The following is a 144,179-nucleotide window of genomic DNA, read 5'->3' as shown; positions in this document are numbered from 1 at the left end:
GTGGACTACCCCTAACATTTAGGGGGATGAAAAATAGATGTTGGCCGATTCTCAGAGCTACTCAATACGCTCACAAAATTTCATGAGAATCGGTCAAGCCGTTTCGGAGAAGTATGGGAACGAAAACTGTGACACGAGAATTTTATATATAAGATAATACTGAATATACCTGCAATGTAATGTAAATTGGACTCCATTTTCTGCAATGAACCTCTCATCTGGGCCGTTGAACTTGTAGGGCCAAAACTACTAAAGTACCAAGCAAAGCTCCTCCCGAAAACGCAGAAGTCTCCTGGTGTCTTCACAAGCTTCACGAATCGACCTCACCGTTCCGAGGATTTGTTTTTGTTGTATGGCCACTGCTACGCACTCCAGGATTACGTGAACAGCTGTTTCTTCGGCTTCAAAGGGGCCCAACAAAAGGGACTGTCAGTAGCACCTATTGTGTTCAGGTGTTTGTTTAAGGGACAGTCCGAATATAGTTAAAGAACGTGCAATATAAAAAACAAATAAATATTGCGAATTAACGAATAAAGGCTATGTGTTTATATGCAGTCGAAGTGGGAGCGAGAGGTATCTATCAGAATATCTCTGCAATCTTCTAATAGATCGTCTCCTGTCTGGAACTGCAGTAAGTTTGATACTACTAAGCATATCTAGAGCAGCACTAGCAGGCTCCTACCTATAGATTCAGCTGGGCAGATAGAGAAACACGAGCAGTGAAAGTAAGTGTTGACATATGTCGGCAAAGAGGTCCCTTAAATCTACACCTGGGTTGTCCCGGGACTCACAAGTCCCGGGAACTATTCGGAGATTCCCTCTCTGCCACACTATGGAAATATATAAGAAGATATGAAGGGTGCCCTTACCGTGAATCCATGGAATGCTAGAAAGTTTGTCTCACTCTAATAAATAAAAAAAACGTACCTTTGTATTTATATTGGTTGTCTAGTACCCATAGCTTGAAACTAGATGGCGCTGTGTGAATTATTCTGGATAATATAAAATATTATTACAGTTGAGATATTTAGTCGAAAGTTAAGCTCCTCCGGACTATTGTGATGACTGTTAACATCACAGAGAGAATAATATTTGTATCACAATAATTTTGATGAATTTTCTACGAAAGTTATTATTTTCTAGAGTTCTGAAGTAATACTCAAAATGCAACCGATTTAAGATCGTCCTACCTTTTTATAGTACAGTTTAAGAAACACTTATCTTACCAATATCGATTAAACGGTTCTAATCTTGAAGATTTGCTATCCAAAAGTTACAAAGTATCCGTTCATTGGACACAGAACCTTACCGTCAAAGCAACAGAATTGAAACTTGCTTAAAGTCTCGTGACCCCAAAGGTTGTTTATGTAGCTAGGAACTTAATAGCGGATTGGCTAAGTGTTTATGTGACAACGTAAGTGTGGTCGAACACTGTCAATGTTGACGGGAACAATTTAACTTGCCAAGGTAATGTAAATAGGCTTAACTTGTTTGTTATTGACTGGCGCCTTCAAATTTACTTCCGCAGACTATATACTCTATATTCCTCGCATTATATAACACAATACGAAAGAAAATTGTAGCACATGGGACAAACAACCTTGCTGATCGTAAGTGATTACTACCGCTCATGAGCACCCGCAACACCAGGAGAATTACAAGTGTGTTGCCTACGCATTGAGACGGAATAAGCACTTTTCTTTAAGGTTTCAATATCGTATCGGTATGGAAATACCATTGCTGGAAGGTGATTCCACAATATGGTTGTATGTGCCAAAAAGTTCTGGAGAAACGCAGGTTGGAGGACCTCCTCATCCAGTTGATCAGGATGGTATTTTAGTTTCTGACGGGTAGTGCGTAGATGAATTTTAACAGTTGGTATTATTCCGAACTTCAGAATCCCTAATATATTTGGTAGAAAATGTATTGTTTAGCGATAAAACTACATGTGGTTTAGTACCATACCATACTATACCATACGTGGTACAGAGGCACAAGTCTATACTTCTTAAACGTGGGAACGCACTTGTAATTCCATGGTAACCCCATGGCTATACTTGCAAATGAAGTATCGAGTGTTTTGTGCAGTCATGCTCACTAAAATGTCCAGACATGTTGCGGTATGGTGGGCCGGGTCATTGAGGTCCCTTAAATATGATCAAGCGCTGTGATGACTAGCTCATACGTCGTCATATTCGTTAACGAGTGCTGAATGTGGAAACTGGTATGCTCTAATCATTACGACTGATTTATACTTATATAGTTACTAAACTTGAATTATATATGTTAGACCTACAATGAGAGTCACTGGCAGTTTTTATATTATTTTTATCCATATTCAAAATATGATGTTCTTTATATAATTTTTATTTTATACTACTTCTGTCACTGCGCTCTGCAATAAAAGACGTCTGTTCAAACATCTACCTATTTTCATTAATTTTTACTACATATTATATAAAAATATATGTTGTTTTTTAATTCCTATATGCTCTCAACTGTCTACAAATATACTTAAATAGTATGTTGTAGGGAACTGACTTTCGTGGCACAGGTTTACATATTTCGAAAGCGAGGGCTAAAATTAAGAAATTGTACTGTATTGTTTATTTATGAATAAAAGATTATTATTATTATTTTTTATAATATTATTTTTATATGACATAAGTCATTAGTTTAAATCGATAATGAATTTTTATTTACAGTATCTTCAAAACTTTGCCTAAAGGGACCTCTTTTAATAATATATTTTAGTTATTATATTATATTTTTTAAGCTTCTTAATTTTAGGTTCTTAGTTGTACAATTAAGTTATTATTATTATATATTTGTGTAGTTAATGTTTTGACTCTAATGAATTAGTGCTCTTCCATAGTTTATAGTCATACATCAACATGTAGCAACTATCAACTTTGCTCATTCTTCTCGTGCTGAAAAAACTTTCCGAATTAGCGGTAGATGAAAAAAATATGACTAGTGCTTAATTTTTTATTATATTTATTTTAATAAATAATATTTTCTATTATAATGAACTATGTATCAATATGTAGACGAGCCAAGAGGGACGAACTTCTTAGCAGGGATGTTATTGATATGAAATTTCGGATACGGATAGGTTTCGGATATAAAAATAATTATTGTACCGGATAGGGATACGGATGCGGATATGAAATTATTTCGGATTATCCGTCAGTTTCGGATAATTTCGGTTATGGATATTAATTTTTTTAAGGACTTTCAAAAGTAAAATACAAATAGCTAAGGGTTACATAGTGTGTCTCTATTAGGCTCCGCCCCTATCCGATATTATCCGAATCTTTTATATCGGATATCCGATAGTTACGGTTATGGACCTCCCTGCTTCTTAGCATTCCATGGATTCACCGTGCGGGTGCCGGGTCCATCGTGTGGCAGAGAGGAAAACTCCGAGCAGTCCCCGAGACCCGATTATTTCAATATTATTGTCGCCTGAAATAAATGATTACCATTGTAATAGCTACAGGGTGTTACATGTGTAAACAAAATGAATCTCTGTAATAAGAAACGTTATATTACAGCCATAATTCACGTCTTAATATTAGTAGACTTTATTAATGTCACGCTTGAGTTACTGTAATATATAATGAAAGTAATAATAATATATTAGGACTATTCACACAGCGCCATCTAGATCCAAGTTAAGCTAGCTAAAGCTTGTGTTATAGGTACTAGATAAGTGATATTATACAAATACTTACATTTATCCTCAGGAGAACACCCATTTAAAACAAATGAAATATAATAATAATAATCTCAGGACTATTCACACAGCGCCATCTAGACCCAAGTTAAGCTAGCTAAAGCCTGTGTTATGGGTATTAGACAACTGATACAAATACATAGATATTTTTATTTCGTTTTTTTTTTCGTTTTTTTTCGTTTTCTATGTAAAATATGTATATATTATACATATTTTACATAGAAAACCACCAGACTGATACAAGCAATCATACTGGTGAATACAAATATTCACATTAGAAAGTAACCTATATCCTTTCTCAGAGTTTACACTTTCTGTATACCAGATTTTATTTAAATCGGGATAGTAGTTTTGGCGTGAAAGCGAGACAGACAGAGTTACTATATATATATTTATATTACTAGCTTTCCCCCGTGGCTTCACCCGCGTGGACTATAGGTTATCGCGCGATTAAATATCAGTGCTCAGTAGTGGGACGTTATATAGTCTCAACCTTCCTCTTGAATCACTTTATATATATTTATATTGCATTATATTATCATTACATAGTATAAAATAAAGTCGCTGTCGTTGTCTGTCTGTCCCTATGTATGTTTAAATCTTTAAAACTACGCAACGGATTTTGATGCGGTTTTCTTTAATACATAGAGTGATTCTTAAGGAAGGTTTATATATATAATACGTGTACACCCATGCGAAGCCAGGGGGAGTAGCTAATACTTTGTAAGATAAGATTTAAATAATGCACATATCGATATGAAACTAACAATTGGATATAAAACCGTTACGTATTCAGCAGAGCCCGTCTGTTAGGTCCTTCAAGAAAAAATTAAAATCATACTACCTATCTGCCATTGAATGATTACTTTTATCATTATTTATTTGTTTATTATGATGAATATATTTATGTATTATATGATATGTATGTTTATTCCTATATTTTTGTATTACTATTTATATTTATGTATATTCGTATTTATGTATTTTACTTTTGTTTTAGATTACAATTTGTTATTTGAATTTTATTTAGTAACTATCCTTTGACATTTTTTTTTTGTTTGCACCATTTATTACCCACTCAGTACCACATATCCCACTGTTTTAGGTTGACTGGAAGAGATCTCTTCTAGGGATAAGTCCACCTTTGCTCACATTGTCTCTAAATTATAATACTTTTTATTATCTGTGCAATAAAGAATATATAAAACTAAACAAACTGGAACAATTCTATCGGACGAGGCAATAAAATTTCAGGTTACGCCGTCCATCTCTGCACACTGAACTGTAGGTTCTGCCAATGTTCGTAAATCGACAACAATAGCGCCAAACAAAGCTCAGTGAACATAACGTTCAAGAGTAGTACAACTACATTTTTTTATGTGACAAACAAACTAACAACCCAATTGTAAATGATCATCACGTTATCATGTGACGCCCGTTGTATTGAGCATCTGTTGCCATTTTAAAGTGCTAAAATGTGACGGCTAAAATCAATCAAAATATAATTACCAAAATTAAAATGCGAAAGTAACTCTGTTTGTCTGTCTGTCTATCTTGCTTTCACGCCAAAACTACTGAACCGAATTAAAAGAAATTTGGTACACAGATTGTCTAGACCCTGAGAAAGGGAAGGTACTTTTTAATGCGAAAAAAGGATTGTAAGGGGTTGAAAGGAAGGATGAAAGTTTGTATGGAAATTCGTTATTTTTTGAAGCTAGAACGTCGGAAAATTTCTCTTTGGTTTTTTTGGTCAAGGATTATTCCACGCGAATGAAGTTGCTGGCACAGATAGTAGATTATAAAGCAAGATGATTGTCGGATGAATAGAATAGAAAATCATTTATTCAAATAAACTTACATTGAAGCACTTTTGAATAGTCATTACATTTTTTTAATCTACCGCTCATTCGGAAAGCTGTCTCATCACAAGAAGAACGAGCAAGAAACTTGCGTGTTGCTCTTTTAAATAATTTTATTATTACTTTACATTTTTAAGTTGAAGTGTGTGAATGCAAAATATAAATAGGTTAAATCAGCATTTCAGTTACTTTATAGTTAACTGCGGGGCATTCAACCTTGGTGGTCTGGCGGTTCAGTACACTGCTTTACTTCCGATGATCGCGGGTTCGATTCACGGTGCAAACATTTGTATTCATAGATATGTTTGTATTGATTTGAGTCTTTTTATGTATTTATGTATTTGTATTAGTTGTCTAGTACCCATAACACAAGCTCTGCTATGCATGACTGGCTGGAGCTGTGTGATTTCTCTTAAGTTGTTACTATAGTTACTAAATGACGCGGCAAAAGGTGTTTTTTTATGCCTGCGCTAACGGTTTACGCTGGCGGTGCACCAGTGGAGGATGATAATATGAGCATGAGGTCAGGTCAGTTAGTCCATTGTGACAAATTCACCAGTAATATACCACGATGGTTTCCAGGGGAACCGCGAGAAGATCAACCTGATATGGTACATGGTATGGTGCTAGTAATGGGGTCATGAGTCCACATTACTAACAATCCCTTTCTATAATAATTTAAGTATTAATCTAAAAATAAATTAGTATTGTTACAAAGAAATAAACCCTATTTCTTTGTAACAATACTAATTTATTTTTAGCTAGATGTGCTAGAAGGGTGAAATTTTAGGAGTGTGTATATTTTTAATGCCACTTCATAAAACATTAAGCAACTAAATTTATTTATTCACTTAGTGTTATAATGAATACATAACAACCTATTCTCAGAACTACCGAATACATACAATAATTTTCATCAAAATAAGTTATTCAGTTTCGTAGAAGTATCTCAACTAACAGTGTGACAGAAGAATTTTATATATTAAAAGAAGATATTCCCCATTTAGATATTATAAATAATCTCAGTACTTATTCAAATAATCTCTGTACAAGCACTTTTGAATAGTCATATTTTTTATTACGCCACTCATTCGGAACGTCTCATCACAGGAATAATGAGCAAGAAGTCTTGTGTATTGCTCTTTCGGATATATGTTATTATTTTAATAAATAAATAAATACTCTTACTTGATAAGTAACAAGTATTAGGCATGCGGTAATCAACATAGAAACCGCTACGCACACATTCTTTGTGCAGTCAGATAATATTGTCAGCGCTATGAATGTTAAAGTTTATGTACAAAAACATTATTATCATTTATAAACTCACTCATTACTATAGATAATTAGATAGATAAAATCTTTATTCGTATCCAGATACCACGAGTAACAACAAAATTCAATAAACAAGTGTAGGAAAATAACACATAAGAATAATAATAATAAAAACACATAACACTTTACCTTACATATAAAATAAGAACAAAAATAAACATGAAAATACATAATTAAGTGCCACAGGGGTACGAAAGGGTGGAGCTACTCAGTGAACAATTTGCTCAACGAGCAAAACACTGATTTTCAGTAGCAGCCCAGTGGTGGTGCGATCGCGTGCAGCGATACATTCAATTAACAATCTTAGTGTTATCAAAAATTAATTGAAATCATCGATAATAATAAACCAGATTGTTCCGGTTCTGTTTGGACTTGCGCTACTGTTACTGAATATTACTTAGATATCGTAATTCATTAAAAACATTTAATTAACAATGTTAATGTTACCAAAAAATAATTGAAATCAACGATAATAATAAACCAGATTGTTCCTGTTCTGTTTGGACTTGCACTACTGTTACTGAATATTACTTAGATATCGTAATTCGTTAAAAACATTTAATTAACAATGTTAATGTTATCAAAAATTAATTGAAATCAACGATAATAATAAACCAGATTGTTCCTGTTCTGTTTGGACTTGCGCTACTGTTACTGAATATTACTTAGATATCGTAATTCGTTAAAAACATTTAATTAACAATCTTAGTGTTATCAAAAATTAATTGGAATCAACGATAATAATAAACCAGATTGTTCCTGTTCTGTTTGGACTTGCACTACTGTTACTGAATATTACTTGGATATCGGAATTCCCGGGGGAGCATTGGAAACAGAGGGTCGAGCCAACTAATAAGTGAGCGGGAATAATGTATGGCGACACGGTCCGAACACCTTACTACCTATTGTCAGGGTATAATAAATATAGTATTATTTTTTGACAGCCTCGGTAGTCTAGCGGTTTAGCACATCTTACTTCCGACGGTCGCGGGTTCGATTCCTCGCACGGTACAAACGTTTATATTCATGATAATAATAATAATATCTCAAGACAATTCACACAGCGCCATCTAGACCCAAGTTAAGCTAGCTAAAGCTTGTGTTATGGTTACTAGACAACTTATACAAATACATATATTTGTACCAGTTGTGAAACACCACGGTGTGTCATGACGACGTATATCCGTTCTTTATGTATGTAGGCTTATTTGTTATTCCAAATACACACGAAAATCTTATTAATCTTATAAATGGTTTTTTTTCGGACTCTTCTAATGCTGTTGACCGTAGCTGGCCTTTACAGCTTCACCGGACGATAGGAGGCAAGTGCAGATGGCATTCCAATCCCGCGGAAGGACTTATGGAGCGGCTGAAGGCCAACTCCCGTCTGACGGATACGACTTTAGTCTGAGGGCACTGCTAGGGGTTCGAACCTCGGCTCAGGCCATCGTAATTTCGATCCCCGTTTGAATTGGACGGGCGATCAATTATAGAGGTATTATAAATATGAAAGTTTGTAAGTATGGATGTTTGTTACTCTTTATTGCAAAAACTACTGAACGGATTTCGATGAATCTTTACAGTAATATAGCTTATGCATTAGAATAATATATAGGCTATGTTAAAACAGTAGTAGCAAATCTGCTGTGAGCAGTATAATGCTCAAAGTCACAGGCGCCATCCTCAACCACCACTGGTCGACGTCAAACCTAGCGTCGATGACGGCATCAGTCAATCGACCAGTGAGAAGCACCGCTCATCACGCGACACATATGAGCACCAATAAAAAGGGTGGATACTCCACCTCTATGTAATTTAAAAAACGTTAAGTTGTTGCAATAAACGCTTCATTAGAAGAGGTCACAGTTTCATTTAAAAACACTCTTCCTTACCAAAAAACAAATTAACAGGTTATATATTATATTGAAATATATTGAAACATAACGCGGGTGAAAGCACAGGCGCAGCTAGTCATCTATAAGAAAATACCCGCCTTTTCGTCTTGGGCTCGTGATCCCATGAAATCTTATTTCAAATAGAATTACAACAAGATCGTAAAAAGAAAGTATTACGTTTATACAAAATAAAAAATGTTATTTTCCACATTGGAAAAGTCGAACAACCGTTTAGCAGAATTAATACAATAACGAAAGAAATTATTACCAAAAAAATTGTTATGCCAAATTGCGGGCCATAAAATCGTAATTTAGAAATGATTGCGTAGAAAGATTCAATTGTAGGCGTTCGTATATATTTTTTACTACTACGCTGCTTATTACCTGACGGTGTCAAATATTTTCTTTTAACTATACTAGCTGACCCGCGCAACTTTGTCTGAATCACACTTACATGACATTAATTTTCGCCCAATTCAAATTCAAATTCAAAAGATGTCAAATCTACAGTCAGTTCGGAATGATTTCGAGACGAGAAGAACTGACAAGAAACTCAGCTCTTATTCTTTTCAACTAAATGTTGTACATGATTACAATAATATAGGTTCAATTTTAAATTCAATTTTGGGAGAATAGAGTGACCACCAGCATATGCTATTGAAAAAGCAAATAGTCTAATCAGTATTCGTAACCCGATCAGACGAAGACATTCATGAATACAAATGTTTATACCGTTCGAGGAATCGAACCCCCGACCATCGGAAGCAAAGCGGTGTACTACACCGCTAGACCACGAAGCATTGAAACGTCAATTATGCCGTTCACAAAAGAATATATTTTATTTATTTCCGAAAAGGTATACAGCACCTAATTATATCAATTTCCGAATCATTAGTACAAAATAACTTGAAAGCTGCCAAACCTACTTTCAATCGTTAGCGATCCCTAACACAGCAATTATAATTCAGTCGATTGAACGAAAAATGGTAGATTTTGATGAGCAACGCAAAAAAAGGCCGGAATATTCCGTAAAAGGTCTTCCATCCATCCAGAGGGGCGGAAGGGAGGTAGACAGTTCCCACAGAGAATTTCCAGAGCAATCTTTAAAAGAAACGTGAAATATTGAAATGTTTTTCCAAGCGCTAAACTTACAAATGACCATTTAACGAGCACTTTAAACACCCACTAAGATCTATAAATATGAACGCTGACTTCGTTTATCGTTTAAGTAGATTATTTTCATCTTCATGGAATCTCTCTTTTTAATTTCCATATTAACTATGTTTCACAAACATTTGACGTAAAATGGGGTGAGTGTGTAATTTAAAAATTCTTCCGTATTAACTTAGTTATGAGAAAACGTACGGAATATGTACCTGCTTTAAAAAAGGTCGAGTTTTCTGTACAACTCGGTCTTTGGGTACGTTGAGTATTTTTCTTTTTTTTCTACTACATTTTTCTTATTTGTGATTATTACATCCCACTTTATGGTCATTTAATTATGCCCTCCTTCAAAGATAATGATTACATATTAGAGAATAGAGTGTTTCTACTGAAAAGTAATAATAATAACCACGAACAAGTGAATTATCTTTACCATTGTTTAATATCACTTAAGGCAATATCTAACACTGGTACGAAAATTGATTTTAAACCATAAGGACGCCAATCAAGCATACGACCTGACTGATGGTGCTATTTTGAACTAAACGTGTCTTTGGAAATTAAAATCTGTGGAGATAATACCCCTGGACAATTCATAAACCGCCATCTAGTCCCAAGCTAAGCAGAACTTATGTTATGGGCACAAACCACTGATAAAATACATATATACATTTATTTTTTGTAAATACATACATAAGATATTATTGAGAATAGGCGGGGAAAAATGTTGGGGCACTTGATACGACACGACGAACTAATTAACAACATTATTGAAGGAAAAATAGATGGAAAGAGAGGAAGGGGAAGACCAAGACACAGCTATATCAAGCAAGTTAAAGAAAAAGTTGGAGTCGTGTCGTATCAACAGCTAAAGGGACTGATAGAAGATCGCGGAAGGTGGCGGGAGCTCCACCGACAAGAGCACAGCTCTTAAATTATGAAAGAACATACATAGTATACATAGGAAACACCCAGACCAATAAACAATCATAATCATGAATACAAATGTTTGCACCGTGCGAAATTGAACCCGCGGAATAGGAAGTAAGGCGGTGTATAAACAGCTAGATCACAGAAGTACTATGAATTGTTTTATTACTATCCACTAAAATATTATAATAACTGTCCATAACAATGAACAAACAAAAATCGAACTAAAAAATATAGTAATTTATAATCTAGTTATACACATTAAATCCTAGAGATGGTAAGAGAAAGAGAGGAAGGCAGATAATGAAATGTAAAAACGAGTTAATGTTAACTGACAAAATGGAGAAGATTTTAAATGATAAGAACCAATGGAAGTCGCTGGAAGAAGCAGGGAAGCCTATACAAAGGGCATACTGATATCGAAATTATATTATATTTAAAAAATATATATTTTAATGAAAATTTCCACAAATAAGTGTAATTTCAGAATAAAACACATTATTATTACTTTGTATATATACCTCTTTTTACGGAGGCAAAACTTTTAAATACGCGGATCTTAGCCAAGCATGAATTAGTAAAGAAAATGCATATGGACTATGAATGTGAAGACGAAATTTTTCTTACAAGACGACATGTTATAAGAATGATAAATTACAACAGTTCTATTGTTATTATTATTATTTCTCTTCTCTTATTTGATCTGACGACCTCGGTGGTCTAGCGGTCTAGCACACCGCTTTACGTCCGATGGTCGCGGGTTCGATTCCTCGCACGGCACAAACATTTGTATTCATGAGTATGATTGTTTGTATCGGTCTGGGTATTTTCTATGTATGATATGTATGTATTTACGAAAAAAAAATATCTATGTACTTGTATCAGTTATCTAGTACCCATAACACAAGCTTTAGATAGCATAACTTGGGACTAGATGGCGCTGTGTGAATTGTCCTGAGATTATTATTATCTATAAGAAGATAATATTCATCCATATTGGCCTTAGCTAAGTGTTGTAGAGGTTATAATTAATATTGTACAGAAATTAAAAACCTGTAACGAAGTGTTAATAATTTATGTTATCTCCAACAAAACCCTTTTAGCACAACCGATCTCTTATACCGCGTCCTTTTTCGTTCCTATTTCGCGTATACAAAGTAAGTAATTTTCCACCAACGAGCCATATTCTGTTATATCCCCAATTTTCTTACCTCCGCATTAATAAGCTCCCAAGGACCAAGTCCTCAATGGCTTTTTATCTTGTCGCCGTGCTCCGCGCGGAGCAACTAATTTGGAATGAAATCTTCGCCTAATACAGCTGCAAGCTTATTCCAGGAAGTCCCTTGGGCTTATTACAGGAAATAATGGATTTTTCCACGTTGCGTCGGATACGTTTTCTTAAGGAACTTCTGACGTCTTCACTCCTCGCAATGTACTCTTTGCCGATGAAAGTAGGGTAATTTGAAAACGTTCATTACTGTAAACAAGGAAGATCTGTTTAATATAGCAATGTTGAAACACTGGTGAGGTCCTGTGATTTTTACACGTTTAGTAAAAATCACGGGATCTTACCACGTTTTATTTTTATTGAGTTCCCGATATTTCGGCAGTGTTTCAACCAAGTGTTTGTATTAAATAGGTATATAGGTATTATTTCGACGGTCTCGGTGGTCTCGTGGTATAGCCTTACTTCCAATGGTCGCGGGTTCGATTCCTCTCACGGCGAAAACATTTGTATTCATGAGTATGATTGTTTGTATCGGTCTGAGTGTTTTCTATGTATATTATGTATGTATTTACGAAAAATAAATGTATGGTACAAATACATACATTTGTACCAGTCGTGAAACACCACAGTGTGTCATGACGACATATATCCCTCATTTAATATAAACGCAATAAAAATAAGTTAATTTTACCTAAATGCCGTCTACACAAAGTTAGTGATTCATTTTATGGTAATTGCGTAAGATTCTATAATAAACTGCCAGAATCTACGCTAAATCTGACAGAGAGGCAATTCAAACTTTATATTAAACAAATGTTATGTAAAAAAGCCTATTATAGGATAGATGAATTTATAGATATAGCAATATATAGCAAGTATAAGTTTATTTGCGAACAACGTTATAATTTATTTTTCATACTGCTTTCTTGATATATGATAGCGTAGCGGCTTTTGTATTGAATGCCGCATGCATCCTCATGTAAAGTGCGAATACTGTAACTACCATATAGTAATTTTTGTAGCTGTGACGTGGTCGAGTGGAATGAGTAGTCATGCTCAGTAAAATGACATGTGGCGGCGTGATGGGCCGGGTCATTGGGCTCCCTAAAATATGGTCGATCGCAGTGATGGCTGGCTCATCCGTCATACTCGTGAACGAGTGCTGCTTGTAGGGACTGGTCTGCTCTTATCACTACGACTGATTTAATCTTATTGTGTTTTTATATTTGAGCCTAAATAAATTAGTGCTAGTTGGTAGTTTGTATTCACACGTTTCGACTTGTAAAATGTGAACTTACAACTTTGTTATTCCAAATGCATACAAAAGTAATTAGAATTAAATAAATAAGTTAGTTAAAAGTTCTTTGTCTTTAAAAAAAACTAAAATATTTGTATTTACGGTAACAGAATCCACAACCTTCAGTTACTACCTACCTAGTTTATAGTAGTTTTTATACCACTAAAGCACTGAGGTCGTCAAACATTATGTTATTATTTCCAGTTGCTTTCGTTTACATACATTTTCAGTTACAGTACATTTGCTAATTAAAAAGTAAACCAATCAAAAAAGTTATATTGTTTCCAAACAATAAATATCCTATTATGACTCCACAGAGTTGATGGAATATGTTGGACCACTCATCAAAACATTGCGAACATCTCAATTGCAAACAAATAACTTTCTTTCAACTCCAGGGATATCATTATTAAACTTTATGTACACTATAATGTTATAAATAAAAGTATAATGTTAGATGTTATTACGTTTGTATTTAATAATGTATTTACTGCAATATTCCGATCGATCCCCCAACCAATTCAAACGAGGATCTAAATTACGTCAGCCTGGGCCGAGGTTCGAATCTCTAGCGGTGCTCTCAGACTAAAGTCGTCTTCGGCAAGAGCCTTCAACCGCTCCTTATGTCTCCTTCCGCGGGTTTTGTAGTGCCATCTGCACTCGCCCCCTATCGTCCGGTGAAGCTATAAAGGCCAGCTGTATCCAACAGCATTAGAGTAGTCCGAAAAAAATCGTTTACACTTATATTATGTTTATTTAAGAAAAAATTACATAAAGAACCTAAAACAGTAATAGGAAATAATTCTAGCCGTGTACAGTAGTCATTATATGCCTCGAGATGATTTTACCATAGAGAATGAAGACTTAATTTAAAAAATAATCTAAGATCTGAAAGTAATCTACAAGTTGAAATAGATGACACGAAGTTACACACGCAGATTATTTTGTACATAGTCCGGCTATCTCCGTCATATATTTGTACCACAAATAACCTACAATTAAACTATATGCTCCCCAGGGATCTTGACATTGCTAATAGCCTATTAAACCTTGTAAATTATGTTTCATAACATAGATATATAAAATAATAATAAATAAATAACCCTGGACAATGAATACAGCGCCATCTAGTCCCACGGTAAGCACAACTTGTGTTATGGGGACTTTTATGTGCACTTAATTTATTACAATAAGCAAAGGTTTATTGAGAAAAATATGTAGCGTCGCTGTATGTAAGTTTACTGCGACTTTATTTGCTTTTTTGGACAAAAAATATTTGTGTTATCATGTACTAGCTAGTGGCATATGTAGTATGTATAAGATCGTTAAGAAATCAGTTTTACATGTGCAAACTTAAGTTAGGTTTATTCTGTTTAAACTAGGCGTATCTACCTTGTTATAAGTAGGTACGTTTGTACAATAAAATTAGCTAGTACTAGAAACAATGGAAGATGTGTCTGACACTAGTACTTCCACTTTCATATACACTTAGGTTGCAAGAACATTCAGCATACATGGTATTACTATATTATTATTACTTATTTGATTATTATAATATTTTTGGGGAAGATTGCTTACGCACTCCCGTATTCTGACAAAAGGTAAGGAGAAGGAACACCTTGGGGTTTTCAGCCGGTAAGACCGGGGCAGAGAGAATGATGTATGAGAATTTTCCCCAAGTTAAAAAAAAGGGTGTTACCCTATTAATTTGAATAACAAATCAAATTTCGAGGTTTCTAGTTTTTTGTTTGCTTTATTTTTGAAACTAATCTAACAAGTATAACCTACTGGTATGAAATCGGTATTGAACGAGCAAAGTTTTGAAACTATTTGCCAAGAAAAGTTAATACACTTTTTCAGTGCGGTAGGTTATAGTTGGCCAAAATATTTTCTTTAAATTTTTCGTTGGGAGAAAGGAGCAATATTCTGCTAAACTTAGATAGACTTTATTAATTTAACAATTGATATAAGAATTACTCAGCTATATTCCAGAAAAAAAATACACAAATGTTACAATTTTGTTTTTTAAACGATGATAATGGAATGGTGCACTCACCAGCGCTAATGGTGGAGTATAATAAGATAAGTATGAGGTCAGGTTAGTTAGCAGATCGTGGCAAATTTTCCAGGAATTTATCATGATGGTATCCAGGGGAAACCGTGTGTTGTTCAATCTTACATAGTACATTGTCAGAAATCATTAGTCTAGAGGTCATCAGTCCACATTAATAACACCCTTTTCCCTTCTATTATTATCAATGCAGTTTTTTTTATTGAAACTTTTGGACTATTTTCAAGTACTGTAGCACTGCGACCTGCATAGATCTATTGTGCTCGCCCAGTTGTGTAGTTGTTATCATGATGGTAGATTGATAATAATAACATAATGGGGTTAACAATCTACATTTACTAGCAATCTCTTTCCACCCTAAATTACAATGTGCAGTAACAAGGTTGACATGATCAGTACCTATAGTTTCATAACCACAAAATCAAAATTACTTATATTATTATTATAAAGCTACCAAGCTTTGACGACTTATTTTATCTTCTGCTTCGGACTTATACGTCAACTTTTGTTTACTATACAGTAAAAAAAAATTACAATACAAAATAATATTTCTAAATTTTAAATTTTATTGTTGCAGGTGACAGTAGCTTTTTAAGTCCACTTCTCATGACTATAAATCCGAACTGCACAGTAGAAAAAAGAATAATACAAAAACTTGGCTGGCATAAATGACTTAATAAATTATTTTTTTATTTTAAATCTTCTTTGTAACAAATATGTTAAAGTTTATATTTCTGCTAGTTGCAGTTGCCAGTGCCAGCTTCGCGTTCAACAAATTCCAGCAAAGTTAAACCTAACGTCCTTTAGTTAATTGCCTATTACTTAAGTTAATTGAGTTGTCATTGCTTTCAAGTTGTGTGCTTCCAGTGTACCTCGAGGAAGAAGTCCAATCACGTACTAGAACGAGGAATCAAATTATTTACGAGGCGAGGACGTTACAATAGCAATAATTTGAGATTTTCCTCTGGGAGTTAACTTTCGTTGTGCATATAATAATAACCCAGGACAATTCACACAGCGTCATCTAGTCCCAAGCTTCGCAGAGCTTGTTATGGGTACTGAACAACTGATAGAATTACTTAAATAATAGATAATGTAATAAACACTAAATCAACTTATTGTAAATTTAGTAATGATATATTGTAATTTAAATAATGTAAATTAATTATTGTAATGGATGAAAACTGTGATTGGGTACAGTTTATGCTGTAAATAATATATGGTAAATGACGTAGTGGACTAACTTGAAACAGTCATGCCCGCTATAAAGTTCAAACATGTGGCGGCGTGGTGGGCCGGGTAGATGTGCTCCCTCTAATGTGGTTGAGTGCAATGATGGCTGGCTCATCCGTCATACTCGTGAACGGGTGCTGCTTGCGAACACTGATTAGATTTTTTGTTTTCTCCCAAGTTTTAATTTAAATAAATCTGTATTATTGTAAACATGTACAACATATATTTAAAAAAAAAATACGAGCTGAGTTTCTTGTCAGTTCTTCTCATCTCAAAATCATTCCGAACTGACGGAATCTAGGTTTATCATAAGAGTCTATAATAGACCTACATGAATAAAGATATTTTGATTTTTTTTTTTATATACTCGTCTTATATAATATAAATCAAGAATACAGATTTTTGGATGATGCTTGGAATCGAACGAAATTGAAGGGAAATTTAAGATACATGTAAAAAATACACTTTGCGTTAAGGCTGTAATAGACCTACATGAACAAAGATATTTTGAATTTTGAACACGCGACCATCGGAAGTATGTTAGTATGCTAAACCGGTAAACCATATGCTTCTTTGTCATTCGTCTATTACCCGCTTTACGTCCCTACTTAGAAAAACGCGAGTTTAGTAGTAGTTAGAGTAATTTGGTTTGTTATCAGTATTTCCATCACCGGAATGTCAATCGGATACACACAACTTAGAAAAACGCGAGTTTAGTAGTAGTTAGAGTAATTTGGTTTGTTATCAGTATTTCCATCACCGGAATGTCAATCGGATACACACAACTTAGAAAAACGCGAGTTTGGTAGTGTTAGAGTAATTTGATTTGTTATCAGTATTTCCATCACCGGCATGTCAATCGGATACACACAGTCAGTCAATACTGGTGTCGGCCAGATTTAAACTTAAGACTTCCAAAATTAAAGATGTAACTTGCGTGTTGCTCTTTTTGATTAATGTTATTCAAACATTAATCAAAAAGAGCAACACGCAAGTTTATTGTTCATTTTTCTTGTGATAAATTTGCATTCCGAATGAGTGGTAGAGTAAAAAAAGTCAAAAGTGCTTATATTAAATTTCTTTGGATTATTACTGGCTAAAAAATCTATTGTAAATTCTTGTAAAACCCGTTATTTAGAGAGTATACTACATATATATATACATACAGAGGACTGAAAATGTACCCAAGCGTACTGAAATTTCCAGTAAACAGTGATTACTGCGCCGACTGCTTTGTTTACGGGGGCGATTTAATTTAAAGGCCCGTTTTGTTGGTATCCGAAATTATCGCGATATAAAGGGAAACCGAGCACTGGAATCTTGTATTGCTATATGTATTACATACTAAAAATAGAACAGAAATAACCAAATAGACTTAATTTGAACACTTTGTATATATCAAATTTTTTTGCCCACATGTAATCTTTTTCGTTAGTTCGTATTCATATGTATCATAGTATTAACTATGGGCCTCATGAACAAGCTCAGAGTTACTCAGAGGGCAATGGAGAGGGCTATGCTCGGAGTTTCTCTGCATGATCGAATCAGAAATGATATCTGCAGAAGAACCAGAGTCACCGACATAGCCCGAAAAATTACGATACTGAAGTGGCAATGCGCAGGGCACATAGCTCGTAGGACAGATGGCCGTTGGGGCAATAATGTCGTCGAGTGGCTATCACGAACTGGAAGACGCAGCGTGGGAAGTCCTCCAGCAAGGTGGACCGACGATCTGATCATGATCGCTGGAAGGCATTGGATGGGAGCAGCGCAGGACCGATCGTCGTGGAGATCTTTAGGGAAGGCCTACATCCAGCAGTGGACATCTTCCGGGCTGCGATGATGTGTTAATGGAAAATTTATATAAGGTCGAAGTGAAAGGCCTCTCGTATACTAGTGAAATCACTCTACCTAGTAACCTAAAAGATCTTGGCCTGTCTAGAAATGCGCGTGTCAATACAGGAACATGTATCTAAAGATGCATCAGCTGGCACCAGATTTGGCTGGGCAGGAAAAGAACACGAGACCTTCACCCAGGTCACATTTCCCGGGAACTGCTCACTCCGAGCAGTTCACGCACGGTTCAGCACGGTGAATCCATGGAATGCTAAGAAGTTCGTCTCTCACTAGATAAGCAAACTCACCATAAGGAGAGCGAGCAAGACTCTTGCGTGTAGATCTTATTAAATACGTCTTTAAAAAAAGCGACTTTAAGATTTACGTTATTGAATTTGATTTACTTTACTTTAGCTGGTACCCGTAACTTCATGTCCATTTTTGAAATAAAAACAGAATGTCATTCCTAGCGATACAATCCATTTTCATCTCAAATTACATTATGATTTGTTCAGACGTTGAATCATGCAAAGGTATCAAACTTTCGCAATTATAAATCTGTAGTCGGTGGTATGGATAATGCTAAAGAATTTGTATGTTTGCACACGCTAATCTAACTAATAACTACAACTAAGATGGATTTTGGGAAAACTTTACTGCAATCGATATCTGTATTCTTGGACAAGATATTAATTAAACAATACACTACGTTACTTAGGAGTCTATCAAAATTTAAAAAAAAAGTCAATCTTTATAACTACAACCACAGTCAAATTTAGAAAAACTTTACTGCAATCGATAGCTCAATTCTTGAGGAAAATTAAAGGCTATTAATCGTCACGCTACGTTATTTAGGAGTCGAGCTAAATTAAAAACAAAAACACTGAGTGAAAAGTAATACCTTGATCAGGTGCACGAACTATTGCGGTGAGTCGGCTTACGAGAGCGCCCCTTAATTAAATGAAAATACGGGTAAAACCACAGGGCGCAACTAATAACTATTCTCTCATCAATTCCAATTACATTGTTGAAATGCACAAACTTAGACTAACGTTCATTACCAATAATTAACAAATTAATTGGTATAACAGATGAGCCCCCCACTTTTGTGTTCAAACATATTTTAGTACGGCCGCCGGTCCACCTCGCCGGCTCCTGATTTAATTTACAATTGTACATATTCAGTGCTAAAATCTATATTTTCAACATTATACCGAGTCCTGGTTCTTATTGACTCTTGTATATATTTTTTAATTAGTTATTTCGAACTATTCTAATCAAATCAAAATATCTTTCTTCAATGCCTGATGATGCTTCGTTCAGAGATGACACGTGTCGCAATATGGGTGTAAATTCAATAACGGTCGGAATTTGATCACCATTGGGGAAGATCATAACGCTTCCAGAAACGGCGGTCAGGTTTTCGCACTGAATATTTGTAGACATGTCAATACCGGTGCCCCCGGTCGCTCTTCCGATCGATACTCCGACCAATGGAAACGGGGATCGAAATTACGAAGCCCTATCCCTCAGACAAAAGTCGTATTCGTCAAGCGGGAGTTTGCCATCAGCCGCTCCATAAGTCATTCCACGGTTTGGGGTGCCCAAGGTGATCTGCACTCGCCCCCTATCGTTCGGTGAAGCTGTAAAGGTCAGCTGCGGCCAACAGCATTAGACTAGTCTGAAAAACAAAACATGCTAATAGTAGAGGAATTAAACAAAATAAAATCCATTAAGTAATGAAATGAACTTCCGTCCAATATTACCTAATTCGATAAAATATAATATGATGTTATTTAAACTTGAAATACATTCGTCCGTCAGTCCGTTGGGATATATTGGAAAGAATATCAATGAATATTGGAACGAAGTCCCAACCTTTGAGTTTCGAGTTCATTGCGTTTCTCATTTATGTAGTTGACAGAACTCACATAAGATGAACTTGGGTATAGCTATAACTAGAATGTGTATAATATAATTAGGTATATGAAAACGTTATGAAATATCTGATATTTTTCTAAATTAACCCACTTCTTAGATTCTGAGACATGAGTGAGATGAACTTCTTGGCATTCCATCAATTCACCGCCAGATCCATTGTTTTTTTTCTGACTACTCTAATGATGGTGGCATAACAGCTTCACTGGACGATGAAGGCGAGTGAGTTTAATGGCACCTCCCGCCTAACGGACGATTATGACTTTAGTCTGAGGGCACCGCGGGGGTTCGAACCTCGGCTCAGGCCGTCTTAACTTGGATTCCTGTCTGACTTGGACGGGCGATTGATCGGAAGGGTGAAGAGGAAAACTCCAAGCAGTCCCCAGGACTTGTGACCCGGGTATAGGTTTAAGGTTTTAATGGAGGATCCATTAAAACTATAACCACTGTTGTGTTGTGTGTATGCGAAATTAGTTATATCGCGCGGCAACACCGTTGCCATGTAATTACAATGCTAAGAAAAATAACAGCCGACAGATTCGGGACCGAATCTGCTTATATTAATAAGTAATCGTCTGGCCAGATTTAAGAAAGCTGAAATGAACAACACCGGCACTAGTCTACTAAAGTCTATTAAATTAATAAATTGGAATTCCTAACCAAAGAGAGGATATTTGAGATCAAAGTGGCCAGTACGACAAAACGCTAATTTCATATGTTAGGACCTAATATTACGTCACTTGTAAATAATAATATATTCTATGTACATAAGTCCTCTCTTCTAGGTTGTCAGTAAGAGATTGCATATAGCGATAAGACCGCCTTTTGTTATTATTTTACTATTTACTGTATTTTCTCATTATTTTATGTGTACACAATAAAGAGTTTTATTATTATTATTATTATACTTGGACATTATTATTCATATATATATATATTTATATATATGAATGTCCAAGTATATTATTTACAAGTATATATATAAATAATAATAATACGCCTGGACATTTCACACAATGACATCTGGTCTCAAGCTAAACAGAGAATTTATGGGAATACTAATAATGGGATGGAAGTCAACCTGTCATAATACATTGTTAGCACTGTGGTTATTCCACATTCCTCAATCCACTTCGCCCCGAAGTGACCAGTCACATCGTAATAGTGAATCCAGGAATGAATTTCCCTGTAGAAATTCCATCCATTTGTCACTAGTGAAAATAATGCAAGCCGTTTGCAAGTCTCAATAAGAATTCACTCTCATGGATTGCTCTTGATTCAATTGTACTGTATTTCTGTTTTATTGCTAGAACGGCCATGCGAGAAAATAGGGTTTTAAATCTTAAATAGGTCAAGACTACATGTTTTATATATCACTTTGTGGAGTTAGGAACTTATCTGACGGAATTTTCTTTTGAACTTTTTTATAATGACATCTCTGGACGATTCACACAGCGCCATCTAGTCCCAAGTTAAGCAGAGCTTGTGTTATGAGTACTAGATACATAGATATTTTTTTTGTAAATACATACATAATATACACAGAAAACACCCAAATCTATACAAACAATCATACTCGTGAATAGAAATCTTTGCACCGTGCGAGGATATACTGTGATATGTCTGACGACCTCGGTGGTCTGGCGGTCTAGCACACCGCTTTACGTCGGATGATCGCGGGTTCGATTCCTCACACGGTACAAACATTTGTATTCATGAGTATGATTGTTTGTATCGGTCTGGGTGTTTTCTATTTACGAAAAAATATATATCTATGTATTTGTATCAGTTATCTAGTACCCGTAACACAAGCTTTAGATAGCTTAACTTGGGACTAGATGGCGCTGTGTGAATTGTCCTGAGATTATTATTATTATTATTACTGTGCGAATAATCAAACCCGCGACTATCGGAAATAAACCGGTGCGTTAAACCACTAGACCACCGAGGCCGTCTAGCAGTAACAAGATTCAAATCAGTGTTGTAAATAAACCAAGAGTGCGTTACTACAAATATCAATATTTTTTTATATGGATAATTCAAATTATCCACGACAATGTACGTCGCTATACGCATACAGATGGCCAAACCCTTTTAAAGAAAAGGTAGGAAATATATTTTGCGGACAATAGAGTAGGTACTTGGACGTATTACAGTGATTCAGCATGTGAAAGCAATATCTTTGCTATTCGATCAATACTATCTTACATTTGTATTTCATTAGCAAAATCAATAAAAATCTATTATTCATGTAGGACATTTTAGTCGCTTTAAAATGTCAATCTTTTTGTACATATATATATATATATATAAAGTTCAGTATATAAATTCGATTAAGAAGAACTGGCAAGAAACTGAACAACTTAATTTCTTTTTTTCTAAAAGGCAGTTTATTTACAATATTTACTTATATATGTGACTATATCTATGATTATATGAAAATCCAGTGTATGAACAACTATTGCCATTATTATTATTATTTATTAAAACTCCACAAATACACAAATAAAGACGCATATTGCATTTTCTCTCAATCAGTCATAGAACAAAAAAGATTTTTATAGACGGTGAATTATCAAAATCAAATAAGTAATAATAAATGAAAATAAGAGAGGTGCTTATATTATAACAGAGCGCAGAGACAAAAGTGTATAGAAAATGTATATAAAGAACATCATATATTAAATATGGATAAAAGTATATATAAAAATTGCCTGTGATTCTCATTGTAGGTTTAACAAAATATGTTAAAGAAAAATTACTTCAGATCTAAGTACTGTGTAATATGATTACATGTTACGCTTTGTTTATATGTAATATGATTAGGTGACCTCGGTAGTATAGCAGTGTAGCACACCGCTTTACTTCCGATGGTCGCGGGTTCGATTCTAGCACGGTACAAATATTTGTATTCATGAGTATAGTTGCTTGTATCGGTCTGGATGTTTTATATATATTTGCAACAAAAAATGTCTAAGTATTTATATTAGTTGTTTAGTAGAGGTTGTAGTAAAATGTAAGGATTTTATTCTAAGTAATTCCAAGACTGAAAATTAAGAGAAAATTAAATATGAATAGGTAATTATATAACGTAATTGAACTCCATTATAATTCACAGCACCCGCGGCAGTTGACAGCATCCAGCTACATTATCTAGGATTACATAATATCTCTTGTTTACGAATTACATAGTATAAAACAAAGTCACGGTCGCTGTCTGTCCCTATGTATAGCTTAAATCTTTAAAACTACGCAACAGATTTTGAAGCAGTTTTTTTAATAGAAAGAGTGATTCAGGAGGAAGGTTTATATGTATAATACATGTACACCCAGGCAAAGCGGGGCGTGTAGCTAGTACATTATAATTAAGTTATTACGAATATAACAAAAATAGCAAAAAGTGAAAGCAAGAGGTATACCAGCGAAATATGAGCCGAAGTGAGCCGCAAGCTCGTTTGTCCCCTGTGTTATAAAAAAAATCTACAATCTTCTGAAATACTTATCTAGAAATACAGTAAATTCTATACTAGAATGTGTATAGAAAGCTGCACTAGCAGACTCCTGCCAGATGTGGCTAGACAGGGAGAGAAACACGAGCGGTGGAGATGAGAGTTGACGGTTCATAAGTGTTTAATCCTACACCAGTATCATAAGTGCTGGGAACAAGTCGGAATTTCCCTCTTGGCCATCCATGGATGGAATGCTAAGATGTTCCGCTAAGATAAGAAGTTCGCCTCTTTAATCCTTTAAAATATTCACATGTTTCTTGTTTTAAAGTCTCAAGAAAATGATTTCATGTGTCATAATTTAAAAAAAGCTTAATTACACGGAAAATTAAGAAAATATCGCGATATTAACAGCTTTTATTTGTTACTATTGAATTCCCAATATTTTAGCAGTGTTATGACCGCCATGATCCGGGGCAAATATTGTCGAAATATCGATACAACTCAGTATAACTACAATAGCATAAGGGACAAAGGAGCTTGCGGCACACCTGATGGAAGTGATTACCGCCGCCCATGAGCACCCGTAATGCCCAATTTACACTCAGCCCGAGTGGGCAGGGAAGCGAGCACGGAAGACAAACTTGCTGTCCCCAAGTATCGTTTAGAAAAAGTTAATAGGTCTTTTATGGGAATAGGTATAAAAATTTACAATAAGATACCAAAGGATATGTTGGAATTACCCTTAAATAAATTCAAAACATCTGTTAAATCATATTTACTGAGCAAAGCCTATTACTCACTAAACGATTACTTGAATGACCTGGTGGAGGCTGAAAAACCGTTGAAAGAAAGAAAGAAAGAAAGACCATTGCTGGAAGGTGATTCCACAATGTGGTTCTGCGTGGTAGAAGTTTCTGGAAAAACGCACGGTGGAGGTTATTGATCCAGGTGATCAGGACGGTACTGAAAACTTGCGAACACTTAAGTTTTTGGATACATTTTTTGTAAAAACATTTACAAAAATTGTTCTTTTATGTAATTTGATTGACAGCAATAAATTCTTATTCTTTTAAATTAATATTAATCAAGTACTTTGATATGAAAGAATCATTGAAAGAAACAAAGAAAGAAAGATATATTTATTTGGCACATACAAAACATTCATACAACATATTACAAAAATTATACTTAATTATTTTAAAGAATACATCTGCGACCAAATTGGATTCCACTCAGCTTTGTGTCTGGGCTGTAATGCCCAAACGCTGATTTTCAGGAAACAAATCCTGCATTCCAGAGTGAAAATAAACATGGAACCTTGTAGAAAATAATTTAAAATATAAAAATTGTATACTGCTGCCTGCGTGAACGTGAGCTGTTGGTGTTTCTGATAAGGTATAAGTCTATGCTATGATAATGTAAGGAAATGAAATGGAAATTAAAATACATATATAAAACAATACAGTACGGACAGTAATACAGTGGAAATTTGATTTTCTAATAGAAATTTCTTGAGTTTTTGTTTAAATGTAAATAAAGATTTACATTGGATAATTTTCTTTCATATATGGAAAGGCTTTGACCGAAACAATAGGGTACTGACTCCAAATCGCATTATTAAATTCATTCTCCCTTAAAATACACAGAGAGATACCGAGCGTCAGTAACAATGGTCGAATAAATTTACTTCAATTATTGTAATTTCCAACTTGAACGAGATGTCAACTGAAGTTTCAATCTCATAGAAAGTTGCGAATTTCAAATTACTGACGTCCTTCGACTAATTACAACTGGTTAAACCGTGTAACCAATTATCATATTTTAATAATAATATAACTCTATATTGCGCACTGAAAAATACGTATAAAAGCACAGCATATATTTTATACACTCTTTACAAAAGACGGTTAAATAACTAATAGCAACATTCCATTATGGATGGCGCTCTAGTGGTAGAATCTGAGAGACACATTTACTTTTTTTCGGACTACTCTAATACTGTTGGCCGCAGCTGGCCTTTACAGCTTCACTGGACGATATGTGGCGAGTGCAGATGGCACTCCAAACCCGCGGAAGGACTTATAGAGCCGCTGAAAGCCAACTCCCGCCTGATGGATGCGATATTAGTCAGAGCACCGCTAGGGATTCGAACCTACGGCGAAATTACGGCAGCCTGAGCTGAGGTTCGGACCCTTTATTTAGCGTAAAATTATTCGTGTTAAGACCCGGTTAATAATATAAATAATGTATATTAAAGACGAAAGTTAAAAAAATTATCTATCTGTTCAGCTCCATATATTAAAACTTGAAATAAGTTCATTTAATATTAACTTAGATGAAAATTATAACAGATCCATTAACAACTGTTAGTCTGCGTTTATGTATAGAGGTCGTTATACTATTCGCATTTAATATTGGCTTATTACATATTGTAATGTTGAAATGCTTGATGCCTAGATAGAGAACAAAGAAACTAATAACACCCTCAAACGTACATTTACCTGTGTTATATTTGGACAGGTGTAATTCATAACATCACTTTGAAGATGTTGTACACACTCAAGTAGAGTATATACTTGTATTATTATAGACTATTTCTAAAATAAAAGTAGCTAAAGTTACTTCTTATTATATCAGTTACTTGTAAAATCGGTTGCAGTCATTTCAGAGATTAGCCGGAACAAACAGATAGACAAAAATTGTAAAAAATGATATTTTGGTTAATGTACCGTATTTATATTCATATACATGTAGCAAAAAAAACTGTTATTTCAATATTACAAACTGACACTCCAATTTTATTTATATGTATAAATGAAGCTATATTTGTAAGTGACATTATAAATAAGACTAGCTTTTGCCCGCGGCATCGCTCGCGTTAATTTATCCCCTTAGGGATGGAATTTATCAAAATCCTTTCTTAGCGGATGCCTACGTCATAACATCTACCTGCATGCCAAATTTCAGCCCAATCCGTCCAGTGGTTTGGGCTGTGCGTTGATAGATCACTATGTCAGTCACTTTTGAGTTATATATATTTAGATTCTGGGGAACTTAACTTATAATATTTCTGTATTTCACAGAAAAGTAAAACACTAATATCTTACGACAATTCACATAGCGCCATCTAGTCCCACGTTAAGCAGAGCTCGTGTTATGGGTACTAGACAATTGATACAAATACATAGATATTGTGTAAATCTATGCATAATATATATTGAAAACACCCTGACAGCTACAAATAATCATAAAATCGAACCCACTAACATCGAGATATAAACCATCGAAGCCGTCAAATGATAAAAAAGTTAACGACGAACCTGCTAGAAAGTGGTAGAATATCGCTGACAGCCGTGAGTGGAATCGAACCCGCTAACATCGGATGTATGTAAACTGCTATACCACTGAGGCCGTCAAATGACAAAAAAATAACCGTGAACCTGATTGAAAATGGTAGACAACTATTGACACTACAGACATCATAAAATACTTGTATAATACCATTTCTAATCCCTATACATTACATACCTTAGAACAGAGCTATGAATTACGATATAAATCATTCTGTACCCTGTAATTTCACTGCAATAACTCACCTTTCAACCACAGCTTCCAAATTACACTATAAGGCCGAATAAGTGAGTTTTTTCTACATAGAAAGGTAAATAAACTCCGAAAGCAGTCGTGCATGTAACTTAAAAAATATTTCGGCGAAAAATTTTGTTTATTCTAACAAAAATTTACATATTTATCATTTAATTAAAAAGGACACGAGTGTACAAAGGTGTCATAAGCCGACAGGAGCCCTTGTGGTATCCTTAGCTATGTACTATATGTATTATACAATCTAAATGAATGTAAATTAATGTTTGTATGTTTGTTCTATACGCATTCCCAGTATGCGTTATGAGCACCAGATCTTTGCTTCTATTTAACTCAAACACCAGAAATACAATAGAAATAAACTTTATACGAACTAATATAAGCACTTTTGAATTATATATTTTTTTTTATTCTTCCACTCATTCGAAACGTAGTCTTATCACAAGACGAATGAACCAGAAACTTGAGTATTGCTCTTTAATACAATCACAATTTTGTCAAAAATAAAAAAAAAATACTTTGGCAAAATTGCAATAGCGTATGCTGGTGGTCATTGAATCTAACAATGAATCTGTATTGTTGTAAACATGTACAAACTCATTTAAAAAGAAGAAGAGCTAAGTTTCTTGTCAGTTCTTCTTAGATCAAATTCATTCCAAATTGATGGTAGAATTTGACATATACATATCTAAGAGTTTGTAATAGTAGGTCTATTGATGATTAGTCTATTTATTTAATGAATAAAGATATTTTGATTTAAATTGATTTCAATTTAATTAATTGAAATGTTAATTTAGAAAAAAAAACGATAATTCATCTATTTTCTAAAAATAAAGAGCCTACAGGTAAATTTTGTATGGCGTGACGATTCAGTAATTAGAGATGTCTACAGTTGGTGAAAGTGAACTTGAGAAACACGACAAAAGTGGATAATTAACTAGCAACACTTCCGAAGGTCAATATAATGTTGGATATAGGTCGTCGTTGCTCCTACAGGTTTTGTTCGCTTGCCCTCAATAATGAAGTAATACGAAACTTACTAATGTAAAGACTTTAATAAAAGAGAATTTAATAAATTGCAATTTTTCTAAACAAATGAATGGAGAGCATACCTCCATTCATATCTTTGTTTACCACCATTTCAAAATATGAAACACTACTGAAGACATTGGCTGTATAAGCTAAGTCCTTTTGCCTTTCCCTGAAAAGGAAAAACCGAACGAAAAATAATCGCAATATTTTTTATTTAATTGGTAGATAAAAACGATATCGAGCCAAGCTAAGAGCAATAATAACCGGTATTTTGTTCTAATTATTTTCAATATTCTTTATTGCACAGATAATATAAAGATATTATAATTTAGAGACAATGTGCGCAAAGGTGGACTTATCCCTAGAAGAGATCTCTTCCAGTCAATTTCTTCTAGTTATTTTACTACAGTGGCAATTTTAATTCTCCTTTATTTTTTTAATCCACGTTGTTGAAGTATAGCAGTAAAAATCATGACAATAGGTAATATCATCATCATCATCATCATATCAAATTTAACACGAAAGAAACCGCGGGCACAGCTAGCAGTGTTATAAACGCGAATGTTTATGAGTATGGATGTTTGTTACTCTTTCACGCAAATACTACTGAACGGATTGTGATGAACCTTTACTGTAATATTACTTATGCATCAGAATAACACATAGGCTATATTTTTTATTGAAATTTATCGCGGACAAAACCGCGGTCATAGCTAGTAGGCAATAAAGAAATTGACCGTAAATTAATTAGGAAAGTTTTACTCAATTACATAACTAACACTTGTAAGTGTAATACCGGGTATATATGTACGAAACTAGTAACTTGTTAATAAGTTATCAACGGTGATACAACTTTAATTTCTCTACCCATCTCACTAAACCCGCAGACAAGCTGACGTCTCACCTCGAAATGTGGTTTCTCATAATATCACTGTCAAAATTTTGTAGACCAGACAATTTATGCGATTGTTATTATTTATTTATTTATTTATTTGCTTAAAACATAGTTTGTTAAACACGCCTGTTGTATGTATGTATTTTATAGTTATATCTGTATTCAGTACAGATTATTGTGTGTGTTTTTTTACATCGGTGACGTTTTGTCTATCACCAAAATTTTTATTATTTTATACCTCCTCCGTACAATACGTCCTTTTTCCCCTAACAACTGCGTGGGTAACCCCGTAATGTCCATTCACAAAGTTGCGTGACATCTGTAGGTATATGTAAAAGATATATATAAAATTGGCTTAATACTTCCTTCGTGTCAAGTTGAGACAGACGGAGGTAATTAGTTAATTACCTCGACCTTTATTAGACAATAGTTATTTGTAAAGAAAAGGTCTCGAAACCGCCCACATAGAGACAAGAAATGTTTGTTGAGAAAGAAAGTAACGAAATTTACTGGACATATTTAAACACAAAACTTTTGCGTTTATAATATTAATAACATCTTATTAATATTATAAACGCAAAAGTTTGTGTAGTATAGAATAGAATAGAAAATCATTTATTCAAATAAACTTACATTGAAGCACTTTTGAATAGTCATTACATTTTTTTAATCTACCGCTCATTCAGAAAGCTGTCTCATCAGTGCCTGTGCTGTGACACGAGAATTTTATATATAAGATAAGATTATAATAATATACGTTTTTAATTCCACACTCAGCATATGCTGTGTATTGGGAAGTTTCAGAAATGATAAGTCGATGCAGCAGTACTTTTATTTTATTCCTTTTTCAAATTACACTCCACATAAATTGCGTCGCCGTACATTCATGTCTGGTCGTCTCGGTCGCCTCGAACAGAGAGAGAGCAGCCCGCTCACTCCTTGTTCCCGGGATTCTCTATATCTACTACTATTGGTGGCATCATAATCGTGACGACACCAACATCACGTGACTCACTATGGTTCCAAATTTGAAATGTTGATGATTACATTTCAAATTTGGAACCATAGTGAGTCACGTCATGTCACGAGTCACATTAGTCAATTGAGTATTCTTTATGTATTGAAGCTCACATGTGACAGCGCAGTACTGTTGTTCTGTATAAGCCATAAGTGACCACCAAGCTACCAAAGGCCACAAGCTTAAAGGAAATTATAAAATAGCAATAATAGTTAAACGCCCTTAAGGTTGGAAACTCGGCACTATATATAACGTTTCTATATATGTAGTTTATGGTCTCTATAAACTATCTCTACATAATATCTCTACACTATACTCTACAAATAATTTAATTTAAAAAATTGCCTTAAGCAGATGTAACAAAATGTGCTCATGAAAGACGAAGAGGGATCAAACCTACATATGATCATTTTTTAAATTACTACTCGAATTTGATGCTCCAAATCAAATCAAAAAATATTTACTCATGTAGGACATTTTAACCGCTTAACAACGTCTTTTGTATTATTTTTACCCCCTACCAACCAGATCAGTATAGATTCAATTAAGAAGACCTGTCAAGAAACTCAACTGATTTTTTTAAAGTTAATATCTTCAAGCTGTCATAGCGAATATTACATCTGCAACATTATATTATTTGGTTTACGTAAGTAACGGTGCGATTTATTAAGAAACTTTATTTTTGGAATGTGATTTCCCCTTTGACCCACAATGTGGAATCAACAGCAATGGCATTTCCGAACCGATACAATATTGAAACCTTCAAGAAGAGAACTTATCCCTTCATAAAAGGCCGGCAACCTGTAATTCCTCTGTTGTTGCTAGTGCTCATGGGCGGCGGTAATCACCTACCATCAGGTGATCCGCAATCTCGTTTGTTCCCTACGCCATAAACACAATTAGACTACTGTATGTACAAATATGTACATACATAATATGTTATACATTACTACGTCTTCCACAAAGGCTGCACAGAACCGTTCCTTTTGCATATGTAAATTAACCCAATTCCGCTACCAACTTGCATGGACCATCCTCTCAAATAAGTTCCCTTTAAAATTCGAACGTGATTTAGACATTGTTGGAACGCTGTTCATATTATCTAGATATTGGATCGAACTAATTGGATTTGCAAATTAAAACACAGCTTCTGCTACGCTGTTATTAAAAATCTGATTAATTCTGCACTATTATTGCCAATCATGAAAGCCTCTTGATGTATTTTTTAGCCACACTGCAGTGATCGTAGGAAAAGGGAAATGAGGAACTCACCTAAATTGCACAAAATTACAGTATATAGATGATCTGCGTCGGCGACTTGAAGCACTTGAGGTTTTCAATAACAATACACCACACTTGCGACACAAATACAGTTTGTTATAATATTTAAGGAGCTCCTTGTTTAAAATTGATGCATGCGTTGGTTGTTTCACTTGTTAGATGGCGGCGAATAATGATTGTCCATATTATGCAGAGGAAGGAAGCGGGAAGAAGCAGTGTGGAGGCTCTCAAACTTTTTTTTTGTTTTTTTTTTTTATGGAAGACGCAAAAACACCTCTTAAGGAATATTTGCTTATCTAATAGCGATCTATGTATTCTTTTTATTAAAATTTATTCCAACTTAAAAATATACCTACAAAATACAGAATATATGGAGTACTAGCAGTTCCCGCGGTTTCATCCGCATTAAATTTCAATGTACCACATAAATTTAAATGTAAAATATAGCCTATGTTATTTTGATGCATAAGCTACATTACTGTAAAGTTTCATCGAAATCCGTTCAATAGTTTTTGCGTGAAAGAGTAACAAACATTCCTACTTTTTTAGCCGGGTTGAGTAGCTAGTAATATTATAAATACGATAATATTACTAGCTACTCGCCCCGGCTTCACACGTATTATATGTATATATACACCTTCCTCTAGAATCACTCTATCTATTAAAAAAAACCGCTTCAAAATCCGTTGCGTAGTTTTAAAGATTTAAGCATGACAGACGACCACAGCGACTTTGTTTTATACTATGTAATAATAATGAATAGGATTAGGATAATATACCTACATATTTCCAAAAGGCGATCTTATCGTTTAAGCGATCTCTTCTAAATAAACTTTGGGTAGAGGAGAAAAGACAGAAGTGGTGGATGGTATATGAATGCAATTAAAAAAACTATTGAAAATAGTAATATCTTACTACTATTATAAATGCAAAAGTTTTAAGTATGGAAGTTTGTTACTCTTTCACCCAAAAAGTAATGAATGGATTTCGATGAAACTTTACAGTAATATAACTATTAGCTATTTATTTAATGCAAAACTGGCATAAAAGGACATACAAACTAATTTTGTGTTAATAGATTAGACAATATAGGGTTGACATCAAATCTATTGATAATAAATCCACAATTTTTTTATTATACAATTGTAATCCAAATAAAAATTATGTAATAAAAAATCATTCAAGAAGAGAAAGGAAAGTATATAATTAATTGTAGTGTGCGGAAATCGATCTTGTGATAACGGGTTAGCCAGAAGCAGCGCCATAAATCATTACGCTAGAGTCATCAATAATGAGAATCTGAACATTTCTGATTAAACAACAATACTTAAAACAATATTGTAAGCAAAAAATCCCTTATCATTTTTAATATTTTTTTAATTATATCCCTATATCAGAAGCATATGATATACGATGTTTTATTTTGCGTCATAAATCGTTTGTTCATGCGAGAAATTAATACGCAGGACAGTACGGTTGCGACGTAACGGAAGCGCAAACGGACCGCCCTAACAGGCAATAAATAACAGCTTCAACATGTCCTGCGTCGCCAAAATGGCGGACGTGCAAACAAAATGGCGGTTTCAATAGTAAATATTAACATTCTCTGAAACCTTTCACGACTGCCGGACAAATTTGTAAATTGTAAACTAATAAAACTGTGCATAAAGGTTTTTAGACATTGAATATTTACTAGCATAAACTGCGCGTCACTTAAAACAATTTTTGCAGATCCATTTTTAACCAGTATCAATTTGCAATTAGACTTAATTTTGTAGAAAGAGTTAATTTTGACTCTTTTATCTAGTTTTGTTTGCAATTTTTATTATTTTTTACCAAACCTTTTATAACTATACCACCACTATTTTTTCGAATAATGTGTTATATCTACAGGTTTTTGGAGAGATCTGTGAAGATATCAAAAGGCTTCTGAGCTTCTCAAGGGAGCTTAGTTGATTGATTTAGTAGTCTTGATTCTACATGCACAATAGCCCAAGTTCGAGGCTAAATACAGTAAAAGTATTCACTATACAACCACATGTGCTTAGATTAAAGTTAGATTTCTTTCTCATTAGTTTAACTCTTAAAAAGTAGTCTTTCTCAGTCTTTAATCCATTTTGTATCAGAGTTCATATAGTTTAATTGTAGATCTAATGTAAAATATATGCTGGTAACCAACCAACCAACAGAAATGTTCGACATGATGCCTTTGAATTCATCCCTACACGTTGGTCTAACCTAAGTGGTCTCTGACAGTGCGGTCTTAGAGGAGCTTCCTCCCGAGTGCACTCATTTTGGTATGAACTACTTCCCGAGGTTTTCTGGCGAGACTACAGCATAGGGTTTTTCAAGTAGGGTTATATTAAGATTTCTTAAGGTTTGGCGACCGTAGTGTTTCAAGTGTCTATAGGCTACGGTTTCCGTTTACCTTCGCATGGTCCGTATGCTGGTTTGCCACCGTAGTATAAAAAAACTCCCATAAAATTAAGAAAAACCATTTATATTTTTTATTTATTTGTGTGTTTACTAGAAAATAATATCATACAAAATAGTAATGTATCAACCATATTTCGCGACAGTCTTTATACGTATACATATTAGGCATTTATTATATATATTATCTCATTAGGACGTGCTTCCCTTGGCCGATTCTTTGAGCCTCGTGTTCTCTGCCACTAATGCTTGGACCCTTAGCTCGTATTTTTCCCTCAGCTCCTGTAAATTCACGTACGTAACATTATTTTTTCGTATAACTGGAATAATAAAGATTCTGACTTTTATAAGTGGCTCTCGTTCTATCAGATGCATCTCAGACAATAGTTGGTCTTATGCCGCTCCACAAGTCTTTCTCGGATTTGGAGCTTCCTCTATACTTGCCTTTACTTTCATAAATGGTAAATATATAAAGCCAGTGATAGCCTACATAATAACAATAATATCTCAGAACAATTTACACAGCGCCATTTAGTCCCAAGGTAAGCAGAGCTTAGTGGGTCCTAGACAACTAGGATAATTTTGTTTTGTAAATATATCTTAAATAATAATTTGTATTTCTCGGTGAGCCCCAAAATCATGGCTTATGCAGTGCAACAAACCTATGCTTTAAAACTCCTTCCCATACTTCCTCCTTGTATCTTTATTTCTCTCTTACCTTGAATATAACAAGCTGGGTCTCGTATTCCTTGCGGAGGTCATCATTAATATTGCTGCTAGTCTGAGCCCGCTGCAGCACCAGTCCGTACCTGTCCTTCTCGGCTTTGAAACGTGCCTCCATCGCTTGGAGACGATCCTAAATTATCAAATGATAATTAAATATTAATATAGCTCTGCTATACTGTTTAAAATATTTTTAAGGTCTTCATTTGTATTAGGATTTTTCGGTCACGAAAAAGCGTTACCATTGGTTTGAGAGGGTAGACGATAAATCGTGTTGAAAGAGTATTGTCAGATCTTTAAGTTAGATTTTCTCTATAAAAACATTGTCATTTAAAAACTCTTCAATTTTATAATAACAAAGAAAATGTTTTATAAGGCATTTGAATCTTTTTTCTGGTAGATCTACGATACGATTACACTCTGGCAGTACAACAATACATACATAAATTATGGCTTCTCTATAAGGTCTTATTAGTAGGTTACTCACAAATATTAATTTAAAACAACAATAATGTTTGAGAAAAGCTAAATCTTATATTGTTTATACAGATTTTTTTTATGTTTGCATAAAGAGTTTTATCTTATTACACTTGATAGAAGAAAAGAAGCAAACAAATGTGCATACCTCCATAGCTTTAATTTCAGAGTTCCTGATCTCGAGCAAGTCCTTGGTGATGAGATTGATATCCTTCAGCGACTGTACCTGCGTGGTCAGAGCTTCGATTTGCAACTCTTGATTCTTCACCATCTTTGTCTTGTCAAATATCATGCCACGTGCTTTGCTTAAAAGCTGGAAAATTATTTTTTCAATATTTATAAAATGGAATGCTAAACATACACTGTTATTATTATCTCTTATCTCTTTGACAGTTTCTTTTTTCTAGACCACTTCCTAGATAGCCTCCTGTGTAGGCTAGTAGAAAGTAGGTGCACAGGAAGTACTACACTCTACGTACCCCTGCTTCGATATAGCCAACGTTTTTATAGCCTTAACCTTTTAGATGCTTTGAGGGACGTATATTATTAGATGTTAGCTCCCATCGATAATAACAGAGGACTATTTTATTCAAATAAGGCAAAACTACGGGGTGTCAAAGACCGTGAATCCCAGAGCGCGATATAAAAAGAAAACTTTTCAATCAAATTTCTAAATAGTTTCCGAGAAAACTTGGGGGCGTCACGGCAATCTTGAGCCAATCTTGAGCGTTGATCATAAAAACCTGACACGATCCTCCGAGGCCTTTCCAACTTTTCAGGACACTAATTTATCTATTTCGTTAGCTTTTATTATCTTACTTGTGAACTTCTTAGAAGAGCTATCAATATTCCGAGTGAGGGACCTCATTGTGAAAACTTCATTTTATTGCTTTTGAAATTTTCTGATTGCTGTATAACTTAGGATATTTAGAAAATCAGGGATCTTTTAATGAAGTTCAATCTGTAACGTAGTAACTATCTATATGTTTAAAAATTAATTGCTGTTCGTTTGTCTCGCTAAAGCACGAGAACGGCTGAACCGATTTGGCTAATTTTAGTCTTGAAATATTCGTGGAAGTCCAGAGAAGGTTTACACGGTGATAAAATATAAAGAAATTGCATATAAATTAGTAAAAATAACAATTATATTTGCCCATACAAACGACTGATACCTGTCAAAAAGGGTGCATTCAGAAATTTATTGCGTAACTTAAAAAAATCTTTGACATATTTAATTTTGAGGAGGTAAGAGTTCGCGGGAGACAGCTTGTTTGAAATAATAATTATAAACTCTTGAATTTACCTATCTATGTTGTTAATATTTCAGCAGAAGAGTGACGTCTACGGGTATTTTAAAATTAAGCTTTTGTTTGATGATGCACCTAATTACATGCCGTCAATATACATATAATAATAATATCTATAACATTTTTCAGATAAATCTGGTTATAATGAGTTTACCCCAAAATTCAGTTTTGTTATTTACCATTTAGGTAAATAACGAAATTGATTTGCAGATAAAATATGGACTAGATATTAAATACACATTTATACATTTATAAATCATTATAATAATAATATGATATTTCATCAATCATTTATAATTGCGAGTCCCTGTGAACCTTTAAAACTTTGCAATGATTTATAAATGTATATAGTTTTTAAAAGCATTACCTCTTCGTGTTGTTGCTTGATTTTCTCGATCATCTCGTGGTTCTTTCCACTGGGCTTTGAAAGTGCTGCTTGCAGTTCAGTCTCCAAATTCCTAACCCTTGCCTTGAGAAGATCGATCTCTTCTTCACGGACCTGGTATACCGTTGATTTTAATTATAGATTAATAACAAGTATGTCAGTCATTTATTTGTATTACAGACTGATATATAAACAAGTAGCTGTGTCCGAGTTTTTAACCGCGTAAAATTTATGTCCTATATGTTATTCTGCTGTATCAGATATATGATTGTAAAGTTTCATTAAAATCCATTAATTAGTTTTTGAGTGAAAGATTAACATACATCTAAATATAGTCACAATCCGCGTTTATAATATTAATAAGATTTATGCCAAAATAGCATCAGCAAATTCAAATTCAAAAACCATTTATTCATGTAGGACATTTTAGCCGCTTATGAACGTCAAGTTTTTACATTAGAATTTTTTTTCCCTACCGTCCAAACAAGCAAACAGCTAATATAAATGTTGTAGTAATAAGAAAAAAAGACTAGGTAAAAACAGAGAAAATATATTAATAATAGAGAACTGACAATTAGGAACAGAAAGAATGAATTGAATTATCAAAAAACAAGAATGTAATATAAAAGAACTATAAATTCAAATACAAATTTAGAATATAAAATACATATCTGATTAGCCAGTTACAACAATAAATAATCATGGCTTTAAGGCAGATGAATCTAAAATACAATCACGACTATAATCAAATACGGGGTAGTTAGAGATATTGCCATCGTTGTAAAAACAACATATAACAACAATGTCAGTAACACGTCCGTTCATCAACAAATATGTATTACTAGCTATGCCCCGGCTCCACTCGCGTGAATTTTATAGGGTGTGTTATTCTAATGTATATTATTGGAAAATTTTGTTAAAATCCATTCAGTAATTTTTATGTGAAAGAGTAACAAATATCCTACCATCCATACGTCCTCACAAACTTTCGCGTTTATAATGTTAGTATGTAATATTATGTTATCTGTGATATTAGTATGTAATATTATCTGTGATTTTAGTAGAGTTTATTTCCGTGGAGAATCGAGCAAGAATTCGAGAAGAATTGGAGTCATGTAGATATCGACTAAAATAATAAATAACTCGCTACTTTAACACATACCTTCAGTTCAAGCTTCAGACCATCTTCGCTCCGTTGGTTCTTCACTTTCTCCAGTTCTTCAATCTTTTTCAAAAGTTCAATCTCTCTCTTTTGCCAATCCTAAAGGAAAACGTGAGGTAACGTTGTATTATGATTTTACTTGTACAATGTTATTTTTTAAATAGATCGTATTTTTATAGAATTTATTGCTTCGACGAATTATATTTATGTATGCTGATTCATTCAATTTATGTTGAACATTGTTTATTTCAGTCACATAAAAACATATCTTATCTGTGGTAAAAGTAAACATATAACCATAGATATATAAAAACAAAACGCTGATTTTAAGAAAGATCTTAGATTTTGTTTTTATTATTTGCTTACAATGTTATTTTATTCTAAGAACAATTTTATGTTATCCACTAAGTGGGTAGTGCTTGTAATCGTTTGTTTTACAAGTTTTAACATAAACACAAAGTCAAATTATGAAAATGTACTTATAAATAAAATTAATTCTGACGGCAAACTTTATGAAGAAAATGAAAATCTATAAACAGTAGAATAAATACAAATATATAATAATACTGAGCTTAATTAAAAGGTTTGTATGATTATTAAAAGTGGACTCTATACCTACCAAATAATAATCATTGATACAGATTCATGTAGTCCCAAGCTAAGTAAGCAAAACTTGTGTTATGGGTATTAGACAACTGATAGACTTATATACGATTATACTAAACTATACTTAAATAATTCTTTCTAACTTCATCTTACTATCTTACTCTTAATCATTACATAGTATAAAAAGTCGCTCTCGCTGTCTGTCCGTCCCTATGTGTGCTTAAATCTTTAAAACTACGCAACGGATTTTGAAGAGCTTATTTTTAATAGATAGTGATTTTTTTTTTCGGACTACTCTAATGCTGTTGGCTGCAGCTGGCCTTTACAGCTTCACCGGACGATTTGATAGAGTGATTCAAGAGGGAGGTTTATATATATAATACATGTACACCCGTGCGAAGCCGGGGCGAGTAGCTAGTAATATTATAAACGTCAAAGTTTGTGAATATGCATGGATGGATATGTTATGTTATTCTTTCTATATGTTACTCTTTCGCGCAAAAACTACGGAGCGGATTTTAATGAAGATTTACAGTAATATAGCTTATGCACCAGAATAACACAGGCACAATTTAAAAAAAGATGTAAATTGGCTCAAATATGACAATAAATATCAAGTAAATGTGATGCAGAAAAAGTTTCGGGGGTTAGCTAGTACATATTATACATAGAAAACACCTATAATACATAAGGATATAAATAATTATACTCATGAATACAAATGGTTGTACCGTGCAAGAAATTGTACCCGCGACCATCGGATATAAAGCGGTGTGCTAAACCACTAGACCACCGAGGCTGTCATATTATGTGTATCACCCAATAACAATTTTGTTATTGTCATGTATATATATAGTCCCACCACTCCACAATTCCTTTCAGTCATTCAAAGGTTGACTGGAAGAAATCCCTCATTTGGGATAAGTCAGCCATTGTACATCTTATATATATATTTTTAAGATCGTTGTATCTTTAGTTAATTTAAATGTATTTATTGTGCAATAAAGTGTTACAAACAAACAAAAAATTTTATCATTCATTGTAATTTTACAATTTTGACATCATTGTAATTACCGTGTACTATAACCTGAATGGATAATTGAAAACGTCAGTCCGATTACAAAGGTTTCTTTTTCTTTTGAAATACGTAATCGTATTTCAAAGCGGCGACGAATATTTTTTTATTTTAAAAAACATCAAACACAATCCCAGTGGAACACGAAAATTTCGCAGATCATTAACTGGGATGATGTCGGGAATGACTGCTAAAGACATCGTTATTATGCTCGGGTGGGCCCGTTACGTTCTCCCTCCGGGCTCGTAATAACGCACCACAAAGAGTGAACGTTCCGATTGCTTCAAGATTTATATTGCAAGCCCTACTAGCCTCTCGTGGCCAATAAACACTAGGTGTAGTGCACCTTTGCCCAAAACTTGGAATATTTATAGTACTAGCTGGTACCGCGGTTTCATCCGCATGAAATTGATAGTCTATATGTTATTCTGATGTATGCTATTTATACGTATAATTAGTAACAATCACGGGATCTTACCACGTTTTATATTTTGTTCAAAATCTACCCTGTACCATCGTAAGCACAGATTATTATATTAGAGTCCGTTAGTTTGTGTTCCTGCGGCCTTTGGTTCCCCTCCCTTACCTAGTACTAAACTGACCGTACAGCGGCCTTGACGCGCGCGCGCATTTGTTGTGAATTGAAATAAATTAGAACTGTGTGAAATCTACTGTGAAACTGGAAAGCTAGCGAAGATATCTTCAAGACCCTGAAGCCCAAGAAATCCGCAGAACCATACAGGTACGTGACAGACGTTTCCACACATATTTTTCCCTATATATACACATAAAGTAAATTCCCTAACATTTTGGTAGTAGAGAGTATATTCCCTAACATATTTATTTGCTGAGTTCCCGATATTTCGGCAGTGTTTCAACCACCATGATCACGGGTAAACTGAAGAGCAGTGGGTAGATGGAAAATGAAATCTTTTTATGGGCAGACATATGCGTCTACCTTCACACGATCCCGTGATTTTTACTAATTATACGTATAAATATTGACCGCGTCAAGTTTAAAACAGTGTATGCTATTTATTAATTTTTTAGCAAATGCCTCACCAGCTTCATTAACCATTGCATCTTTTGAACAAATTTTTGGGTAAGGTCCAAAATACTGACGAGAATCCTTGCCTTCTCGATTTATTTATTTTGAATTATTTTTTTTATTTATTTTGTAAGTTTCATTGACATCCATTGAGGAGTTTTGGCTTGAAAGAGTAACAAACATCCATCCATCCACACTGAAAAACTTCCGCGTTTATAACGTTAGTAAGATCTCTTCTTCGTGCAATTTTGGAGAAATTAGCACTTTTTTTTAATGTATTCAACAAACAGTTTTATTTTCATATGACTTAAGGGTGTTTTTTTATTTTTTTAGCGAATGTGTGTGGATGACACATTCTTCGTTAACCATTGCATCTTTTGAACTCATTTTTGGGTAAGGTCCAAAATACTGACGAGAATCCTCACCGTCTCGAATAAATGAAATAAGAATGTATCTCTCTTTATATAATTAAGTAAATAGTTAAGGAACTCATTATTCGCGATAATTAAACACTACATTTATAATGAAATTAAAAATTTTGAAATAATAAAAGTGATTGTATATACAATGTATAGATATATCGTACTCACATTATCTGCAGGAGGCAGCTTCTGTTCTGCTTTTGCCTCTTCGACAGGTTCTTGGGCTGGTACGGTTTCTTCTTTTTTTGGTTCTTCAACTGGTAACACGGGAGCAACCACCTCTTTCGTTATCTGTTCCGACACTACGGCCTCAGGTTTCGCAGGCTCTGATGAGGGCACTCCTTCTGGCTTTGGTGCTTCTGCCACTTGTTCTTCTTTCTTCACTTCACCCTGCTGTTCTAGGACTGGCTGCTCAGGCTGTAAAAATATCTATGTTTGGTTATGGAGTAATAGCGAATTTGCCTTTGTAAGTGCTGCGCCCCCGCGAAGACGACTTACATGTCAAAAACAATTTAGCTTCTGGGCTCCTTAGGTCCAATGGCTAAAACCAATACGGACCCTCCAGATTCGAATCTATATTAGGTAGAGTATATTGACAACACATTAATGTTATTAATTAACTTCTAACTTCGACACAAAAATGTCATTAGTAGACTATGTCATGATCAAATTTTATACGTTAAAGATAATCAACTAGTAAAATTTCATATGCACCTGTTTAGCCTCATCAGTAACAACTGGCGCGCCTTCTCCACCACCTGTGACCTGGGATTGAGCTGCATCTGCCTGAAAAATAATAATATTCTTTCTAAATTTACTTTTAAACTTTAATCGTTATTCAATGATAAGCTGACAGGATTGTTTAAGATAATATTTTAAGGAAGGCGTTGCATATGAATGTGGATAGTTACATATAAGGGCAGACGAAGACCGAAAAAGATGGGGGACTGTGTGAAGATGATATGGTGAGAAAGGGAGTAAATAATGAGATGACTGCGAACACAGATGAATGGAAAGAAAAACATATTGCGCCAACCCTAAATAAATGGGATAAGGTAGAAGCAGATGATGATGTATGACAAGTTGACGTTGTATTGTAGCTGACCAGAAAACGTTGTTTTGCCTTTAAATTAAAATCGGTATTAAATATAGGTTGGTGATGGAAGAGTGACAATTTATGGTTATATGTATTTTTCAATGCTAAAATGATTATTTTAGCATTTAATTATGATTAATAAAATAAAAAAAAATCGAAAAAAATGAAAAAAACTTTTTGGTGTGATCGACCCTTAACACTGACCTGACCTTTAACAGTTAGGGGTATACAAATTAGTTACAAATCTATTCTCGGACCTACTAAATTTCATCAAAATTGGTCAAGCCGTTTTGGAGGAGTATAAACACGAAACCTGTGACATGGGAATTTTATATATTAGATATATTATTACTCCTTCTTAAAGTTATCACACAGAAATTAAACTTCCAGTGAAAGTTACATCACTAAACAAACACGTCCGTTCATAAACAAAACGTTAACATTTTTCTTGTCAGATATTCTTATGAATCGGCATTAGATGAAATTTGTTCTGTTCGTGATACAAATACACAATTATTCCGTCCGCGTCCCGAATTACTCTCGTGTAGGGCTGCCGCCTGTCCGTGTTGTCCAGACCTGTCCAAGTTCGGACATGTCCGGCTCCGGAAGGGGATTTGTAAAGTGTCCGTACGACAAAACCTGTATAATTTTTGTATCTGGGGAAAAACATAAATAACGTGTTGTATGTAATTACATATTAAGTCGCGACAATTTTTTAAGGAATGCCGTTAAAAAAAACAATTGAGTTTCTGGCCAGGTCTTCTCAATTGCATTTATAAGTATACTGGACGGTAGTTATAATATAAAAAAACTACGTTCATAAGCGACTAAAATTTTGAACTTGAATGGAATGGTGCACCCACCTGCGCTAATGGTTTATGCTGGCGGGGCACTAGTGGATGATAATAAGATGAGCATATAGTCAGGTCAATATAAGCCCATCCTGGTAAATTCACCACAAATAAAACAGTTCTCCGAGATTACCGAATAGAGGGTCAACCTACACCACCAGTGGAGGATGATAATATAACCATGAGGTCAGGTCAGTAACCCATCATGACATAACACCAGGAATTTATAATTAACGTTTTGAGAGGGAATCCCGCATAGGGGTAATACTTGACATACTTAATTATATCGCAGAGTATATATATTTATTTTATTTAAATAACATAACATGATAACAAGTAAAAAGTATTATATATATAGAAAAGTTGCGAGGTAACAGATTGAGCTGGTATGGGCATGTTATGCGGAGCGTAATTTATTTTATGCGGGTATATATTTGAATCATTGAACCATTATGATTTTAATAAATAAGGTGGGATATGCAAGGTAGGGTTGCAATATGCACCATTTGAAAGTGAAATGGGATGAGTATTCTCAGCACCAAAACAAGATTAATTTATATTATTAATTCAACATTACAAGTGGTTTCACCAAGCTTGCGATGCTTAAAGCAGGTAGATAAAATATAGTTGCCATAGGCAGATCGAAACTGAATTCAGGATCACTCACGACACAGAAGCTTACTTATGGATATTGACTCCTTCGGTTCTGCCCGATCTCGAAACTAAATCCCAGCATCACTCGGTCACGTAGCTTACTTAATGGGGAATACCCTTCGGCTATATATAAAGTGACATTGGAGAACCAGAATTGCAGTACGATAAATAATAATAATATAGTAGTGTGATAGTGCCGTCAACACCACAATATTGGTCAATCCAATATATAATGTTGATAATTGCTATATTACAAACATAGCATGTAAAGTTTATAAATTTTCTTAATACCAAGAATACTCAAGGGATTAAGAATTAGATATTTGTGAATAAGAGCTGGGCTCTAATATGATTGATTATATGTAAATTAGAATTACTTGCATGGCGAAGTAATCTTTATATTGATGAGATATTATAAGCGAGAACTATAAGTCCCATATCTCAAAATAGATGTCTGGAGAGAATCAACCAGAAGGTAATGTTTAGTTTGTAGAAGGACTGCATGTCCTGATATAGTAATCAGTAGAATTTGATTAATCACATAGTGAAATAATCATAATAATATAAATAATAGTGACAGAGGTCTGTAACCTGGATGATTGTTATATATAGGTGGATAGTTGATATGATAGAGGACCCATATAAAAGCCAAGGCTTGGTAAATAAAATGTTTAGCCAAAAATGGATAGTCATAAAATATATTTTCATTGAGGACAGCCCATAGATGTGATTATGTGTATGTTATGCGGAGCGCGTGGGGTTGTCTTACCTGGCAAAAGCCCAAAGCCCTATGTAGCACATAGTTGCAAGGAGTATACCCTGGTACCAAGGTACCTATGACCGTCTCGTTTATTACCGATGTTCCCAAATGTAAATAGACGCATAGAAATGACGTATGAGCAGATTTTATCTTTGGTGCTTCTTAAGTCGTCTTTATAGGTGACGTCTAGTTAACCAGAAAGATATGTTTGTCATATTAATATGATGAAAAAAAATAGGAGTAATATACTTATTTTATAGAAAAAACTGTAGGTACATACACCTATATTTCTTTTTAATCCTTTCATGATGGCAGCCCTATTCTCGCCAACCTATCGCTTACACAAAAGAGACATTTTATTATTCTATTCAAATACCACAGACAAGTTTCCCAATACAAAAAGTAAACAGCGACAAAAAAATTGTCATCAATTGTTACTTATGTTTAAAATTGCCAATCTATAGTTTTTAGAAAAGATCCAAAGGTATATAGGAATTTTAATCGAATAAAAAATGCACGTACTCTCTGGAGGATAAAGAGCCAATTCTTATATCTTATCTGAGGATATTAGTCTTCTCTGAGGGATTCAGAACCAATTGCAGTCATATTGTCAATTTATGAAATATAAACCCTGTCCATTGCAAAAATAGTCATCATAATGTGTTCAGATGGCCAAGAGAAGTAACCAATGAATCAATAGAGATGGAATTGATCACTACAGAAAGCATGAGAAAAACCAAGACGGCAGATACTGCTGTCTCATTCTATCCCATGTCTGCGGAAAAGAGGTATTTGTTTACCAAACTTAGCTTTCAATTACGGCGTGTATATTGCGTAGATACAAAAAAATCCAATTGAGAACCTCTTTTTGGTAGTGTGTTGAAAATTGCATAGAAAGATGCACGTACTCTCTGGAGGATAAAGAGCCAATTCTTATTGTCGATTTATAAAGTGTTATGAACCATGTTCATTACAAAAATAATCATCAAAATATGTATGTTCAAATAATAATAATACGACCTCGGTGGTCTAGCGGTCTGACACACCGCTTTACGTCCGATGGTCGCGGGTTCGATTCCTCTCACGGCAACAAACATTTGTATTCATGAGAATGATTGTTAGTATCTGGGTGTTTTCTATGTATATATGCATGTATTTACGAAAAAAAATTATCTATGTACTTGTATCAGTTATCTAATACCCATAACACCAGCTCTAGCTAGCTTAACTTGGGTCTAGATGGCGCTGTGTGAATTGTCCTGAGATTATTATTATACTTTTTTGGCAGTGTATTGAAAATTGCAAATCATGTAGGTAAACACGACGCAGAATACTTATTGACGCCTAAAAATATTTATAATTTCTATTTTTGGTATGTGCGCGTGAGGAATTGTTTGAGAACATTCGTTGCGTATTATTTTTGTGATTAGTAGTTTTAGTTGCTTGATACTGGTAACACTCAATAGTCCGCACTTCACGGTAGGGAAAAAATATGATAATGTAAAAACTTGACGTTCATAAGCGGCTAAAATGTCCTACATGAATAAATGATTTTTGAATTTGAATTTGAATTCACTATGCAATTACTTTAATATTTCTTTTATCTTTCTTGTTTATTTTATTACTAGCTACCCATCCCACGTCATCTTCTCACGGGTGTACATGTATTATATATATAAACCATCCTCTTGAATCACTCTATCTGTTAAAAAAACCGCTTCAAAATCCGTTGCGTAGTTTTAAAGATTTAAGCATACATAGGGACGGATAGACAGCGACAACGACTTTGTTTTATACTATGTAATGACTAGTTGACCGGCGCAACGTCATCTCCATCACACTTACTTGACATTATATTTCGACCAAATCACATAATATCTTTTTACATTATAGCCGGTATGTTATTTTGATGTATAAGCTACATTACTGTAAAGTCTCATCAAAATCTGTTCATCAGTAGTTTTTGCGTGAAAATGTAACAAACATCTATATGATGTTATGATGATATGGATTTTCATTATTATGGTGAAAGGGAGCCTTTCACCAAGATTGACAAGATGTTGCAAAACAATACTTGCGGACTAAGTTGGGTAAGCAGCTGATAATAAAGCTCCGCAGATAAGGGACCTCATAAGGAACGGATTTTGATAAAACTTTACAGTAATATAGCTTATACTTCAGAATAACACATAAAAAAATACTATTTACGTAAGTTGTCGTAATAGTAGTATTACGGTCGTATGTATGTGTGATAATATATATATTTATGTATATGTAAGTTTATTATATTATTTTGTATTGTATTATGTTATACGACGACCTCGGTGGTCTAGCGGTCTAGCACACCGCTTTGCGATCGATGGTCGCGGGTTCGATTCCTCGCACGGTACAAACATTTGTATTCATGTGTATGATTGTTTGTATCGGTCTGGATGTTTTCTAAGTATAATATGTATTTATTTACAAAAAAATGTATCCATGTATTTATATCAGTTGTCTAGTACTCATAACACAAGCTCTGCTTAGCTTGGGACTAGATGGCGCTGTGTGAATTGTCCTGAGATTATTATTATTATTATATGTATATTTATAACTTTTCTTCCAATATTGTTACCGTCATTACACCTCTACCAGACGCAAATCTAATCACTTCTCTCCATTTTAAGGTTGCCTAGAAGAGATCGCTTATTAGCGATAAGGCCGCCCATTGTTACCTCTTTGTCTTGTTTATTGTATTATATATTTTTTTTATCATTTTATACATAATTGTGTATGTAATTGTATTTTCTGTGAGAGGAACAATAAAGAGTTTCATTCATTCATTCATTCATTAAAAGATATTATGTAAATTGGGCGAAATATAATGATAAATGTCAAATATGATGCAGAGGAAGTTGCGCGAGTCAACTAGTCTGATATATCAAATTCAAATGTCACAGGTTTCGTGTTTATATTCCTCCGAAACGGCTTGACCGATTTTGATGAAATTTTAATGTATATTCAATAGTCTGAGAATAGCTTTACAACTAACTTTTATTTAACCGCTAAGTATTAAGGGTGGCACATCTCAAAAAATTATTTCCTTTTTTTTCGACAAATTTTATATATATTTTTTAATAGATACAAACATAAAATTTTCACCCCTCTATCATCAACCCCTATTTTTTATTAGCGATTTTAATTTATATCCCAAAACAACGTTTGCTAGGACAGCCCGTATTATATAAAATGAACACAAATCAAAGTTTCCTACATAACACTGAACGTGGAAAGTAAACAGTTGAAATCTAACAATTTAACAAAGTTTCGTATTTACAAATACGAGCACATAACACTGAAATTACGCACACACGAAATTTGAATACGGCGTGCCGTTGCATAAATTTTATTTGGTCAAATGAATTAGATCCACTGGCATTTGCGTAATTTAAATGCACAGTGTTGCTGTAATTAGAGACGAGTCGATATTATTACAAATATTCACTTTTACTATGTAATATTATGTTATCTGTGCTTCTACTATGTTATCTGTGCGTCCTACAACAGATAACATAACCCTTACTGATATTATAAATACGAAAGTAACTCTGTGTGTCTGTCTCGCTTTCACGCTAAAACTACTAAACCGATATAAATGAAATTTGATACACGCATAGTCTAGATCTTAAGAAAGGACATAGGCTACTTCTTGAAGTGAAAAAAGGGTTGTAAGGGGTTGAAAGAGAGATGAAAGATTGTATGTAGGTATTGGTACAACTCGGAATATACCTAATCAAGTCGCTAAACTAGTTGATACATCTCACACAATACTAAACAGTATTAACTCAGAAATAACAAATGATTGAAAATCGTCTTTAAATTTATATTCATTAAAGTTGATTTTCGACCATTTACAGTACATGAGTTATTGCAGTTTAGCATTCTGTGCGATATATATAGTATATAGTACCTATGTTATAGCGATAGTATGTACATATATAAAAAGTATAGTTGGTGTTGCCGATACTATACTTTTTTTTCCTTCTTTCGGCTCTACTAGACTTTTTATATACATTTATTACTTGACATATTCCAAAATAATAATGCTACGTTAACATTCAGCCGCTTCCACTGCCACTCGCGCTGCGTGAAATATTACCGGACGACAACTAAGCGAGAGGGCTGAATATAAAAACACGAGGGAGCGCCGGGCAGCGCGAGTGGCAGCGACAATGGCATGGGAAGTGTTCCCACTCGTGTTTACACTCTCGCGCTGCTCACTTCCGTGCTGGTGAGCACGGAACTGAGCGAGCAGAGAAGTGTCCCTGCCCACTCGGGCTGAGTGTAAATTGGGCATAAAATATATATTTGTAATTACAAATATTCACTTTTACTATGTAATATATGTTATCTGTGCTTCTACTATGTTATCTGTGCGTCCTACAACAGATAACATAATCCTTACTGATATTATAAATACGAAAGTAACTCTGTCTGTCTGTCTCGTTATCACGCTAAAACTACTAAACCGATATAAATGAAATTTGATATACGCATAGTCTAGATCTTGAGAAAGGACATAGGCTACTTCTTGACGTGAAAAAAGGGTTGTAAGGGGTTGAAAGAGAGATGAAAGATTGTATGTAGGTATTGTCATTTTTAGAAACTAGAAAATTATTTATTGAGCTGTTGATTAAATATAAGTAGTATTTATACCCTTAAATAAAATAGGGGATGAAAATTTTTATGAAAATTCGTCATTTTTTTAGTTAGAACGATGAAACTTTTATGTTTAGTTTTTTTGGGTTAGATTATGAAATATTTTTTGGCCAAGGTCACTATTACAGCTAGTGTTACATATTCCTACTAACCGAATTGTTGTGTTCAGTCAGTACACAGTTCAGTCTTTCATGCATTTATTTTATGCCCAATTTACACTCAGCCCGAGTGGGCAGGGAAATGAGCACGGAAGTGAACAGCGCAAGAGTGTAAACACGAATGGAAACACTTCCCATGCCATAGGCGCTGCCACTCGCGCTACCCGGCGCTCCCTCGTGTTTTTATATTCAGCCCTCTCGCTTAGTTGTCGCCCGGTAATATTTCCCGCAGCGCGAGTGGCAGTGGAAGCGGCTGAATGTTAACGTAGCATTATTATTTTGGAATATGTCAAGTAATAAATGTATATAAAAAGTCTAGTAGAGCCTATCGCTATAACATAGGTACTATATACTATATATATCGCACAGAATGCTAAACTGCAATAACTCATGTACTGTAAATGGTCGAAAATCAACTTTAATGAATATAAATTTAAAGACGATTTTCAATCATTTGTTATTTCTGAGTTAATACTGTTTAGTATTGTGTGAGATGTATCAACTAGTTTAGCGACTTGATTAGGTATATTCCGAGTTGTACCATGGTACACTTTGAAAGAAAGAAAATTGTTTATTTGGTACACTGAAAATAATTTTTAAATTTAAATTTACATTTTTATATTAAACTTTTATATTAGAATATCTATAACTTTTATAATTTTTATATTAGACTTTGTACAAAGTTGTCATTCAAAAGTAGCACATATTCAAAATAAAAATCAACTTTAATTATTGTCAATTTAAAGACGATTTTGCATAATTTGTAATTTTTGACTTAACGCCGTTTAGTATTGTACGAGATATATCAACCAGTATAACGTCTTGATTAGGTATACTCCGAGTAGACTAAAAAGTCGTCAATCAAAAATGAAAAATATTCAAAAATCAACTTTAATTTATATAAATTTAAAGTCTACTTTGCATAATTTGCAATTTTTAAGTTAATCGAGTGTGAGGTAATCATGCTCGAGTTGTATCAACCAGTGAAGCGACTTGATTAGGTATATTCCGAGATAAAGTTTGTATAAAATTGTCTGGGTCCTTAATCACATCGTTACTAATATTATAAATGTGAAAGTAGAGATATTTGTTACGCTTTAACGAAAAAACTACTGAACCGATCATTATGAAATTTTGTACACATGTTCTTGGAGGTATTAGCAGCCAGTAATGAAGTTATAAATCAATTCAATGCGAATTATCAAATTACAAGTATCGAAAAACGTAATATTTCAATATAATTCCAATTAAATTAACTCCCAAATTGTAAACAGAAGTCAAGGATTAATTAATTTTTAATTTGCAAATCCATTCTATTTAGTGACTTTTAATATTCCTTAAAATTTTTTCGATACCAACATCCAAGTGTTTATTCAGTCACAAATAGTCAACAATCATTGTATAAAAAGTAGTACATAATAAAATAATTACATATTTATTACGATAATAAGACATAGACTATAAATTAGGTCTATGGCCCCATATTTTTGTCTAAAACAACTTTAAATACCTACTATATGTGTATATTCTTTTTACCCAAATGTCTTCATCGAAACCACTCATTCTCGTCCAAATAGATCTCATATTGAGACTTTCAAAGCTGTCCATATTTGAAAATCTGTGACCACTTTCATTATTTCCATGTTTCTACATTTCTACATACACGTGCAATATAATCAACAGTGACACGTCATTTTAAATACCGAACAATATTTTTAAATTTAGAACGTCAATAAGAAAAAAGTAAATACTCACCATAGCTAACTGCTCAAACAAAAAATTTATTAATTACACAGTAAATGATAAATGCGAAGTGTAGATACAATTAATATTCGAGAAGCAGGCAGGACACTACTGAAACGTTGTTTGAAAGTTGAAGATCTATTTCTGTGGTGCACGCGCGTGTAAAAATAGATTTAGGAGAGCATAAAGCTGACTAACTTTCCCGCCTGATTTTTCAATCTCACTAAGTGATTATTACACCTACTTCCAAAAGTGAAAGTTTATAAGAAAATATTTAGGTCTATTATGCGTAAAGCGGTTTAAATTAATGTTGTACACAGATGTGCCTTTATTTCATAAATTGAGATTATTATCCCAATTGATGCGGAAAAACCCGCCAAATAACGCCGCTAGTTTATAGCATGTTGTATACAGCTATACATGTAAAAGCCTGAAAAATGGTGAAACTTTCTTATTAGATACAGATACATAAATATAATTTGGATTGCTTCTATGATTGATACTCAACATATTAATCATAAGGTGAATTGCAGCTAAATTGAAACAGGTATTTTGAAACTTCCTTCTAAATGGTAAACATATTTTAGGGTGATCAACATAACAATTATTTAGATGACTTCTGGTGTAATAATGGTATAACACGGTGCTTCAGATGGTACCAGATTCGATCCCCACACAATACGAAATTACAAACATTCCAATTGATGAATATGGCTGCATGAATTTTTAATGAATTATAAATGGATTTAGTCTATGTAAGTAACATTTTCCTCTGGGTTTCCTGCCTGGGAATTTATGGGATTGATTCGTGATATGAATCTAAAAGCCGGGAAAGAGCTACTGTTTTAATTTGGCCAACGAGAGTCGGACGTGGTAACAGCCAATAAAAAAACTAAACCCCATAATTCAAGATTCGGTAATTAGATGCCATTTTTTATATCCGATTATATTTTGTCAAATTTGTTGTTGTTTATTAAGTGTTGTAAAGTACGGTAAAGGTATTGGACACATCAACTATAAAATATGTAATTTTTTGTTAGATACTTAATCTTAGTAAATGCGGCTATCTGAGAACAATAGCTATCATTACAATTAATAAAGAGAATAGATCAAACAATCTGTAGCAAACCCGTCAGATTTGTAATATCAATTACAGCTGTATCAGCACAGTCCCTTTGCCGTTCCTAACGGATACACAGACTCAAAACAAAAGTAATGTTAATATCACACTGTGAAGTGTCATTGTCAAAGTCAAGATTATAAAAATAATCTTGACTTTGACAATTCACAGTTACAGCACAACTGATTGTTGTTTGCTTAAAATTATTCACTGTTTATAAAATATCATTGACTACTTCAAAAAAAGTGTATTTCAAATAAAATTCTTAAGTATTTTTTAATAGTCATACAAAATATCAAAGGTGGAATACTTATTATATCAGTAGCGTTATTTTTTGATGTAATTAACCAGATATATCGCCACACAACTGATGCCGGACAACATATCTTAATTACAGAATTTAATATGACATCAGAGAAGAATGCTCAGGTGGGACAAGCTCGAGAAGCTTTCCAGATGGTAAACCAAATATCGCAGCTTCTTTCTACTGGGTTAGACGCAGAAACACTGCCGATATGCATTCGACTATGTGAACTTGGAATAGATCCCGAAGTATTAGCACATGTTATAAAGGAAATTAGGAAGATGGGAGAAAATGCTGTACAAAATAAATCAACTATTTTACCACAATGAAGATTTACAGATATTTCTAAATTTAAACATTGCTGTTAAGTAAGTTTGTTCAGTTGTAGGTGGGCCACTAGGCCTGTCTAGGTTTCACCTGCGCTTTGAAAACTTTGTTAGTTTATTATTTACATTTATTTTATTATTATATTACATTACTGTAAAATAATGTTTCTAACAATAAAAGTATTTCTCAAATTGTTGTAGGTTTACTTAACAAAATTTAATTTTGCTTAATAATAATTATAGATTAGGTTACTTTCTAATGCATACTACTCTGTATTTCAATATACAGCCATAATAGTGCATACAGCCATAAATACATGAATATTAGAATTTCAATTCAATTTCAATATAAATTATTTCATCAGTAATATCATGTAACTATAATTATTATACCATGTTGCCTGTGCTGGGCTTGAATCTCATATCTCATATGATCTCAGTGACTCCACATTAGCCAGGGAGCAGTTATAGAGATTGTATTCCAACAATGTATATCAATTTTTTTTTCTGTGTCATCTTGCAATCTGTCAGATTATGAACCAATGTAGAATGTGATTCCGAGTAGAATCATCTGTCATCTTCTGATCCTTAGTAACCTACACCTTTTAAGGTGACTTATGTTGGGGGATGTAAAGATATATACCATAATCTTGTTTGCCATTGCATAGATAACATTTATAGCTCATCATAATTCATACTTTCATAGTCCACAGCTGGACAAAGGTTTCTCCTACATCCTGCCATAACTTGTTTCTGTTTATATTAAAATCTTAACATTTTATATAAAAGTGATACCTAAGATGTTAAAGTTAATATTATTACTAAGTACTGGTATTGTTACTACTGTTTGGTTGTAATTATAGACTTATAATTATAAAAATTTACTGACAAATTTGCTTTTTAGTTGTAATTTGGTAACTCTAAAAAAGATATTATTATTAGAAATTGAAGATCTTGATAACATTGTCTTCAATATTATCTAAATAATATGCTACTGTATAAGATTTGTATATTATAAGGACTAACATTAGCGTTGTAATGATCACATAGCTGTTTAGCATGGTATAAACAGAGTTTGATACTGTGTTGTCTATAAATATTGTAAAGTACAATAATGAGACCCAATCGTCACAGTCATAGAATACTGACGGATCTGACACATAAATATTTGTCAGATCCGTCAGTATTCTACTATTATGATGCAATGTACTAAAATAGTTGCAACATTCTGAGAAGTACATTTAGTCATTATTGAATCCAAAGACAAGTACAGTTTCTTTAAAAATCTTTATTTCTATTTATGTTCTATATTTAGAACAAGAATATTGTTCACAAACTATTACCTGCAAAATAATCAGACTAATAGTGCAACTCTAGCGAGGCAAGAACAATCTGAAGACGGGTAAAGCAATTCTCCATTGATTGACCAATTAATTAGAGTCACACTCAGTCACTAACAACTATATGGCAACAAATAAATAAGTCGAAAGTGACGATTGCAGACAATAGTCTGTCCAATATAAACATTTTAAATTAATTTTTATATAATAATCATCCTGTATCATTTGCTACATCGAAAACATAAATAAATAACAAAACTGTGTTATTTAATAAAAGAATTATGTTGCAAAGTGAAACATAAGCAATCAGAGTGTCACTGAAAATATCACAGGTGCAAATAACTCACTTAAAACATCTTCAAGGAATTCTAAAATTTGTTTGAGAAATTATATTCCTTTGTAGGTGTATTGTACAGTTTTAAACATCAAATTTATAGTTAAATCTATTACCAGACTAATTAACATGCTAACAATAAGTAATGTTTAATTAGATAATGATTAATTAAATAATCATTAACTACACAAAGGACATTTATCTAATTTCTGTTACATTAAGTTTAATAATTTATGTAAATATAGCTTAGCAAAGCATATTAATGTTAAATTATAGGACATAAAGCCTAATGTATTATTTACACAATATATATTTATTCTCTTATTAATATTATAAATCCGAAAGTTTGTAAGTATGGATGATTGTTATGACTCTTCCACACAAAAACTATGCAACGGATTTTGATGAAACTTTACAGTATTATAGCTTATGCATCAGAATAACACATAGGCTACATTTTATATTGATATTTAATGCGGCTGAAACAGCAGGCACAGCTAGTGTATTATAAATTTAGTACCTTCTCAAATAGTTACAAGTTAATTTAAAACTGTACAATACAACATTACTGCCTCACTTATACTATTGGAAAGTTGGGTTTTGGCCTTGATTCTGCCCTAACACTGAAGGGTCTTCGAATATTGGTTGCTGTGGGTGGAATTGCTCAGCTGTGAGCCTTGTGAACATGATGCCGATCCCTTCAATGAGAGCCAGGAGTATACCACCTACGAGTGCACTCCCAGCCATTGCTGGCACACCTGGAAATTTAATTATTATTATTATAAGGGGTCCCTGGCATGACCACAAATAAGAGAGGTGGTTTAAAACATACATGGGTATACTAATTTTGTCAGCAAAGGAGAACTTTTCTCTAAAAAGACATCTCTTCCAGTCAACCTGACACTGTGTGACACAGGAAGTGGTACACAATTATAAGTGTACAGTAAATATTATCATATATTATTAAATATAGTTATTGACAAATGTTCATGGAATTATTTGCATGCAAGAGGGCTTACCATTTCGGGCAGCCAAGATGCCCCCAGTGAGTGCGCCACTCATTATTGAGTTCCATGGATCCTCTTTTTGTCTCAGGTACACTAGTGAACAGTCAATGGTGGAAAACATGCCACCCCAGACAGCAAAATTTCCCGCCACAACTGGTGATCGTTCTTTTATAGCTGCTAAACTCCCAAGCTGGAAATGACAGATTTCATCAGATCAGACAGATCACATATTTTTGTTAACATTTGCCATGTGTAAACTTGTTATATAGGGGGGAAGGGGATTGTTAGTAATGGGAACTAGTAATCCCCATTGTTAGCAATGTACCACGTTAGGACTCCCTCCACGCAGTTCCTTCTGGAGTCCATCGTGATAGATTCCTTGAGAATTTGCTACTGATGGGCTAACTGACCTGACCTCATGCTCATCTTATCATCCTCCACTAGTGCCCCGCCAGCGTAAAGCGTTAGCACAGTGGGGTGCACCATTTCATTATCAACTACACAAATATCTAGTTAAACAGAGTGACAACCCCGAATCTGCATAGAGTGGCATCCCTGTCATGTTGCCTCATCAGTATGGCACAGTCAACATTCTATACTCGGTCCGCTTCTAAGAAAGTTACTGAATCAAAGGCATCAATGTGAACACCTTACCTCCCTCGCCCAAGTGGGCACCTCTCCAAAGGATTTTAGACTTGATTCATCCATTGTGGAAGTATCACATAGTTCTAATTAGTTATAATAATATTTAATGCAATAATTTTATATTATAATTAAATATATAGTTATAAATTGCATTTATTTTGTAACCTCTGGCTGTTAACTAATAAATAAAGTAAACCATAATAAAAACATACCATTTTCCTATTGAATCCAACTGGTGCATTTCTGAAACCTTTTATCGAGTGAAATATTCCACCGCCGATGGCTCCCATGATGAAAGCACCACCTGAATCGTCGAGAATACGCCATGGGCACGGTTCTCTTGTGTATTCATCCATATTTTATTGATTTTACTAATCTGGAAATTGAGTATTAGGGCTATTAGGTAAGAATATAACCTTAAAAACTACAATCACATAATCCATTAAGTAGATACGTACGTACTTGTTACGGAATATTACTAATTTAATATATCACTAGTTTAGTCCTGTTTTCTATTTATGTTAGCTAAACAATTTATTTTTAATTTGTCATTGATATTGCACCATGTTCACTTCAGCAACATTTTTAAAAGGAAAAGAATGAATGAAATTGAACATTGACCGAAGTCAATTACAACGATCACAGACTATTATGCTTATAGAGATTATACGCAAGGCCGATAGTCTTGGATAAAGAATCACTATGGCTAGCTGATACGATATGGCCGTTGTCTGTGTACTTCATACAATTTTATTTTTGCGTCTGTAAAGTTCTTTGACGTTGTCAATTTGTCTACTTTTTTTGGTTCTGTTTTTCCCATCTCTGAGAATAATTTGTCTATATTTATTAATCAACGTCAGTGTCAAATATTTAGAACCAAATTTGCTTACTTCTAAGATATTGTGTTCTGTGTTACTTATTGTCCAATTCCAAATTAAAAACACATGAATATAAATAAATTTCCTATCTAACATGATTTGAATTTAATAGTGACTGTATTTATGTCAATGTACTGAGAATATAATAGCCAAAATGACGATACATAATTTATACATATTTGATCGTTTCGGAACTCTTCTTTATTACGGTGAATGGAATAGAACAAAACAATCTGGAATGTCAAGAGAAGAGGTGAGAATAACAATTTATAATATCCACGATATTGCATATACCGAGTGCTACTGAATAAATCCATTACTGGCGATCTATCTTCGTTGATCTACCTTCACTCAACCCTCTGGTAACCATTGTTATGATCTAGCAAATTTACCACAATTTCATCCATATTCCTCACCTCTACCTGCTAACATATATATTATCAAAAGCTGTATAATCACTCCATCATTGGCCATCAGTAGTTGATCAACTACTAGACTACATATTGAAAATCCAGAAAACAATAAAATTATATCAATAACAAATTATAATATTACTTGTTTTTTACCTATTTTAAAATAGATGGGTACCCTAATAAAATTAATTTACTTTTATTCTTAGTTTGAACTTATTTATTCTATTTTCAGGAATGCAAGCTCATGTATGGAATGTTATTTTCAATAAAATCATTTGTTGCTAAAATATCACCACTGGACCCTAAAGATGGATTTTTACATTACAAAACTTCGAAGTACACCCTGCACTGTCTGGAAACACCGTCAGGAATAAAATTTGTCATGAACACTGACAACCAAGCTCAGGGAGTGAGGGATCTACTCAAAAAGATCTATGCTGAAATATATGTGAAATATGCAATTAGGAATCCACTCTGTAATATTGGAGAGCCGATAAATAGTGAATTGTTTAAAAGTAAACTAGATGCATTTATAAAACAAACACCTATACATGCAGTTAGAGCCTCCTGATAAATAGTAAAATAGTTGATACTTAGTAATATTCATAACCTAATTAATTAATTATTATTTAATTAATTAGTTTAATGTTCTATGTTTAATTGTATATCTTATGATTTTTCTATGTACTTTTTTAATATAGTCACAGTTGATGTATAATTACAATAATTATATTTAATATAAGATTAGAGTAATACAAACATGTAAAGTAATTGTAAAGTGGTTTTAGAAATAAGTTCATTTACTGTTCTATACTTTAAATCAGTCCACTATGTGGTATAATAAAGAAACTAAAGAATATAACTGTAAATTCATTTAAATTAATATCCTTAATCTGAAATTTTGATAGTTTTGTACATAATAGCAATATACTGCTCAAGCCTAATAGGTTGATCATAGAGTACTTAATTACACAGATAATTTACACCCAAAATATATGATTGATTGATAGAATAGTTATGTGTCATTCATAAAATTAAGGATTGATTTGATATATTGTATAAAACAGTTGCAATAATTTCTTATTAGATATTTGTCAGCAAAAATATATTTAGTTTAATTCATTTAACAGTTGCTCTTCAGAGTTGTATGCTATACATAAAATTAGGATATTCAATGTGTTTGAAAGAAGATTTTAATTTTACTGTGTATCTATATTAATACAATATGTACATAATGTCATATAAGTAATTTTAGTGTAAAACTTGTATATGCTAATAAAGAGGACAATTTTATATATTTTTTTTTATTTGTAATACTCCGCTATTATTTATTTTTCTTAGTACACAGACAATGTGGCAATAGACTAGCTATATATTATGTTTGATTCAAAATATACCGAGCGAAATATGGTAAGGTGAACTGTTGCGTAATTGTGTTCATCATATCAACAGTTGACAATGTCGCTGACTACCTCATCTGGGATTACAGTCATAATGTTATGTTTTGCAATACCCAGTAAGTACCAATATTCATTATGAGTGCCTACTACTAACTACACAACTGATAATATTATGAAATTGTTATTAATGTGAGCTGATGAGCCTATTGTCAGCAATGTACCATATAAGATTGGCCTCCACACGGTTTGCCCTGGATACCATCTCGATAAATTTCTGGTGACTTTATCACCAAGAGGTAACTAACATGACCATGAGCTCATCTTATTATCCTAAACCATGCACCATTCCAATATCATTGGAGAAAGGGAATTGTTAGTAATATGGACCGATGACCTCATTACTAGCAATGTACCATGTCAGATTGAACTTCTCTGACTGACCTGCCCTCATGGTCATCCCATTATCCTCCACTGGTGTCCCGCCAGCCTAAACCGTTAGCGCAGGAGGGTGAACCATACCATTATTATCTATTAAAAAAAATTGTTAAAAGTAATGTCTCAGGAGAATTTACACATCTAGTCCGAAGTATAGAATATGGTATATTTATTCGTGTTTTTTTTTGTCTAATCAAACCCGATAATAGAAAAGCCAGTAGAATATCTTGTACACCGTCTCGGCCTCAAAAATAACAATGTGGTCTCAAAAAATCATAAATGTCTCTAACCACTTCAGACAAGCGATTTGGTATATTTAATTTACTCTTTGATTTACTATATCGTCTGCAATGTTCATCGGTATTGTTGTTTTGTCGGTATCATTGTTTTAAATGTTTGAAAATGTCACGTTCAAAAAAACTTGCATCCAGAGACGTGAAGGAAATAAATATCTAATAAAAAAAATAAATAGAAAACAAAACAAACTGATACAAACAAACGGTTTTAACGTATTTTGCTGATTATTGTTATTAATTAAACGTATCTAATTTATATAAACTCACTTGAATCAGTGTTGTACAATTTTATAATGGCTTTATTATTTTATGTTAATAAAAATATTAGTTGTAATGAGTGACACGGACGATACAGATGTTCTTTTACTGATACCACCGAATTTCTTCCTCGTCGAAAGTTCAGCTTCCGAAGATTCATTGCTGGAATCATCGAGAACCGTTGTTCACAAACCGGTGTCGTGTACAGCACAGGTTCTGGACAAACTGGTCGATCGAGTGCACTCTCTAGAATCGAGGTTAGAAAGTTTGGAAGTGTGCACAAGTGACACCGTGTCCACTATAGGATCTAAAAATCTTCGATCCTGGGGCACCGGAGACAGTATTGACCACAGTTTAGACCGTAGGTGCTTCACATTTCCACGGAGACGCCGTCGTAAAAGTAGCAAACGAGAAAAAAAGCGGGAACTGTCTCTGACCAGTCTTGATTCGTTAGAAAAAAACTATAACGTTCCATTATTAAATTTAAAAAGTACATCGGAGGTTTCTAGCAGTAAGAAAGCCTTTATCAATGATACAACAAGTATGGACGGAGATATTAGTAGTATAGTTTCGACACCAAGTAAAAAAAATGACAAATTGCTCTTGCATGAAATTGATGAATTCCTGACTAAAGTTGAGGCATATGAAGGGCCAGATTCGAAATTTAAAGAACATGAAACGTATTTGAGTCCTGAGCATGTTATAAAGGCTGCTGGTGACTATATATCACATAGTTTAGATTCAAAAAGCAATGATGAAATTAAATTGCCTAGTGGGAGAGTTGTGTCAAGTAATGTCTTAGACAAATATATTTACTTGGTTAAAAGTAATCCAGGCTCAGCTGTGACCCAATCAGATAAAACATTACCTTCTAGTTCTTATAAAAGCCTACATAATGAAGATACTACGATTCGTCCTTCAGATGTAAGTAAGGAGAGTGTGTCTAAAACGGACTTGAAGTCCCCAAGTATTCGTAGACTGAACTTTTCAGAGAAGGATGTCCAACCTACATCCACTCCCAAAAAGCCTGTACAGACCACAAGTTACACAGATTCGTTCCGACCATCATCGAACAAAATCTATGATCGTGCAACAAAAGTACTAGAACAATATAAAAGTCAAAACATCAGCCGTAATACTCAACATTCTGGAATTGAAAGTTACTTGCAATCACCTAAAAAGGAGATATTTAAAATGCCTCAAATGAGACCTTATGCTGTAGATAATAAGGACACAATAAAGTTGGCAGCTTATCAGAATAAATTGATAGAAACTATTGATACAGATCTGTTGAGTCTGAGCGAGTTGTGGGGTTATGGTGCAGACAAAGGAGACAGGACAGAGAGGGGAGACAATCTTAAATTGGAGGAAGAAAAACTTAAAAGAGAGGTGAAACAAGTTCTAATAAATTAATTGCTGTCTGAAATAAATTACTCATATAGTTAGAGCAACCAATTATCATGAAATCTCTCATACAGAATATGAGAGATTTCATGATAATTGGTTGAGATGTAAATTGAACAAACATGTTTTCATATTTATAGTGTAAAGCAATAATTAATAATATATCAGGACATATCAGACAACACTGCCATCCAGCCTTGGGATGGATAAGCAAAGCTTGAGTTGTACCCATAACACAAGCTTTGCTGATATAAATACATATATATATTTTTTTGGTACATACATAATAGATACAAAAAATACACCAGATATTGGTCTGGGTGTTTTCTATCAAACAATCATACTCATGGATACAATGATCAATACAGATTTGAACTCAGCCCTCTTGGGTGAGTTACTCTCACCCATAAAGAAAGTAAATGAGATGGCACCTTGCTGGAGGTGCCTCATCTCAAAATGCCAATAACATCAAAAAATCTGATTATAGCTGGAAAGACTGATCGCAGATAGAAAAAAAAAAAACTCACCCATGAGGACTGAGTTCTCAGAATCACAAACTATTCAACCATGACTCTCATTCACTCAGGATCTATTCATGTCATAATTAATTTAAATTCATCATGTTTATTTTCCAGCATTGTGAATCAATGATACAACAGCTTCAGAAAAAAATACTTGACCAACAAGAGAAATTGGCTGTGGCTATAAAAGTGGATAGAGCCAAAGATGCAGCCATCACAAAGTTAAGAGAAGCTTGGTTGAAAATTACTGGCAGTCTGGATAAGGCAGAAGAACGGCATAGAAGTGGTTTGGAGAAGATGATGAGGGAAGTGGAGAATTTTAAGATGGTCGCCAGTGATTCTCAGAAGGTGGGTATTTTTTTTATATTCTAATGCTGTTGGCTGCAGCCGACCTACAGCTTCAATGAATGACGGGCGAATGCAGCACTTCAAATCCCAGGAAGGATTATGGAAGGACTGAAGGTGAACTCCTGCTTGACAAATGCAACTTTAGTCTGAAGGCGTAGGGGTACTTCGGCTGCGGCCGTCGTAATTTCCATACCCATTTAAATTACGGATGTTATTTTAGTTTACCACCAGGGTGGTTTGAAACTCGGCTCAGGCCGTCATAATTTCGATCCCCATTTGAATTGGACAGGAGATCGATCAGAAGGGGATATTATATTAGTGTTGTATTGTGGCTTACAATGAATATTACTATTGTAAAGAAAAACCAAAATTTTCTAGTTATGTCTAAAGTTTTTATTTCTGGATACAAATAATATTGTACTTTCTGAGTGAGATTTCTAATCCTTATACACCACTTATCCCTATAAAAAAAAACTTGACAGATTCTTTGCTATAAGCTTTCCAGGAATAAAGAGTTCTTTAATTTTTCTTTAAGTTGGGAATGTTTAGTATTTTTTAAGTCTGTTTTTGTTTTATCCCTTAGATATAAAAAATAGTTGTAACTGAAAACCACTGATTAAATATTTTTTCTTTCTTTTTTCTTATTTCTTACGGCCCAAGCCGAGGTTCGAACCTAGCGGTGCCCTGAGACTAAAGTTATATCCATCAGGCGGGAGTTGTTCTTCAGCCGCTCCATAAATCTTTCCTTTGGTTTGGAGTGGTATCTGCACACGCACTCCTATCGCCCGGTAAAGCTGTAAAGGCCAGCAGCGTTAGAGCAGTGCGAAATATAAATATAAAATTATTAACAAACTGATATAATTTTTAGAAAACAAACCATTTTGAGGCTGAATTATACAAAGCTCTGGATTTAGCGCATGATTATCAAGAGAAGTGTAAACAACTCACATCAGAACAGAAGGAACTTCATGATAGAACGGAGAAAATGCTAAGCAGCAAACAAGATATTATCAGCAGTAAAGAGAAAGAAATAGAAGTACTTAAAGAAAATTATGAGACTGTAATGAGACTGAACAAACAGTCAACAGATTGTGTTAAAAATTTAGAAGATGCATTAGAAAAGGTAATGTTTTGTATGTAATTATTTGTTGCTCTCTATGTTTATGTATTTTGTGGATTCAGTATTCTTACTTTATCTATTTTAATCTCAAATGGAGTAATAAATTGAATTTAATTATCTATTGTAATCAAAGTACGGTAGTGAGGTAGTAAATAGACTTTAATTAATAAAAAAAGCATACAATAATTAGGTATGCTAAATCTAGAAAATCTCCAATAGGAAAATAAACTGATATAAATATTTATACAGGAGAAAATGGATCATGAACTGACAAAAAACAAAGTCAATGAGTTGACTCGTAAACAGCAAAGTGTCGACGAAGAGTCCTCCCTTGTGTTGCAAGAGAGAGATCTCTTGAAGGACAAAGTGAATGAAGAGCGGTCAAGATGCAACTTGCTTGAACGACAGCTGTACGATAAGCAGAGTCAGAGCAGCGAGCTGTTAAAAAAATGTGTAAGCTTATATTTTAATATTTATTTATTTATTTGGGGTAACAACAGCTTAGGTTGCTTAAGAGTCGGCACAGACGATCCTATGGACCTCCTGAAACACCAGGGGTATCACCTGGTGTTTCAGGTGTCTATAGGATACGGTAACCATTTACCATCAGATGGGCTGTATGCTTGCTAGTAACGATAGTAACGTTATAGTATTTACAAATAAAAGATTAGTTTATTGTTCCTACTTTGCAATTTAAAAATTTACGCCATCTTTGCAAACTATGTTAATCTAGGATATCATTAGAAATATATTTCAGTGATTATGAAATAACAACCTTATTAAATGATGAATAAGTAATAATAGTAATATTGTAGTTTGATATAAAGTATATGATATGATCCTGCTAGTGCAACTTTAGATACACATTCTAGAACTTACTGCAGTCAATACCGTCTTTACCATAAGGGCACACGGGGCCCGTGCCCAGGGCCCCCATACTCAGGGGTCCCCCGAAAGACTGTTAATTTTTTCACACATTTATTCTCAAAAGATTTTTGTCGTGCACGAAATTCGTCGGGCACACTTTTTTCACAAATCAGTAATGTTATCATAAGACATATACTACGCCTTTATACCGATGATTATTCCTATTTTTTTTGTTCCCAAGGGCCGCGACCTAGTTTAAGACGGCGATGACTGCAGTTCTAGTCAGGCCAAGATCTTTTAGAAGATTATAGAGAGATTTCGCTGGTATACCTCTCACTCCCACTTTAACCACATATAAATTAACCATATAGCTATTTTTCGTTAATTTGTTTATTAGTTTGTAATACTTGAAACACTTATACTAATATTTTACACCATTAAACTTAAAAAATCCTATTTATGTTAGGATTCTTTAGAGGATGAGGTGAAGATGCTCCGCAAACATCTGGAACTTCAGAAGAATGAGCTAAAGGTACACTACCAGAAGCAGCTGGAGGATGCTGTGCTGGCCAAGCTGCATGAATTTCAGCAGCAGCTAGATCATGCAGAGAGAGAAATGGAGAATGATGCTAGAAGCAAGGAGAATGCTATAGTGGACACGTTCAGTAAACAGATGACAAGGATAGAAGAACAGTTAGTACTACATTTTAAAAAAATATTTTGGTGTAACTAGTTACCTGCGAATTCGTCGCACAGAATTATAATTTCTAAAATATAAGTAGACTTTGTTACTCATTATAACGTTAGCTATCTGCTAGTGAAGGCCCAGTTAGGTCTGTGCAGATGTTATGGAATTTACAGTTCTTAAATTTATATGGTTTTTAGAAATCACACACAGAAAATTTTGACTTTTTGTAAACTTGTGATAGTTTGTTTTTAAAAATACAATAATTGTTTTACAATGCAACTTATATCTATATAGGATGAAACTACTGTATATTGGGTGAAGTTATTTATGTTTTAAAGAAATAAATATGTTTTAATTATCTGTATAAGTGTAAGGAATTTTTTATTTATATTTCTGAGTATAATTATTTTTGTGTAATATATTACAGGCACAAACTAGAAGTGAATGTCCTGGAAGAGAAACAACGAGAAGAGGTAAAATTATATCGTTTGCAACTAGCGCAGGCGAGTGAAAAAATCAGTTTACTCGAGGTAAATATATGCAAAATGAGTAAAAAATAAATATTGTTGCCATAACAGACTAAACGTTACGAACCGCTTTTACTTCTGAAATTTAGCAATTTATGTAATTTTATACTATTATCGCTCGTATAATGCCATTTTGGTCCGAATCACTGCTCATAGGCCGCCATCTTGTGCCACGCTAGTTTCGAAAAACCGGAATTGATAAGAATTTAAATCTTTTTGCCTTTAATATCAAATTGTCTTGTCCCTTGTCATAAAATACCTAAGTATAGTCAAAATTAACGTACTTAACATAGATATATGCACAAAAGTGGGTTTGACTCATGAAGTGGTGGACTGTGATAGCCACATGTCACGTCTATTTGAGACTGTGGTGTCCACATGTGACTTTGTCACTATACGAGACTGTCAGAACATGTGACTTTGTCACTTTACGAGACTGTCACATTGAGGTGTGTCCGACGTATACTCATTATGGCTTGGTACGTGCACAGAGTAAGCTGGAATCTCACAGACGGCGGCGCGGGCAGATCGCCACGCAGCTGCACGGCGTCATGGAGTCCCAGTGGCGGCAGGCGCTCCGCATCCTGTCCTGTCCACAAACTACTGCGCCTTCAGAACTTGACCTCACGCTGCCCGACCCTGGTAACCGCAATTTTGAATATATGTATAACAAACGAGTTAGCTAACTACCTGGTGGCAAGTGATTAGCGTTAGTCTATATGTGTGATAGTAATAACCCAGACAATTCACATAGTCTAACATCATTAACAGTCATAACTAGACATCTTGTAGTCCTAAACTAAGCAGAGCTTGTGTTGTGGGTATGACTGCATATGCAAATATTTTTTTTTAAATACATACATAATATACATAGGAAATATCCAGACCAAAACGAGGAATCTAATCGGCGTTCATGGGGATAAATGACGTAGTGGAGTAACTTAAAACAGTCATGCTCGCTATAAAGTTCAAACTTGTGGCGGCGTGGTGGGCCGGGTCGATGTGCTCCGTCTAATATGGTTGAGTGCAATGATGGCTGGCTCATACGTCATACTCGTGAACGGGTGCTGCTTGTGGGGACTGGCCTATTCAGGTTGCGAACACTGATTAGATTTTTGATTTTTGTTTTATATAGCATATGCTGATGGTCACTCTGTTCTCCCAAATTTGAATTTAAATGAAATAGTATTATTGTAAATATGTACAACATTAAAAAAAAATACGAGCTGAGTTTCTTGTCAGTTCTTCTCATCTCGATATCATTCCGAACTGACGGTAGATTTGACATATCATAAGAGTCTGTAATAGAGCTACATGAATAAAGATATTTTGATTTTGAATTTGAATTTAAGATAATTTATTTTTCAATTGGCGGATATCAAATAAGTATAAATGTACATAATTAGTAATATAATAAGGTATATTCTTATATATATACATATAATAGCCAGTATTTGCCAATTCTTCTTAATTAAACCTGTATACTGAACTAGACGGTAGGAAAGAAATATTAATACTGCACTCTTTACCCGTTCTGCTGATGGGGCCCACCCCTGATAGTTCCTTTACACCCTATTCTATAATAGGGCGAGTATAAAGTCCTATTTTGTTTTCAGTGATGACCCCGGTAGTGCCAGACTTACCTGTCAGTAAGGCATCGCTGACACACAGCCGGCGCCGCGGGGATGCACTTAACTTCGAAGGGCTCAGTGATAATGAACTGCGGCAGTATGTTAAAATGGTATGTTTTTTTAATAGTTTATTTGACAGTGAAAACTAACGTTGAAATTGTTGTAGTCATTTATTCATAATACAATAGTCTTTGAATAAAAATACAATTTTCATCCAGGCTCGGTATCTCCCATACCGGCTACTCGAGGGCCTCGTTGGTCTAGTGGTTTAACACACCGCCTTACTTTCAATGGTCGCGGGTTCGATTCCTCGTACGGCACAAACATTTATTTTCATGAGTATGATTGTTTGTCGGTCTGTATGTTTGTTATATATGTATGTATTTTCGAAAAAAAAGTATATATCTACGTATTTGTATCAGTTATCTAGTACACATAATACAAGCTTTGGTTGTCTTAACTTGGTTCTAAATGGCGTTGTGTGTATTGTCCTGAGATTATTATTATTATACCGATATATCTCCATTGCTTTTTGGGTGACTTGTAGTTTATTGACCCTTTCGGCAGAAGTGGCATCATTACATACAAATATTCACAAATTATTATGATAATAAAACACAGCCATAATATATATACAGTTATAACATATATTACAGTTATTAACCAAACCAGTGAATTTGGATGGTAGTGGTGACTGTTCGCTGCCACAACGTGATCACGACGAACCAACCAGCGACCGGCCCGATCGTAATGACCGACCCGATCGGACCGACCGCGTCGATCAGCTTGACCAGTTTGACCGGCACGACAAGAAAGATAAATCGCGACGGAGTATTAATAACGCCAAACCGCCGTGGAAATCTTAATGTAAAGCCTTGTATTGTATGTATGAAATCATTCAATGAAAACAGTATATTTAGTGAGTATATTAACACCATATATTTTTTTTATATCTACATAATCATCCATACAAATATATAAAATTGAAGGACAGTTTATAATTTTTAATTCACAGCTTTTCAGTAATTGCATATGAAGTTATATACGACACTTATATAAATACATAAAAATATTTTTTTTTGTCTCTGCCTGTCTCTGTGTTCTTGCTAATCACTGAAACGGCTGGACCAATTTTGACGGGACTGTCACAGGTAACTACTTTTATAAGGAGTAAGTTAGGCTACTTTTATTATGGAAATTTTATTTTACTTCTAAAAAAATGTATTTATTAATTTATATCAAATGTCTAGTACCCATAATACAAGCTCAGCTTAGCTTGGGATTAGATGGCGCTGTGTGAGTTGACCTGAGAGATATTAACGTTTGCCGTTTTCCATCCGGTGGGCATTCTGCATTGCCGCTTTCCATACGGTGGGCAGTTTGCATTGCCGCTTTCCATCCGGTGACATACTGTATTTCCAACATGTTACCTTTCAATTAGATAAACAAATTACGTTTGTTATGATAATCATAATTAAAGTAGTGATTTTGAATCTGGTCGTTTGATACTGAAAAAAAATGAAATTGTTGATGAAAATTATTTATTATAATTGTATTATACTAGCAGTGCCCGCGGTTTTACCCACGTTAAATTTCAATAACAAATATACCGTATGTGCATCAGAATAACACATTCCAATGCAACAAGCTATATTACTGTAAAGTTTCATTAAAATCCGTTCAGTATATTTTGCGTGACAGTAACAAACATCCATACTCACAAACTTTCGCGTTCATAATATTATTAAGATAAAAAATAACAAATAAAAATTCTCATAGCAATATATAGGTATGTAATAATAAATTATTATACTGTTTGTTAGTCTACTGGTGTATCACGAGTGCCTTTTACTGATATTTTTAAGCTACATTTTATAATTATTATAATGTACAAATTAATTTTAACTAGACATTCCTGTAAATTGCATTTCATATTTTGATATTAATAAATTATATTTTATAGAAATTACCTTTTTCTTTTTAATTTAAAACTCATTTTAGCCCTTAGTTAAATAATAATAATAAACTCATTATTGCATACACGAAGAAACTTAATAAGAAACTGTTAGGCTGTCGGTCTAACAGTTTCTTGAGAGTCACTGACAGTTTTTTTCATTCATTGTTACTTACAGTATGTAGAAAAGTAATAACAAAAGGCGGTGGGAAAGGGTATTGTTAGTAATGTAGACTGCTGATCTTATTGCTAACAATGTATCATGTCGGGTTGACAACCACGCGGTCCCCCTGGAAACCATCGTGATAAATTCTTCGTTCGCTATACCCAGCTTGAATCTTCAAGCTATAGTGAAAAGATATATATATAGAGAATATTTCAAATTCAAATTCTTTATTTGTGAAGAACAAAAACAGGTTACAAAGGCCTGTAAGAATAGTAACTTTCACTGTCTTCTGCAATTACGCATACCAATATAAAGAAGGTATTACATATGAATGTGGTTATAAGGGCAGAGGAAGGCCGAAAAACCGAGGGATGGACTGTGTGAAAGATGATATGGCAAGAAAGAGAGTAAATAACGAGATGACTACGAACAGGGATGAATGGACGAGAAAAACATTACGCCGAGTAATGAATGGGGTAAGGAAGATGGTGATGTTCTTCAAGCTGGATATAGCTTTTAATAGAAGCTGTCTGTATTATTTGTAGCTTAATAAGGAGAAAAATAATACAAAAATATATTAAATATAACAATTTATTGATGGAGGTAAATGCGAATTAAAAATATACATAATCTTTTTTATAAGGTAATAATGGCATCGATTTCTATACAATACTAAATTTATTTCATTTACACTTATATATTAATCACATAGTTTTTGTGGCAAGATCATGCCGACTAAGGCTGGTAATATACACTCGATTAGGTTGACCGCAGTCGTATTTCGGCAACCGGACGACTAACCAACTGTATATTACCAGTCTAACGCACCTTTTACCGGGTTGGAGCGCTTTCATTAGGTACAGAGATGCAACAAGCTTTGTAATGCGACTTTGTACCGAAATGAGACTGACAGGAAGTCTGTCATTTAATGACATACACTTGCAAATAATCAGAATAGATATGTTACAAAAGCCCCAACGCGGCGACCTGTCAGGTTTACTCTGGATCGATCACAATATAAATTCTCTAACAAATTATGAATCGTTTTTTAAACGTAATCAATTTGATGGTCGCCGTGGTCTAGCGGTTTAGCACACTGCCTTATTTTCGAATGGTCGCGGATACGCTTCCTCACAGTACAAACATTCATAAGTATGATCGTTTCTATTGGTCTGGGTGTTATCTATGTATTTACGAAATAAATATTTAAGTATTTATATCAGTTGTCTAGTACCCATAACACAAGCTTAGCCTAGCTTGGGACTAGATGGCACTGTGTTGATTGTCCAGGGTTCTCATTATTATTAAATTGAATAAGTTGTTAGCAATGTTAGTTCTTTCATTGACCACGAAATATGTTACACATTAATAGGTCGCGAGTGTACAGTTAAAGAGTAAAAACAGGCGCGGAACAAGCACTCCAATATCATTGAACCAGAATTTGTATCCAGAGTGAACCGGCTGGTCAGAAAGACGCATAGCTCTGAAGGAAGATAGATAGATATAGATATATCTATCTTGAGAGTTAAAAATTACAAAAGATATGTCTGAAATATTAAAAATGGTAAAAAAGAATATACACAGCCTACAGAAGAAAGTATTTACAACTAAAACATTTCTATTACACAAATAAACAAACATTAACATTTTTGTTATACAGGGTTCATCGTAAAAGGTATACCAAACAGAAAGCCAGCTATAGTACTTCACAAATAACCAAAACAACACATTAAGATCAAAGAATAAACTTTTGTTTTCAATAAACTAAATAGATCACGTTTTTATGAAAGTTTAAAAATATCTTCATTCTGCCACTTTGGTTCTTTAAAGGTTTTTTTTAGTGTCAATAACAGTAACACTGGGTTTAAGTTTGGTTAACCTTTAACCATTAACAACAAAATAAATCCTAAAAATTTCATAAGAATAAAAAAATATACAAATGAATAATGTTAGGTTCACATGACTACTCGAACTTTGCAATAAATACATAAAACAACGAATAAGAAATTCATAAACACTACAACATAACATTCACTTTAACTATTAATAAAAATAATATCTCAGGACAATTCACACAGCGTCATCTACACCCCAGATAAGCAGAGCTTGTGTTATTGGTGCTAGACAACTGATACATTTTTTGTAAATACATTCATAACAAACCTACATAGAAAATACCTAGACTGATACAAATAATCATACTCATCAATAAAAATGTTTGTACCGTGCGCGGAGTCGAACCAGCCATCACTAGATCACCGAGGCCAAGATCCTCTAGGTCGTTTTACTTTCTTCACATTAAGAAATTGTGGTTTATCTTTATTTGTATGTCACAATGTTTTGTTTGTCACTGTCACACCAACTAGTGTACGTCCATTACTAAAGAAATATAATAATACGTAAAGCAAAAATTATAAATATATCACGGACGGAGAAGTATGAAATTTGGCATAAAGTTTATACGGACTGCAAACGAAATTTTTCTAAATGTTTTTTGTTTTCTAGATGTTAAATAAATACTTTAAATTAATATAAATAATCATAATACAGACTACAATGCATTTGATTCACACACATTACATTTACATTCACACATACTTTTTGATATAAAATTACAATTAATTCTGGTTAACTTCCAGCTATATAGTATATATATATATTTTAATTAGTAATAGGTACCGTGGATAGTCCAGTTTACTATGTGCATGTACCACGGCATGAGTATACGTGGGACACACGTCAATGTGACAAAGTCACATGTGGACACAAAGTCTCAGGTAGTTGTGACATTGTTAGTAATGGGTTCATAACTCCAGTGTTAGCAATGTACAATGTCGGGTATACCATTTAGAAACCGTGATTAATTCACACCATGGGCTAACTGATCTGACTCCATACTCATCATATCATCCTCCACAGGTACTCTTGTAGCGTGTACCGTTAGCATTGGTGCACTTTTTCAAAGTACCCAGAAAAGTGATACTCTGTCACTTTCCTGGGTAATATTGGAAAAGTATATACATTAAAAATTCAAAGTTTATTAACAACTAGCTGAGTCAGCGACTTTATACCTGTATAATTGTTTTTTTAACGACTGGTGTTAAAAAAAATAACTGAATATTACCACAATACATTAATGTTAATTCATATTACAGACACACAAATATTGTTAGGATTTCTATGTAGTTCCTTAATTTTAATACAACATCTTTTCAGTTACTATTTGAATTGAACATGATTTATATATAGCTGAGATAATATTAGATTGTGCTTATATTGTAAAATATTTATTCTATATATTTCTTAGATGTTTATTGAAAAATATAATTTAATATAAGAAAAAAGAAGCAGAATTAACCGCTATTTACATCTCACAAATATAAATTATGTATAAAAATAATGATAGGTTTATGAATATAAATATTATTTTGTTGGTTGTTTAATATCTACCAGAGTGTTAAACAAGCTATAACGGATGACTTATTTTGTCGTCCGGAAAAATATATTAAGGAGAAGCACCTCTCTGCTTCATTATCTCGATATATAAAAAATTACGTGTCATGTTGTTTGTTCGCGATGAACTCCTAGATTACTGAACCGATTGCAAATTTGATTTGCACATTGTGTGCAATTCGATCCAACTTGAAAGATGGATGGCTTACAAATCTGTTTATAGTCGCAATATTATTTTATTCAAGAACCTTAGCCACAGCAAACTGTGGACGGGTCTGCTAGTCTATATTATATATACACAATACTAAGAGAATTTTCTCTGAAACTACAGTAAAAACTGCCACCTAAAAGTCCGTATATACTTTACATTGAGAATCTTTAAAGCTCTTACTATAATTTAAATAAATAAACATAAATATTTTTTCCGCACGCTAAACTAAGTCATCCGGTATATACATACAAAATATAAATTACTATACCTACTATATATACGCGATATATGAATATGACTCCATCTATAGAAATACGCGAAATTATACAAACTCGCTCGTTATAATTTATAAACATTATATTACTATTTACATTGATAATAATTTCACATTTACAACCCAAAAATCTCTCCTTTTAAAACCATTCTAAAACCATTTACATACTTCCTCAAAATCATTGGCGATATTGGAATTATATGAGGCAATTTATGATATTACTCTCCGTGGTAACTTACGTACGAGAATATATAAAAAGCGATTAGAGTGTTCCCCACACAGCTCGTTTATCGTCACAAATTTTAGGGACGTATGTAAATACTTTAAAAGGGGAATTTTACTCTTTTTTGGCTCCATTGGGCTTTTAAAATACCTGTTAATTTATATTAATACACATAAAGGACTTAGACAAATATTATATTTAACAGAATTATTAGCAACGGTAATGATTACCCACAATGTCAGATTCCTAGCAATAGGATTGACAGTTCTCAAGTACATATGGAAAAATTCTCAAGGCAACCTTTATGGTTGCCCTGAGAATCTTTTCAGAAGAATTTCAGGAAGTTTCCAGAAGGAAGTTCCAATCAATCCACCACGATGTGTGTGGTTGATTGACTGTAGTATAATATAAATGGGTGATGGGAAAAGTGATGTGACAGATAAAGACCGTTGTCAGTACAACTATATGTCATGTCTCGCAATTTCGTCCCAAATCCTCTCCTACATAGGGTTAGTAATAACGGGTATACTAAGCCGAAAACCAATAATAATATTCATGAAACTGAATAATATTCCCAAACAAGCAAAGTGGATAAATGAAAGATAAAAAAGAAGCTAAGTGGCAAATGAAAAAAAAAAACAAAATAGAAGATATGTAAAAATGACATAATGGCGACTTTTAAAAATTAATTTCTATAAGTAACAAACTGGCCACTCACGTTGTAAATTTACTACTAAAATTAACTATCTATATTTCCACATTGTTTCTAAAGGTAATAATTCAGTTTTGTGACTATACTCCCTGCCTTTCTACTCAGTACACCAATTACTTATAACCCTGTATAAATAAACAATTAATATACAAATAAACATGTTTAAATAAATTTATTTACATACATTTCTTAATTAGAACAATTAATTACCGTGTGATTGTTGGCGTTACGCTAGCGCTGAAGCCGGGAGCGAGCTGTGCTTGGGCTTGGCTTTGTGCACGAACACCTTGATGCATCCGTTGAAGTCCGCACTCACGAGCACGTGCCCTGTCTGCGATGACGACACCATACCACCTTCTGCACCCTTCTGTATAACAAATAAATAATAATATTTTTATAACATCTCAGAACAATTCACACAATGCCATCTATAATCTGTTTTTAATTCCGGCGCCTAAATTGACAGGTGTAAATGTCAAAGTTTCAAATAATGTTACCACCTATAGCGGGCTAGTGGTGTACCTGCGATAACGATTTGTTTAATCGGAATCTTTTATTTTAAAAGTTTAGTTTTAAAGCTTTAAATGACCTTTCCATAACAGATTTTTAATTTTCGTGTATCTTTTATGATATATTTATACACTATAAAAAGGTACTTTATTTAAAAAAAGGCAGTGAGTCTTTACTTTAGCGAAAAATAATTTCTTTTTATTATTTTTTTATTATTTATGGATTTTGAATGAAAATAATTGCACTCACCACTTCCTCCTCATCTTTGACCTCTTCCCCTCTAGCCAGCCTGGCTTCCTGTTCCCTTTCACCGATCATTCGAATCATATGATCAGGATTAGGCGCGAACACTGCACACGTCACAACCGCATTATGCGCCTTAATCCCCTCCCAGAAGTCATTCCTATCCCTCCTCACTGATGTAAACTTGGAATAATCATGGTACGTCTTCCATATATATATACATTGGTTTTCTGATCCACTCACTATGTACTTCCCGTCGTGTGAGAACGACGCTTTGATCTGACTAGAAACGTTGACGTAACCTTTGTATTTGCAGGACAGAATCGACTCTTGTAACCCGTACAGTCTTATCCGGCTGTCGTTGGAGGTTATAAGTATTTTGTCATCGTTGGGCATGGGTTCGATGCCGCTTATTTTGCGGCCGGTCGCGTTCTTCCCTCTGGTGGATCGCACGTCGATCTGCGTGTAGTATTTTAGTTGGTCCGTCGTGTAGAATATGCAGCGGCCGTCGTACGTTCCGACGACTGCGTATTTGCCGTTCTGGCAGAAGTTTGCCGCAGTTATTAGTTTCGTTTTGCCGTCCACCTCATTCCATACTGCCACCTGGAGAGTTTTTATAAAATTTTGAGCATACTAGTCATTAGTCGTGGTACACATTTAATATTATTGATATAAGATGTCCGTTCTCGTGACACAGTCTAGCTGTTTAGTTATAAAAAGGTAACATACAGACAGGCTGACTGTATTAATACCTATATAATCTAAATATATATAACTCAAAGGTGACTGATATAGTGATCTATCAACGCACAGCCCAAACCACTGGACGGATCGGGCTGAAATTTGGCATGCAGGTAGATGTTATGACGTAGGCATCCGCTAAGAAAGGATTTTGATTAATTCTACACCCAAGGGATAAAACAGGGGAAGAAAGTTTATATGAAACTTTGGCAATTTTAAACCGATCGGGATGAGACTTTGCATGCATAAAACCACTATGACATAGGCATCCCCTAAAACAGGATTTTGATAAATTCCACCCCTAAGGGGATAAATTAACTCGAGCGAAGCCGCGGGCAAAAGCTAGTACAATATATAATCATAATAATCCTGAACAATTCACACACATCCATCGAGTACCAAGATAAACAAAGCTTGTCTTATGGGTGATAGACAAGTGATATAAATACTTTTTTTTTATTTGAATAAACATTATTTCTTTTACAATTTCTAAGGTTATTAGCAGCGTAGCTACCGCCGCATATGCCATAACAATTATACGGGGCATGAGGGCCCCCAGTGCGCGTAAGCTAAAATTAACTTCACAATTTTTTTGTTATTTCACAAATGACAAAAGTAGAGAAAAGCAATATTTTTCCCCGCATCAGCTACAAATGAATTAATAAATCAATTTGCCGAAAAAAGGAGAATGTATATTTAATTTTAACTGTTTGTAAAATTTTTGGAAAAAGTAACAGATAGATAACAATTTTGTATTTAAAATTATATACGTTAGTTATTGTTAAAAATAAATATCATACCTCTTAAAATTAATATCACATACCTTCTTATCTGGTATGTCCCATAACCTAAGCTTGCCATCCAAACTGCCTGACAGGAAGAACCTGTCATCTCTCGGATGGAACACGATGGCTGTCACAAAATCGATATGCTGGAAGCAGCAAAGGCATTCCCCTCTGCATATATGCCATAATCTGACTGTCTTATCCATAGATGAGGACAGTATGAAGTAGTTCTTAGACCAGGAGACGTCGAGAAGATCGGACGTGTGTCCTGCGTATACGCAGAACGGTCGAGGGTGGAAGGGTGCAGATGGGGGTAGGTTCTCTGTGCTTGTACTGCTGGCTGTAGCGCCGAGGGTTGCGAGCGACTCCTGGGATGGTGTGGGGGATGATTTCTGCTCCGTGTTGTATTTTGTTCTCATTTCCTAAGAAAATAGGCAAGTTATAGGATTAATTATTTTAATATTGTAAAGCCCTTTATTTTTTTTTCACTTTCGAAAATTCATATAGCGTAATCTAGACCCAAGTTAAGCTAGCTAGAGCTTATGTTAAGGTTACTAGACAACTGATACAAATACATTGATTTTTCGTAAATATATACATATCATACATAGAAAACACCCAGCCAGATACAAACAATATACTCATGAATACAAATATTTGTGCTGCGCGAGGAATCGAACCCGCTACCATCAGAAGCAAGGCAGTGTGCTAAACCGCTAGACCATCGAAGCCGTCGGAACTGCAAGAGCCAAGCGTATCAAAATAGGCACATATGAATACGCTCGCTTCTTGCAATCTGTCATAAAATAATTATAAAAGATTTGCTGAAACGTGCAACTTTTTCTTTGAAACATTTTTCATTACAACCCTTCTCCTGTTGGTCCAAGAGTGATGTTATACAGCCTACAACGATCCTCTATATTGTTATACAATAAAATCATTTTCAACATTGGTTGAGTACATCCAGAGTTTAAGCACACGTTGAACTAGAGAGGATGTCACATACCTGGAACATGGTGTACGCGTCCCTGGTGACCCACACCCGCAGCAGGCGGTCCTGGCCGGCGGTGGCCAGCAGTCTCCCGCACACGCTGAACTTGCAGCACCACACCGCGCCCTCGTGGCCGCTTCCCATCTCCTGCACCATACGATAATAACCCATTAATCGCATCTTTAGTATTTTTGAAGAATATTTATGGAATGATAAACTCCTGGTGAATTTACCACACACTTGATGATAACACAGCTGCAGCCACCTTCACCTTCCCTCATCTATCTCCCATACAATTCAAACGGGGATCGAAATTATGACGGCCTGAACCGAGGTTCGAACCCCTAGCGGTGCCCTCAAACTAAAGTCGTATCTGTCAGACGGGAGACGTATCCGTCAAACGGGAGTTGGCCTTCAGCCGATCCATAAGTCCTTCCTTTGGTTTGGAGTGCCATCTGCACTCGCCCCCTATCGTCCGGTGAAGCTGTAAGGGTCAGCTGCGCCCAATAGTATTAGTCTGAAAAAAAAATCAGCTACGTCTTGAGGGCAAAAGTAGATCATTCAAACATGCGTACATGTAGACGTTTCGTACATAGTATTAAGTTCAACAATTGCTGGTTCTCTGCCGCTACTATATAGGACCTAGAGTGAAGATTAACAGACAAGGCACAGAAACTATTCTAATAATCTACCTGCACGTGCCGGACGCATCCTTCAAAGTCATAAGGCCCCTTATGCGAATTAGAAGCCTTAAGTTTGATATTATGCTCCCCGCGTACATCATCAGCAATCTCGGCCACGTCCTCCTTGTGGCGGGCATGGACCTCTTGTGCTAAAGACCTAGCTGCTTCAACTGTCTTCTTCATCGTGCTGCCGAAGAACCTCTTCAACCTGACGCGTTAGAAAAATGTTAGCAATTTATTTGTCCACGGCGTGGTGCGCTATGAATAGAGTCTTAGAATAGAAAAGTCTGCATTGAAGGAAACTTAAATTTAAGCACTTTTGAATAGTCATACTTCTTTTTTTTAATCTACCACTCATTCAGAAAGAACGCCCAAGAACACCCAAATTTCTTGCTCATTCTTGTTATGCAGAAGAAAGAGCTCACATGAAGAAAGAGCAAGTAACCTGCGCGATGCTGTTTTAAATAATTGTTGAAAATTTAATATTTATTTATTTTTAAGTTGAAACGTGTGAATACAACATACAGTAATAAAATAATAATCACAGGAACATTCACACAACGCCATCTAGTCCGACAATAAGCAGAGATTATGTTATGAGTACTGTATATTTTACTGAATTAAGGGGTAATTTCAGAAGTCCATTTTACTATTTAATAGATTTATATTATTTTGTTTAAATCCGCTACAATTAGTATGCGTGAAACCACAAATATTCAGTATGGATATTTGACTACTGTTACGACCTTCTCCAATGGTGATCAGATTCCGACTGTTATTGAGTCTACACCCATATTACGACACATATTTCGCCTGACGACACAAGACATCATCAGGCATTGAATAGACTTCGTATATAGCTTAGAAGCCTAGAGTTGCAGGTTGGGCGACCAAACCGCGGCATATCAGTTGTCTAGTACCCATAACACAATATCTACTTTCATTGGGACTAGATGGTGCTGAGTTATTATTATTTCTTTTAAAAGCAAGCTGCGTGAAAGCTGAAAATAAGCAAGTCGGAGGCACAAATTGTCTGTGTAGACAATTTTTTTACATGTCAAAGTGTAAATAGAGCCTAAAATCAAATACAGTGAAGTCCTGTGCACACGGGGAAAAAAAGTTCCAAAATGTTACAAAATTAAGCCAATATTACAATTTTAGTAAGCTCTCAACCACAAAACATAATTTGTCTATTTTCTCCATTTTTCATAAAATATTTGAAATTCTTTCTATTATATTTATTTACAAATAACTTTGAAATCCCATCAATAAATCAACCCATCATTCGAGCGAAGCTAGTACTCGTTACTAAATTATTTTGATCATCATTGCCTTATCTTTATTTATTTGGGGTCGGCGTAGTATGACATGTCAAAATTATTTTTAAAATCTACAAGTTTGTACTGTCTCGTTAGTACATTCTTGTTAGTTTATTCTGCGTTCACACACTCGTTTAATTGTAAGTAAATATTACAGGCATGGATCTGAAACCGTTAGTCACTGCCCGTATCACCTGAAGTTTGCGTCGTGCTTCATTTTGACGTTTATGTCGCCTTGTGAATGACTTTTCACTATGCTGAGTGGCTCCCTGGAGTGTATTTTAAATAAATATTTACAATACATTCCAAATACTCAATCCCATGTGTTATTCTTATAGACTTTTCAAATCCATAAGCAATTTATAATCCTTACTAATATTATAAATGCAAAAGTAACTCTGTCTGTCTGTCTGTCTCGCTTTCACGCCAAAACTACTGAACCGACGTAATGAAATTTGGTACAGAAATAGTCTGGACCCTGAGAATAGGCTATTTTTGAATGCGAAAAAAGGGTTGTAAGGGGTTGAAAGTGGGGATGAAAGATTGTATGGAAGACTCGTCATTTTTGAAGCTAAAAGCTTGAAACTTATTGAGGCTGTCGATTAAATATGAATAAATGTGACATTCAAAGTTTGTAATTTTACCCTTAAGGAGGTAAAATATCATATATGCTATAATTTAAAAATATATTATATAAATTGTATATAAGGATTTTACCTTTGCTTATTTTGGATGACATGGGGGTGGGGGAGTATGATGATTACGTCATCGGTCGTAATTTAAACACGAATACACATTATATACATTAATTGAGAAATGTTTACGTAAGCATGGGGGGAGGGGGTAAGAGCTTTGCTTACTGGCTGACATGGGGGGTAAATAATTGTGACAAATCTGCTTACGTAATACTTGAACAGCCCCTAAGTGTGATGCAGATGACGTCGCGCGGGGCAGCTAGTACAGATATATAGTGTACTGTTTATTATCTGTCCTTATCTGGGTGATCTGTATTACAGGTTATGCCTATTGCAGACACCAGCTCCTCACACCAATCGATTCAAATAATAAATTTAAGTATTTTACTATAAAGAATACTACATGTATTGTTACCATCATGTTTGTGAGGAGAAATAAAATAAGTCATATATATATTATATCATATGATCTAGCGTATATTGCATTCATCTATATAATTTAGCTATATTCATAGTGTTGGATTACAATCCAGTTTTGTAAACTACAAACTCCTAATCAAATTCTTGTAATAATCGTAATTTGTTTTGTGTGCTAAAAATAAATAAATTAATATAATTGTATGGACTGGTAGTTTAGACTATACTTTACCACTTCCAGGTTTTTTTTAACTACTCTAATGCTGTTGGCCGTAGCATTACCTGAGCACATTATTATCCTTACTTCCTTACTAGTACTATAAATGTGAAAGTAACATGTCTGTCTGTAGGTCTCGCTTTCACGCCAAAACCTAAATTTGGTACACAGATATTCTAGACCCTGATAAAGAACATAGACTATTTTTAATGCGGAAAAACGGTTGTAAGGGGTTAAAAGGGGAGATGAAGTATGGAAGTATCGTAATTTTTAAAGCTAGAAGCTTAAAACTTACTTTTTAGGCTATTGATTAAATATAGATAAATATGACATTCAAAGTTTGTAACCCTTGAGAGGGTAAAATAAAATAGGGGATGAAAGTTTGTACAGAAAATCTTCATTTTTGAAGCTAGAATCAATAGACGAAACTTTTTTTGGCAATTTTGGGTTAAATAATTGAATATTTTTTCCATCTTTCGTCAAGGTTATTATAATACGCGGACGAAGTCGCGGTGACAGTTGGTACTAAATAAAAAAAGGTATATAAAAGATATGAGATCTCACTTGTCAGTTTTTCTACGTATTCCTGTAGTCTGCCGGTCGGCCTCTCGCTTCGCTTCTTTTGTCTCTCCTTCCGCGCCGCCAGCGGATACGCTCTCACTCTCCTCGTCTGTCTCCCTATAAACACACAAACAAACTGACATATTAAAATTTAACACTTTACAAATGATACATATGTTTCCATCGCCACACAAATAAGAAAGGATAAGAAGATAACAAAATAATAAAGAATGTTACAAAAAGCTAATATAAACCACACTGACAGTTGATTTCGATGTTATGACTCTTTAGTGGAGTATTACAAGTTGTGATCTATGATCTATGAAATATGTATTTATAATACATATATAATAATTAGTGGTATAAATACAGGTAATAAAGTACTCTATGATCAATGTATTAGATATATAAATTTAGAATTAGAGCTAACTTTAAAGATTTAAGCATACATAGGGACGGACAGCGACAACGACTTTGTTTTATACTATGTAATTATGATTATATTAATTTAAATTATTAAATTCGACCATAATATAAGTTAATAATAATATCTCAGGACAAATCACACAGCGCCATCTAGTCCCAAGTTAAGCAGAGCTTGTGTTATGGGTACTAGACAACTGATATAAATACATGGATGATTTTTTTTTGTAAATAAATACTTATTATTAGAAAACACCCAGACCGATACAAACAATCAATTTAAATATGCTAAACCACTAGACCACCGAGGCTGTCAAAAAAGTTCTATAATAATAACTTTTGACGGCCTTGGTGGTCTACATGTTTAGCACACGGCCTTACTTCCGATGGTCGCGAGTTCAATTCCTCGCACGGCACAAATATTTATATTCATGAGTATGATTGTTTGTATCGGTCTGGTTGTTTTCTATGTACATATAATACGAGTATGTATGTATTTACGAAAAAAAAATCTATATATTTGTATCTAGTACTAATAACACAAGGTTCAGCCAGCTTAACTCTGGTCTAGATGGCGCTGTGTGAATTGTCCTGAGATTATCCACTTTATTATTATTACTTTTAGTAGAATTTTCAAATATAAAATACAAGTTTTGTTATACCTCTAATAATCTACGTATCATAAATAAATAAATAAATACAAGTTATTACCACACATTTTTATATACAATTGCAAATCAACAAAAAGTACATACGAAAATCTGATGGAACAAAGTAAAAAGTTATATATAACCACTTTTTATGATTATTATGAATATCTAAGTCTCTCATATATCACGATTTGAGGATTCGTGGCGATTGAGAATGATTAAATGCCAATAAAACCACAACCTTACTGAATAAAAACACGATGATGACGACATTTATCACAAATAGTGATGATGACAAGATGAATTCATCACAATGCATTTAATAGATCGATAGACCAGACCCAAGCCATGATCAGTCAATGATATCCGTGATAGATCCCATGATTAGTCAAAACACCCGTCAAAAAACATAAAAACCTATATTTAATGGTGTTAGATTTAGCCCCTCGTAACAGCAAGGGCGGCCTCATGGGGCCAAACGCAGTGGCATATAGTAACGACATATGGCTGCGCCAGTTTTTCTTAACCCTTATCGTTTTCTGTTCGCTGAAAATGTTAGTTTTATAACATGCAGTTAGTTGATATATAGCAGCTTATAATTGAAGTTTGCGCTGCAAAAAAATATAAATTGAAAAAAAATATATTGTCGATAAATTTGAATCTTTTGCCTTTTATATCGCTTCCAACATATAACGGATAGGAAAAGATGGGAGAAAGACAGCGTATTACCAATTGTTTTGTTTCATTTATACTTTTACAATTTTTAGTACTTAATTGAATACATTTGAATATACACCTCTCGCAAGAACATTTTTGTATTCAAAATTCAATATCTCAGAGAGAAATGGTCGTATCGGGGTGCTGAAAAAAGCACCTTGAAGCTGAATAAGCAGACTGTGCGGCTCATGTATTGGCGTAGTTCAATTTTTTTTTCTATCACCATAGAGTAAAAAACAAAACATATATAAAAAATTTTCAAGATTGCATGAGAAACGGAGCTCTTAATAAATTTTACCCAAAAAATCGGAAAACTAGAATGTTCAAGTTTCAAGAGCTTATTATATTATTCATTATATTTTCTGTACGACCATTTTTCACTAAAATGGAGCCTGTTGAAAATCACCCATAAATTTGGAAAAAAATTCTGTTCCCTTAATTTTTGCGAGACGTGTATAAGACTTGCGTTGTTTCCCTTCTCGCTTCCACACATAGCGGCTCTATTGTTTTAGGGCCTAACACACATTGGTTAGTGCACGTTTGATACCCCTAAACTTTAGGGGTATCTGAATATTGTGCACAGTGGCAGATGGGTAGTATATAGTAAGGAGTAATAATAGTTCTCTCTGAATATCTATAATTTTTGTTTAGTTACTCCATTTTTTGTCTTATAATTTAATTGTCAGATGATTAAGTATTTATTCATATACAGTATTTACCTACATATTTATATATTTTATTACAAATTTATATATATTTTCAGTCAAGTCTCATTTATATATTAGTGCACTGCAACAATCTTTCTCTGCAGCACTCATGGTTGCCCGGTAGATAACGCTGCAAGGTGTTAAGTCCGCCATTTACACCGTACAGATTATTTTTGTGCATTGAAATTAAAATAAATAATGTTGTGTCACCTGGCGTTGTCGTCGTCGTTAGCGCGTCCTATATACTCCGACGTGAGCCGCATGATGTGAAGGCTCAATGGGTTTATACACTGCGGTAACTTGTGTTCTGCTACACTCAGAGGTACACGCTCTCCTGCGAACAAGGAAGACTCTAGAAAATTCTTTATTTAAAACAACGACTTCAGTAGTCTAGTGGTTTAGCCCATTTTTACCATTTACCATCTGAGGTAACGTGGTGCACGTTACTTCAGATCTAAAATCTATATATTTGTATCTAGTACCAATAACACAAGCTTCAGCCAGCTTAATTCTGGTCTAGATGGCGCTGTCTGAATTGTGTACGTTGGTAATTGGTGTACGTTACTTCAGATGGTCGTGTGGAAATATGATTTATTAATAAAATTTCTTAGGTTTTTGTTTAAATGTAAATATAGATTCATCTCCGCCTGGAACTCAAGTATAGATTACTAGCTGTAAAGTAGTCATCGTTGTAACTTCAAAAATGTCAAAATTTCCATACAGAATTCTATACAACTCAATCAACAGCCTAAAGTATAAGTTGCAAAAAGCCTAAAATATAACTTACAGCTTGAAAAATAACGATACTTCTATACAACCTTTCATCTCCCCTTTCGTTCCCTTACAACCCTTTTCCTTTATTTATATTTAATCAAGAGCCTAAAAAATAAGTATCGAGCTTATAGCTTTAAAAATGACAATACTTTCATACAGATTTTATCTCCCCTTCCAACCTCTTACAACCCTTTCTTCGAAATGAAAAGTAGCTTATCCTTTCTTAGGATCTAGACTAGCTGTGTACCAAATTACGACAGACAGACATGTAGAGTTACTTTCGCGTTTATAATAAGAGTATTGTATTGTATGTTGGAATCCATTTTCCGCAATCGGCCTCTCATTTGGGCCCTTGTGCGTGTAGAGCCGATATTACTAGAGTAGCCAGCCAAGCTCCTCTCGAAAGCGCAGAAGTCTCCTAGTGTCTTCACAAGTTATTGGTTACGAGTATTAGTAAGAATAGTAATATGGGTATGTGGAGTACCGGTGTCGAGGTTGAGCACGGTGACCTGCTCGAGGATCTCGATGTCCGAGAGCTGGTGTCCGGACGTGGTGCGCGTCCGTAGTGACAGCCCCAGGGCGGGGGAGTCTCCTGCGGACCGACGACGGGAGCCACCACCCACACCACCGCTACCACCGCCACCACCGCCGCCACAGCCGCCGCGCTCCAGCGTGCCGCGTCTGTCACCAACGATGTCACAATGTCATCTTTATACCACACATGTATTTATACTAGCAGTGCCAACGCTTTCACTCGCGTAATTTTTCAATATAAAACATAGCCATTTATGTTATTCTGATGCATAAGCTATAGAATAGAGTAGAATAGAAAATCATTTATTCAAATAAACTTACATTGAAGCACTTTTGAATAGTCATAACATTTTTTTTTAATCTACTGCTCATTCGGAATGCTGTCTCATCACAAGAAGAACAAGCAAGAAACTTGTGTGTTGCTCTTTTAAATAATTTATTCTTACTTACAATTTAAGTTTAAGTGTGTGAATACAAACCACCGATTAGCACTAATTCAATGAAATAATAAAATAGAAAAAAAAAACATTCAATATACAACAACTGGTTAAACAATTAATAAGAGAAAATAAGTCATAGTGATTAGAGTATATTATTGCAAAGTTTTATCAAAATGTCAGGTCAGTCAGTCCAACGTGACAAATTCACCGGGAACGTTTATCACGATGGTATCCAGGGGGAACCGCGTGGAGGTCCACCTAACATCGTACATTGCTAGTAATAGGGTCATGAGTCCACATTACTAACAATACCCTTTCCACCGGCGCTGGCGGGTTCACCGTTCCATCATCATCTTTACATATAAATAAAATTGGAATATCTGTTTGTAATATTTGAAATAACCGTTTTTTACCACATGCATATATAAATACGGTACATACAAAAATTGTTTGCAATTTTTGTTTGCCTGTCTGTCTGTCTGATTGTTCCGGCTAATCTCTGAAATGGCTGGACCGATTTTGCCGGGACTTTTATTGGCAGGTAGCTGATGTAATAAGGAGTAAATAAAGGTATATTTTAGAAAAATAAAGTTAAATTCCAGGCGGACGAATTCGCGTGTACAACTAGTCCACAATAAGAAATACCAGACCTGTGCGTATTCCCAAGGCTGGAATGCGAGGACCTTCCTTCGCTGTGAGTTCGTATCGAGCCGCGACTTCTTTCTTCTTCCCGGATTTCATTCCCTGACAACAAATAACCTAATTATTACACGTAATTCATCATCTGCTTCTTCCTTATCCCATTTATTTGAGGTCGGCGTAATATGTTTTTCGCTTCCATTCATCCCTGTTCGAAGTCATCGCGTTACTTACTTCCTTTCTTACCATATCATCTTTCACACAGTCCATCCATCTCTTTTTCGGCCTTCCTCTGCCCTTATAACCATCCACATTCATTTGTAACAACTTTCTTAAAATATTATCCTCGTTCCTACGCATTATTACTAATTATTACACGTAATTGACTTTAAATAAATACTTTTTCATTTCATTGTATCATTATTACATAGTATAAAAAAAAGTCGCTGCCGCCGTCTGTCCGTCCCTATGTATGCTTAAATCTTTAAAACTACGCAACGGATTATAAAGCATTTTTTTTATTAGATAGAGTGATTCAAGAGGAAGGTTTATATGTATAATACGTGTACACCCGGGCGAAGCCAGGCCGAGTAGCTAGTTCTATATAAACAATTTTACAATGATATTTAACTTTTACTGCGTTTTGTTGCATTCTTTCCAATAAACAAAAAAGAAGAGTTACATATGGCTGTAAAATTATAGAATATGAATGCGAGGGACTCACGTTTTATAGAATAATAATAATACAATAACATCAAGATAAGCCACAGAACATTATCTAGTTTCAAGCTAATCACAACTTGTATTATTGGTACAACTGATATAAATACTTAAACATTTTTTTATATTGTATTATTCTACTAAAAGTAATTTATAATCTATATTACTGCAAAGCATAAATGAATAGAAATGATTGTAACGTGCGAGAAATCGAACCCGCGACCATCGTCGCCATCGAACAAGCGGTGTGCTAGACCGCTAGACCACCGAGGTCGTAATTTAATTAATGTAACTGCAGAACGAAACAAGTATATATACATCGAGATATCGAACCCGCGACCACCGTAATTAAGAGCGGTGTAGTGAACCCGCTAAACAACCGAGGCCGTTCTGTTTGCGTATGTACGTACCTTTAGCTGCATCTTGTGCGTCGAGGGCGGAGTCTGTACGGTGCGTAGTTGGACGCCGCGAGCCCGGACTATTGTGCTCGTGAGCTGACGAAGCCTGCTCTAGGGCTGCAATGGTATACATAATTATATTTACCTACGTAACATAAATGTAAGTGTATACAAGAGCGGATCCAGCTTTGGCGCAAGGAGGGGCTCACATAGTCGTGGTCATGGCGCCAGGAGGGGGTCACATAGTCGTGGTAATGGCGCCAGGAGTGAGCACATAGTCGTGGTCATGGCGCCAGGAGGGGGTCACATAGTCGTGGTCATGGCGCCAGGAGGGGGTCACATAGTCGTGGTCATGGCGCTAGGAGGGGGTCACATAGTCGTGGTCATGGCGCCAGGAGGGGGTCACATAGTCGTGGTCATGGCGCCAGGAGGGAGTCACATAGTCGTGGTCATGGCGCCAGGAGGGGGTCACATAGTCGTGGTCATGGCGCCAGGAGGGGGTCACATAGTCGTGGTCATGGCGCCAGGAGGGGGTCACATAGTCGTGGTCATGGCGCTAGGCCGATTCTCAGACCTACTCAATACGCTCACAAAATTTCATAAGAATCGGTCAAGCCGTTTCGGAGGAGTATGGGAACGAAAACTGTGACACGAGAATTTTATATAGAAGATTTTGATAACAATAGATACAAGTAAAAAGTAGGTATTTTATTAATGTACGTGAGTACTGTACTTAAAAGTATTTATTCCTTATTGTACACTTGAAAAACTTAACACATAATAACTTGTATATAGACACGAACATATTACCATCTTCTCTTGAAGACATCCAGAGAAACTATTTAAATATAATTAATTAAATATTGAAGGTATGTAGTTACATAAAATCTGTATGTTGTCAAAATATATAAATAAAATCATTATGTTCAATTAGTGGTCCACCTGAGTCCTGGAACCAGCTCAGGGGGGATATTATGGTCTTGACCCCCATGACCCCCCCCCCCCCCCCCCCCCCCCCCCCGGATCCGCCATTGAGTGTATATATGTATGAGTATGTGTATTTGTATATACATGTATAATTTAATTTATAATTCTAGTAAAGAAAGTAGTAAGTCTGTAAGTAAGACCGCCGAGCTGCAGTCAGTGCGCAGTGTCAAAATGTACAAAGTATATAATATCATGATTTTTATTGTTTCCTTGCAAGTATGTTGAAAGTAAAAGTATTTTCGTGTCAGAAAGATTTAACTTCGCAATTTTTTTTTTTTATTACATAACTAGCTGTTCCCGCGACTTCGTCCGCGTGGAATTTAACTTTATTTTACTAAAATAAAGGATACTTTCTAAAATAAAAGTAGCCTAAGTTACTCCTTATTACATCAGCTACCTGCCAAAAAAGTCCCGTCACAATCGGCCCAGCCATTTCAGAGATTAGCCGGAACAAACAGACCGACAGACAAAAATTATAAAAAATGTTCAAATTCAAATTCAAATCTTACACTATACACATAAAGAATGATTTATATGTATAGATTTGAGCGCGTTTGTTCACAATGACAGGTCAAGTGACGATGCAGTGTAACTTCAAATAAAGCAGCAGTGATATAATGAGTTTGACTTACCATATTTGGATTGTGACAACTCGAGTGAATCTTGGAATTCCCTTGTGAGTGATTCTATTGTGCTGGCCGGACTTGGTAATGACATTGTTTGGTTTAACGAATTCGATACAGACGGCTGAAATAAAATAACGTATGAAAGATAATATGGCAAGATAGGGAGTAAATAACGAGCATCAATTCAATAGGTACATGAACCTATTATATCATATTTTTTTCCACATGATGATTCACTGGCATTTTTGTTTTATTTATATCAGCCTCGGTGGTATAGCGATGTAGCACACCGCTTTGCTTCTGATAGTCGCGGGTTCGATTCCTCGCACAATGCAAACATTCGTATTTATGCGTTTAATTGTTCGTATTGTTCTCAGTATTTTCTATGTATTTACAAAAAAAATGTATCTAAGTATTTATATGAGTGAATGAGTGGTCTGGTAACCATAGCACAAGCTTAGCTTGAGAATAGAGGGCGCTGTGTGAATTGTCCAGAGACATAATTAATATTATTAACAGTATTACATTTTTTCAACAGTTATTTGAATTATTTTATCATTAAGAGGATTGATGGAAAAAACCAAACGGAAACAACTAGTAATTCAGAAAAAAAAAACACAGGTACCTCCACTAGTAGCGAGTCGAGTTGCGGCTTGTCTATGGTAGCTCGCCTCACGTACCGGTACTCGTCCGTGTCTGTGGTGCACACACTCAGGTTGTCACTATCCGCTATGGACAGTGACTGCGAGCCGTGTAGTTTATCTGTTACAAAGGTATCATACAATTTTTTAATGCAATTTAAACGGCTAGGCTACCTATAAACATGGACATGACGTTATCACGGACGTGTGTAACACGTGCGTTGCCATTTTTACCCCCTACCACTTGGTGAGACGTAGTGAGGTTTAGGACAACCCCCTCCCCCATTTTCACCAACATCACAAGTATTAGTACATACTCTTCTTAATCGTTCCCTCACTGCTGAGGATCGCGACTCTACAGTATCTTGTCGACCAGCTGTCGCCATCGGTTGCGCTCAGACACCTGGTGTAGTGCGGCGCTGACAGTAATGTTTAGAAAGAATTAGTGCCTACAAAGAATCTTAATTTTTTTTGTATATAATCTTTAAATACAGGTAAACTATAATCTTATGTTATTCTGAAATTTAGGACCATGATAAAAATGTCTAGACTAGGTTGCAGGTTATTTTACTTAAAAAAAAAAAAATGTATTTAAAATACTCCTCTTATGGTATGATTTCACTCTACATATATCTTATATATAAAATTCTCGTGTCACAGTTTTCGTTCCTATACTCCTCCGATACGGCTTGACCGATTCTCATGAAATTTTGTGAGCGTAATGAGTAGGTCTGAGAATCGGCCAACATCTATTTTTCATCCCCTTAAATGTTAGGGGTAGTCCAACCCTAAATTTTATTTTTTTATTTTTTAGACAAAATTTTTAGTTTCTACATACAAAAATACATACAATCCTAAATTTTCACCCTTCTATCATCAACCCCTATTTTTTTTTATTTAGGGGTGAACTACCCCTAGCAACTAAAACACGGCTGGTCTGAAGCTAGTCTGTCGCTAGACCACTAAAGCAAAATAAATGTATTATGCTTTAATATCAGTTGTCTAGAACCAATAACAGAAGCTATGTTTAGCTTGAGACTAGATGGCGTTGCTTGAATTGTTCTGAGATATTATTATTATTAAAAAAATTAGTAATAGTGTCGGAAGTAAACAACTCACTTCAGAAATCCTTAAAATGTTCTCTACTATCAACTATATAACAAACTACTGAATAAAAATACTAAATAATAATAATATCTCAGGACTATTCACACAGTGCCATGTAGTCCCAAAGTAAGCATGACTAGTGTTATGGTACTAGACAACTGATATAAATACATTATTTTTTGTTAATACATAGAAAACACCTAAACCGATACAAACAATCATACTTATGAATAAATGTTTGTACCGTGCGAGGAACCGAAGCCGCGACCATTGAAACTAAAGCTGTGTACTATACCGCTAGACCATCGGGGCCGTCAAAATAGTTAATATACTTACAGTTATATTAATTTAGTAATTATTACAAAACACATAACAAAACTGGTGTAAACAAAGCAATAAATATATAAATATATGATATACTGTGGAGCACTTCTAGCAACAATCAGAGTTACTTTGACATATGAATAATGTAATATATAATATTAGTCATTCAGAGGCCTGGTTATATTTTCCTGTTAAGATAATAATTAATTTTAAATTGAGTCATTCATTTATATATTAATATTAACTTAATATATATAATTAAAGACAGACTATTAATTTTAAATTTGATGTCATAAATGTAATTGGACTCTACATGTCCACATTTAGTCTCTCATCAGGGCCGTTGTGCGAAATTTTATGTTAATTTGTTTTATTTATATAAAGATAAATAATTTCAATATTCCAATTTTATGAAAAGTATTTGGAAACAAAAACAGAAACAGAATTTCTAAGTTTTCTAACTTCTACGCTGACAAGAAGTAAATTAATATGGTAAGTAATATAATAAATTATCTAAAAACAACTGTTTATGATTTAACTTATTAAATTCCGTCCCGTCCCGTATAGTTATAAAATATTAGTGCAAAATGATCATATATGATTTGCAATGAACAGAATAAATGATTAAAAATTAATTTTAATAGAATTTATGCACTTTTTAATAGTGAATAAATTATTCATTTTAGTGGAAAGAGTTAGTAATATGGATTAATAAACTCTGTTTAACCAGTTGGTTATATATTCAATATTTTTTCTATTTGAGTATTTAATTGAATTAGTTTCACACACTTAAACTTAAAAATGTAAAGTAAAAATAAAATTATTTAAAAGAGCAACACGCAAGTTTTTGCTTGTTCTTCTTGTGATGAGACAGCTTTCCGAATGAGCGGTAGATTAAAAAAATGTAATGACTATTCAAAAGTGCTTCAATGTAAGTTTATTTGAATAAATGATTTTCTATTTCTGGATTAATAAACTGATTGTATCCTGTGATAAGCGGTTTTCCCTGGAAACCATCATGTTAAATTTCCGGTGAATTTGCCACGATGGGCTAAGTGACTTGACCTCATGCTCATCTTATTATCAGGTTGACGTTCAGGCAGTTCCCGATGGAAAGCATCGTGTTAAATTCCTGATTGAATTTCCTGTGATGGGTAAACTGACCTGACCTCATGCTCATCATATCATAGCATTAGAGTAGTCCGAAAAAAGAGTAGGCATAATATCATTCGGAAGTTTGATAAACACTCATGGGGAAAGGGTATTGTTAACCCTATTGCTAACAATGTACCATGTCAGGTTGACCTCCACGACGTTCCTGGAAATCGTCATCCTAAACTCCTGGTGAATTTATCAGGATGGGCTAACTGACCTGACCTCATGCTCATTTTATCATCCTCCACTGGTGCCGCCAGCGTAAACCACTAGCGCAGGCGGAAGCACCATTACATTATCTTATTAATATTATAAACGCGAAAGTTTGTGAGAATAGTTTTATATATTTGTTATTCTTTCACGCAAAAACTACTGAACGGATTTTGATAAAACTTTACAGTAATATAGCTTATACATCAGAATAAGATATATGATATAAATTTCATGCGGGTCAAAACGCGGGCACAGCTAGTCATAAGATAAAGACTCGTGTTGGACTCACTGCGTTTTTTCTTGCGCGGGGGCGCGACGGGGCCGGAGGCGGCGCCCGCGGGGGCTGCGCTGGCGGCGCGGGAGCCCGACATGGCGACGATGGCGCCAGCGCCGCGGTTATGCTTCAAGCTATTCGCCTTCGTACTCGCTATCACGTCGGGCTCCGCCGTCGCTAACGCTGCAACCAACGGACGGTAATGAAGTTCAGTTTTTTTAGGTACGAAAGGTAAACAAGCTGAGGTCCCACCCAAGGGTAAGTAGTCACCATAACTTCTGAACATGAATGGTAACGAGATAATAAGTAAGGATATACTGTCTTATTATATTATAAATGCGAAAGTTACTCTGTCTGTCTGTCTTGCTTTCACGCCAAAACTATTGAATCGATTTAAATTACATTTTGTACACAGATAGACTAGATCCTGAGAAAGGACACAGGTCACTTTTTAATACGAAAAAAGGGTTGTAAGGGGTTGAAAAGAGAGAAGAAAGATTGGATAGAAGAATCGTCATTTTTAAAGCTAGAAGCTTGAAATTTATTGTTTTTACTAACTAATTGAAATAGAAATAGAAATAATCTTTATTCAAATAAACTCATTACAAGCACTTTTGAATAGTCATATTTCGATTCTACCACTCATTCGGAATGCAGATTCATCACAAGAAGAATGAGCAAGAAACTTGTGTGTAGCTCTTTTTGATAGATGTTTTTTATATAAATAATTACAGTATAACAAGTAAGAGGCATGCGATAATCAACATAGAAATCGCTACGTACTCATTATTAGTGTAATCAGATAATATTGTCAGTGCTATGGATTTAAAGTTTTTCTATAAAAACATTATTATCTTTAACTAATTTGTTACTAACTTGAAACTTAGTGATTAAATATAAATATATATGACATTCAAAGTTTGTAAAATGTTATCCTTAAGAGAGTAAAATAAAATAAGGGATAAAAGTTTGTATGGGAAATCGTCTTTTCTGAAGCTAGAACGATGAAACTTTTTTCTTTGGCTCTTTTAAGTTATATTATTAAATATTTTTTCATTACTTGGTCAAGGTCTACTATAAAACGCGGTCGAAATCGCGGGCTCAGCTAGTAGTATATATAGGCGACCTATACAATGCCTGATGACGCCTCGTACTTCAATAAAACATATATAATATGCTCCTTTGGAATAAGGTACATTTAAAACAGTTAATGAATTTTTCAAATCGACGCAGTGATTCCGGAGTTTCCATTATTCATAAAATAATCCACTCTCTCTATGTTTAGTATATTAGTATGTGTATATAGACAGATAAGAGTGTTATATATGTATATATATCTCAATATACAATAGCAAATGAGAACAAGCAACTACGTCACAATGTAGGAATGTTAAAAACAAATAGATAAAGATAGATTGTTAGAAGAAATGTTTATTTATCTCACCGTTCAGACTTCTATTATCTGTGGGCAGCGGGTCGTCGGATGTGGTAGACGGTTCTCTGGACGGGGTCGACACTGATGGGACCGGGTCTCGTAGATTTGCTGAAATACAGTGTAAAATATAACGACAACATTATTTACTAATAGCTGTCTTTACATGTACGTGCCTACCTGCGTGAAAGCCGATTCGCGCGTGAAAGAGTCACGTCCGAATTGGCTTTCACACAGGAAATTATGAGCACATAAATTCAAATTCAAATTGGAAAATAATTTATTCATGTAGGACATTTTAGCTACTTATGAACGTCAGAATTTTTATATTATAATTATTTATCTACCTTCCAGTTCAGTATATAGATTCAATTGAGAAGAACTGGCAAGAAACTCAATTGAATTACTTTTTTTTTAAAGCCGGTTTAGATCCAATTGAAAAGAACTGTCAACAAACTCAATTAAATTACTTTAAAAAAAAAACCAGTTTATTTACAATATATATTTATATAGGTGTCTATGTCTAACATTAAATGAAAATCCCGTGTATGAACAACTATTGCCATGCATGCTCGTCTAAATGTAGAAAAAGAGAACGAGAAAGACTGCACACGCCTCCAGCGAGAGCATTCCCGCGTCCTTCAATCGTGCGTGCTTCGTATCTTTTTTAAATAATTATTTATCATTGCAAAATAGCGCACATATGACTATGGAAAAGTCAGAATTGTAGAGTTATTTATAATCTTTAACTTGTCTTTGGTAAATAAAATTGTGGAATAAAACATAAAATTTTAAAAGTAAGTGAAATGACATGAAATCTACGCGCTATCATGCGCAATACAAAAAATAATTAAGACAACAAGAGTTAACAAGAGTTAATACAAAAAATAATTAAAGGCAATCACCCATGACTGAGCGCCTTTTTCGGACTACTCTGCTGTTGGTCGCAACTGGTCTTTACAGTTTCACCGGACGATAGGGGGCTAGTGCAGATGGCACTCCAAACCCGCGGAAGGACTTATGGAGCGGCTGAAGGCCAACTCCTGCCTGACGGATACGACTTTAGTCTGAGGGCACAGCTGGGGTTCGAACGTCGGTTCAGGCCGTCATAATTTCGATCCCCTTTTGAATTGGACGCGGGATCGATTGGAGAGGACGATGCGCGCGCTTTCCTATAGCGTTAAGCCGTTAGCACTCGTGATTGCGCGTGATAGAACGTGTCGTGTAAAGGTAGTTATTAACGTAGATAATGTTGAAGAACGGAGTAAATACAGTAAACAAACAAAGTCATTGTCACTTTTATATTAGTCAGGCGTTAGTTGTTTAGACAAGGGATATTTATTGTACAAAATATGTTATCTGTGATTTTGTCGTCTTTTCTGAGACAAATGTTCAGCTTATATTATAAACATAATAACCTAGGACGATTTACACAGTGTGATCTAGTTATGAGTGATGTAAATACATTCATTGTGTTTTCTATGTATACTATGTATGTACTAGTATACATTTATTTATTTATTTAACTTTAATGCACACAATAGAATATATAGCACAGTACATTTGGTGTTAAGTCCGCCGACTTAACACCATGCATACATAGTTTTTTTGTAAATACATAATATACATAGAAAACACCCAGACCAATACAAGCAATCATACTTATGAATACAAATATTTACACTGTGCCAGGAATAGAACCTGCGATCTTATGAAGAAAAACCAAGACTAGACTAGACCATCGAAGTCGTCATTATACACCAAGTTACTCGGGATATTAGCCTTCTATAACTGAAAGAATTTTTAAAATCGGTCACGTATTTTTGACTATACCTTTTACCTACAAACTAACATAAATTATCTTAGATTTCCCTTCAGTACATTTATTAGTATAGTTAAACAGTTCTTCAATAGCTTTACAATGATATCTAAATTAAAATATCTCTATGCAAGTCTATTACAGACTCTCATAATATGTAAAATTTACCGTCAATTCTGAGCGTTTTTGAGCTACAAAGAAGTGACAGGGAACTCGGCTCTTATTCTTTTCAAATGACCTGTATATGATTACAAAAATACAGACTCACTTTTTAATTAAACTAAATTATAAATTAAATTAAATTTAGATTGAATTATTTCTTTTTTGTCCAAAGGAAATAATTTAATCAGTGGGCGAAAGAAACCCGAAAATACCAGACCCCAAAAGCAAAAACCGTTCACGAAAATTGCCTTTTCAAAAAAACTATAAGACCACTTACGATGCGATTCTGCAGCCCCACTCAGTATCTTTCCAATCCTTCCTAGTGACGTCATACTTTGCAAGCTCATAGTATCGTGTGCTATGATCCTAAAAATATTGAAAAAAAAAACTATAAATATAACACATGGGTTTCTCAAAGTAGTCCATACAATTATAAACTTTTTTTATTGGGTTGTTTGGACTATTGTCAGATGTTTGGACCTGTAGCACTGCGACGTATATAGATCTATTGTGCTCGCCTTTTTCACAGTAATTTTAGATTTGTTTCTTCTTTCTTCTGGGTAAGTTTAATCTTATTGTGTTTCTATATTTGAGCCTAAATAAATTAGTGCTGGTTGGTAGTTTGTATTCACACGTTTCGACTTGTAAAATGTGAACTTACAAGGATTGTTTAAAAGAGCAACACACAAGTTTCTTGCTTATTCTTCTTGTGATAAGACAGCTCCGAATAGGCGGTAGATTTAAAAAAACGTTGACTATTCAAAAGTGCTTAAATAAGTTTATTTGAACAAATGATTTTCTATTCTATTCTATTCTAAGCGTGGTACATGATGTAGCAGATTCTCACCAGATTAGGTAAAACGAAACCCATTTCTAATAATAAAAAAATCCAATCATTGGTATTTAGTGGAACTCTATCTCTGCCCGCGGTTTCAACCTCGTGAAATTCATAGCCTATGAGTTATTCTGATGTATAACCTATATTATTGGAAAGTTTAATTAAATTCCAACCAATAGTTTTTGCGTGGAAGAGTAACAAACATCCATCCACACTCACAAACTTCAGTGTTTATAATATTTGTATGAAGTAAGCTTTACTTTCATACAACTTACTTGAATGGCCGTTCCATGGCAAATGCTTGATGGTCAATTGAACTGACGGCATCTGTGACATCCTCGTCGTCATCTTCTGTCTGCATACATCTGCGTAACTCTTGAAATCGTTTGCGGCCCTGTACTACCTAAAAGTAGAGAAAGAGGTTGTAGTCAGTAATATTCAAATACAAAATATCTTTACTTATATAGGTCTATTACGATATGTCAAATCTCTCTGGACTCTTATGATATGTCACATCTACCGTCAGTTCGGATTGAATTCCAGATGAGAACAACTGACTAGAAACTCAGCTCGTATTCTTTTCAAATAAATGTTGTACGTGTTTAATAATACAGATCCATTTTTTAAATTCAAATTTGGAACAATAAAGTGCTATATGCTATTGCAATAGCAAATAGTTTAATCAGTGTTCGTAACCCGAACAGACCAGTCCCCACAAGCAGCACCTGTTCATGACATGGACTTTTTAACCCCATTGCTAGCAAGGTACCATGTCAGGTTGACCTCCATTACGGTTCCTCAAGGAAACTATCCTGGTAAATTGCCATTTGCCAAGTTAGCCCATTTTAGCTTGACCTGACTTCATGCTCATTTTATCATCCTCCAGTGATGCCTCGTCAGCATAAACTGTTAGCATAGGCGCATGAATCATTCCATAATCTTATATATAAAATTCTCGTGTCACAGTTATCGTTCCCATACTCCTCCGAAACGGCTTGACCGATTCTCATGAAATTTTGTGAGCGTATTGAGTAGGTCTGAGAATCGGCCAACATCTATTTTTCGTCCCCCTAAATGTTAGGGGTATAGTTTTTTGTTTCTAATTTTTTATGATACAACATACAAAAATACATACAATCCTAAATTTTCACCCTTCTATCATCAACCCCTATTTTTTTATAGCGTTATTAATTTATATGTTATATATATATATATATATTTTTATTACTTTGCATTTCTCTGTGTGGGGTTTAAAAAAATAAGTACCCTATTTTTTACGTTTATCATATTGTGTTATACTAAAAGAACAAATAACATAATCTACATTAATGTTTATTGAAGGAGTTTTATTTTGATTTTGTAGTTCTTCCTCTAGAGCAGATGTACCCAAACATTTTTTGTGTCGTAGACCCCTTGTCATATTTTTCTGTTTTAGGTAGGCCCCCCATTCTTACCTGGTATTGATTTTTGGTAAATTTCTAACTGTAATAAAGTTTAGTATTAAAACTATAAAGTAAAAACAACAAGATGACTGCTGTCGTAGACTCCTTGCAGTTTGTCATAGACCCTTGGGGGTCGTTATAGACCAGTTTGGGAATCACTGCTCTAGACCAACCACATGAATTATTTATGTCCCAAACAGATATAGTAAGTGAGTAATGAGAGTGATAACCCAACACACACTTTGTCATAATTAAAGTATATATAGGCATGGCAGAAAGCTAATTATTTTGCAAAATTGCTTAAAAAATAAAAAATAGACATTACACTACCATGCATTTGACATACAGACAATATTATTCTCTTTTATTTATATTCTTTGATAATAGAACCTTAATAATATAGAATTATAGTTGAATTTCAACCACTAGGTAACAACTATTATATTTAAATAAACAAATATACAAACACTTTTAACTGTGGTTCTGTCATCATCAACTGTAGAATTGTCTGTGCTCGAACCACACACAGTTAGCGACGGTGCATCTGATTTTACTGCTGCATTATTTTGTCTTGGATTCTTTTCTGCCGAATCTGTTGTATCTTTTAAACTGAAAATGTAATTAATATTTCTTAGTTTAATTATTGCATTGCATCTTTTTATTATATTTGTCTTGACATCCTCAGTGGTCTAGCACATAAACATAGAGTAAGATATCAAGATTGTAAAGCAGGTCACATTTAGTTCCTCAGTTACAAAATAATAAATCAACAGTAAACATTAACATTAAGATAATTTTAAATATGACTTTGACATGTATTCATTAATGTTATAAAATGGATTATTTACAAAAAATGGACTTTAAAGTTCTTCAAATTTCAAAATTGATAATTATGCAATTTCTTTTGTCAATAGATTAGATAAAAACTTTTGAATTCATGAGTATAATGATTTGTATTGGTCTGGGTGTTATCTATATATATAATATGTATGTATTTACAAAAAAGAAAAGTATGTAATTATTTCTAACAGTCATCTCATCATAAGCTCTACTTAGCTCGGTACTAGATGGCTGTAGGAACTTTCCTGGGTTATTTATTTATATGAGTATATATGCACATATTGTACATTTCAATGTTCCAGAACATTCCATAAATGATAGTGAGTACTTTATGAAAAATCAGCTGTTTTATATAGAAATAAACAGAGCAACAGTGAGTTTTATACCATGTAGAGATATTGCCATTTTAAACTAAAGAGTATTATTGTAAAAACCTAAACCAAACATAGTTTAAACTTTATAACCTCTATTTGAGCTTAAAAGCAAGGTATAATACACTAGAAGAGTAAAAATAGATTATATTAATAATAATATTTATTAAATATCTGTGGAATTTCATTAATATAGGCCCTAACATCTGTAACATAGGTATTCTCTCCATTCAATGATTTATTATTCATTAAATATAACAAATTACTATAGAATTAGGTTTAAATGATCACTTTGTAAATAGGATATAATGGTGTTATAATTAATAAACGAGTACCTAAATAATATTGCATGGTCTTAGTAGCTAACAGATTTTACAATGTATTTTATACCTGACGAATGATATATATCAGTAAATGATGAATATAACCAGACAATAGTACCTATAGATGATTTTTAGATTATATGAACACCAATCATCAATCGTCATTGTAACATATGAGGACTTTTGTGTACACAACAACTATAAGATAACAATCTTACATATTGTTAAACTTATTATTGAAAATTCATCAAGTTAATAACAAGATCTGTTAATTTCTAGTTTTGTTCCTTTTTACGATATTGTGCTGATGTAAATAGTTCTGTATAGATTATGACGCCTATTATTGTCTATATCAACTATACAGTATCAAGGATAAACGATTAATTCATCGAAATATGGTAGCTAAAGTTCACATTAATTCATCACCAAAAAGACATATTTCTATGGCAAAAATAATACCAATATCTATTTAATACACAGTGAACGGTCTTTAAGATATGTGTTAGATCCTAAAATAAGGTATTTATCGTAAAATATAAGAGTCGTGTAAACATTTCGTACTCACTTGGAACCATCGATGGGTATGAACTCGGCATCATAGAACTCGTCTGAATCGCTACTGTCGCCCATTGTGACACAATAAACGTGTAGCGACGAACACTGACCACGATATTGGGCAACTAATTTACATTATCATATCTGATGAGCAGTTAATTTTGCAAAAGAAAGTTGAAATCGAGTGGTTTCGTTCAAGTTCAATTCAACAACAGATTTAATTTGACAGTTCTGACAAGTTCAAGTTGACAAATAAGAACTTTGACAATTGACAACTCAGTAGAGTAAATACGTCTTTTTAATATTTGTGATTTAAGACCCGTTTTCATTGTGATTTAACAAAAAAAAAGGACACGGAACAATTTCAATACGATATATATATCTCAATCCTCATTAATACTAAAAATGAGAAAGTAACTCTATCGGACTGTCGCACTTTTCCGCTAATACTGCTGGACCGATTTAAATGAAATTTGGTACACAGATCTAGACCATGAGAAATGATATAGGCTTCTTTTTGAAAATGTGAGAAAATGGTTGTGAGAGTTTGAAAGGGGAGATAAAAGGTTGTATGAACGCATCAGCATTTTTAAAACTAGAAGCTTAAATTTTTTTGTCCGTTCATTAAATATGATATATAACATATAAAAAAAAAATTACCCTTAAGGGGTGAAAAAAAATAGCCAATGAGTTTTGTATGGAAATTCGTCATTTTTGAAGCTAGAACGATGAAACTTCTTTCTTTGGCTTATTGGCACCATCATCATAATCTGCTTCTTCCTTATCCCATTTATTTGGGGTCGGCATAATATGTTTTTCTCTTCCATTCATCCCTGTTGGCAATCATCGCGTTATTTACTTCCTTTCTCACCATATCATTTTTCACACAGTCCATCCATCTCTTTTTCGGCCTTCCTCTGCCCTTATAACCATCCACATTCATATGTAACACCTTCCTTAAAATATTATCCTCATTCCTACGCATTACATGTCCATACCATAGATAAAGATAGACGATTACTCTTCAACCTCTCTGACACCGGCGCCACTTTCGTAATTCCTCTGATGTATTAATTTTTTATAATATCCCTAAATAATTGAAAATGATATCCATCAGTATTTCAGGCGGACGAAGTATGTATATATATTAGCTATATTTCACCAATATCAGTACATTCCGATGTATGAATCAGCGTCTTGCACTGATAAAATATCCACTATGTTTATTCCTTGTCTACATTACTCTAAATGACAGAGATATTTTGAATTTAAACGTCCTAAAAAGACACGTTTCAGGGAAGTATTACGAAACTGGTTAATTCGGTAGAAACCGCAAAGATTAATGAACTACCTGCAGCTACCTATAAAATATACTTGTAACTATTATAATTGTTTGTTTGTTTGTAACACATTATTGTACAGTAAATTCATTTAAAATAACAGTATAGAACGATCTGAAGAAATACGTTGTACAATGGCGGACTTATCTGAAATGAGGGATTTCTTCTAGTCAACCTTTGAATGGCTGAAAGGAATTTTGGAGCGGTGGAAATAGATATACATGCATATTATATTGGTTATTTTTATTACGCAGTCTCTCAATCCCCCAATTCAAGCGGGGATCGAAATTACGCCGGCCTGAGCCGTGGTTCGAACCCCTAACGGTGCCCTCAAACTAAAGTCATATCCGTCAGGTGGGAGTTGGCCTTCAGGCGCTCCATAAGTCCTTCCGCGAGTTTTGGAGTGACATCTGCACTCGCTATCGTCCGGTGAAGCTGTAAAGACCAACTGCGGCGAACAGCATTAGAGTAGTCCGAAAAAAGTCTCTCAAGCAAGTAACATGTCTATACAGGTTACAAGATTTTTACGTTCGGAAACGTATCAAAATATATGCGTTCAGAAATCACGATTCATAACAATAATAATATGTAACTATAGAGAATATACGAGACGGGTTTTCAAAGTTTTGTCCTATATCCATTGTACTTCGTCATGGGCACTAAGCCGTACTGCATGGCCAGAATCCTGTCATCCTTGTAGCTAAGGTCAAGCGACACCTGAGATCCTGATGGATTAATAAGGAGAAGGTCGTGCTGCAAACCTAACTATATTATATACTGTTTAAGTTTGACGCGGTCATTATTTATAAGTATAATCAGTAAAATATCGGGAACTCAATTATATTTGACCCAAAAAATTAGTGCTTGTTGGTAGTTTGTATTCACACGTTTCGACTTGTAAATGTAAACTTACAAGGATTATTTAAAAGAGCAACACACAAGTTTCTTGCTCGTTCTTCTTGTGATGAGACAGCTTTCCGAACGAGTGGTAGATAAAAAACAAATTGTTATGACTATTCAAAAGTGCTTAAATTAAGTTTATTTGAATAAAAGATTTTCTATTCTATTCTATTCTATTCAACAAAAATAAAACGTGGTAAGATCCCGTGATTTACTAATTATACTAACTATATATATATAGTACGTTTATATATGTTTACTAGCTGTACACGCGACTTCGTCGGCGTGGAATTTAACTTTATTTTTCTAAAATAAAAGTAGCGTAAGTTACTCCTTATTACATCAGATACCTACCAAGAAAGTCCCGTCAAAATCGGTCCAGACATTTCAGAGATTAGCCGACAGACAGACAGACAGACAGACAAAAATTGTAAAAAATGTTATTTTGGTGTATGGCCCGTATTTATATTCATATGCATGTAGTATAAAACGGTTATTTCAATATCACAAACAGCCACTTTGTATAATTATAAATTTGTGTGTGTATAATTTTATTTATATGTATAAATTACAAAAACTATCAATGAAAATAGGTGTATTTTTATTGTATATATGTATATAGGTCAACTAAAACCTGTTCTTATGAACAATAATTTAACAGTTGTATAATTAATGCGATATACCTAAGATGATGGTAGGTAATTTAAAAATAAGTTTTTATAAGTGTAAGAGATCGTTTTAAGCGATAAGGCCGCCTTTTGATTAGCTATGTAATATTATCTTATCTCTTTTAATATTTTTCTGTGCATAGTAAAGAGTTATTATTGTATTATGTACCAGAAACATACTATTTATCTGAAGAGCCAAACTGACCTATAAAAGATAGGATAGATGGTAAATCAAGATTCTATTCTGAACAAAGTATCTAATTATGATCTTACTGATATTAGTATATTATAAACGCGAAAGTTTGGAGTTTGATGAATGGATTGATAAATGTTTGTTACTCTTTCACGCAAAAACTGCTGAACGGATTTTGATGAAACTTTACAGTTATATAGCTTCTACATTAGAATAACACATCGACTATCAATTTAAAAAATTAGACAATAGAATTTTTATTAAAAACGAGTTAATAAAAATTCTATTATATTCTATTCTATTCTCCCGTGCCGATCTGCCACGTCATGCGTCATGCCACTATAGTGACAGAGCTGGGCAGTATTTTCTGAAAAAAAAGTTAGATATGGTAATTTTGTTGCGAGAATTCCTTTAATAGTATCTACGAAATGGTTGCTAAGGTAAATAACATTTTCCGGTCCGAACGGATCATCTCAACCCACTAGGAACTCGTTTGGAACTTACGCGCTTGAAATCAAAGTCTAAAAACATTGCATCACAATACCATTAGCTAATTTGGTTATTCCTTTCTTAATGGCGTGAAACGGGTTTTTGCTGTGCTCGAATCGCAATGGAATTTATACTTTTCGTTTTTTTTTTACGTCGGCTCTCAAATTTTGGCCGTCGAGATTTTTGAGGCCCAGTAGTTTACTAGTTAATATCGACCAAAAAGGTCGTGGGTTACACTAAACAATACTCTTAATTTAAGTATCTTGGAAACAGAGCCATCTTTCGTGTTGTATTTACATATTTACAGTAAAATTGGAAATTCCAATCTACGGTCATCACAACTTTGAACGTTGTATTGCCGCTGACTATCCCGTTTGAGATAAATGTTGTGAGGTAAAATATGTTATTTAATAATATATAAAAATACATGTATATTGATTAAATAAATAAATATATCAAGGTCTATCAACACTTTTTTATCCTTATATATTTTTCTTCTATTTATCACACATATAATTCATCCATTTAACTGATTCTTCATTTTAGATATTTGATTTGAATTTATCACGAATTTGAGAAAATCAAATGTAGTGATACGCTGCGGCACCAGCTGAAGCCTTTTCAGCATAGCGAATTATTAGTTTTTAAGTTTTCTTTTTTATCTGTACGCTTTTTTATGCTGAATAAATGATTATTATTATTATTAAATTATTTCAAGTTTTATTAAATAATAAAGCTGAAACTATCACCGTATCCAAAAGTTCTTCATAAACGCCTGATATTTTGTAATAGTGAAAACACACAATGTGTATTAGCATTGAGTTTGTTGCTAACATATTTCCTGAAGGAGTTTTAATTACCTAAGCTATTAGAATTTATTGGACGAAAGTAGACTTTATATAAAGTCGAATGCTTAGACATCTCTATGTCGCCTATTTCAGCCGCTAAGCAGCTTGTTTTGTAAGCTATGTATGAGATATGGTACGTATCGTATGGAGACAGCGTCACATATCAAAAAGTATTTCTAAAGTTATTCTTTATTTATATGTCACCCATATGTTGCACAATTATATCAGTTACGCTAAGGTTGCCTTTAAAAATGCTTTTAGCAATAAGGCCGCTTTATTGTAGTTATACAATTGTAATTGCCGGCCTCGGTAGTCTAACGGTCTAGCATACAGCCTTTCTTCCGGTGATCGCGAGTTCGTTTCCTCGCACGACACAAACATTTGTATTCATAAGTATGATTGTTTGGGTATTTACGAAAAAACATATATGCATACATTTATTTGTATTTTGTACTTATCTAGTATCCCTAACGCTAGCTTAATATGGGTCTAGATGGCGCTGTGTGAATTGTCCTGAAATTACTATTATTTATAAATGGTTCAATGTCATTTTCCTCTTTACATGAATACAAATATTCCAACTATGAAGAACAATCTATGAAGGTTGCCACTTACCACCAAATGGACGGTCAGCTTGTTTGCCATTCCATTTTGTGTACCTAAGTACACAAAATATGACACACAAAATTGGCGTAATAATTTTATAATAATCATGACTCGTCGGTAGTTTTTATAATTCAAGATGAATACAACATTTTTGGGGTACTTTTTTTAAAATCGTGAAGTACATGTGCGTGTGAGAAAGTCTAACCTAAGAAACATACACTGGTGAATAAGTATATGATTAAGTACTTTATATGTATTACGTTATGTGCTTCATTAAATATTATTTTAATTAATATGTAATTATTATTGTATTATAATAATAATAATAAGTAAGTTGCCATCTCCTCTCCTTAAGAGGGGAGATGAGAATTTTCTTTTAAGTTTAAGAAATGATAATAAAAACTCTTTCTTCTGCATAAAAAATAGGAACAAATAATTACAAAACAGAAAGAAAAAAAATATACGAACAAAATGGCGGGCTTATTGCTCAAAGCGATCTCTTACAGACAACCTGGGAGATAAAAGTATTGGGTACCGGTAAGGGAAAGGTAGGTGGCGCACTATAAAAAGATAGTTATCTTCTGTCGCGTTAATTTTTCCCGTAGGGGTGGAATTTATCAAAATCCTTTCTTAGGGGGTGCCTACGTCACAGTAGCTTTATGCGTGCAAAGTCTCAGCCCAATCGGTTTAAAATTGACAAAGTTTCAGAGAAACTTTCATCCCCTATCTTGTCCCCTTGGGGGTAGAATTAATCGTCGAAAGTGATGACATCTACCTGCATGCCAAATTTCAGCCCGATCGGTCCAGTGGTTTGGGCTGTGCGTTGATAGATCACTATGTCAGTCACGTTTGAGTTATATATATTTAGATGTACTTAGTAATATTATGTTATCTATGGTAATATATATTTTCTAGCTGAGCCGGCAAACTTTTTTTGCCATGTAAATTAATATTAAATGTTTTTTTTTTATGGGTGATAGTGCAATGGTGCACTCGTCTGCGCTAACGGTTTACGCTGGCGGGGCACCAGTGGAAGATGACATGAGGTGATGTCAGTTAGCCCATCGTGACAAATTCACCAAGAATTTATCACCATGGTTTCTATGGGGGACCGTGTGGAATTCAACCTGACATGGTATGTTGCTAGCAATGAGACCATCAGTCCACATTACTAACGATTCCTTTTCCCACCAATAAAAATTGATTACGATATATTCTTATCACTTAGACCCACATCAGTCCATTTTCAGACTTACAGAAATTTCATCAAAATAGGTTAAGCCAAAATGATTGCGGAAACATCAGTGTTACTACGGGAAAACCTAGTCCAATGACCCCTGCATACATTCGTTGCAGGTAAATGAACATAAGGTAGGTATTAAGAGAGAATGTGAATTTTTAAGTTTTTATGTATGTAAGTAGTTTTGTACAACCAATTTTTTTCTACGATAATATCAAGTGTGCTTAACAGATGGTCTTCAGCTATTATCGTATATTTAATAATACTAGCTGTGTCCGCGTTTTCACCTTGAAATTTATAGTCTATGTGTTATTCTGATGTATAAGCTATATGACTGTAAAATTTCATCAAAATCCTTACAGTAGTTTTTTATGTGAAAGAGTAAGACACATCCATCCATCGATCTATCCATATTCCATAGCCATAAACTTTCGATCAAATATAATAGTAAGTAATAAGTAAAGTATATTATATATGGACATTATTAACTGAGGCACTTGACATCGTCTGCATAAAATTAAAACATTTCCGAATTGTATCGATTGGACGAAAACACAGACAGAAATAAATGTTTAACTATAATTTACTTTACGTAAGTAAGTAAAGGTAATTGTATTCTCTTAAAATTTATTACTTATTTCACCTTAACTTCGCGACAAATGGTACCCTGACCTTAATCAAGGTCTAATCTATTTATATAATTATTATCAATTTAATTTTAATTTTTTTTTATGTTTAATTTGGTAAAATAGAGGTCCGGCAAAAAACCAGCGCCACACAGGAGCACCCTGTTATGTTGCCATACTCTGAACCCGGTCCTTTTTTATTCTTATAACAAAATTAACAATAATAATTATTATTATATATAAATTTTATAATATTAGTATTGACTTTGGGATTTTGTTCAATCCAGATGAAGTCACAGAGATTATTTTGGTTATTTAATAATAAACTATAATTAATTATAAAAAGTGCATGAAAAAAAAATCATCCAATTAAGTAAATTCAATGACAGACTTATCTAGAACATTCTAGAATCACAAAAATATGACATGGATTATTCCAGTCATATTTTTTTAAAATGAGTTCACGTATTTGTATGACCCACAAATGCACTTGTAATTATGACTTGTAGTTTCAAGATACAATGAGTCTATGGGTGGGAAAACTTTATGTTCTCTCCGTATGCGTCACGAATATCGCGCAGCTATAAAACAGATGGCCTCCCTCCTCTCGCGGTTACTCAGTCATTCCTAACACTACTGTGTGAACGTCTCGTTGTGCCTTAGTTTCTATATTTGTAACGTCAAATAAATCTGTAAGTTTTTAATATTCATACTAACACTTTTTTTTTTAATTTGAAACGAAACTTTTTTGTGCGTGATGTGTCTATGGCCAGCATGTACGACAGATAGTGGAAGCGTTTGCGTAAAATAATAAAAAAAAATATGTCTTGTTTATTTTTTGGCTTGTTTTATGGTTTAGCCTACCGGCTTACTTCAGATGGTCGCGGGTTCGATTCCTTGCATAATACCAAACATTTGTATATACGAGTATGATTGTTTCTATTGATCTGGGCGTCTTATAAGTATATTTACCAAAAATATAGGTATAATTAAGGTATTTTTATCATTTGTCTAGTACCCAAGTCACAAACTCTGCTTAGTTTGTGATTTAATGACGCTGTGTGTATGTGTGTGTGAATTGTCCAGGGTTATTGTTACATATTATTATTATTGATTTAACTAAGTACATATTTAAACTAATATTATAAAGTACAATGACATGGTTTTTTATTTATAATGGATAAACTAAAAAATACTAAATAACTGATAATATATAATATAAATACTTAGATTTTTTTTTGTAAATACATACATAATATACATAGAAAACACCCAACACAAACAATCATACTCATGAATTCAATTTTTTGTACCGTGCGATGAATAGAACCAGCGACCAACGGAAGTAAAGCGGTGTACTAAACTACCAGACCATCGAGGTCAAACTTTAAACATGGACACGTAACTTAAAGCTTCGAATTTGACAGTGAAAGTTAACTTCGCCTACGTGTAATTACTGTTACAGTTACGTAGATTTGAACCAGTTTAGTTAGTGAAATAATATTTCTACCCACCTGTCTTTAATTGCAAATACTTCCCACGTAAATGCATAATAATTAACATATATTTTACTTATAATACTTATTAATAATTAACAATTAGTGATTGTGAGTTGTTAAAATAAAATATAATTGTCAATCATACGGCATACCCGGGGCACTCGGATCGAGACCCCGTCGTATTCAGACGGGGATCGACCCCAGTCTGAATACGACGGCCTTGTTAAAATAAAATATAATTGTCAATCATGCCTGACCCGGGGCACTCAGATTGATCCCACGTCGTATTACGGCCTGAGCTGAGGTTTTTTTCTGAATGATAAAGGATTGCTGCCCCAGCTTCGTTAACGATTTACGCTAACGGGGCACCAGTGCAGGATGATAACATGAGCATGAAGCCAGGTCAGTTAGCCCATATGTATGGGATGACATTATGAAATTCTTGGAGAATTTGTATCCAATTTGTCATGATGGTTTCCAGGGGGAACCGCGTGGAGGTCAACCTGACATGGTACATTGCTGGCAATGGGATCTACAGTTCACATTTCCATATTACTAACAATCTACTTTCCCGCTCTTGAGCCGAGTGTAACGATCACATACTAGGTATGTTGATTGTTCCATAAAAATTAGATAAATAAATCTAATACCTAAAATATAGAAGTGACGTGATGTTATAAGTATATAGTAAGTGCATATTAGTAGAATTAAGATTTGTTCGTGGAACGGATACTTAAATAATTACTTCATAAAAACGGCTACAACTCTCAAACGTGTTTCTAATATTTCGTATTTCGTTCACATGCCACTTACAGATATTGTAGGGTCCTTATTTTCTAAGTATTGTTTATTTAGGTAACATAAATTAGTATACTTTATTAGACGTGGTGTCACTTAGGTAGAACTCAAGCTGAGAAGATGTCGAGTTAAAACAATAAATTAATAAGTTTATTAGACAGGGCACGACATGGGACAGTGCCTTGTTTAAGATTTGCTTTAAGGGTCGTTAGCAAAAAAAATAGTAAAAGTAAGGAGGACCAGGGGCGCGGGGAGGCAATGCGTGTCATGGTGGGATTGAGACACGGAGAAATCAGGACAGTTGGTTTTGGGACGGATAGCGGGGGAGTCGATCTGAAATAGGCAGCGGGTGTCGGAACGAGTAGCGGAACAAGCGGACTAGTCGATCTGTATTAAGGGTTAATTTCCGCGTTCCTTGAGAGACGGCAACGAATGATGAATCCGGGACGGTGCAACGGTGGCTGAACGAGAGACGTCGACGTCAAAATGTTATTGGTGAGATAGAATAGCTACCACATGACAGGTCGTATAAAACTTTAATTATTATTTAAGTTATTGCAATTTTATTTTAGTCGTAAGGTAGATAATTTAGGTACACTTTGGAGGGCAGCGTGGTGATGTTAATAATTGTATTATAAATATGGTAATATCTATGATACATAAGGTTGGGTTCCATTCATGTATATAGGGACATTAGGACAATGGCAAACGAGCTTCGGTAACGGTTGTAACTGTGAGTAGATTTTAAGTAATGGACAAAACGTTAATTATTATAATATGCTCAGTGTAATCAACAAACTACTGAACCGATATTTATAGAGGAGCGACTGAAATGATGATGATATTTTATTTATTCTAATATAAAACTACACTATTAAATATAATTTAATAGATTTTGTTATTGATTTACTAAATGTGCTCCTGTCCATATGATTAATATTTAATCATTAAGTACGGCTTAATAACTGATAAATGTTTATAATATAATCATTCATTTATATTAAGGATATAAATTTTTTTTTTGGCAATCTTCTCTGACCCCTCTAAGAATTTTGTGTGATGTACGCTTCCACAAGGTGGAAGTCACAAATAGAATATATTTTCAAACCGAACCATAGCAATTCCCAAAAGTATGTATTGTATGTTTGTTTGTTTTTACAAGGTAGAAACTTGCAATTATAAGAATAATGTTGAGCAGAAAGACAGTGCTTTCTTTAATTATTGTGATGGATGTTTGTACATTTCCACAAGGTGGAGATTGCAAGTAATGAATAAGTAAATAGTATATTATTCACAAGGTGGAAAATATATTAAAATGGAATATTTAAAAGAACCACGTCCTTAATATGAACCTTGACTGAGCATATTGAAGATAATCACCGGAGTAATAATATTAATTATTAAGGGATAACATTGACTACCTCTTTATGGAACGAGTTGTGAATATATCCTTTCTGGGACTATCAATTTGAATTCTTAACTAATTGGGTTTTTAAGAATAATACAATCATACGAATGTGATACATATTACAAAACGAATTGTAGTTAAACTATAGAATTATTCAAATATTAGATCGCGTAATTTTGTTAACCTCATAATGATTCGAGCATAGATAATTAAATATTTTGTGGTGTGAATATAATATCAGGTGAATATTCAAATATTATATATTTTATTTCTTCTATATAATCATAAATCAACATTACAACAATAACAAGATTTGTATGGACGTAAAGTAGCTGCTCGAATTTGATGGGGGAATAGCAAGTTCTCTGACCAGCATAGGGCGGTATGTCAGCGCCGATCGGGCCTTAGGGTACATGGTCACAGCCGTACTCAACTGTGGATGGCAGAAAGCCTGTTAACTAGGTTAAATATAATATTTTCGGATGTTCTCCATGGTTATGTTCACTTTTGACTCTAGATTTACATCTGTTATGACTTGATTCGTTCAGTGTCGTCGATTCTTGGATGTAAGTTTTCCTAGGCCCGGCTGACTAGAACCCTACCTTGTTCTCGCAACTCGTGTTAGATCTAGGTCCAGGAGTGCCGAGAATGGATTGTCTTATGTCGGGTTTTAAGGGCTCTTAATGTGGTCAGGAAGTAGCAGATGTGGGTCCCCTGCGCGAACCTATTTTAAAGGTGTAACTTAACTGTAGCACTATCGTATGCGTCCATTCTGATAGAATATATTACAACTATAGTTCCAACTGGGTTAGTCTTCAATAATGAGACTAAGATATTTATCTTCTTTCTTTATCCAATTTTCATACTCCGAGGGAACTACGAGTCGGTATCCAGGTATAAGACGACGCGTGCACGCGACGAAGGTGACCTCCGACAGCATCCAACGAATCTTACAGCTGGGTTCCTGATAGTTCTAATATTAAGAAGTTATGTATAACATTAATTTCAATCAAGAAACATTATTATAACAAAGAGCAAAATCCAAGTTTCTTGCCCGTATCTTCTTGGTCGTAGATAGGGTTCCGAACGGGTGGTAAAGTCATTTAATATTAAATTCATTTAAAACACATAACGAATCGGATAACGCTGCTCACGTAATAAAACCGAAAATAAATAACTTCATTTGCGGCTCAATCCTTGTTTTATTTCTTACTACTATTTCCTAGATAATAATCAAGTAGGCTTCATATTTTGCAGTAGGTTATTTCTTAGGTATTAATCGTAACAACGTAGAGTCCTAGACGATCACTTGGCCATCACAACGACATATATACGTAAGCATTAGATAGGGATAGTTAGGTCTGTGTTACGACCGTCTGTCGTCACTCAGTGTAGGTTATGTAGGGTTAGGGTTAGGGATGTTACACGAGGTTCAAACGGGGATCGAAATTACGACGGCCTGAGCCGAGGTTCAAACCTAGCGGTGCCCTCAGACTAGTCATATTCGTCAGGTCCCGCCTGACGGGTTGACTGAGTATAGTTTGTCAAGATGAGTATCGAGCGAGTTTCAATAGTAGCAACAAAGGAAGACGTGTGAAATTAGACGAATATCTGCTCATAAAATTAAATTAAATTTTATTTCAATTACGGGGGTCGACATTACGACTGCCTCAGATGAGGTTCGAACCCCTAGCGGTGCCCTCAGACTAACGTTGTATCTGTCAGGCGGGAGTTAGAATTCAGCCGCTCCATAAGTCCTTTCGCGTGTTTGGAGTGACATCTGCACTCGCCCCCTATCGTCCTCCATGTCCGATAAGCAGTGAAGGCCAGCTGCGGCCAATAACATTAGAGTAGTCCGAAAAAAATATATAACCATAACGGAATATAATATATACTTAAGTAAATAAACAACGAAATAATTACATTATTCAATATTTCAGTTGTTATAAATTACGTAATGGTGTTATAAATAATATATATAAAATTCTCGTGTCACAGTTTTCGTTCCCATACTCCTCCGAAACGGCTTGACCGATTCTCATGAAATTTTGTGAGCGTATTGAGTAGGTCTGAGAATCGGCCAACATCTATTTTTCATCCCCCTAAATGTTAGGGGTAGTCCACCCCTTAATTTTTTTTTTATTTTATGGCAAAACAACGTTTGCCGGGACAGCTAGTAAAATATATATATTTAAATTAAAATCTTTAAATACTTAAATGAATATATTATCTATTTAAGTAGTTAGAACAAACGCGACAAGAATACATTCTGAACGCGACCTTGATGGGAAAAAAAAGAATAATAACATACCTAGATGAAATAATAATAGCTGCCTTCGAGAGGTACCGTATAAATATTTTATTGTGCCGGTTTTATGAAGTCTGGACAAATTATCTAATACTTATATTTCTTCTTTTTTTTTTTTCTATTTTCTATGGTACCATAGAGAATAGAAAAAAAAATATCTCAATAAAAAACATCAAGTTGAAAAATTAGGCCGACCTATTACAGTTCAAAAGAGCTAGAACCCACGACTGTGGTAAAATAAAACATGAGAAAAATAAAATAATGTTCGTTACAGAAGAACCCTATACGGTTGGTCTCTAGTTAGGTAAATATTCTTTATGCTTGCTTGTAACTTCAATATATAGACAATTAAGAAGAAGACACAAATGCTTCTTTTTATATGTAACTCGACAAAACATAACGCCCATTAAAATGCCGGCCGGCTTGAATAATAAACATGTTTTGCAAGTTAAGGTTGCTATCAGTCGTATATTTTATCATTTACCCACTAATTCCCACTAATTCGATCCCACGATTTTAAAGGATTTCTGATAAAAAAAAACTTTTCGAACCTTACACACACTAGTTCCCATTACTCTATAGTAATGGGACTGCTAGCCATTGATATTTTTGTATTAAGTTAGTTCTATCTCCATACAGTCTCCCTCTGAAAATCAATTATTATGGTATAATGTGAACTGCAGTTTAGGTTTTGCTTGTTACCGACATTTCCAACACTAGTGTGTCAGTTAGAAATAAAAATTAATACACAAAATTTATGGTATCGGCCAGGATTCGAAATTTGAAATCCGAAAGTCAGTATACGATATAGGCTAGATAGTAAAATGCAATAATTTACTTTAATGCATTTATTATTCAACTAAATCAACGGAACTAGACTTTATTTGTACATACATAATCACTATTTTCCTTTAAATTTTCGCAATACCAAACACGGATGATAAAGTAATACCAAAAAACCGATGACTTGTTAGAATTTTTTATAATCACCTGACATTCGACCTTGGGTCAGCCTGAATGGCTTGTGGAGGTCATATCTAAAACCCGTCGTTTTGCAGGCATACAATACTTAATTCCGCATTTAATAGTAACAAAAACATTCAATTTATCAACGGCTATATGTAGGTTAGTTGTTTAAATGAAATGTAAAGGCCGTGGTGCTAATTCAACATAACAGAGCTTGTGTAATGCAGTTAGCAACTGAAACTTACATAATGAAGTCCCTATTATTGATTATGTAATATACACGATAACAATTCTCGTTTGAAACAGATACAATTTAAATATTGATAGAATGATCTATCAATATTCTTAAAACAAATGAATGCGAAGCGCGTTCGAAATTTAAAATAAATACACAGAAGTTTTTATGTCTCGTACAAATGTCATTGTGCGAGCACGCTCATATCTAATTAATTCACTCATTAAATATTTTGATACTATCCAATATAATAGAATAAATAATTATGAAACATGAAACCGAAGGCCAATGCGACCTTTTCACGCGATACAATACAATCCATTCGATATTAAAACACTTCCTATTTTCACTTTTTATTCAATTGAATTCCTTTTTTTAATAAGTAGTTTTAGAATACACTTCCTATTTATTAAAATTAAAACAGAATATAGGTTCGGTTGTCTTTCTAATTTTTAAAATATATCCACAAGCTAATCAGGAATCTTTCACCGCCAATGATTTTTATTTTTTTATGTATTGTAAACATTTTTTTCTTCATTCTGGCAGTGGTAAACAATTATTTACAATATTGTTTTTTTTTTTTTTTCTCTTCTTTGGCAAGAGGCTAGTGTTGCCTATTATGCCACTAAAAACAGGAAACGAGACGGGATAATGGAAAGGAACGGGTTAAATTTTGAATATACTCGGAATTAGTGATCATGGGTTTTAAAGTTTAATGTTATTATGGGAAATAAAAGACGCAAGAGATTTATAAATTATAGGATTAGGATGAGCTAATAGGCATACAATGGATGAAGGAAAAGGAATTTCTAATGAGATGAGTGTCTCTATAATACAATATTGTTATGAGGCAGTGATAACAAATATTTTTTTTTAATACTAACCATAGACTGTTAACCACAGATTATTAAAAATACAGAGACGAAGCTTTTCAGCCAGAGCTAATCATATTACATTTTAATTTTATAGAGTTTAATTATCAAGCAATTTTGCACTTCCAGTTACCTGAAAAAAAAAACAAAATTGGAGAAAATAACTTGAAAAATATTTTTTTAATAAAGACCGACGAACACAAGATTTTACCGCGCAGATCACGTGACTTTGGTAGTTGTTAGGCGGTATCTCCAAGCACTTAGTCGCTTGCGTAATAAAATACACATAATAAAGAAAACAATCGTCTTAATAGTAATATCGTTTAGTGACGTAAATAAAACTAATAATAGTAATACTTGACCGCGTTAATAGAATGGTGATGAATTAACGACTAAAGAAATAATCAATGTAAATCTGATTTATCATTATTAATAGGTACTATTTAAACCGAAATTAACTATTATGTCATCGAAGAAGAGTCACCTTGAGTATTTCATTATGATTATGACAAAACAAATTTACAATTTTTTAAAGTCTTACTCATGTATATCAGCTATCAAGTTAGTAAGATGTATTTTGGTTTTCAAATATGACAGTAAAGTTACAGGATACGAAAGTATGGCAACTTAGCTCTCTTGAAATGGAAATGTAATGCTTACATGATGACATGATGACGTGTGTATGTGTTACTGATCATGTATGTACTCGACGGTGATCACTTACTATAAAATGTATAGGGGGGAATGGAATTGTTAGTAATATTATCTAAGAACAGTCCATACAGCGCTATCTAGTCCCAAGCTAAGCAGAGCTTATTTTATGAGTACTAGACAACTGATAGAAATAGATACATAGAAAATACCCAAACCGATACGCCTCTAATCATCCAATTCAAACGGGGATCGAAATTACGACAGCCCGAGATTCGAAACCCTAACGGCGCCCTCAGACTAAAATCGTAACCGTCAGGCGGGAGTTGGCCTTCAGGCACTCCATAAGTCCTTCCGCGGGTTTGAAGTGCCATCTGCACTCGCCCCCTATCGTCCGGTGAAGCTGTTAAGGCCAGCTGCGGTCAACAGCATTAGAGTAGTCCGAAAGAAAACCAACTATCAATTATAGTCACGTTCAGCATGATCAATGAAAAAAAAACTAAAAAGTGTACTGTGTGCTATTTTCCATTACAGTTGCATAGAAAACAATACAAATACCACAGATAATATAATATCACATACTAATACTCTTTAATATTGTCTTATCTGTGCCAGTGCTCTAGTTTACACTCTGTATTTTTGTAATCTGTGTAGTTACTAAGAAAATGGTCAAAATATTTTTTTTTTTACAGTACAATGACGATCGACCTGTATTACGTGCCCGGTTCCGCCCCTTGCAGGGCTGTCCTGCTGACGGCGAGGGCTCTGAACCTGAACCTCAACTTGAAGCTCGTGGACTTGCATCACGGTGAACATTTGAAGCCTGAATACCTGAAGGTGAGACTGTTTATGCAAAACTAAACCTTATCTAAATACAAAATAAGATATAATCGATTTGAAGACACTTAGAATAATAATAATAACCCTGGACAATTCACTAGTCCATCTAGTCCCACGGTAAGTAGAGCTTGTGTTATGGGTACTAGACTACTGATAGAAATACTTAGATTTTTTTTTGTAAATACGTATATATTATATATAGAAAGTACCCAGACCGATACAATGAATCCTACTGGTATATACAAATTCTTGCACCGTTGCGAGGAATCAAACTCGCGACCGTCGGATGTAAGGCGGTGTGCTCCGCTAGACGACCGAGGCCGTAAAGTTTATAAGATCTAGTCCCAGCCATTTCAGAGATTAGCCGGAACAAACAGACAGACAGATGTACAAAAATTTCAATATTACAAACAGACACTCCAATTTTATTTATGTATATATATACCCAAACAATAAGTCTTAGTTTAAAGAATAACACCTAATAAACAAAATAATTAATAATTTTATTGATAGTATTTTCCTATTTACAAAGCACTATAAGCATTACCTAATACCTGCCATAGAATAAATATTTATACTCTATGCAAATACTAATTAGCTATTAACTTCAGAATTAAATAAAAATTATTATTATATATAACAAATAAACAGGAAAATGAAGGCAACACATTCATGTGTTGCCTTCATTATTTTTATTAACTATTATTAATTAACTATTATTTATATGATTTTGCCTATTATTATTTTTTAATTAATTATATTTTTCAAAATAAATGCTTCTGTAATTTGTTTTTGTTGAAACATTTTTATACCACTTTATCGTTTACAAATAGCTATGTTTAAAGTATACAGTATTATATATTGATAATAACACTCAACTTTATACAGAATATGTTAAATTTAATAATGAATTGTAAAATAATAATAAAAAATCCAGTGACAATATTCATGAAACATATAAACCTAATACCACTAATACCAATTCCGATAATCGCGGGTTCGATTCATCGCACGATACGATTGTTTGTATCGGTCTGGGGTTTTCTATGTATATTATAAATGTATTAAAAAAAGTATTTAAGTATTTTTCTCAGTTGTTTAGTTATCATAACACAAGCTCTGCTTAGTTTGGTACTAGTTGCCGGTATGTGAGTTGTTCTGAGATGTTACTATCATAATCAATCATATCATAAGTATGATGTTTGAATCAACCTTGGGACTAGATCGAACTGTGTGAATATTTTTGAATTAAAAAATAAATAAAATCTAGAAAAAAAGGTATCCTCTGACCGCCTACTGTTGCACAAAGTAAATGTCCCAAACAGCACTTTTCGCAATATAGCAATTATTAGCATACCACAGATATCTCATTCAATTCGCATATTTCATAGGAACATTCTAGCAAAATGGAAGCATTTTTAAAATATTTCCTAGACACGCCGAGTCTATGGCACTCGGCCAACTTCCCGTACTAACTCAACTCCTAAACGTCCAAATAGCAAAATATGGTCAAGCCATTTTTGACTCTATTCCTTTATTATTGCATTCTAAATTGTTAATTTGCTCAACTGAAGGCCAAACGATGATGTAACATGTTCGATAGTAGTTATGCCGCGGACGGCGGCGGATCGTTGAACTCCGAAGGGAACTATTGCATTTGGTATTAACAGTGTTTCTATTGTTTAAAAGTAGGTAACATGTCTACTAGGCTATTGATTAGTTCTATTACAGCTGGCCATTATAGCTTCATATTTACAAATTCTTTCATTATTTTATCTTCAAGCAGAGTTGCCAACTTTTTTTGACAAAAAATAAATGTATAAACTCTTATTGATAGGAAAAAATACAGTATTAGGAAAAAAAAGTATTTTTGTAATTATGTTTTTATTGACTTTTTGCGTGCTTTTTGCACTTGCTAACAATTTTTTGTTATCTTTAAATGTTGCAAAGCTTGTTTTACAATAAAAATTTTAATTTAAATAAATAAACAATTATTTTTTAATCTTCAGTTATAAATAAAATCAGCGGGTCATATTTGTACAATTTCAGTAATTATAAACGGTTAAGTAACCATAATGAGTATTTTGTTTTACGCATCACAGTAAAGGTTGAAAATAAAGTATTTTTGCATACTTTATTTGTATGTATCAAAAACAAATTATTATTTTAATATATGTTATTATAAAATATGGTTAACAATTCTATCTTCAAGTGAGGGCAAAAAAAAGGTGGATGGTCTTAAAGAGCGACTGAAAACTAACTTCTGCCTCCTCAAATAGTTCTGATCACTAGGACTCAATGATAACTCAAGGACAATGTGAGTCCTTTTAAAAAATAAAAACAAATAAAACAAGGTCTGTATTGTTTTTGGTTTTCTAAAAAAAAATAAGACTGTTTATATATATTATATACTTTTTATCATAATAAAATGTTATGAATATAAAAACATGATATCTATGTCAGTAATATAGCTGGAAAATCTTTATCTGTCTTGACTTTAAGTATTTGAGCAACATTCATATATTTCACGATAAATACATTAGAAAACATACAAGGTTACATGTGTACCTATGTTTATTTAGATCTGTTACCAGCCCGAGTAATACTGAATAACAAAATAATATACAGTTGTAATGATAATATGAGTCTAAAAATAAATAAAGTTGTTCTCGATAACAAGTTGTTTACCTACATAGAGAATGTGAAAATAGTGTACGACATTATACTGTCAATAAATATATTTTATTATGTACTATGAGACTATAGACGAGAACTTAACATGACTCTATAACATTTTTAATTAATTTTAATGTAATAAAGTCGAAATATCAGGAGTTCATAGATATATCATTCATAATTTCAAAGTCACGCTGTTGTCGTTGGAGCTCTTGCCACTTCCCACGATCTCCCATTATTCTCTTCAACTAGGGTTGCCTACACCAAATTTAAAAAACTAGGATTGAAGTTGGAAAAACCAGGACAATTTGGTTTGTAACCAGTACTCAGTAATTTTCTTTGTTATAATTAATTATTATATAATGTCAATAAGCTAAATTAATAAAATTCAAGTAATGGTAATAATTAGTCTTTAATAATTAAAACTATTTAAAAAAACTCTACAATTCGAGCAGGCATTGTAAAAATGGCGCGCGCATTTCGAAAATACATGATTTTATCAGGGCGTTTTAAGAACTCAGGACGCTGCTTAAAAACTATCCAGGACACCCAAGGACACTACAAAAACTAGGACATGTCCTGGGAAAACGGACATGTCCTAGTTTTTGTTGGACGGTTGGCAACTCTAATTTAAACATTGATCCAACACGACTTCAATTTGGTTAGTGACCAAATTGAAGACGTGTCAATTTGCTTGATGTAACTGTGCCTTTATCTTTCCCTCTTTCCTTCTATTTTTCCCCCAATAATAATATTCATAAATTCATGGTGCCATATCAAGTGTTCCAACACTTTCCATAGTCTATTTTCAATAATATTTAATTACTGTCTTTTGTCTTTTACCCTGTGTAGTATCACAGATAATATATGGTAGTATTTTCTAGAATTATTTTCCATTTCTTACATTATCTTTCCAGCTAATTATTCCATCCTTCTCCGACAACACATTTCGAAGCTACCAAGCTTGTCTCTTTACTTTTTTTACTCCAGATATATCCTAAAAGTCGTTACCGAGAGGTCTTTGATATCTTACCACGTAAAATGTATTTTTTGTCATTGTTTTTTAAGATAAATGCAAACTCAGTTACAATAAATAATCTGTTATATAATGAGTACGAAATGAAACATTTAAAATCAAACACGTGCAGTTCAGCGGTGCATTCCACTGCTAACAAGTAGTTAAAAACCCCTTGAACCGGTTCTCAAAGTTACGAAACGTAACTATTAAGTTCCGACCTCGTCATGCTTGTTACACACCGATATGACTGACCTACGTACCTACTGTACTTATACATATAAGCTGTTATAATAATAATAATTATATTTTTTATACAACGATAGTGGCAAACAAGCATACGGCCCATCTGGGAGGCGGTTACCGTAGTCTATGGACCCCTGATAGAACAGGGACACACGTGCGATTTGCCGACCCTTAAGAAACCTGCAACCTAATAAACTAATAACCTAAGAAAATTAAATTTCAAATAGTAATAAATATACTGGTATTATTAATTTAAAAAGAGTAATTTTGAATGTAGTAAATTGTTTTTGTATATTAACTATCAAGTATAGCAAATTTGCAGGTGTCTTTCGAAGAAACATTTTATGTATATTTTTATATTATATTTATTTTATATTATATATGGCTAGACTCATTTCTACAATATTATTCTGTTCAGAAGGAATACAACATTTATTAATTTGTGTTGCTTGTGCTCTCATATCTATGAATGTATTATTTAGTATACTCGTTTTATTGTTTATTTCATTATTTCAGTTTGTGTTATTTGGTATACACATAAAATGACAAAATCTGAAAAATGAGCGACGGTCATGATTCTTGCACATCTATGCTAGATCTTTTGAATAAGTGTAACAAAAAATAATACTATTCAAAAGTACCTATAGCTTACTAGCTGGTCCGCGCGACTTCGTCTGTATCACATTTACTTTACATTTATCGTTATATTGCGCCCAATTTACATACTAACTCTTTAAATTATAACCTATGGTCTTATTCCGATGTATAAACTATATTACTGTATAGTTTCATTAAAATCCGTTTAGTAGTTTTTGTGTGAGAGAGTAACAAACAGCCATCCATACTCACAAACTTTCGTGTTTAAAATAGACTAACTTTTACCCGCGGCTTCGCTAGCTTTTGTTTTTTATAAAAATCAATTGTTTTTATTTTTAAATATTATTATTAAATTTATTCTATGTTCACTCTAACACCTCCAAGAACATGTGTACAAAATTTCATGATGATCGGTTCAGTAGTTTTTGCGTGAAAGCCTAACAAACTTCCCTACTTTCACATTTATAATATTATATATATAAGTATGATATTGAGTTTGTTTGAAAAACAACCTTTGTTATTTCTATTTCAGATCAATCCCCAACACACAGTTCCTACTCTTGTAGATGATGGTTTCTCTATATGGGAGTCGCGCGCCATCATAACCTATCTAGTGAACAAATACGGCAAGGGAACCACCCTGTACCCCGAGGAGCCGAAGGCGAGGGCACTCGTCGACCAGAGGCTGTACTTCGACATCGGCACTCTGTACCAGAGATTTTCTGATTATTTCGTAAGTTTAATGTTTTTTTTTATGTAGTTGATGTAGAGGCTTGAGATGAAGTACCTACTTTTATTTCGAGTTGAGTGATTTTTTTTTCTTATTCTTTCCCCTTTGACTGGCAAAGGAAAGATATCTAATTTCACAATTGTAATTTCGTTATAGACTTATTTCACAATCAGATAATATTACGTTCACATTTAAAATATTTAACTCTAATTGCGTTAATAATCTTATATATTTGACTATCAGACTCCGTAAACGTTGTATTGCCATATACAATAAAATCGCTATTAAAAATGAAATGATAATAAAGAGTGAAAATTTAGGGTTGTGTGTATTTTTTAATGCAGAATCATAAAATAAAAAAATATATTTAGGGAGGGTTAACCTTATCATTTGAGGGGTACGAAAAATAAATGTATGACCTACCTACACACAAGATTTCATAAAAATCGGTCAAGCCGTTTCAGAGGAGAATGGTAACTAGCATTGTCACACGAGAATTTTATATACCTACATATAAGACTAGCTGCACTGGTGATTTGTCCGCGTGGAATTTAACTTTATTTTTCTAAAATAAAAGTAGTCTAAGTTAATCCTTATTACATCAGCTACCTGCCAAAAAAAGTCCCATCAAAATCGGTCCAGCCCTTTCAGAGATTAGCCGGAACAAACAGACAGACAAAAATTATAAAAATGTTATTTTGGTGTATGTACCGTATTTATAATCATATGCATGTAGTAAAAAACGGTTATTTCAATATTACAAACAGATACAACTTTATTTATATGTATAGATAAGATAATAATGACTGTATACTGCGGTTCGCGTAATAAAAATATCTAATGTGTTCTATTAATATAGGATATGGTTTATCAAATTAGTTGGTATTTAGCGGAAGTCTATTACATAATTGCATTGCATTACTTAATTATTATATTACTTTGTATAAATACGACCTCTCAACCGATAACGTCAGTCGGAGTTTGGTCGCCGAACTATCAACAGCTTTCAAACTATAACCAAGCTCTACTCGTAGTCTGATCATGCGTTCAGGGGCGAAACACATCGCAATGTGGTTGTAGACTCAATAACGGTCGGAATTTGGTCACCAATAGAGGAGGTCGTAACGCTTCCAGTAGCAATGGTCAAGTTTCTGTACCGAATATTAGTGGTCTCACACATGCTAATGGTAGCGGAATTAAACAAAATAATACAGAGCTCTATTCAATGCTTGATGAAGCCTCGTTCCGAGGCGAAACCCATCGAAATATGGGTGTAGACTCAATAACGGTCGGAATTTGATCACCAATAGAGGAGGTCGTAACGCTTCCAGTAGCAATGGTCAAGTTTCCGCACCGAATATTAGTGGTCTAACACATGCTAATGGTAGCGGAATTAAACAAAATAAGACACAGCTCTATTTAATGCCTGATGAAGCCTCGTTCAGGGGCTAAACACATCGCAATATGGATGTAGACTCCATAACGGTCGAAATTTGTTCACTAATAGAGAATGTCGTAACGCTTCTAGTAGCAATGGTCAAGTTTCTGTACCGAATATTAGTGGTATAAAAAAAAACAAAATAATACAGAGCTCTATTCAATGCTTGATGAAGCCTCGTTCAGGGGCGAAACACATCGCAATATGGATGTAGACTCCATAACGGTCGAAATTTGTTCACTAATAGAGAATGTCGTAACGCTTCTAGTAGCGGTGGTCAGATTTCCGTATTAAATATTAGTGGTCTCACACATGCTAATGGTAGCGGAATTAAACAAAATAATACAGAGCTCTATTCAATGCTTGATGAAGCCTCGTTCAGGGGCGAAACACATCGCAATATGGATGTAGACTCAATAACGGTCGGAATTTGATCACCAATAGAGAATGTCGTAACGCTTCTAGTAGCGGTGGTCAGATTTCCGTATTAAATATTAGTGGTCTCACACATGCTAATGGTAGCGGAATTAAACAAAATAAGACACAGCTCTATTTAATGCCTGATGAAGCCTCGTTCAGGGGCGAAACACATCGCAATATGGATGTAGACTCAATAATGGTCGGAATTTGATCACCAATAGAGAAGGTAACGCTTCCAGTAGCAATGGTCAAGTTTCTGCACCGAATATTAGTGGTCTAACACATGCTAATGGTAGCGGAATTAAACAAAATAAGAGAAATCTATTCAACGTCTGATGAAGCCTCGTTCAGGGGCGAAACACATCGCAATATGGGTGTAGACTCAATAATGGTCGGAATTTGATCACCAATAGAGAAGGTCGTAACGCTTCTAGTAGTGGTAGTCAGGTTTCCGCATTAAATATTGGTGGCTTCACACATGCTAATCGTAGCGGAATTAAACAAAATAATACAAATCCTATGATTTATGTTTACAGCAAATTTCATCTGAATTCTTTTAGTACTTTTTGCGTCAAAGAGTAACAAAGATCTATCTTTAAAGTGTGTCATCGTACTAAGGTATTCTTCCTTATGCTAATCGTAGCGGAATTAAACAAAATAATAGAAATCCCATGATTTATGTTTACAGCAAATTTTCTCTGAATTCCTTTAGTAGTTTTTGCGTAAAAGTCTATCTAACTTTCAAGTCTGTAACAGTACTAGGATTTTCTTCCTTAAAAAAAGTAACTATTTTTATAACATTCAGTAAAATTTTAATACAGTAGCTATGTGGGTATAATGATAATTGAATCTTGTTTCCAAACAGTATCCCCAAGTGTTCGGTGGAGCCCCAGCAGACAAAGACAAGGCAGCCAAAATCGAGGAGTCTCTCAAACTCCTGGACACATTCCTGGAGGGGCAGAAGTACGTGGCAGGCCCCAACCTAACCGTCGCTGATCTGAGTCTCATCGCAGGCGTATCCAGTTTCGAGGCCACTGATATCGACTTCAAGAAGTACTCCAACATTAAGAGGTAAGAATTCACCTTCAAAGGCTTGTTTAGTAATGTCAATGACAAACTGACTGCCTATTGGTAAAAAGCAGGCGTCTTCAAAGAACTTACCTTTGACGTCCTCGGTGGTTTGACGCCATAGAACACCACTTTTCTTTCGATGGTCGCGGGTTCGATTCCTCGCACGGTACAAACGTTTGTATTAACTATGATTGTGTGTATCGGTGTTTTTTCTATGTATATTATGTATATATTTACAAAAAAATATATCTAAATATTTGTATCAGTTGTCTAGTATCCATCACACAAGCTCTGTTTAGCTTGGGACAAGATGGCGCTGTGAATTGTCCCGAGATATTATTATTAAATAATTAGTTTTTATTTTAAAAATAATCTGCAATTAACTTTTTTGTTAAATTCCACGCGGACGAAGTCGCGTGTACAGTTAAATTAACAAAAAAGTTAATTGCAGAATATTTTTAAAATAAAAACTATAACTTAGGTTACTAAGTTACTCCTTATTACATCAGTTACAGTCCAGCCATTTCAGAGATTAGCCGGAACAAACAGACAGACAAACAAAAATTGTAAAAAATCTTATTTTGGTGTATGTACCGTATTTATATTCAAATGCATGTAGTAAAAACGGTTATTTCAATATTATAAACAGACTCTTCAATTTTATTTATATGTATAGATTAATGTATTAATGTAAATGTATCCAAATATTACAGATGGTACGAGACAGTGAGAACCACTGCACCAGGATACCAAGAGGCTAACGAGAAGGGTCTGGAAGCCTTCAAGGCGCTCGTGAACAGTATGCTCAAGAAGTAAACCAAAACTGACAGTTCTTACACATTTGTTACAAAACAAAATACACCTCTCAAATACTGCCACGCAAATATAAACACTGTTTTTCATGTTACATTTAAGTGTAAGTTTAGTAATAAGGCACAAATAAATTATATTATATTAAAACTATTTTGTTTTAATGACCTTTTGTATTATGATTAAAACATAGTTTTACAATACAATAATATTATTATTAATAAAAAGGTATAAGAACACTTAAGTTAAAACAGATAAAACAAATCAGAGCAGTATAAAATTAGAGATAAAAAATCTCTTTCTGATCTGTGAAAAAGAGGTTTTTTTCTTCTTTCGGTTCCGGAGGGAAAGAGATTAAGTCACAGTATAAAAAAGAGAAAGTAATCAATTTTCTCCATATTAGTCACATTCCTAAGAACAAGAATGAGACAAAGTTTGTGTTCTTAGAAATTACATTATTATCATATATAAATTTATTTGTTGTTGTTATCTTTTTTACATAGCTAGTGAGATTCAGAATTATTTTAATATCTTTATTCTGTAATCTAGAATATTATTCAGCATGAATTTGATCGAATTGAAATGTTTCAAGTTTTTTTAGCAGCAGAAAACATTTAAAATTCATAGCGCTGACATTATGATCTGATTGCACTAGGAATGAGTGCGTAGCGGTTTCTATATTGATTATCGTAGACCTAATACTTGTTATTGTGAATTATTTTTATAAATTTATATTCATTCAAAAGAGCAACACAGAAGTTTCTTATTCATTTTACTTGTGATGAGTCTGCGTTACAAATGAGTGGTAGAATAAAAAAATTACTGTTCAAAAGTGCTTGTATTGAGTTTATTTGAATAAAGAATATTTATATTTCTATTGAAGTTCAATCAAATTCATGTATGATTAACAAAATTTCACACCAATTTCTTTATTACTGGATAACAAATATGCTGACGGCCCCTTGATAGAAAATGGTAACCGTTAGTGGTAGGTAAATTCATTCAGTATAAAGAACTTGAATTTTTAAAATTTTATGTTAATGTAAGCTAATGTAGTTACATAAATACCAAAGGATCTTAATAAGTTCTTAATAAAATTTGAAGTGTTGGTAGATTATATTACTAGGTTGGAATTTAGCTATTTTTTATTACCAAACGCTGAAGTTGTCACAGAAAGCTACTACCTATATAGCATTGTAATCATATTAATATTATAAAAGAGAAAGTTTGTAAGTATGGATGGATGTTTGTTACTTTTTCACGCAAAAAATTCTGAACGGATTTTCATGAAATTGTACATCAATATAGTTTATACATCAGAATAACACATAGGCTATAATTTAAAGAGATATTATGTAAATTGTGCGAAATATAAATATCAAGTACCTAAGTGTAAGTGCAGACGAAGTTGCGGGAGTCAGCTAGTATATATATAGGCAGTACTCTTAGGGAATGGTATTGTAGTTGCTAAAGATCCAGTCTTACAATAAATATCTAAATTACACCATCGCACTACCCACCAGAAACTAAAATACTATCTCGATCATCTGTATGAATGGCGGTCCTCCACCGTACGTTTTTCTAGAAACTTCTGCCTCGCACAACCATATTGTGGAATCACCTTCCAGCAATGGTAATTCCGAACCGATATTAAGAATATAAAGCTTCAAGAAAAGAGCTCATTCTTTCTTATAAGGCCGGTAAAACACTTGCAACTCCTCTGGTGTTGCGGGTGTTTATGGCCGGTGGTAAACACTTAACACGTGATGGCAAATGATTAGCCGCAGGCTCGTTAATCTCCTATGCTATAAAACATCTTCCTCAGGAATTATTTTCTGATAGAAGAAAATCACATGAAAAGTTTAGTAGTTTTGAGGCTATAGCGAATAGACAGGTGGGTAGACTCTATTTTATAATATGTACACACTACTACACTATCTACATGGCCATGAATTCTAATATTTATGTTATACTGGTAGGGAAATACTGGTAGGAAAAACTTTAAAATATTGCAAGGGACAATAACGGGCCACTGTCCCTTAAACAAACATCTGGACACAAGGGGGAAGGGAATTGTTGGTAATGTGGATTGATAACCCCATTGCTAGCAATGTACCATGTCAGATCGACCTCCACGCGGTTCCCCCTGGAAACCATCGTGTTAAATTCCTGGTGAATTTGTCACGATGCGCTAACTGACTTGACCTCATGCTCTTATCATCCTCCACTGGTGCCCCGCCAGCGTAAACCGTTAGCGCAGGCGGGTGCACCATTCCATTATCAACCCTCAAAAAAAACATCTGCTACTGCATCTGCGGCTGCTTTAAAGCCGAAGAAACGGCCGCTCACGTAATCCTGGAGCACGTAGCGGTGGCAACACAACATCACAAATCCTCAGAACGGTGAGGTCGCTCCGTGAAGCCTGAGTACCAAGAGGCTTCTGCGCTTGTGGTAGGAGCTTGGCTGGCTACTTTAGTAGTGTCGACTCTAGACGTACAACGGCCTAAATGAGATGCTAAATACGGAGAATAAAGTCCATATTACATTACATGACATTACGGATAAAGAATCCAACCTACACTAATCCAAAAGTAAATTAAGTATCAAAAGACATTGAAATTTTTTCCCTTACTTTTTCGTAGTCGTGTTAAATAATTGTTACAGCTGCCAATAGATGGCGATAGCAGTATTATGTCGCAATAATTATTTATTTATCGTAATTTACCAATACCAAATACAATGTCTTTATATATTATTTCGCTTAATTTAGTAGTTTTTTCATTTAAAATTTTGCCTAGATCATAATAACGATTAAAATGTTAAATATTCTTCAAAATTAGATGAGTATCTAGTTTAAGCGATACGGCGAACAAGCAAATGGTACCAACATAGAGTCTTTTAGCTGCTGATGTACCATCTCAGATGGACCTCCATACGGTCCCTAGATCGTCACCATGGGCATAACTGACCTGACTTCATTTTCATTGTATCGCTTACCAACACTAACATAAATGATTTATAAATAAATAATAATAACCTTGAAAAATTAACACAGCGCCATCTAGTCCCACGGTAAGCAGAGCTTGTATTATGTGTACTAGACAACTGATGTAAATACTTAGTTATATTTTTTGTAAATACATACATAATATGAAAGTATGAATAATATGAAAATAAATATACTTTCCGAAAGCATTTTAAAGAACATTTGCTACAAGTTCAAAAAAATAATTGATAACAACGATAAAGGGTTCACTAAAGGCTCGTGGGTGGCGACATTTTCCTTGGCTGAAACTATTTGCTGGTACTAGAGAGCAAGTGTTATGGATATTTTTATTTTAATATTACGATACCGATATTAGAATACATAAAATACACCGTACGCATCACTGGTGGGTATTTTTTTATTTTTTATTTTATTTCTTTCTAATTGTTTATTTTTTCTTTTATCCATTACGTATATAATGTTTTAGGATTATTATTTAAGATTATTAATATATAATTTTACTTATATACTTTTTCTCTTGATATTATTATTTTAATTTTAATTGTATAATATCTGATTTATTAAGTTAATGTATACGTATTTTTTAATTGTAATATTTGCGCGTCCGTACTGAGTATCAGAACAAAAGCAGTGTGCTAAACCGCTAGACACCGAGGCCGTCAAAAATGGAAAAGTTTTGATTAAATTTGTTGAAGTTTTTCATTTTTATATATCTAAAACATTGAAATTTTAATCGTCGAAATTATTTAATAAATTTTATATAATTTCCTTGGGCCAACAGTATCAAAACTATGAATTCCAAGTAGTTTTTAGTTTTTATAGAATGTATATAGAATACTCTAGACTTGTATCCATACTATTGCACCACTGTTCGTCACAAACGGAAGAGTGGAACATTCGTGAATGTCCTTGAATAATTGCCAGTCATCATAACAAATAGTATGATTATATTGTATTCTAGGTACCATAGAGTCAGAAAACTGTTAAATGAATAATATTAAATTAACATGTTATGTTATACTAGCTAGCCGCCCCGGTTTCGCACAGGTGTACATGTAATATACAAATAAACCTGTTGCGTAGTTTATAAGATGTAAGCTAACAGACAGCGGAAATGACTTCATTTTATACTATGTAAAGATTTACAACCTATTGTATTTTCTGATGATATACCTATAGGTATGAATTGTACTTATATTTTCTTGGCAGAATATAGAATTCTGTGGAGAGGAAATATGAACAATCTTGTAATGTGTTTTTTTTTATACTTTATCGAATTTAGTGTTATTTCCCGAAAATCCATTTCATTACATAAAGGATTTATATTATTTTGTTTAATTCCGCTACAATTATTATGTGTGAGACCACAAATATATATATTCAGTGCTGAAACCTGACCACCTCAAATGGAAGCGTTCTATATTGGTGATCAAATATCATAAAGTTTCGTAGTGCTGTTCATGTATTCAATGATTACCATTTACCATCATGTATGCCGACAACTTGTTTGTTATTCCAAATACGTAAAAATAGTTTATTTAGAATATTAATTTTTCTCATTAAAAAAAACTTAATTAAAAATTTAGTCAAACTAAGAGCCTCCGTACTCCGTACGCAGTTAGTTTGTAAAATTACAGATAAAATAATATTGCATAATAAACCCAACTAAATTACCAAAATGACTAAAAATTCAATCAATTTGAGGGCCTCCTATGAACAGTCGGTTATAAACTAGATTGGTTATCTGATAAGTACATACACAGGTATGTATAGTGCACTATCTGATTTCGGAACTGCTGTATGAGATTTATCTTTGTTATGTTAGATAAACCGCATAGTAACTGAAATAAATATTACAATTTCATGTTGTTCTGTGACTCACAGCTTATAATCACTTTATATACACGTATGTTGTTTGCTAGTCGAGTAAAGCCGGCGTGTAAAAACACCAGTTGTCTTTGAACGTTCTAAGTGTTAATACGTGTAATCGTGTATTAAATAATTATTAATAACATTATTTCACAGTAAGTAAACCAGCAATATTAATATTTATAATAATTAAATGTATTTTTTATAAAATAAAAACAATTAAATATCAGAATGCTTTTTTTTCCAATATTCGTTCATCTCCTTTTTAATAATGGAGCAGGCAAAGATCCTTAGACCGTACAGCTTAGTTTACTTTTAAACTTCTTCATATACCTAGTATTTTTTTTTATTTCACTAATATCAGGGTTAGTAATTACAGTAGAGCGTCGCATAATGTAACGAATATTTTATTTAGAGTTCCGAGAAACACAAACAATTTTTTTTTATATTTTTACTAAGAGATACCCACAGATAACATAATATTGTATAGAATAGAAAACTTTTTATTCAAATCAAATTTAAACACTTTTTAATAATCATAATATTTTTTTTAATCTACCACTCATTAGGAAACTTGTCTCATCACAAAAAGAACGAGCATGAAACATGCGTGTTGCTCTTCTGAATAGTAGATTTGAATTCGAATAAATGGTAATATAAATGGAAAAAACGCGTCCAAGTTTAGTTTCACCGGTTTCTCATAATAGAGTACACAGGTCAGTCGACCTTGACTCACGAATTCAGGCAATTGGTTTGATTGCGTGGGACGTTATTTTGTCGTTATAGATGTAGCGAGACGCTTCCACTATGCCTGTGAACTATATTTATGCTTAATTTTTTTATGGGGTTTGGGCTATTGTCAAGTGCTACGACCTGTAGTACTGCGACCTACATAGATCTATTGTGTTCGCCCTTTTTCAGAGTGCGCTACCTAGACCCGTCAGGGACAAGAATTGAAGGATATTCTTAGGAGCGATGGTTTTTATCTCCTCAGGATGAAGTGTAAAATTTCCAAAGGAGATATTTCGTTAATGCATGAGTGGGTTACAACCACATAAGATATGTAGTGGCGTCCCCTCTTCATTTACAAACTTTATGCTTTTATTATATATTTATTTATTTCTAGACTCGTTAATGCACAGATTCTAAATAACTGGTCGCTAACCAAAAAGTGAGGTGTTTGTCATGATGTACTAACTGACCTGACCTCACGTTCATCTTATTATCCACCACTGGTGTCCCGCTACCGTTAGCGCAGACGGGTGCACCATTCCATTATCTATACATACAAATATAATTGGTGTGTCTGTTTGTAATATTGAAATAACCGTTTTTTACTATATGCATATGAATATAAATACGGTACATACACCAGAATATTTTTTTTTACAATTTTTGTCTATCTGTCTGTATGTTTCGACTAATCTCTGAAAGGGCTGAATTATTTTATTTTAGAAATTAAAATTAATTTAAATTAAAATGCCACGCCGACGAAATCCCGGGAACAGCTAGTCATCCAATAAAATAAAAAGCATATTATGAAGTATCTATACATGAATATTATTTATTACAGCTAAAACAAAATGACAATCGATCTGTACCTGATGCCGAGCTCAGCTCCGTGTAGAGCTATACTCCTCACAGCAAAGATTCTCAACTTGGAAATCAATCAGAAAGTTATAAATTTGTTGAAAGGCGAGCAACTGACTCCGGAGTTTATAAAGGTACATATATTACTACGAACCATAGACTATTTCCTTTTGACAAAATGCAATAGCATAAGTTAATGATCATTTTAATCTTAATAATAATCTCAGGACAATTCACACAGCGCCATCTAAACACAGTTCACCTAGCTAAAGCTTGTGTTATGGGTACTAGATAACTGATACGAATACATAGATTTTTTGTAAATACATACATATTATACTTACAAAACTCTCACGAACGGATACAAATAATCATACTCATGAATACAACAAATGTTTGTGCCGTGTGAGGAATCGAACCCGCGGCCATCGGAAGTAAGGAGGCGTGCTTACTCGCTAGACCACCGAGGCGTCAAATCATCCTAACTGAATTTAAAAAATTAATCTATTATGTATTTCTTTAATCATGTAAAAAAGTGGAATGAAAGATTGAGATATTCTTCTTACCTCGAAAGCACTCTAGTAGGTTAGACTGATTTTTTTTTTATTTAGTAAATAACAGTTTCACTAAATAAAAAAAAATCAGTATTATTTTTATGATATTTATTATTGGTATGATATTTATATTAATAGTGTATTTTTAACATTTTTTTTTCATTTAGTTAAATCCTCAACACACAATTCCCACATTGGTGGACAACGGTTTCTCAATATGGGAGTCTCGAGCCATAATCACTTATCTGGCTAGCAAATACGGCAAAGATTCAGGGCTATACCCTGAAGACCTGGAAGCCAGAGCCGTTGTAGATCAGAGGCTGTACTTCGACATGGGATCACTATATCAGAGATTTGGAGATTATTACGTGAGTATTTATTATTTACTAGTGGTCGCCCAGTGGTTGAAACTCGAGCATAATTAATCAACATACAGTAAGACTATAAAAAATAATGTTAAATATAAACAATAACAAGCAAAAACTTTGTACCCCTTTTTATGAAAATTGCAGTCTGTATGAAATTTCGAACACATAGTTTACTAGCTGATCCAAAACGTTGCTTTGGAATATAAATTTAAAAACTAATATTGAGTTGGTGGTAGAACAACCCTTATCACTTAGGGGTATGAGAAATAGCTAGTAGATTCTCAGACCTACTGTATATGCATATAACATTTCATAAATATCTGTCAAACCGTTTCGGAAGAATATGGTAACTAATATTGTGACACGAGAATTTTATTGCCGGCCTTTTAAGAAGGAATTTTCTTGAAGGTTTCAATATCCTATCGGTTCGGAAATACCATTGCTGGAAAGTGATTCCACAATGTGGTTGTGCGTGATGAGAAGTTTCTAGAAAACCGCTCTGTGGAGGACCGCCATTCATCCAGATGATCAGGATGATATTTTAGTTTCTGGCGATGGTGGATATTTATTGTCGGTGGTGAAACTCAGCATAAAGCTCCATCCATACTCACAAACTTTCGGTATTATATAGGTAGTAGCCGACAACTTCAAATAAAAAATAGCTAAATTCCCTAGTAATATAATCAAAACAAATTTTATTAAGTGTAACTCACAGCGTGATATATGTGATATATGTTGTAGAAAATGCACCAAGATGCATTATCTCGCTGCCTCAGTGTTTGTTATCTTATATACGATATTTTATATCTATATCTTATATAGTATGATTATACGATAGGGAAAAAAATATAATCCAAAAAATTTAGCGTTCATTTCAATTTTGCGGTTAAAATATCCTACATGAATAAATGTTTTTTTTTATTATCCGTCATACGTGTGAATGGGTGCTGCTTGTGGGGACTGGTCTGTTCAGGTTACGAACATTGATTAGACTTTTTGCTTTTGCAATAGCATATGCTGGTGGTCACTATATTCTCCCAAAATTGAATTTAAAAAGGAATCTGTATTATTATAAACATGTACAACATTTATATGAAAAGAATACGAGCTGAGTTTCTTGTCAGTTCTTCATCTCGAAATCATTCCAAACTAACGGTAGAATTGATATATCATAAGAGTCTGTAATAGATCTACATGAATAAATATATTTTGAATTTAAATTTATTTGATTTGATTTAATATAAACTGTTTAAACTTGTTTTAGTATCCACAAGTCATGTCCAATGCTCCACGAGATGAGGAGAAGTTGAAGAAATTGGAGGACACTCTCAAGTTCCTGGACACATTCCTGGAGGGGCAGCAATACTTGGCGGGGCCACAACTTACCGTCGCTGACGTATCAACAATAGCCACAATATCCACCTTCGAAGTATCCGATGTTGACTTTAAGAAATACCCCAATATCAACAGGTCTGTGTAATTTGCTGAATTTATTAAATACTAGCATCGCGTTTTCACTGACGTGAAATTTATAGCCTACGTGTTATTCTGATGTATAAGCTATATTACTGTAAAGTTTCATCAAAGTCCGTTCAGTAGTTTTTGCGTGAAAGAGTGACAGACATCCATCGGCATTCACAAACTTTCGTGTTTATAATATTTAAGTATAATATATTGGCGGCCTCGTTGGTCTAGTGGTTTAGCACACCGTCTTACTTCCGATGGTCACGGGATCGATTCCTCGCAGTGTGTAAAAGCTGTGAAAATGAAGCATAGTCTTTCTTACAATATATTTATGATAATCTTATTTAATGTTACACCGGTACGTGAAAGTACTCGCATTAACACTCCATCTTACTATCAATGGTTGCAGGTTCGATTTCTCGCACAGCATAAACATTTTGTATTCATGAGTATGATTATAATATGTATGTATTTAAAAATATATATCTATGTATTTGTATCAGTTATCTAGTACCCATAACACAAGCTTTAGCTAGCTTAACTTGGGTCTAGATGGCGCTGTGTGAATTGTCCTGAGATTATTATTATTATATTACCTTCCGGAAGAATTTCTTGAAATGATACTGAAAATCAATAGAAGAATTAAATGTAGAAACAGACGCAAACAGCGAGTTTACTTTATACCTATATAAAAATTACGTGTCACGTTATTTCTCCGCGATGGACTCCTAAACTACTGAACCGATTGCAAATTTGATTTGCACATTGTGTGCCATTTGATACAACTTGAAAGATAGGATAGCTTACGTCTCAATTTATAGTCGCAATATTACTTCAAGAACCTTTGCCACTGCGACGCGTGGCCGGGTCAGCTAGTTACTTATAGCTTTCATGGAATACATCATATTGTTTGTTTTAGGTGGTATGAGAAATTGCAGGGGGAAATTCCAGGATACAAAGAAATCACCGATGCCGGGCTGGAAAATATGAGAGCTGTTCTAGAAGAATTCAAGAAAGGCAAATGAAAAGTCTCTTATATGATCTTATTAATTACACCGCACATTTAATATATGTAATTTAAATTGTTTTAAAATAAACAAAATCTCGTTGTAGAGTCACAAGTATTGTTGTTGTTTTTTTTCCATCTTTATTTTAAGTTACTTTAAAAAATCCAACAGACTCCTTATATAGGATTTTTAAAATGACACAACTTAGTACACCCTTTTGATGGTGATGGTTGCGGGTTCGATTCCTCGCACGGTTCAAGCATTTCTTTTCATGAGTATGATTTTTGGTATCGGTCTGGATGTATTCTTAGCATATTGTATATATTAAAAAAAAATTGTCCAGTACTCATAAAGCAAGCTCTGCTTAGTTTAAGACTAGTTAGTGTTGTTTGAAAGAAAAGAAAAAATCAGAGCAGCGTCTTGTCCTTGATAGTTAAAACATTCTCAGATGGTTCTCGATCGCCTCCTATACGTAATTATTTACAGTGCAGTACAGTAATAACAATGCTCATAGAAGTCAAAGAACATTAAACAATGTGCCAGTTGATTAGAACTGTGCTAAAACGATTAAGCATTTACTATAAATATAATAATATATACCATTCATTCGGAAAGCTGACTCATCACAAGAATAATGAGAAAAAACTTACATTGCTCTTTTAAATAATTGTTGCAATTTTACATTTTTGAGTTAAAATGTGTGAATATAAACTATCAAATCGTACTAATACATTTAAAGTTTAAGTAAATAATATTATTTTATTTCTCGGACTGCTCTGATGCTATTGCCCGCAGCTGGTCTGTATAGGTTTACCGAACGATGGGGGGCGAGTGCAGATGGCACTCGAAACCCGCGATTATGGAGCGGCTGAAGGCCAACTCCCACCTGACGGATAGTCTGAGGGCTAGAGGTTCGAAGCGACTCAGGCCGTCGTAATTTCGATCTCTATTTAAATTGGACCGGAGATCAATCGGAGGCATATTATTATGTTAAATCTTATATATAAAATTCTCGTATCACAATGTTAGTTACCATACTCCTCTGAAACGGTTTGACCGATTTTTATGAAATTTTATATGCATATTCAGTAGGTCAGAGAATCAGTTACTATTTTTCATACACCTAACTGATAAGGGTTGTCCATACCTAACATTATTTTTTTAATTTATTGGCCAAAATTTTTTATTAATATTTTTTACTATGTCATTAAAAATACATACAACCCGAAATTTTCACCCTTCTATCATCAACCCCTATTTTTTTTTATTGCGTTAAAATTTATAATATATGGCACAGGACATTATTGCCGGGACAGCTAGTATTATGTCAAGTTTAAATAATGTGTATAGTATAGCAAGTACGCAAAATTTTTTATTAATATTTTTTACTATGTGTCATTAAAAAATACATACAACCCTAAATTTTCACCTTTCTATCATCAACCCCTATTTTTTTTATAGCGTTAAAATTTATAATATATGGCACAGGACATTATTAGTACTATACTATATTATACTATACTATACTATATACTATTATTATGTAAAGTTTAAATGATGTATATAGTATAGCAACTACAAGCAGTAGTCATTCTGCTGCTGCTGATATAGAGGGAAAGGGGATTGTTTTTTTTTATGGATGATAATGGAATGGTACACCCGCCTGCATTAACGGTTTTCGCTGGCGGGGCACCAGTGGAGGATGATAAGATGAACATGCGGTCAGGTCAGTTAGCCCATCGTGACAAATTCACCAAGAATAACGGGACAATAACGGGCCACTGTCCCTTAAACAAACATCTGGACACAAGGGGGAAGGGAATTGTTGGTAATGTGGATTGATAACCCCAATGCTAGCAATGTACCATGTCAGTCGACCTCCACGCGGTTCCCCCTGGAAACCATCGTGTTAAATTCCTGGTGAATTTGTCACAATGGGCTAACTGACCTGACCTCATGCTCATCTTATCATCCTCCACTGGTGCCCCGCCAGCGTAAACTGTTAGCGCAGACGGTGCAACATTACATTATCATCTATAAAAAAAAGCAACTGCTTATAAATACTACATTTATACACTTTTTGAAAAACTGTGGTCAAGTATGAATATACAACCTTCATGGTTTTATAACAATATTAGCTGATCTGTGCAACTTTGTCTGCATCACACATACATCGCCCAATGTATATAATATCTTATTAAATTATATTTGTTATTCTGAAGAATAAGCTATGTTACTGCAAAGTTTTATCAGAATCTGTTCAGTAGTCTTTGCGTGAAAGAGTAACAAAACATCCATCCATATTCACAAACTTTCGCATATTAGTGAGATTTTACTTTCTAGGTATTATTTTTTAGGGCAGTTATTCAACCTGATAACTAAAATACGATTGCGCGTGGTCAGATTTCGATATCCAACAGTTAACGTTATCTTTATATTATTAGATAAAGCTATATAATCTAAATAAATATAATAATAGCTAAATGCAAAGTCATGTACTTGATTTTACCTGTGACTCAATTCATAATCAAATTTAATAACATAATATTTATTTACCTTTCATACAGCAGTAGTCCTAATTTGACTTGCTAACTGTTAACACGTGTGTGTATTGTATTAAATAATATTGTACCCCAACAGTTTCACGGTAGTTAAGTACCAATAGACCGCGAGCCAGAGACGTTGTATACATTTAATTTACATTTATAATTTCATAATTAGCTTTTCGTCAATTATTACTGTGTAACGGATCCAAAAAATAATAAACCTCTCTTATTCGCTAGTGTTTAATATTCAGTAATTTATAAAATAAAAAGTAATTTTTATAACGCCATGTTATGTATCAAACTTTTGTAATTAATAATTTTCAAATTTCGAATTTCGAAGCATTATGTTAAGGGGATTGTTAGCAATGGGAACTAGTTCCCCCTGGAAACCATCGTGATGAATTCATGGTGAATTTGTCAAGATGGGCTAACTGACCTGACCTCATGCTCATCTTGTCATCCTCCACTGGTGCCCTGCCAGCGTAAACCGTTAGCGCAGGCGGGTGCACCATTCCATTATCATACACTAAAAAAAATCATTATGTAAATAAAAAGTAAAATATACTTAGATGGCCAAGAAGGTTTTATATTCATACTTAATCAATTACTTTTTGGTTAAGGAAGTTGTGTTATAAAGCTTAGTGATGAATCAGCTGCTTTTAAGCGTGTGGGTTGAGGAAAAGCACTCTCGCAAAGATGTATAAAAACTATTTCCCGTTAAACATTGATATTAAATCAGAGTAAAACCTACATATTAAAGACTAGCTGTACCCGCGATTTAGAATAGGGACCAGTACCAAAAACAATAATTTATAATTGAAGTATAATAATCTAAAATTTCATCGTCTTAGCTTCAAAAATGGCGAATTTACATAAAAACTTTCATCACCTATTTTATTTTACCCTCTTAAAGGTAATTTTTTTAATAAACTTTAAATGTCATATTTATTTATCTTTAAACAACAGACATTAAAAGAAATTTCAAGTTTTTAAAATGACGATACTTTCATACAACTTTCCTCCCTCTTATGCCCTTACAACACTTTTTTAATATTAGCCTATATACTTTCACAGGGTTTAGACTATCTGTGTACCAAATTTCATTTATATCGGTTCTATAGTTTTGTTGCGAAAGTGCGACAGATTCATTGCATTTATAATATTAGTAAGGAGTAAGGATGGCGGGCGGGCGGCCATGAATGCTCTGGATTGGTCGCCCTGTTCTAACCACAGATAACATAATATTGTTCTAACAGTGGAGGCATAGTTTGTAGATATTGTGTGAAGATGTGTGGAAAGTTTCCTCCGAACTTCTCACCTTAACAGAGTAACTAGTGAAATACAAGTAAATAACGTAGAATAGCAGATAAACAAAAATATATTTCTGAACAAAATAAAATTAAATAAAAAAAACATTTATTATTATGCATATAGGAAATACTGATATTTTACATGAAGGCAAACAAGATGACAATACTCTCTTTTCAAATCTTCAAACTTACTTCATTTGTTGAAATGATGTTTTTTTAAATGAAATTAAATGTTTTTTTTTTTAATATAAATGAAATTTTATTTGTGTATTATACAGTTAGATATTAGGTAATATGACCAGGTTTGCCATCAAGTAGTATAAAAAAATTGCCATACCAACCTGATGATCGATTGCAAACCTCGTACTAACAAATTGACAAAATGCTGTCGATAATAATAATAAAAATTTCAGAACAATTCTCACAGCGCCATCTAGACCAAAGTTAAGCCAGCTAAAGCTTGTGTTATGGGTACTAGGTAACTGATAAAAAAACAGATATTTTTTTTGTAAATACATACATATTATACATAGAAAACACCCAGACCGATACAAACAATCATACTCATGAATACAAATGTTTGTGCCCTGCGAGGAATCGAACCCGCGACCATTGTATATATGGTGGTGTGTTAAATCGCTAGACCACCGAGGCCGTCATAAATATCGTTATTACAGATAACAAAATGACCATCGACGTGTACCTGATGCCGGGCTCGGCGCCGTGCAGAGCTGTGCTCCTCACAGCACGAGTCCTCAACTTGGAGGTCAACCAAATAGTAGTTAATTTATTGAAAGGCGAACACTTAAACCCTGAGTATATAAAGGTACTAGATACTTGTATATTTAATTTAGTTTCTTAAGGGTCGGCAACGCGTACATGTAACGTGACACCTCTGATGTTTCAGGCGTACATAGGTAACCTGTTTATAGTTTTTATTATCTTTACAAAGTATAAAATGAAGTCGATTCCTCTGTCTGTTCGCTTAGATCTTTTAAACTACGCAACGGACTTTAATTCAGCGTTTTTTCTTTTATGGCAATTGCGTAAGGTTTTACAATAAAATACCAGAGTCTGTTATAAATCTGCCAGAAAAAGATTTAAATGTCAAATAAAACACTTCCTTTGCAAAAAAGCTTACTATAAAATTGAAGAATTCGTTAACGATAATAATGCTTTTGTAGAAAAATTTTAAATACATAGCACTGACAATATTATCTGATTACATTAATAATGAGTGCGTAGCGATTTCTATGTTGATTGTCGCATGCCTCTTACTTGTTACACTGTAATTATTTATATAAAAAAAAACATCTATTAAAAAGAGCAACACACAAGTTTCTTGCTCATTCTTCTTGTGATGAATCTGCATTCCGAATGAGTGGTAGAATCAAAATATGACTATTCAAAAGTGCTTGTAATGAGTTTATTTGAATAAAGATTATTTCTATTTCTATTTCTATTTAGCAATAGATAGCGTGACTCAAGAGGAAGTTTTATATGTGATACATGTACACCCGTATGAAGCATGGGCGGGTAGCCTTTACATTAAAATATTCTAATTACAGATTCATTTTTTAATGAATTTAATAATGAATCTGTATTTTTGTAATCATGTACAAGAGTGGAATGAAAGATTGAGATATTCTTAAAAACTCGAAAGCATTCCGGTAGATTTGTCTGAATATTTCTTTTTATCTAGTTTAACTGTTATTTGGTATGATATTTATATTAATAATGTATATAGAACATTTTTTTTTCATTTAGTTAAATCCTCAACACACAATTCCAACATTGGTCGACAACGGTTTCTCAATATGGGAGTCTCGAGCCATAATGACGTATCTGGTTAGCAAATACGGCAAAGATACAGGCCTCTACCCTGAAGACCTGGAAGCCAGAGCCGTTGTTAATCAGAGGCTATATTTTGACATGGGAACATTATATATAGCTTTTACTGAATGTTACGTGAGTATTGTATTATGTTTAAATCTTCTATTTTCAGAATTTCTTACACAATCATTCATTATTCAATCTTTCTTGCATAGTTTTTTAAAGGTGAATAATCTATCATTATTCATCTTTAAAAAACTATACGAGTTCTATATATTATCTATGTACTATTTAACCTATAAATCTTACGGCAAAGTAGTTGTATATATATTTAATGTTTATATTTATTAATGTTATTTTATTCTATTTTGTTCTTTCTAGTATATGTATGTAATTGGTTTGTATTTATTAGTTGTAATTTTGTTTTAATTATTATCATTTTAAATAGTGCCCTCTCTCTCTCTTCCCCCTTTTATATATATATTTTTGGTGCCACTGAAAACCAGCTGTGTGGAGCCATTTCAGTGCATTTTTGGATGTAAAAAATGATTATTTTATGTTTATTTTTAATTATCTACACGGTAAATTAAGTTTAATTATATGTACATTTTATTTGCTCTTTTTTTTTCGTTTGTTGTTTATATTGTATTTTTTACATTGCACTGAATAAAATATTTTTCTTTCTTCACAATTATTTAATTAAACTTACAAGAATATAATGAAATTTTCTTGTATGTAATGAATAATATAATTAAATAACCTGGATCTGTCTTAAAAATATATTGAAAGCAATACAATGAATAAAGTCATTACCTTATAATATTATAAACGGGAAAGTTTATATGTATGTATGTTTGTTGCTCTTTCACGTAAAAACTACTGAATGGATTTTGATGAAGTAATATAACTTATGCTTCAGATTATCTATCTATCTATATGCATGTGTGTATAATATATCGATTAGATAAACCCGCACTACAGACCAGCGGGGCCCGCCTGAAAACCAGTGCTGTATAGGTCCACCTCATTGTGGTTGTACTTGTATCAGCAACAGCTGAGGCAACACCTATTGCCAGCTTTGTATTATTTTGTGTATTCTTTGTAACTTGTTAATGTTGGCAATAAGTATTTTATCTATCTCTATCTATCTATCAAATTTGTTTTGAGAAATAGTGCTGTTCAATAATTTATTTTATACAATTTAATAAAATAAAATATTACTCCAGACAAGATAATAATATTATTAAATTCAAATTCAAATATAAAATATTTTTTTTATGTAGGACATTTTAGCCGCTTATGATTGTAATTTTTTTTATATTATTAATTTTTCCCTACCGTCCAGTTCAGTAGATCAACGGGCAAGTAACTCAATTGCCAGTTTATTTACAATACTACTAATGTAACAATACCTATATATTACGCCTTTCTTTAGTATGCACAAGTTTTTTCTGGCGGTCCACCGGATGAGGAAAAATTGAAAGAATTAGAGGATGCCCTCAAGTTCCTGGACACATTCCTGGAGGGCCAAGAATACTTGGCGGGCTCGCAGCTCACTGTCGCAGACCTCTCAACGGTAGCTACCATCTCCACTTTTGAGTTGTCGGTTTTCGACTTCAAGAAGTATTCTAACATCAAGAGGTTTGTCTTAATTAATGTTATAGATTATATGCTTTCACAAATTGAACATCATTTTAGGTAAATCTAGTGGTTCTCGACTTATGGTGTGAGTTCAAATCTGGCCGACGAAAAATAACTGTGTAAAATTATATTTCTGGTTGACTTTCTGGTGATCGAAACACCGATAACAAAGCTAACTAATCCGAGAGACGGAAGTTGGATTCATATATTCTGAGGGAAATGTGAGCATGTTAGTGTTGGGTTCATCTCGACATAGATAGTGGGGAAAAGTGAGTTTTTTAAAATGGTTGCATAAAATTAATGGTATATAAATTAATGCATAAATTAAAGATTTAGTCAATTTTGATGGCCTCGTTTTAGCACACCGCCTTACTTCTAATGGTTGCCGATTTAATTAGTACCTAAGTATCGAGGCTCCGGCGGCATTAGACTATAGACGGTGTAGGGCAGGCCCCATCTCGTCGTTAGGGCGATCTATTTCCCCATTTCAATTGTGGAAGCATGTGGGTACACGTGCACCACTAGTAGTATCTACCTTATTTTTTTTTTATTGAATTGTTTGGGCTATTGTCAGATGTGTAGCACCTGTAGCACTGCGACCTACATAGATCTATTGTGCTCGCCCTTTTCAGAGTTCGCTACCTAGACCCGTCAGGGACAAGAATTGAAGGATATTCTTAGGAGCGATCGTTTTTATCTCCTCGGGAAAGAGTGTAAACTTTCCAAAGGAGATATTTCGTTTATGCATGAGTGGGCTACAACCACATAGGATGTGAAACGGCGATCTACCTTAACTTCTAAAGTGTTAACCAGTCTGATAATGGATACTTAAAATTTAACCTAATGTGTACTTTGTGTCTAGGTGGTATGAGAAAATGAAGGCAGAAATTCCCGGATATAAGGAAATAAATGAGGCAGGACTTGAACACCTGAAGAGCGCTATGGAAGAATATAAGAAAATTCGATTAGCC

The 144,179-nt window shown here is 34.0% G+C and overlaps 8 protein-coding genes across 11 annotated transcripts in view; 5 read left to right on the top strand and 3 right to left on the bottom strand.

The window, feature by feature from the left end:
* Window positions 1–34,312: 34,312 nt before the first annotated feature.
* On the bottom strand, window positions 34,313–51,554 carry LOC131852046 (kinesin-like protein KIF20B). 3 transcript variants are annotated; one of them, XM_059202627.1, is made up of 8 exons: window positions 51,414–51,554; window positions 42,156–42,227; window positions 41,610–41,858; window positions 38,291–38,389; window positions 37,111–37,242; window positions 35,585–35,749; window positions 34,955–35,092; window positions 34,313–34,518 (listed from the first exon to the last, which is right to left on the bottom strand). In XM_059202627.1, exons 1-8 carry the CDS (start codon window positions 51,414–51,416, stop codon window positions 34,429–34,431), a joined length of 948 nt encoding a protein of 315 aa, XP_059058610.1. In that variant the 5' UTR covers window positions 51,417–51,554; the 3' UTR covers window positions 34,313–34,428. The 3 variants fall into 3 exon arrangements, with proteins under 3 accessions (XP_059058610.1, XP_059058609.1, XP_059058612.1); XM_059202626.1 differs by lacking the exon at window positions 51,414–51,554 and adding an exon at window positions 51,195–51,336; XM_059202629.1 differs by lacking the exons at window positions 38,291–38,389; window positions 51,414–51,554 and adding an exon at window positions 51,195–51,338.
* Window positions 51,555–55,003: 3,449 nt separating this feature from the next.
* On the bottom strand, window positions 55,004–57,065 carry LOC131851974 (mitochondrial import inner membrane translocase subunit Tim17-B). Of its 2 annotated transcripts, none has more exons than XM_059202532.1 (4): window positions 56,936–57,065; window positions 56,690–56,853; window positions 55,845–56,022; window positions 55,004–55,583 (listed from the first exon to the last, which is right to left on the bottom strand). In XM_059202532.1, the coding sequence occupies exons 2-4, from the start codon at window positions 56,831–56,833 to the stop codon at window positions 55,408–55,410; spliced, it is 498 nt and encodes a 165-aa protein (XP_059058515.1). In that variant the 5' UTR covers window positions 56,834–56,853; window positions 56,936–57,065; the 3' UTR covers window positions 55,004–55,407. The 2 variants fall into 2 exon arrangements, with proteins under 2 accessions (XP_059058515.1, XP_059058517.1); XM_059202534.1 differs by having other exon boundaries at window positions 56,940–57,064.
* Window positions 57,066–57,223: 158 nt separating this feature from the next.
* LOC131851975 (trafficking protein particle complex subunit 1) lies at window positions 57,224–59,012 on the top strand. Its single transcript, XM_059202535.1, has 2 exons — window positions 57,224–57,608; window positions 58,001–59,012. The coding sequence occupies exons 1-2, from the start codon at window positions 57,510–57,512 to the stop codon at window positions 58,337–58,339; spliced, it is 438 nt and encodes a 145-aa protein (XP_059058518.1). The 5' UTR covers window positions 57,224–57,509; the 3' UTR covers window positions 58,340–59,012.
* Window positions 59,013–60,090: 1,078 nt separating this feature from the next.
* LOC131852020 (repetitive organellar protein) lies at window positions 60,091–68,246 on the top strand. The gene is made up of 9 exons (XM_059202590.1): window positions 60,091–61,546; window positions 62,197–62,430; window positions 63,299–63,553; window positions 63,800–64,003; window positions 64,884–65,110; window positions 65,533–65,635; window positions 66,124–66,274; window positions 67,249–67,373; window positions 67,920–68,246. The coding sequence occupies exons 1-9, from the start codon at window positions 60,209–60,211 to the stop codon at window positions 68,127–68,129; spliced, it is 2,847 nt and encodes a 948-aa protein (XP_059058573.1). The 5' UTR covers window positions 60,091–60,208; the 3' UTR covers window positions 68,130–68,246.
* A 5,855-nt stretch (window positions 68,247–74,101) lies between these two features.
* On the bottom strand, window positions 74,102–100,725 carry LOC131852007 (WD repeat-containing protein 44). Its single transcript, XM_059202573.1, has 18 exons — window positions 100,540–100,725; window positions 98,908–99,049; window positions 97,274–97,401; window positions 96,438–96,526; window positions 94,192–94,290; window positions 92,763–92,930; window positions 89,659–89,795; window positions 89,040–89,154; window positions 87,433–87,537; window positions 86,314–86,407; window positions 85,174–85,370; window positions 84,126–84,249; window positions 81,422–81,535; window positions 78,219–78,417; window positions 77,542–77,673; window positions 76,574–76,957; window positions 75,016–75,612; window positions 74,102–74,623 (listed from the first exon to the last, which is right to left on the bottom strand). The coding sequence occupies exons 1-18, from the start codon at window positions 100,602–100,604 to the stop codon at window positions 74,483–74,485; spliced, it is 3,030 nt and encodes a 1,009-aa protein (XP_059058556.1). The 5' UTR covers window positions 100,605–100,725; the 3' UTR covers window positions 74,102–74,482.
* A 7,320-nt stretch (window positions 100,726–108,045) lies between these two features.
* On the top strand, window positions 108,046–126,163 carry LOC131851983 (glutathione S-transferase 1-1-like). Its single transcript, XM_059202543.1, has 5 exons — window positions 108,046–108,131; window positions 116,869–117,013; window positions 122,083–122,283; window positions 125,004–125,209; window positions 125,923–126,163. Exons 2-5 carry the CDS (start codon window positions 116,873–116,875, stop codon window positions 126,023–126,025), a joined length of 651 nt encoding a protein of 216 aa, XP_059058526.1. The 5' UTR covers window positions 108,046–108,131; window positions 116,869–116,872; the 3' UTR covers window positions 126,026–126,163.
* A 4,797-nt stretch (window positions 126,164–130,960) lies between these two features.
* LOC131851982 (glutathione S-transferase 1-1-like) lies at window positions 130,961–135,995 on the top strand. Its single transcript, XM_059202542.1, has 5 exons — window positions 130,961–131,050; window positions 132,469–132,619; window positions 133,207–133,407; window positions 134,672–134,877; window positions 135,791–135,995. Exons 2-5 carry the CDS (start codon window positions 132,479–132,481, stop codon window positions 135,894–135,896), a joined length of 654 nt encoding a protein of 217 aa, XP_059058525.1. The 5' UTR covers window positions 130,961–131,050; window positions 132,469–132,478; the 3' UTR covers window positions 135,897–135,995.
* A 4,424-nt stretch (window positions 135,996–140,419) lies between these two features.
* LOC131851980 (glutathione S-transferase 1-1-like) overlaps window positions 140,420–144,179 on the top strand; it is a 3,962-nt gene continuing 202 nt past the window's right edge. Inside the window, exons 1-4 of the mRNA XM_059202541.1 lie at window positions 140,420–140,560; window positions 141,502–141,702; window positions 143,003–143,208; window positions 144,071–144,179. The exon at window positions 144,071–144,179 is cut by the window's right edge and continues 202 nt beyond it. Of these exons, the coding sequence (XP_059058524.1) occupies window positions 140,420–140,560; window positions 141,502–141,702; window positions 143,003–143,208; window positions 144,071–144,179 (657 nt within the window). The remainder of the gene's footprint in view (window positions 140,561–141,501; window positions 141,703–143,002; window positions 143,209–144,070) is intronic.

The sequence above is a fragment of the Achroia grisella genome, unplaced genomic scaffold (genome assembly GCF_030625045.1).
Source record: "Achroia grisella isolate CSIRO2021 unplaced genomic scaffold, CSIRO_AGI_Agris_v1 utg821, whole genome shotgun sequence".
NCBI lineage: Eukaryota > Metazoa > Arthropoda > Insecta > Lepidoptera > Pyralidae > Achroia > Achroia grisella.
Note: the sequence above shows the minus strand (reverse complement) of the source record. Positions and strands in the feature narration are given on the sequence as shown.

Coding starts and splice junctions, on each gene's coding strand:
- LOC131851974 (XM_059202532.1), bottom strand. CDS start 56,833: ATGGATGAATACACAAGAGAACCGTGCCCATGGCGTATTCTCGACGAT. Junction 56,023..56,689: donor TTGGATTCAATAGGAAAATG/GTATGTTTTTAT, acceptor TGTCATTTCCAG/CTTGGGAGTTTAGCAGCTAT. Junction 55,584..55,844: donor CATCTTGGCTGCCCGAAATG/GTAAGCCCTCTT, acceptor TTAAATTTCCAG/GTGTGCCAGCAATGGCTGGG.
- LOC131851975 (XM_059202535.1), top strand. CDS start 57,510: ATGACGATACATAATTTATACATATTTGATCGTTTCGGAACTCTTCTT. Junction 57,609..58,000: donor CTGGAATGTCAAGAGAAGAG/GTGAGAATAACA, acceptor TTCTATTTTCAG/GAATGCAAGCTCATGTATGG.
- LOC131852020 (XM_059202590.1), top strand. CDS start 60,209: ATGTTAATAAAAATATTAGTTGTAATGAGTGACACGGACGATACAGAT. Junction 62,431..63,298: donor TCGCCAGTGATTCTCAGAAG/GTGGGTATTTTT, acceptor TATAATTTTTAG/AAAACAAACCATTTTGAGGC. Junction 65,636..66,123: donor AAAAAATCAGTTTACTCGAG/GTAAATATATGC, acceptor GTACGTGCACAG/AGTAAGCTGGAATCTCACAG.
- LOC131852046 (XM_059202626.1), bottom strand. CDS start 51,266: ATGGACAGCTTTGAAAGTCTCAATATGAGATCTATTTGGACGAGAATG. Junction 38,390..41,609: donor AGCTGCCTCCTGCAGATAAT/GTGAGTACGATA, acceptor GTTTTCCTTTAG/GATTGGCAAAAGAGAGAGAT. Junction 34,519..34,954: donor CCCAGCTTGTTATATTCAAG/GTAAGAGAGAAA, acceptor GTGAATTTACAG/GAGCTGAGGGAAAAATACGA.
- LOC131851982 (XM_059202542.1), top strand. CDS start 132,479: ATGACAATCGATCTGTACCTGATGCCGAGCTCAGCTCCGTGTAGAGCT. Junction 133,408..134,671: donor AGAGATTTGGAGATTATTAC/GTGAGTATTTAT, acceptor AACTTGTTTTAG/TATCCACAAGTCATGTCCAA. Junction 134,878..135,790: donor AAATACCCCAATATCAACAG/GTCTGTGTAATT, acceptor TGTTTGTTTTAG/GTGGTATGAGAAATTGCAGG.
- LOC131852007 (XM_059202573.1), bottom strand. CDS start 100,604: ATGGGCGACAGTAGCGATTCAGACGAGTTCTATGATGCCGAGTTCATA. Junction 97,402..98,907: donor ACAGAACCACAGTTAAAAGT/GTTTGTATATTT, acceptor CTCTACTTTTAG/GTAGTACAGGGCCGCAAACG. Junction 87,538..89,039: donor GTTGTCACAATCCAAATATG/GTAAGTCAAACT, acceptor ATACCATTGCAG/CCCTAGAGCAGGCTTCGTCA.
- LOC131851983 (XM_059202543.1), top strand. CDS start 116,873: ATGACGATCGACCTGTATTACGTGCCCGGTTCCGCCCCTTGCAGGGCT. Junction 122,284..125,003: donor AGAGATTTTCTGATTATTTC/GTAAGTTTAATG, acceptor GTTTCCAAACAG/TATCCCCAAGTGTTCGGTGG. Junction 125,210..125,922: donor AAGTACTCCAACATTAAGAG/GTAAGAATTCAC, acceptor CAAATATTACAG/ATGGTACGAGACAGTGAGAA.